This window comes from Pangasianodon hypophthalmus, chromosome 2 (assembly GCF_027358585.1).
Source record: "Pangasianodon hypophthalmus isolate fPanHyp1 chromosome 2, fPanHyp1.pri, whole genome shotgun sequence".
In the NCBI taxonomy this organism is placed as follows: Eukaryota; Metazoa; Chordata; class Actinopteri; order Siluriformes; family Pangasiidae; genus Pangasianodon; species Pangasianodon hypophthalmus.
Genome location: NC_069711.1, coordinates 5,389,349 through 5,530,983, shown reverse-complemented (window position 1 = coordinate 5,530,983; position 141,635 = coordinate 5,389,349). Strand labels below are relative to the sequence as shown.

The following is a 141,635-nucleotide window of genomic DNA, read 5'->3' as shown; positions in this document are numbered from 1 at the left end:
CTTCCGTGGTCTCCCAGGCCTTTCAATGTTGTTGAACTCACCAGTGCTTTCTTTGTCTCTCTTATAGATTTATGTTGTTTTTTCAGCCTAATGATGGCCTCCTTCACTTGCATTGAGATCTCCTTGGACTTCATATTGGTAGCTCGAACAGCTGCCAAATGCCAACTCAATACCTGATATCAACCCCAGACCTTTTATCTGCTTCATTTGTCTTGAAGTAACGAGGGAATGGACCGCACCTGGTCGATTAACTTCTTGTCAGTCAATTGTCCAAATACCTTTGGGCCCCTGAAAATGGAAGTACTTTGTTGAAAATGGCTGTAATTCCTAAATGGTAAATGCCATATCTTTGGGGAACCTCTTAAAAAAAAGCTGAAAGTATACACTTCGATCACATCTTGATTGTTTTATTTCAAATCCATTGTGGTGGTGTATAAAGGCAAAATTACAAAAACTCTGTCATTGTCCAAATACTTCCGGACCTGACTGTATTTGTGCACATGCTTACACATATTCACACAGCCTTGTTGTGGATTGCATGGTATTTTTTATAAGGAATTGGTTATTTCTATCAACCAGTGATTCTGGTGTTTTGTTTAACTATAAAAGTGTACCATAAATCTTGAATAAAAATCCTTGAATAAAAAAATCCATAATAAATAATTAATCCTTGAATAAAAAATTATGTTAAATGAATGCATTACTTTAAGGCAAACACATGTTCAATATTGATTTAGAACAAAGAAAGGTATTGATTGTCAAAATATTAAATAAAGTTTAGTCATCTTCACTGGAATTTAGTTTGTTCAACCTAAATAACAATTAAAACTCAGTGTATACGCTGAATAATGGCTATTAATTTGTTTTTGTAAATTGCATTTCTACGTTATAACAACAAAGAAATGATAATACAGTAAGTTTAATAATGAACACATTCACAATGATGTAACTTATAATTTCAAGAGGACAAAAAAGATCATGCACAATGACTCAACGGGCATACAGAATGTTTGATTAAGCTGAAGGCAGATAAATATGATTTGGAAATCTCCCGCTGTTTGTTTAAGGAGAGGCTGGAGAACTTTGTACAAGACTTGGAACAGTTGCATTACTAGGAATTGAATTGGCCTAGTTTCTTAAGAAAAAAGGAATGGATGTTGTTAATAATTCAGTGGTTTATCTAATTAGCATCACAAATGACTCAATAAGATGATCAGTATTCTGTAAAAAGCCCTGTTAATTCAAATCCACAATAAATAGTTTTTAGTAGTGTAGTTATTTTAATTAATATAAAATTTTTAGTGAATTGATAGAACACTGGTAAACATGACGACCTTTTACAAATTTGCCAAATACAGTATAACTATAGAACTGTAATTTAGAAAGAAGTTTTACATAAAATAAACACATTCATACTGTTGTTCATGCCAGGAGCTGTTGGTTCTTGAATTCAACTATAGCTTGAGATTTACCTATAGCTTTCATATTTATGAAAATGCAGACAAACAGAGCCGTGTGATATGACAGAGGATGTGAGTGAATGATTCTCTTTAGCTGTAATGTGTAGGCTCCTATTCTGAGTGTGTAGGTTGCCAAACAATTTCTCTCTTTTCTGTCACTGATGTAGTTTTCTCAGGCCCACGGATGTTCCCTTTTGCTTCTACACTGCAAATTTGCCAGATTGACCGATACAGAATGCTAGTTCTAATTTCTTTGAGGGTGAATGGAGGTAAACATGTCATATTCCCTTCTTAGTCAGAAACATATTAGATTATGACTCTGATTAAGTCACCAAGTTTCTGCTTCAGATTAAAACATTGTGTGGGTGGACAGTGGGTCTGCAATACTGATGTGTGCCAAGGTTTACTGTTATCAACAGCCTTATGTGTGAAATTATGAGATGCATTTCCTGCAGTGGGACTAGGCTTAATTAATTAAAACACTGTCTGAATGGCAAAAAAAATCTTATTTTATTTTAACTTTATCATAACTAAAATGATATTTTTTTTGCTATTTGCCATTATTTTCAATATCTTATGGCTTGAAATATCTTGTATATTGTGCTCTGATAATACCACTGGACCTAATGTCAGAGACATGAGGATTGTGAGCAGTCCTTCCTCATACTTTGTGATGGTTATGTGGGGAGCAGTGTGGCGCACTGAATGGGTGTACCATGTGTGTGTGTTCTAGGCAGTGTTGGGGGTGGTTGTTACTTTTTCTCAGATGCCATAAACAATCCTTATGAATGTCAGGAAAAGAACACCAATTCCATGAGGCCTCAGTAGCCTACTTAGCTTCTCACTATAGTATGCTTTTTGCATATGACTAACATACTGTATGACTAACCAGTTCAGTGACTCCAACCTTGAGCTTGAATTTCCCTAAAAAAAAAAAAAAAAAAAACCTAAACCCATATGTGGACTTACTTTCATTTGGTGAAGTCTTTAATTACAACTTTTTCAACATATACAACAGATAAAACTCTCGCATTTTGATTTTTGATAAATGGCTGTTTTTTGATAAATGGCCCAATACTATTATACATTGTGGACATTTTATTTATACTGTACAAAAGCAAATAACAAAAATTGTACTTAGGGAGTAGGCTAGACATGATTTGATTACTTAGTAAATTTTAATGTCAGGCAGCCTGAGACAGGTGCAAAAAAAAAACATCATGATGACACCAAAGATCAGAACTTTATTTGCTTATGATTGGCCCCAAATAAATTATATTATTTCCTCATTTTCTTTGTTGGGGAACTCAGTGCAACATACCACAAAGTGTAAGCCACAGAAAAACAGGAAGAAGAAGAATTAAGCTAACAGGAAATAGACACCATAACATACTTGAGAAAACTGCAATGAAAATGTAATATGTGCACATATAGAAGTTTAGACGTTTATTAATTTACTATAAATGCATATGAATGTATTGTTTGCATGTAAGTAATGCATACAATAAAAGCTTAATGTGTCTATTTTTAGTGCACTAATGTATCTTTAAGCACATTTGCAATAATACAAAACAGCAGTGTTTCCCTACCTCATCCTTAGACCCCAACATACAGTCCACCATTTTACTCTTGCCCAACCACCTGTGCTAATCCATCAAAAACACTGGATGCATTGTCCTTTGAGAGGTGTGAGGGTGGGGGCAGTGAAAGGTTAAGAGCCAATTTGGGTTATAAAATCTGGCCTTTACTTTTTAATATTTACTTCAAATGCAGCAGGAGGCTTAGCATTTACTTTTATATTGTAATATTACATTAGGTGTTAGTATTATTCTTAAAATCATATTTTTCTTACTCCACATTAGATAGGTTTTTTCTGTTGTAATTTTGAAATTTACATGTTTTGTTCATTCTGACATATCTGCTGGTAAATCAAAAGACTTTGCAATGTACTGTATATACTGAAAGACTGAACTCCATTATAAGGAATGATACTAGCCCATTTACCCATCTTCTAATGGCTACTTCCGGTATGATAATGCATCATGTCACAAAGCAAAAGTCATTTCAAACTTTTTTTCACATCGAAAAAAAATGTGAAACCTGTCATTATGAGAATGTAGATACATTCTATACCTCATAATGACAATGCAAAAAAGAGATTTATGATAACTTTGCAAGTTTATTAAAAAGATACATTTTAAATATCACACTGACATAAGAATTCAGTCCCTTTGCTATGACACTTTAGCTCAGAATTTAACTCAAGTGCATCCCATGTCTCTGGATCATCTTTGAGACATTTCTACACTTTGATTGGAGTCTACCTGTGGAAATTCATTTGATTGGACATGTTTTGGAAAGGCACAAACCTGTGTATATAAGGTCTAAGCTGATATTTGCTGATGAAAATGCATATCAGAACAAAAACCAAGCCATGAGGTCAAAAGAACTGCCTGCAGAGCTCAGAGACAGGATTGTGTTGATGCACAGATCTAGGGAAGGCTACTAAAAAATTCTGTTGCATTGAAGGTTCCCAAGAGCACAGTGACCTTAATAATTCTTAAATAGAAGAAGTTTGAAACAATCAGGACTCTTCCTAGAGCTGGCCACCCAGCCAAACTGAGCAATCGGGAGAGAAGGGCCTTGGTAAGAGAGGTGACCAAGAACCAAATGGTCACTCTGATTGAGCTCCTGAGATCATATATGGAGATGGGAGAAACTTTAAGAAGGTCAACCATCACTACAACACTCTGCAACCGATCTGGGCTGAATGAAGGGGTCTGAATACTTTATATATATATATACTTGTCTTTTTCTGATTCTGTCTTTTTCTGATCCTGTTGTCATGAACACAAACATTTAATGTGCTTACAGATGCCTGTAGGTCACATGATCTTGGGTTTTTCTTTATATCACTGAGCAGTAAATGGTCTGACCTTGGACTGAATTTGCTGAGATGCCCACTCCTGGGCAGACTGGCAACTGTCTTGTAGACTCTTCATTTGAAAACAATCCTTATGACTGTAGAATGGTGAATTTCAAATTGTTTGGAGATGGCCTTATAACCCTTCCCAGATTCATGAGCAGCAACAATTGCTTCTCTGAGGTCATGGCTGATGTTCTATCTTCTTGGCATGATGTAGAGACACTCCTGAGTGCTCCAGAACACCAAACAGTCAAAATTTCTGCTTTTATAAAGGTAGTCACACTTCTTGATTAACTAATTTTGTGCATTTCATTAGTAACACATGGATGCTAAAAAAATCTCTAAGATTGTGGAAGTAGGAAGGATGTACTAATTTCTTCCCACCAGGTTTCTGAATGTTATTTTTTCTGAGTTTTACTCTTTTTTTTGGAATAAATGACTACATATTGACTGTTGTGTTTTTTGTTGTCACTTGAGGTTATTTGTTTGTTCATAGAAGTTGGTGAGGTGAGGACCAGCAAATTGTTATTTAGCCCCTGCAGGAGGATATAATTTCTTTTTCCCATGACTATATATACAGTTCTGTGCAAAGATCTTAGGCACCCTAATTTTTTTGTTATAGACTTTTATTTTATGACTTCTACATTATTGAGTCAGTACAAAGACCTTTTAGATTTCCAAATATTAGTTTTTCAGCACAAAATTAAATGTTACAGAAAAATGTTTGTATGTCAGTAAAGAAAGCAGTGTATTATGTAAGAGACACTTTTTCAGACAAAAACATAATGAAGGCTGCTGGGTTTTGCCTGGAAAAATAAGAAGTCAAAGTCTTCAGAAGAACTGTGGCTGGTTCTGCAAGATGCTCAGTAAAACTTACCAGCTAATTTCTTTATAAAACTGCACAAATTGTACCCGAGACTACTAATTTTGTTTTAAAGCAAAGGGTCATCACACCAAATATTGACTTTGTTTCATTTATTACTTTTTTTAATGTAGAAACATTTAATTTCATTATTTTTGAAGGTATCTTTGTTCTACAGCATTTCTTTGCATGTGCCTAAGGCTTTTGCACAGTATATATATATATATATATATATATATATATATATATATATATATATATATATATATATATATATATATATGGAGTGGGATATATTAGGCAGCAAATGAGCAGTCAGTTCTCGAAGTTGTTGTGTTAGAAGCAGGAAAACTGGGCAATCATAAGGATCTGAGTGAATTTGACAAGGGCCAAATTGGCTAGATGACTGGCTCTGAGCATCTCCAAAATGGCAGGTCTTGTGGGGTGTTCCCGGTATGCTGTGGTTAGTACCTACCAAAAGTGGTCCAAGGAAGAACAACTGGTGAACCCAGGACAGGGTCCAGGGTCATGGGCACCCAAGGCTCACTGACGTGCATGGGGAGCAAAGGCTACCCGGTCTGGTCCGATCCCACAGAAGAGCTACTGTAGCACAAATTGCTGAAAAAGTTAATGCTGGCTATGATATAAAGGTGTTAGAACACAAGCCTGTGGAGGTAGTGTGATGCTCTGGGCAATGTTCCTGGCATTCATGTGGATGTTACTTTGACAAGTACAAACCTACCTAAACATTGTTGCAGACCAAGTAGTGCAACGGTATTCCCTAATGGCAGCGGCCTCTTTCACCAGGATAATGCACCCTGCCACACTGCAAAATTGTTCAGGAATGGTTTGCTGAACATGACAAAGTTGTTGACTTGGCCACCAAATTCCCCAGATCTCAATCCAATCATGCATCTGTGGGGCCCCACCTCGCAACTTCCAGGACTTAAAGGATCTGCTGCTAACGTCTTGGTGCCAGATACTACAGCACACCTTCAGAGGTCCATGCCTTGACGGGCCAGAGCTGTTTTGGTGGCACAAGGGGGATCTACACAATATTAGGCAGGTGATTTTAACGTTATGTCCCCTCCAAAAGTATTGGAACAGCAAGGAGACTGAAGGGAGAAACCCCACAAAACAAACAACAACTGAAAGAAACTGTGGTCCAAGCCTGGAAAAGCATCACAAAAGAAGAATGCAACAGTTTGGGGATATCAGTGAGTTACCAGCTTGATGCAGTTATTGCGAGCACGGGATATGCAACCAAATATAGGGATAAATTCACATATTTACAATTTATTTTGGTTTGTGTCTATTTATTTCTGTAAAGCTGCTTTTTGACAATATCCATTGTTAAGAGTGCTATACAAAAAAAACTGAAATGAATTGAATAGAAATATTAAGCATAATTTAATTTACTTTAAGACTATCTATTTCTATAATTTTGCTCACTTAAAAATTGGGTGGTCTGCCACCAAAGGTGCCATGTTCTAAGTTGTTTGATATTTAAATTGTAAATATCAAGAAATGAAAGCTGAAATTCTGATGCATTGTCTCATATTCATCTTTTGATTTTAAACCCAAATGTCTTTAGTGTACAGCAAAAAAAAAAAAAAAAAGAATTGGCCTTGTTATTCCAATACTTTCAGAGAGGACAGTAATTTCAGACTAGGGTACTGTGACTATGGTATCTTTACTTAATCATATGTCAGTATTAAATCAAGGCTGTGTCCTCCTGGTCTTCTGGATTATCAAAATGAATATTTCTAATATAATAAGTCTCCACCATTTACTGCTTTTTCCAGCAAAACAACCAGGTTGAAGGGAAGGTCTGCAAATTACTCTAGTTCTACAGACAGATTTCTGTAAAGCTGCTTTGTGGCAGTGTATTGTAAAAATGTGAATAAAATAATAAAAAGCTAAATAAATATCTGTGAATGTCTTATAAATATTCACATGCACTCTCCTCATGCACTCCCCCCCTGCACACCCCCCACCCACGTGTGCGCGCACACACACACACACACACACACACACTGTTTGATCTGTTCTTGTAAAAGCAGGGAGGTTTCTTCACCTCTCTACTTATGTTGTGGTATTACTCATAGGTTGTGGGTTTAATTTCACATCCTTCAGAATACACATCCACCTTCTGTTCTCATAAACTGAATCCATCACACAGTCATTCATTCAAGCTCTAAACAAAGTGAAAGAAGCCAGACACTGGTGCTTAATGAAACTACCATTTCACTAAAATTATTGGAACATTTTAGCTGACACATTTGGTCATATCTTGCAGTATTTTTTAATGGTACACGACAGTAGTTCAGAAGTAGGTTCCAAACCAAAGCAACTGATACAATTTTTGTTAAAAATATGTTTTATTTTTTTGTCTCCTTATCTATTTGGCATGAAACATTCAGCAGACTCAAAACCAATGACTTTTTACTGTCATATAGTAAAATGGAACTTATGCAAATAAGATGGTGACATCATAAAAGCATGTTAGTGTACAAGAGGAAACAGTTCTTTTGTGCATTTCACTCATAAAGGGGATGTCCCCTGGAGTTTCCTCTTTGCAAAGTTTTTTTTTGGCAGCAAAAAAAATTACAGAATGGGGTAAAAATATGTACATTTATTTGACAACACAGGTGTGGGTTTTCTCTGATGCATGGGAGTTCCACTGAGTGACATACTTTTTTGCCGAATGGGCCTATTTCTACTGCACAGATTAGTGAATCGTTTGGCACCACCAAGCTGGAGCTGTGCTTTTTTCATCAGCCACTAAGTAGTAGTACTGTAGTATCCACTTTTTGGTATTTGCTTTGAGCTGTGGAACAATTAAAAGACTCCTTCCATGTTGAATAAAAAAACACAACTCACTGTGTTGACATTGTGACATGCCGAAATGAAATTGCAGTCATTTTAACAGTCATTACCATGAGTGTTTTAGTTGTCTCTCAACCTTAAATGAATCAAATTAGATCTAGAGACCCATGTTCTGCTGGCTAATATTTGGGACATTTGTTGTTACTGAAAGTGCAAGGAACCACCAGAGTTATCAGAAAATATTATATATTATACATTATATTTTATGTATAACATACATTATATATTATACAAAATATACAATGTATATATTTGAATTGACCAGAGTAGTGATTTATGCTTGCCTTTTTTCACAAGCATTAATCACTTGAATCAGAATCCGCCAGTATGTGAAAAATCTGCATCATCTACATCTACACCACGTGAACAATATGCAGTCATTAATGGATGAATGGATCTGGTGGATAAAGTCAAAAAAGATGGTATTTTAGGCAGGCCAGCTTCACAGATTATCATTTGGTTAATAATGCCAGTCTGATTATACCCTTAAGAAGAACATAAACCAATTTACCCCTCAAGATAAGTTTGGATATTATGCACAGAAAACGGATAGTGTGTGGTTGCCTGGGAAAACCCTTCACATGGTGAAATTTTAATATGTAATTAAGACATACAGATTATAATAATGACCATGAAAACTATATCTATTTTTATACCAGCCTTTATTCATAGCCTGCAGTCTGACAAGCTATTTAGAAGTCCAGCTATTTCAGCAGAAGTCAAGTTCCATGATTAATAACAATGTAATTTATTTTATCTAAAAAGGGCAAATAATATTTATAGAATATTAGTAATCATAATTAGAAACTATTTCCACATAACTTTGGTGAAATATGTTTATGGTTCCTTTCCCAAGCTGCCACACATAGTATATGAAAAAACCTAATTAAAAAATTTAGAATCTAACCCTAAACCTAGTTCCCTCTTTTTTTTTTTCTTATCTCACTGTCTGTGACTTTTTCTATTTGACCCTCTGGTGTCACACAAAACAGTTTATCAGAATGCTATGACAAAGTTCTGTGTAAACTTTTTGCAAGCAGGTGGTGGGACATGCTTTGGGGCAGGCAGCTAAGGGACTTTCTGAGAACTCTGAACAATCATGTGATCTTATGAATGAAACTGCTGCCTCTACATAGTCACTTCTTTATCTTCACCAGTCATTTGGCTATGAAATCATTCCTCACTGGTTCTCTTATTCAAAAACACAAAATGACTAATGGGCCACAGAATAAACTGTTGCATCCTTGTAAACTATTCTGAACAATGTAAGTAATTTTGAGAAAAACAGAATACAGAGTCTATTCACTGTCAGTCTTAAAGGTAGGCAAATCATTGTCTTGCAAAAAAGATAAAAGAGCATACTGTAAATGGTTGTCATGTATGGTCTACTTTATTCAGAATAAAACAACAGAAAAACAGACAAATACAACAGAAGTGGACTGGTGATAGTTATTCTTTAATTGACTTAATTAACTTTTCTGTTTGTAATAATCTTAGAATTCTGATCAGCTCTTTAAAATACATGAGTGCTGGTCATACATATTCAGAACACAGAGCACCAAGATTTCTATGTTTGATCAAAAGATGCAGGCTCTTTGTTGGTAAGTAGAATAGTGAAGCCTAAAGCAGGGGGCAGAACTTTCTCATACAAAGCCTCATAGTCACGGAACAGCCTTCCAATTAGTGTTTGTTACTCAGATACAGTTTCAGCGTTTAAGTCTAGTCCTCACCTCACATGTTTGTGTTACCTTCTGGCTCTTCCTTTTAATTATGCTGGCATAGCTAGTCTTGTCGGAATCCCTGCATACACTTATCACACAATATACATTTTCTTTAACCATTACATGACAACGATCATACTAAATAAACTATAATGAACTTAGAAATAACTCTGATGCCCATATTCATAAGTTCATAAGCGCATAAGTTCCTGGTTAAACAGTTGCATGTTTTGATATAGTATACAGTTATAGAAGGGAAATTTTAATTTTAATCACACTATCCAGTATCACCCAGATGAGGATGGGTTCCCTTTTGAGTCTGGTTCCTCTCAATGTTTCTTTCTCATATCGTCTCAGGGAGTTTTTCCTTTGCGACTGTTGCCTCTGGCTTGCTCATTAGTTATAAATTTATAAATTTAAAATTTATATCCAGAATTTATACATTCCTGCAAAGCTGCTTTGTGACAATGACCATTGTTAAAAGTGATATACAAATAAAATTGAAATAAAACTGAATATACTGGGAAGGAATATAACAAAAGTATATTTCTGCAAACTACTGGTTTCAATATTGTCAGCAGCCCCACATTTAATATTTGGTGAAGCTTGAGGGAATAACACTAAGCCACTGCCTTTAATATCTAACAAGCGGCCATCTTAGGCCATTCATCTGTGTAGATAATTTCAAGCTGCTTTATATTCTTAGGTTTGTGTTTGTGGACTCTCCTCTTTATATTCCTCCAACCATTTATGCGTTGAGCAGGACAACACAATAATCAATGATCCACCACCATATTTCACAGTGAAACAAGAAGATAGTGTGCATGGGCAGAAGGTTACATTTTGGCCTCATCTGACCACAACATTGATTCCAACTGTAGTTCCAATGATTCTATATGTTGTGAGTGTTTCTCAGGAAGAGACTTTTTTCCAGAACCTTTCCCAGACAGCTTGATGTCATGGAGGTTATATGTACTATTTTGAAACTTGACAACCCATAGAATAAAGTGAAAGATTGTCATCTTTGCCTTCATGATCCGACATGGGGAGCATGTGACATTCCTCACAGGGAGTAACCCATCATCAGGACCAAGTGAGGATCCTGGAGCTGTGTGGTGGGAATGCTAACTATTGCGCCACTGTGTTGCCATACGCAGAGTAACTAATTTAATAATTTTATAAATTCAGAAATTGTGGTGAATTGTCGAACTTTCACAATATCTTGTATTTCAGGGCAGGATTGTGAGATTTTTATCCTGTCAGACCCCAATGGAGGCGAATGATGTTCAAATTTTGAATTAGAACACGGAGTGATTATGCATCCAGGGCACGAAAGGGCCAAGGTACCCCAATAATGTATCTATACACAAAAGTCAAAATAATAACTAGTGGAGATACACTGAAAGTCTAAGTTATTTATGGAGAGTATAATAACTGGGAATCACAAGTTAGAAGTGATTAGAATTGTGGAGAACCAGAAAGGTGCTCATGTGATGATGGATCAAGTGATGTGTCTAAGGTCATCTGTGGGACTTTATCTGTGGTAAGAACAATTGCAGTAAATGAACATGAATAGAGTAAGACATTACCTGATTATTATAGTTACCAGAATATTGAGGCAGTCTGTATAATGGTTCAGCTGCCCGCCATGTAACTAGTCAATTCTGTAGACTTAACAACTCAAGAAGGACAGTTAATAAGAAGGATAGCACTTTGTGCAATTTGTGACCATAAGAACTCCCAAATATATATTTACCAGTACCTTTGCTAGGCTTTTTGTTGCAGATGGACAGTTGAGATACATACATATCATGTATTTATAAAGAAATCTGATTATTGACCGACTTATGTAGACTCAGAGCTTTCTCATGATCCAGTTACTTAAATGCATATAAACATAGTGTTCAAAATATTGCAAATCTAAGATTTTCACAGTAGGTTGTATTCAGAGTTGCTCATGTAGTGCACTCAAAACACTATGAAGACTAATACTAAATAAATAAAATGGCATAATACATCATATGAACATAATTATGAATTATTAATTAATTATGAATGTGGCATTATTAATTAATAAGTACACAAAAAGTTGGGGTTTTGCATGGAGGTCATTGGAGGAGACAGCATCTGAATCTGAGATATGTTTATCTTAAGAAATGAAATTTGAATGGATAAAATTATAAATTAACGTAAAGTAAGCTGTTAGCGTAGTGGGTGATTGCATGATCAGCTTATCCTTTGAACCACTGGCAGGTTTTCAGCAAAAACAAAACAAAACAAAAACGTTCATATTCAATGTTCAATAGTGAAATAAAAGTTTGATAAAATAGCTTACACCCCAAGACCACATTATGATGACCATGATTGAATATTTTGTGTCTTCATTAAGTTGTGTGCAAGAGTAACTGTCAGTGCACGATAAGCTGCTGAATAATGAGGACGGAAGCCATATTGTTAAATTAAACCACATTTCCAGTGTTTAATATTATAGTTAAAACAGGAGCTATTCTTGCAACAATATATTGCCAGTATCCTAGATTGGCAATATCATATCCTATCCTATTACACCTAATTACATCTAATTACTTCTAATTCATGTAGCATTGTATTAGTCTTTTTTATTTTCCATTTTTAAACCATCTTTTTTTTTATGTTACATATCTTTCAGAACATTGTGATAGCTCTAAACGATCATTTGCAGTTGAGGTATGCCAGTAATGGTTTGTACTGTAAACAAAGATTCATTATGTACTACATTGTATTATAATATGTATAATAATTGTAATATGTATTACAGTATCATTATTAGTATTAGTATGTGTTCAGAATGGTCCAGCCATTCTGAATGGCTGAGAAGCTCCCTGTAATGCAGGTGGACCAGGACCTCGAGGCAGCCAACAGGCTGTAGTATGTCGGGCTGCAAGGCTGCTTGTCAGATGCGGTGACGAGCAACACTGGTGCACCCCAGGGAATTGTACTGTCACCGTTATTGTTCACCCTTTGTTCACCGTTATTGTTCATACCTCTGCCATCTGCTTCAATTCGGGAATGTGCCACCTACAGAGGTTCTCGGATGACTCCTCCGTTGTCGGCTGTATCACAGATGATAAGGAGGAGGAGTACAGAGACCTTATTGAAAGCTTCATAGGATGGTGCGACAACAACCACCTTCAGCTCAATATCGGGAAAACCAAGGATCTGGTGGTGGACTTCCGGCCCAGCAAGAGGCCCCGCACCCTTGTCACCATAAGGGGGGAGGGAGTGGAGATAGTGGGCACCTACAAGTTCCTAAGGGTGCAACTCAACAACAAACTGGACTGTTCAGACAACACTGAGGCCCTCTATAGGAAGGGATAGAGCAGTTTGTTCTTTCTGAGGAAGCTCAGGTCTCTTAATGTGTGCACTAGGCTGCTATGGATGTTTTATCCGTCTGTAGTGGTCAACGTTATCTTCTTTGCTGTTGTGTGCTGGGGAGGTAGCACTGGGACTTGTAATGCCAACAAACTGGGCAAGCTGGTGAGGAAGGCCAGCTCTGTGGTGGGAATGGAACTGGACAGTGTGGAGGCAGTGATTGAGAAGAGGATGAGAGGGAAGCTGAAAGCTATCATAGACAATCCTTCTCGTCCTCTCTATGCTGAGCTGAGGCAGCTTAGGAGCATGTTCAGCCACAGATTCATACAGCCACATGCCTCAAGATGTCTGGGGGGCTCTTTTGTGCCATCAGCCATCAGACTCCACAATGCGACAGTACCCAGTACCTCCTACTCCACTGATTGAGTCTCACAAACACACAGACTCAACAGTTAATTGTCATTCCACAGATTTTGCACATGTATATAAATACCAAGCATATTGCACATATAATATAATTCTAGCATATGTACATACACACTGATCTATTTTATTGTTTCTATTGTTTTTATTATTTTGTTCTATTATTTTTATTTATCTTACATTATTTTTATTTTATATTACTCCTGATGTATAGGTATTTATGGAAATTCATTTCTTTTGATGTTTGATGTTACTCCTCCTACTGCTGTGTCAACTTGAATTTCCCCTACGTGGAATCAATAAAGGTACATCTTTTCATCTTATCTTATAACACAAGATGCAAACACTCATCAGCAGTAAGTATCAGAATGCCAGATTGAAATTTGCAAATAAATATAGAGATGAGCCACAAAAGTTATGGAACCAAGATTAACCTCTACAAAAGTGATGGAAAGGCCAAAGTGTGGAGAAAGAAAGAATCTGCTCATGTTCCACAACATACAAACTCATCAGTCAAACATGGTTGAGGTAGGGTCATGGCATGTGCTTCTGCAACAGGCTCACTAATTTTTATTGATGATGTAATTCATCATGAATTCAGCAGCAGAATGAATTCAGAAGTCTACAGAAACATTCTGTCTGTCAATTTGCTGTGAAATGCATAACTGGGCGAAACTTCATTATGCAGCAAGACGATGACCAAAAACACACTGCCAACACAACAAAGGACTGCAATGATCAAAAACTGAAACAAGCTGCTGTACATGCCTGGAAAAGCATCATAAAAGAAGAATGCAACAGTTTCATGATGTCAGTGGATCACCAGTTATTGCAAGAAAGGGTTATGCCACCAAATGTTGTTGTTGTTCCTCTTTTGGCTGCACCTGTTAAGGGTTGCCATGGCAGATCATTGGTCCATGTATTTTTGATTTGGCACAGTTTTTGGCACAGAAGCACAGCGCTAAAAGCATCATTGACCTCATGGTACTGGAGCAGTTTGTCACCCAACTACCAGAGGGGACAGCAGAATGCGTCCAGTGCCACTGACTGACATCACTGGATGAGGTGTCTGTCTCTTCTTCCGCTCAGGTTGGTGACTCCAGAGCCACAGGTGTGGAAGTAAGGCCTGAGCTGGTTCTGCTTGTGTTGCAGGGAACCCAGGCATTTCCAGGACCAATGGCACATTATGAAGGTGGGGGCATTGGTCTGGATCCCTGACGTACTGCAGGCCACCCCCAATCGCTCTGGGATGTACCGCATACCGTGAGTGTACAAGGGGGTACATACCACACATTGGTGGATTCAGGCTGTAACCAAACATCGATTCACCAATGCCTGGTTCAAGGTGAGGCATTGAGGAATGCACATGTGGTGAAGGTGAGGTGTGTGTACAGGTATGTTCATGAATATCCGTTGGTGCTGGTCATCGTTAAATTCCAGGAGCAAAAACATATAGTGGAGGTGGCAGTTAGTCCTCACCTCACCAATCCACTAATCCTGAGGACAAATTGGCTGGGGTTCTGGACATTAGCAAAAGAAACGTTTGTGAATGGGTCCTGCCGTAGCAAGAGATGGTGTGGAATGTGAGCAGTATTGGCTGGGGAGGCCGTGCCAGGGCTGTCGACATCAGCTTCACGTCAGGGGAACACGGAGAGTGGGGAGGGCTCTGCCCCACCACTCTTGGCAGGGTATTTCCCCTTGGAGCATTGCCTGACAAGACCCTGAGGCATGCCTTTGACCAAGTAAGATTAATCAATGGTCAGCAAACTCAGCCTAATGTTGCTCTATCCCACCCCTATCTTTCAATTATTAATGATAAGATATACCAAGAGATGCAGGGCACTCAGACCCAAGAGAAAATGACCCAATTGTTGGTCCCAAGGATCTGTCTGGAAATGTTATTCCAGGGGGTGCACCATAATCCAATGACAGGGCACTTGGGCCAGGAAAAAACGCTAAACTTATGGCCCATTTCTATTGGCCAGGCATTCACGGCAAAGTTCGCAGGTGGTGTGCAGAATGTCGAAAATGTCAGCTGGTGAATACACCAGCCACCCCAAAAGCATCATTGTGCCCCTTTCATTAATCGAGATCTCCTTCGAAAGAATTGGCATAGACCTCATTGGGCCATTAGATCGGACTGCATGAGGGCAACGCTTTGTGTTAGTTCTAGTGGACTATGCTACATGATACACGGAAGCAGTGCCTCTCTGCAATAACTCTGCACACAGCGTTGTGGAGGCATTCTTCTGTGCTATCTCCCAAGTCAGGATCCTGAAAGAGATCCTGACTGATCAGGGCACAACCTTCATGTCACAGACACTACGCGAGCTTTAAGAGTTGTTGAGATTAAATTGATTCACACCAGTGTTTACCATCCTCAGACAGATGGGGTGGTAGAAATATTTAATCAAATGCTTAAAAATATGATTTGGAAGTTCGTTCATGATGATGCATGGAGTTATAACAGGGGCTCAAGCCCCTGTTATTTGCAGTACAAGAGGTCTCACAAGCCTCCATGGGGTTTTTCCCATTCAAATTATTGTACAGACGTCTTAGATGTAATTCAAGAAAAATTGGTGAAATTCAGTACATTCTTGACCTGAGAGCAAAACTCCACACCCTCGGACAATTAACACAGGAGAATTTGCTACAGGCACAAAAACGTCAATCAATACTGTATAACACGCTGTATAGTACTCAGCTATGGGAATTTGCACCAGGAGATAAAGTGCTCACATTATTACCCACATCGAGCTCCAATTTGCTTGCCAAGTGGCAAGGGCCCTTCGAGGTCACACGGCGAGCCAAGGACATCTACTATGTGGTAAGGTGAATGGATTGAGGCAGGGCGCAGCAAGTTAGCACCTCGACCTCCTCAAACCGTGGAGGAAGGTGGTTCCCGTGGCTTTGGAGACAGGAGAACCACCTTCCTCCACAGCTAGGACAGGAGGTAAATCTCAAAATCTCAAAAGGTAAATCTCAAACCTAGGATAGCTAGGACAGGAGGTAAATCTCAATACAGCAGCTCAATCCACCCCGATCCCTTATGGAGACCACCTCTCTCTGTCCCAAATCACAGAGGTTGCCAAGTTGCAGGCAGAGTTTTCCGACGTGTTCTTGCTTCTACCTGGTCGCACTAATCTCATAGAACACCATATTGAGACACCCCCATGTGGTGGTACACATCCGCCCCTACTGTTTGCCTGAGCACAAAAAGCAGGTAGTTCAAGATGAGCTCAAGGCCATATTCGAAATGGGGGTAATTGAGGAGTCCCACAGTGACTGGTTCCCAAAGCAGATGATTTGGTCAGGTTTTGTGAGGACTTTAGAAAAGTCAACGCGGTGTCTAAATTTGATGCATACCCAATGCTTCGCATTGAAGAACTGCTCGATCGGTCAGGGACGGCTTGCTTTTACTCGACACTGGATTTGACAATGGGATATTGGCAGATCCCGCTGACTCCAATATCTTGTGAAAAACGGCCTTTTCCCCTGTTTGGGTTAAACCAATTTTTGACCCTTCCCTTCTGGTTGCTTGGGGCCCCAGCAACGTTCCTGTAACTCATGGATAGAAGATTCCATCCACACCCTGCTTATGCCACTGCCTATCTAGATGACATTATTATTTATAGCAATGATTGGCAACAGCACATTCAGCATCTGAGGGCTGTCCTGAGATCACTGAGATGAGCAGGACTCACAGTAAACCCAAAAAAGTGTGTGATTGGATGGGTGGAAATACAGTATCTGGGTTTCCACTTGGACCATGGGCAGGTGCATCCCCAAATTGATAAGCCGGCAGCGATTGCGGCCTGCCTGAGACCCAGGACCAAAAAAGGAGGTGAGACAGTTTCTGGGGCTGGCTGACTATTATTGCAGGTTTTTGCCTAATTATTTGAATGTCACTAGCCCACTGGCTAAAAATGGAGCGCCAGATCTGCTCCAGGGGATGGAGTCATGCCAGCAGGCTTTTATTCAGGTAAAAGTTGCACTCTCTGATGGACCACTCTTACATTCTCTGGCCAGGAGCTTGATAGCACAATCAATAGGGGCGGTGTAGTGGTAGTCCACTGGCTTTGGCCTTGCTGAAAACCTCCTATAATTCATGGTACTTGGAGGGAATTTCCACTTGGGACTGAGTTTCAGGGCTTTCAGTGGTCATGTATGTGATGCAGATCGAAAGAATTTGGAGACACTTCTCAAGACAACATACCAGAGTGTGATCTTCTCCTTACAGGAAATTTATGGGTCACGGGTCTGCATCTACTGGAAACCCCAGATCGTGTGTGATCCAAATGGGGAGTACAAAAATTTTGATGAGAGAAATATTTGGAGTGACTTACTTTGTGGGAGTGAGAGGCAGAGGGTGCTCACTCAGGATTCAGCTTGGTGATGGCCTAGAGGAGCAGTGTGCTACTTGATGATGAGGGCTGCCACAGTAATAGCACAATTTCTCCTTCTGACACCTTTGGCATTCCACAGGGGTTAGCTTGGCTTGGCTGAGTTGCATGGGTTCTGTGGGGTTGATTTTAGGGGTCAGGATGATCATGGCTTTGATTTCTCCTCGATTCTGAAGCATAATGTCGATATGAATAGACATGTCAATAAGGGAGTCAAGGATGGCTTGTTCATCACGGCAGGCCGGTTCTGTGAGGAAATCAGCACCGAGTCGGTGACGATATGCCGCCTTGAGAGCCAGCTCATTCACTTTGTCAGTCAGTGGGTTGACGATCTGGGCAATCTTGGTGCACTCAGGAACTCCTTACTGACCTGAGAAGTAGAGGGAACACTGTAATAGGAAGCCTCTGTATCCTGCGGGATTGCCAGCAGGATCCAGGTGTGCAAAGAGTAGCAGATTGGGTGGTTGCTGCCAAAGCCACTAGCGAAGCTGTTACGGTGGTGCGGAACTGTGCTAGGGCTCTGTGACACCAATGCCTGATGCCACTTCAGAGCACCTGCTGCATCCATGTGGTGGCAAAGTATTCTGTCAGGTGGCAAATATGGACGCAAATGCAGGTAAACAATGGCTTTATTTATAAAGCTTGCAGGACAGTCCAAATTGTGAGACAAAAACGTGGTCAATAAACAGGCAATGGTCAGGCTATGAACAAACAACATGAACTAGGAAAGTCAGAGGCAAAAACGTGAATATGAGAAACGGGATCAAAAACCAGAGAGACTATAACAAGATAAAGGCTTGGTATTGACTGGCATGCACCACAGAGCGTATACTTACATTGAATGGTTGGTGTGAGAGCCCATATGTACTGTATGGCTGTGATTGAGTGATTCACTTCAGGTGTGTGTGATCAGTAAACATGAACATGACAGTCTCTGTGGTTGGGTGTTATAGTCTGTGGAAGCCATGTTTGTAGATGTTGCAGTTGGACACCATTTCCAGCACTGACATGACATTGTTTAACACATCTAGATGTAAATATCAGGAAATGAAAGCTGAACTTCTAATCTATCGTCTCATGCTCATCTTTTGATCTCAAACACAAATTTCTTCAGAGTATAGCAAAAACAAAAGAACTGGCCTTGCTGTTCCAATGCCTTCAGAGGGGGCTGTATGTATGTATATATGTATGTATGTATTTGTTTTGTTTGTTTTTTGTGAGCATTTTCATCCTCCATACATTCATGCTTGACTCTCATTAGATGATAAAACACTTCTTATTGGGTTGTAAATTCACAAGCAGGAAAGGTTTCCCAACCTTATCTGAGACGTTTTTTTCACTCTGCTCTGACAATTTTTCCACTTCTAGTGTGAGCTGCAGAAGTCCCTCCCTGGCAAAACCATTAGGGCAAACTTGTTTGAAATTGCTCAAAATCCTCTTACATTTTTATTTTACCATATTTGGTATATTTTCCAAAACTGCAAAGCATTTGAGTTTATAGTTCTTTCATAATACACAAAGTTACTAATTTTTCGTCGTCTGCTGCGACCATCAAGGTAAGACCATTCTCATCCTGGGTAGGACCTACCTTGCCCTCAGCAGTGCCTCAATCTTTCATGGCATGGGTTCCACAAGGTATTGGAAACTTTCCTTAACTTTACTTGTTCCTTTGGGATTCTGGTCCATGTTGACATGATTGCATCACATAATTGCTGCAGCAATATGTCATTCATGTAGCGACTGTCCCATTCTACCACATCCCAAAGGTGCCCTATTAGATTCAAGTCTGGTGACTGGGGAGGCCATTGAAGTACACTGTATTCATTGTATTGTAGCCTCAGATTCCTGCTGATGGCTGACAGAAGTGGAATTCAAAGCTGTCATAACAAAACACTTATTTTATCATTTATTATTTTATCACATAAAAAAAACACTTTTCAGACAAAAACATAATGAAGAGACATAGTAAAATTTCATGCACTATTCTGTTCTAGTTGAATATGAACAAAAGTCAAAACACTGATAAAAGTTTTGATGAAATACTGTATGTCCTGCATCTTGTCCATAACAGATTATAATTTGGACTGCAAATGACCTAAAAAATTCTCTGTGGGCCACATGTTTATTATACATCAATAATGAATTAGGCATGGCTGCAATTCAGTACTGCAGTTTTGATCTACAAATAACATTGTAATAAAAAAAACATTAGGTTAAAGACAGGTTCAGAAATCAAAGTGCTTTAGTTTATTCAAGCTGAGGTTGAAATTAACTGAGAGGATACTATATACAATGGATATAAAAAAGTCTACACACCCCTGTTAAAATGGCAGGTTTTTGTGAAGTAAAAAAAAATGAAAGTAAGATAAATCACGTCAGAACCTTTTCCACCCTTAATGTTAAATTAAAATCTTTATAAAAATTAAGTGAGAAACTGAGAAATCTGATACATTTAGGGAAAGATAGAAAAAAATAAAAAATTTACACTAATGTGTTAAAAATACAAAAATAACCCTTTTGTAATTGGGGATGTGGCTGTGCTCAGAATGAAGCAATCACATTCAATCTTATGTCCAAAAGTAATTATCGTACAGCTGTGATCAATGAAACCAGCTGTTTCTGTGGGATTTTCTTGATATCTTGTTCAAGAAAATGACCAAGGGCAGTGGTAGGTCAGTGGTTAAGAACTACTGATCAGAAGGTCATGAGTTCAACCCCCAGCACTGCTAATCTGCTACTGTTGGGCCCTTAACCCTCAACTGCTCAGATGTATAAATGAGATAAATGTAAGTCGTCCTGGATAAGGATTTCTGCCAAATGCCATAAATGTAAATATTCCTGGTTTCATCTGACAGATGAAGCTACTACAAAGCCTGTATGGTATCTCACTTGTCGAAAGATATTGACTAGGAGAGGGGTATAAAAGAATTTCCAAAACATTAGCTGTACCATGGAACACTGTGAAGGCCATCATCAACAAGTGGAGGAAATGGAGCACCACAGTGACATCACCAAGAACAGGTGATCCCACCAAATTTACAAAAGGACAAGAAAAAACTTACCAGAGCTGCCAAGAGACCTACAGTAACATTAAAGGAGCTGCAGGAATATCTTACAAGTACTGATTACTCTCTGCATGTGACAACAATCTCTTGTATTCTTCACATGTCTGGGCTATGGGGTAGGGCGGCTAGACAGAAGCCCTTTCTCACAAAAAACATCTAGGTCCAAATGAATCACCTTAAAACATGTGGCAAAATGTGTTATGGTCTGATGAGAACAATTCCAAACAATATAATAATTCCAAAAGATATGCTTGGTACATCAACAGAAGAACACCATACCCAAGGTGAAGCATGGTGGTGGAAGCATCGTTCTTTATGGCTGCTTTTCTTCAGCCAGAACTGGGGCTTTTATCAAGGTGGAGGAATCATGAATAGCTACAAAAAACAGTCAATGTACCATGCTGATAGACTCTTACTCAAAAAGACTGAGTGGTGTATTAAAATCAAAAGATGCTTCAATAAAGTATTAGTTTAGGGATGTGCACACATATGCAACTAGGTTGTTGAAACTAAAAAAAGTTTCTGATTTTCACTTTATTTGTATAAATTGCAATTTCACATTAAAGGTGGGAAAAGTTCACAAAAACTTGGTGGTTCAAAAACACCAAAGACTCAAAAGTTTTTAAAAAGTATTTAATAGTTCTTGGCAGAAAGCCCACTAAAATGGACATTGCAGTACTGAGAAACCTGTGTTACACGAGACACTTGACTGTTTTGAATTCTGTTCTGGCTGGCTCACATTAACTTTACTCATGACATCAATGCATCACCACTTTAATACTGAGATGTCACAGAACATATCGTATACTTTTGCAGTATCCATGAAAAGATTTAATGACCACCTGATTTAACTATTAGAAATTTAATTAGAAATACTTTACATAAAAGTATATCTGAAAGCATAAAGTGATATCACACATTTGGAAAGAAGCCTTGATGCAGTAGTAGCATGTAAAAGGACTAAAATTTAATTCAGTGACAGTGTGGTTACATACCTTACAGTGGATACAAAAAGTCTTAGACACCCCTGCTAAAATTGCAGGTTTTTGCAAAAAAAAAAAGTTAAAAAAAAAAAAAAGAAACCAAATTAACTCATGTTCGTTCTTTTTCTACATTTAATGTGATATAGCTACCAACAGAATTCAAGTAAAAACAAATAGAAACATTTTAGGTAAAAAAAAAAAAAAAAGAAAGAAAGAAAAAAGAAAAAACTTATAATAACTTGGTTGCACAAGTGTACACACCCTTTTATAATGGAGTATGTGATTGTGCTCAGAATTTACCACATTTAAACTCGTCCAAATAAATAATAATAAAGTAAATATCATACTCCTGTCATCAATTAAATGATTCTGATTAATCCCAAATAAACAGTTGCTTCTGTAGGCTTTCTACCTTGGTTTCATTTTCCCACATGGTTTGGGGCAATTTAGGTGGGCTTCTTGCCGAAGGTGTCTTGGCAGCCTCCCTGATAAGTTTTCTTCTTGTCCTTTCATCAGTTTTGGAGGGACATCCTGTTCTGGGTAATGCCAATTTTGTTAATGATGGCCTTGAGTGATCCATGGTACGTCTAATGTTTCTGAAATTCTTTTGTACCTCTCTCCTGATCAATACTTTTCAGCAATGAGATCTCGTACATGCTTTGTAAGCTCTTCGTGGACCATGGTTTCAGCAGTCAGATGAAACCAAGATGTCATCAGAAAAACCTGCAATTTCAACAGGGGTGTGTAGACTTTTTATATCCATTGTATATTTTTATACTTTTGCTGTAATAGAAAGTTTTCACTAACTATGGAATAAACTGACTAGTTAACTAGTCCAGTACTTTTTTTTAATTGGACTTATTAGTTAAGTACAAGACTAAAATTAATAGTCATTTAACCCCTTATATCTGTTTTACAAATATCAAAATCATTAAGAAAGATTTAATAAGAACTCACCTGGAATTTTATCTTGTAAGCTTAGAGCATGTCCTTAATAGCCAACTATCTTGTCTTAAAAAAGGAACACATCACTCCATTCTTAAATCATTACACTGGCTACCAGTATGTTACAGAACTGACTTCAAGATATTATTACTAGTCTATAAATCACTTAATAGTACTGAACCAGTGTATTTATCTGATATGCCACAATGATACAAGCTGAGCAGAACTCTCAGATCATTATAAACTTTTGCAGTTAGTCCTGTCTAAGGTAAAGCCTAAGCAAGGAGAAGCAGTGTTTAGCTACAATGCTGCTCTTAAATGGAACCTACTGACACCAACACTAGACAACACTAGACACTTTTAAACCCTTGTTGTCCTTATGTTGTCCCAAATGTCCTTATTTGAGCAGGATTTCAGCTCAGTTTAAAACGCTGTACTTATAGCTCTACTACACTACTGCTTTTCTATCCTGCAACAGCACTCTACTCAATTTCATTTATCATTTATCGTATATCTGCATTATTTTATGCATTGTGCTGCTGTCACATGATTAGCTGATGGGATAACTGCATAAAAGCACAGGTGTACAGGTGTTCCTAATAAAATGAACAGTGAGTGTATACATACATATTTGAACATAATTATGCAGTGTAGTAAGAATTTTTTTAGGCTAATGTCACAACTGCTGTCACTGCAGTAGACAAGATGGGTAATGTGAGAAATCTGTAGAATGTGAGAAGTGCTTAGAAGACATTACATATGCCATTTCATATCGATCCTTCTGTTTCTGCATTTCTTGAAAATTAGAGAGATTAAAAAAACATAATTAGCAGTAAAATGTGTTGTGGTGCTCCACTATTCATGTGTAATGTTTACACTGTCGTTTTGTATTCAGGAGCATGTGATCAATGAAATGAACATTTTCAAGACTTGGCCCACAGCCGCTTGCTTGCACTTAACATCTTTCCTTGCAATTGTCTGTGCAAAACAGCTGGATACAAGACATTAATTTCATCTACTATCTTCTGGCAAACCATTTTCTTGTCCTCATCCAAATCTACTCTGTATGTTGTCTTTCTCTATTCCACCAAGCATCTATTAAGGTTTGTATTTGGTCCAGTGGAGTTTTTGATTGGACAGAGAAGTAGATGTTTTTTGTACTTAGGATTTCGTTGGTGGAAGTGGCATTAAATCTGTTTAGAGCGATGCAACCATCATACTTCATGCTTAAGACTTACTCCTAGCATTACTCCTCGCTAAACTTTGCTCTGAGAACAAAATTTATCTATTTATATTTACTTTATTTATTTTTGACTATGATTTTTATGTCTTACATGGACTTCTAAGTTTATTTTCACAAGTAATTCCCAGAAGCTTTATAAGGCCTATATGCCGTACCACAGCAAGTTTCATAAAAAGTGAAGGCTAAAGGCTAAAGATCAGCAGGGACTGATAAACAAGCCTATTCAATTAGCTTCTGAAGGCTCTGATAACTTATCTGCCAAGTGGCATTCCTCAGTTTTACTGACACTGCAATGAGCAAAGGTGAGCTCTTAAGCTGTTAAATAATGACAACCACCACTCCATCACCCTGACTAAAGCATTTCCTGCCATATACATTTGTCTTAAAATAGAAATACTTTATATTGTATATAAATAATAATATATTAATTTCTTAATCTTTCTACACATATAAGTAGTAATGAGTATAACATATACCAGGAAATAACAGAGGCAGACTAGATATATTGTCTACTGTTTAATAGAAGTATAAAAAGTGCTGCTAAAAAGAACAAACCTTCAATTCTGCAAACAAAATAACACCTAAATAATTTATCATACATAATTAAGAAACTGACAAAAATACCTGACTTCTATACAGTTGCCATTATGAAGGCAATAATAATAATAATCCCAGTCTCCTTGGCAGAGGTAGATAAGACAAAGAATAAAAATATTATATTTGACACACAACAAAATGAGATTCAAATATGAACACTCATTTTTTGAATGACACTCCAAAGTACAACTGATAATGCAAATGTCAACCAACTGGTCTTGTCTTTCCAGTATATAAATGCCTAGACTGTATTAGAACAAGTATCAACATCTTACCAGTAAAGCAAACACAACCATTTACAAACATCACATTCATCCCCAGAAATCTGACCATTTTTGGATCCAGCCCAAAATCATACATCAGTAGCACATGATCATTTTCAATGATGGTGTGTGTGTGTGTGTGTGTGTGTGTGGGGGGGGGGGGGGGGGGGGGGGGGTTGTTAAGATGTTAAGATGTTCAATGATTATAAATTTATACAGATTAATGATGATTTAGACTGGCAAAGGGTTAAGGTAAACAACATAAAATTGCATAGAAAATACAATTTTCATTCTCATTTTAAGACTAAAAATTTTGGCATAGCTTTAAAGAACTACTCTGAGAACAACTTTTACACTGAAGATGCATATTTCCACAAGGAATTTTACATAAACTAAAATAAAAAAAGAAACCTAGCCATCTCCTTAGAGATGAACAGTCAGTAAATAGTGCTGTGACTCTGACAGCCTGTGAATGCTGGCCATGCCCCAAACAGTACTCCAGCTGTATCTAGTCCCAAAATGGTCTTCAGAAGCCTCAAAGCCTTTTGAGCTGCTCCAATCTGGCCTTGAGCTGTTCTTGTTTCTCTCTCAGCCTGTCTCTCTTTTGACTGAGCCTCTGTCCCTCTGATTCCATGTTGCGGATGCTCTCCTTAGCACGTTTTAGTATCATCACCTTGGATGCTTTGTCGTTGTTCGACAGCTCGGGCACATGGTCACGCAGACGTAGGAAGCAGTTCTTCAACTCATTGCGTCGCTGTCGCTCCATAACATTATGGGTCCTGCGGCGCTCCTCATCGTCCTCCAGGTCGCAGGCGTGGCGGGAGGTGAAGTGTCTCATATTTCCGCGGGCACGTTTTACACTCAGCGAAGGGGGCGGGGGTGAGGCGGGCCGAGGAGCGGCGTAGTTGTGTTGCTGTTGGATCTCAAGGTGACGGCGTTTCAGTGCCTGCTGCTGTTCACGCCTGCCATCATCCTTCTGCTGCTGTGAGCGAGTGAACGTGTTGGAGCGGCGCACAGTCACCACATCAATCTCCTCCTCTGTGTTACACAAAAAAAAAGAACAAACACATATACTAATGTCAAAAACAGAGCAGCCAAAACCAAGCAATGCTACAGCAAAAGTGAGTGCTACACTACTGAACACCAGCCAGACAACAAAATGTGGATTTTGATGACACTCACATACAAAGGCATAAAAAAAAAAAGAAAGAAAAAAAATCGTGTTGTCTACAACTTCAGGAATACCAAGATATAACAGACAGTTCTCACAGGGGGACGACTGTTTGACTGGTTCACAGCACAGAGTCAGAGTACACTCAGTAACCGGCAGGGAAATGAGCAGTGATAAGAAGAAAATTCTCACCGGAATCGCTGGATGATTCTCCGGCCGCGGACAGTGAGCCGTAGTCGGAGGAGGTCTCGCTCTGCTCGGGGGTGCTCAGGATCAAGTCATCGCTCTGCATCAGCGCCTCACAATCCAGCGTGGAACCGACGATCTCGGCGAAGATTTCCGTATCGATATCCGAAAGCAGAGGACTCGTGGAAAGGACGGACATTTTCTCTTCAGCCGATTTCTCCCCGGCGCATGGCCACAAGCAGTCGTCCGAGACGGAATACCTCGCACGATCATCGCCTAAATCACAGTTCCAGTTCAAAATGTCGCTGTCCTCGAGCAAAAGCTCCGACACCAGCTCGAAGTGATCCACGGTGGACACGAGGTCGGCCTTGATCGGCGGAGACTGCGGCGGCGTGGGGATCGCCTGCAGGTCCTTGATTAGGTTCTGGCAAAACTCGTCGTCGAACAGCAGCGGTTCCGACTCGCCAAGCCAGTCGTGTGGCGGAGAGCGACTCGGCAGCATGTTTACAGAAGCCTAGAAAACAGGTACAATGTCTAAAACACACAAAAAACCCAGAGTGCGATGTTGTTTGTTAAACACACTTAGCACTAATGACAAGGGAAATACTAAAGCACGCTGCCGCGGCCACGAGGTTTCACGAGTAAACTTTCCAGGTGTTCTGACGATTTCTCCCACCCCTTGAGCCGGCCTACCAGGGCTTACTGCGCATGCGCACTTCGCTTCTGCGTCACGCAGGGTTAGTGTTAGCGGGTTGTACGCTACAGTAGGACATTTCCACAACGTAGGAGAACGCTACTCCTTTTTTTAAACGCTCCACTTGGTGGGCGGGGCTTCAGGCGGTCTCCGCCCCCTGTCGGTTGTATGGTGACGTCATGCAACAGCTGGAACGGCAGTTTCGTTCACAAATTTCTTAAGGACTTTAAATTCGGGTCCAAAAGTGACAGATGTTCTGTTGAGCCCCACTTGCAATTCAAATATATAATTCAAATATGTACGTCCTTATTGCTATAGCATTTACTCTCAAGAAGGTTAACTTAGGTTAAATATTTTTACAGTTTTTATATTTTTAAATATTTTATGGTTTTAATAATAGTCTTATCCAAAACCAAAGATTTGTGAGATTTGACACTAACGATAGCTTATATTTGTCATGAGGAAACAAAGAAACGCAAATAGAAAGAAAGATTAAAGCCCCTGGACGCAGCCGGCGCGCGCGCGCCCCCGGACCACGCGTCTGCGTTCAGCGTGAAAATCTGCGTGAAAATCAGCGACTCACCTTTTCCTTCAGTGACGCCGGTAAATGTAAGCAACACCCGTTATCGGCGAGCTGTAGCTGGCAAAGCGAAATGAATGCACAAAAAAAGACTTTGTTAAAACAACGTAAATTTGCGAAGCCCCATGCCACAGGAGCACGCGGCGCGCAGAGGCAGTGGGTGGGGCGCTGAAGGGATTTAACTTTATACCGCCGCAGCGCTGATCAGTGTCCTTCCACGGACAGATTCGCGCCAAAACCGATCTCTAAAATATGTACACTGAAGAGTATTTATTATTACGACAAAATCTTGTGTGTTGGCGAAAATGTTAGATCGTTAATCTTGTAAAGTGTGTGTGACATCAGGCATTGCGCGAGGTGAGAGAGACGCGGCGCGGGAATAGTGCGCAGCGCGGAGTGATACTGCTGCGGAGACGCGCCGCTGGAATTCCAAGAAAACGAAGGCGGGAGGTGCGCGTTACTTTCCACGTGTCAGTGTGCACAAAAGCCGGCTGTTTTTTACTCCGTGTTCCATTTCGGGCCACTTCGGGGAACTGATGACTGTTACCCCGAAACTCGTGTGTATCCATATAGTTTATTAAATAAAAAACTTAAACTGCGTTCTCACTGGCATCGAGCTACTACGAATGAAGCGAGGCAGAGAGCAGCAGGCAACCCCCCCCCCCCCCCGACCCCCCCCCCTCGTTAAACAAAGATTTATGTGCGATTTGAACATCCGGTATTAGGTAGGTATCTCCGAGCCCCATACAGAAAAGTGTGGTTAGCTCAGATGGGCTCTTCTTCCCCGAGAAACATGTGCTGTGCAGAAATTCAGTCTCCCCGCAGCCTTATGGGAGGCATGCATTCCAACACAATAGTACCACATTCTGGACCGGAAGTGTTTGCAACCACTGCAGATATGATACACACTGAAATACTAATGTTGTGAGTAAATTGTTCTGTGTGTGGATGAAAGAATGTGTGTGGGTGTGGGTGTACAGTTGGGTCCATAAGTATTTGGACAGTGACACAATGTTTGTAATTTTGCCTCTGTACACCACCACAGTGGATTTGAAATGACGCAGTGAAGCAGTGCAGACTTCCAGCTTTAATTCAAGGGGTTTAACAAAAATATTGCATCAATCGTTTAGGAATTACAGCCATTTTTTACATAGTACCTCCATTTTCACAGGCTCAAAAGTAATTGGACGATTGACTGATAACCAGATGTGGCCTGTTTTCTCATTATTTCATGGCAAATTAAGGAGATAAAAGATCTGGAGTTGAATTTGCACTTGGTGGTTGTTCATGGGAACTCTCACTATGTGGTCCAAAGAGGTGTGGAGCGCAAGTGAAGGAGGCCATCATTAGGCTGAAAAAACAGACCTATCAGAGAGATAGCAGAAACTTTAGGAGTGGCCAAATCAACAATTTGGTACATTCTTAAAAAGAAGGAACTGGCGAGCTCAGCAACACCAAAAGGCTTGGAAGACCACGGAAGACAACTAAAGTGGATGAATCACAGAATTCTTTCTTTGGTGAAGAAAAACCCCTTCACAATATCTATCCAAGTCAAGAACACTCTGGAGGAGGTAGGCGTATCATTGTCAAAGCCTACAATCAAGATACGCCTTTATGAATGTAAATACAGACGGTTTACTTCAAGATGCAAACCACTGGTAATGCTCAAGAACAGAAAGGCCAGATTAGACTTTACTTAGAAAGCCTCTAAAAAAAAAAAAAAGTTTGACCAGTTCTGATGCAAGATTAACTTGTACCAGAATGATGGGAAGAGAAGAGCATGGCGAAGGAAAGGAAGGGTTCATGGTCCAAAGCATACCACATCATCTGTCAAACATGTGGAGGCAGTGTCATGGCATGGGCATGTATGACTGCCAGTGGAACTGGGTCACTGGTGTTTATTGATGATGTGACTACTGATAGACGTAGCAGGATGAATTTTGAAGTGTATACTTTCTGCTCAGATTCAGTCAAATGCTGTAAAACTGATAAGACAGTGCTTCATAGTACACATGGATAAATGACCCAAAACGTACTGCAAAAGCAACCCAAGAGCTTGGAAATGGAATGTTCTTAAATGGACGAGTCTGTCACCTGACCCTATTGAGCATGCTTTTCATTTACTGAAGACAGAAAGACCCTCAAACAAGCACTAACTGATGCTCGCCATGCTGGCAAAGTATCTCTCAGGGAGGGAACTCAGCGTTTGGTGATGTTTATGGGTTCCAGACTTCAGGCAGTCATTGACTACAAAGGATCTGCATCCAAGTATTAAAAATAATCCTAATATTTATGATTGTTAGTTTGTCCAATTACTTTGGAGCCTGTGAAAATGGAAGGACTATGTAAAAAAAAATGGCTGTTATTCCTAAACCGTTAATGCAATATTTTTCTTAAACCCCTTGAATTAAAGCAGAAAACCTACACTTCAATCACATCTTGATTGCTTCATTTCAAATCCATTGTGGTGGTGTACAGAGGCAAAATTATGAAAATTGTGTCACTGTCCAAATAAGTATGGACCTGACTGTATATATAGTGTGTGTGTGTGTATATACATAGAACTCTGAGAACACAAAGTTCTTATCTGTAAATGTGGACTCAAGGCAAAAAGAAGGGTCTAGCACATGTGAATTAGCCACTAAAGCATGAGGCAAAGCACTGCAGGAGTAACTCTATATTTAGTGTGTGCAAAATGAGAGTGTCTGTAGAAGACAGTGGAATCACTATGGGGTCAAACTACCCCAGATGCCAGTGGCATCAGGTGACAGAGCACTCGTTGCAGCCTCTGGCAGTATACTCACACTCCTTGTCACCATGTAGGGCAGAGAACTGGCGCAGGCCTTGCATTGGAGCCCTCAGTGACCTGCCACCTGATGTGGCATTCTGAGATTCCAGTGTTTAGTGAAGAGCTTCTCAGAAACACAGCTTCAGGCCTGGCTGCCTTTATATAGCCAACTCACACTGGTACTCCTGAAAAATGTCCAAGCACTTCCAAGTTATCCAACCACCACTTCCTGTTGCAGCTGGGAGGAAATTATTTTCTTATTTCTTAATTATTTAATTAGAGAAATTATTTTCTTATTTCTTAATTATTTAATTAGAAACAAAAAAAATTATAAAGCTGGCAAAAGTATATCATGTCATTTGTTTCACTTGTGAGTTAATAATATACGTATCAGTAATTGTGCATGTTTATGTGGCTGAAACAGAAATGGTTTCACTGGGCAAGATATCACTTATGAAGAAGTTGATTTGGCAGCTGTTTACAATATCAGTCCTTGTAAGAAGCAGAAATTTAGAAAGTCTGATTTGACACAATTAAGCAACAACTTGCTTCCACTCAGTCTGACATGTATGTGAAAGAATAAAAGAACATTCTTAATTATTAGCATGTACAAATGTTATGTAACAATTAATTGAAATACAAATAAATACAAAATTGTTTGAAATGTTTAAATTTGTTTAAAACTTGTTTAAAATTCTAATCAAACTATAAACTATACTACTACATTGTAATATCAGCTTAGTTTAAAATATTAGATTCAGTTGTACTATCACAAGAAGGAGGAGTTCAGTAGCATAGAGTTCAACAGCACACACTGTATCACATTTTACTTGCACTGTTATATGGACCTTTCTTCTTTTGACAGTTTTTCTTTTTTGTTTTACTGTTAATATGTGAATAGGTGGCCCACAAGTGATTAATCTATATGTGCACTGATTAATGCTGTGTTTTGAAGCAAGTATTAGCACAAGTCACTGTAAACAACTGTCTTCAATAGAATAGCATTACTGCAGTCATTAAATGTAGAAATAAGTTAAAGTTTTTTCCCCTTTTAAACCATTGTATGTATAAATGTGGTGTCTGGTTTTCACTTACAAGTGATCTGAGCTCCTACAGTCTCATGTGAATTATTTAGCTCTCATCTTGTGCCTAGATTGCAAAACTTGTAAACTCTCCTTCAATTATTTCAGATGGCATTAACCATCAGGGAATTCATTTTTGTCCTATCTGATCACTTCTTTTTCTTTCTGCATGGAAAAAAAGTCAGTAAATTCAGATCATTAAGGAGATATTGGGTCACTGTAAGGCATCAGTGAAAGCCCTAGGCACGGTCATTTATTGGTTTATGTATTAGTCCACGTGAGCACATGGACTCAGCCTATGCATTTTCCTTGAAAATCCTGTTTGACATTCCTCACTTTGCTCTCAAAACAGCCTCAGTTCTTTGTGGCATTGATTCCACATGATGTTGGAAACATTCCTTTGAGATTCTGGTCTCCTGGGAACACCCAGAGGTGTTCTACTGAATTCAGATCCGCTGAGTGGGAAGGCCACTGAGGAACATTGAACTCATTGTCATGTTCATGAAACCAGTTTGAGATGACTTTTGCTTTGTGACATGGTGCATTATCATGCTGGAAATAGACATTAGAAAATGGGTAAATTGTGGTCATGAAGGGATGCACATAGTTTGTGGCATTCAAGTGATGACTGATTGGTATTACCAGGCCCAAAGTGTGCCAAGAAAACACACATTACAGCACACATTCCCCACACCATTACACCACCTCAACCAGCCTGGACTGTCGACACAAGGCAGGTTGGGTCCATGGATTCATGTTGTTGGTGCCAAATTCAGACTCTACCATCTGTGTGCCTCATGAGAAATCGAGATTCATCAGACCAGGCGATGTGTTTGGATGTAGTTTTCTGCTGTTGCAGCGCATCCACCTCAAGGTTTGACGTGTTTGACCTGACTGAGATGCTTTTCTGCTCATTGCAATTGTACAGAGTGGTTATCTGAGTTACTGTAGCCTTTCTGTCAGCTCGAACCAGTCTGGCCATTCTCCGTTTACCTCTCTCGTCAACAAGGTGTTTCCATCCACAGAACTGCTGCTCACTGGATATTTTTTTTTATATTATATTTTAGATTTTATTGCATCATTCTGAGTAAACTCTAGAGACTGCTGCATGTGAAAATCCCAGGAGATCAGCATTTATAGAAATACTCAAACCAGCCCATCTGGCACCAACAATCATGCCATGGTCAAAATCACTGAGATCACCTTTTTTCCCCTCATCCTGATGGCTGATGTGGACAATACCCAAAGCTCTTGGCCCATACCTGCATGATTTTATGCATTTCACTGCTGCCACATGATTGGCTAATTAGACAATTGCATGAATGTGTAGGTGTACAAGTGTTTCTAATAAAGTGTATATTAAAGTTAGCTGGTGATTTAAATAACAAAGGATATTTGAATCCTTTATACTCTCACAAAACTAACCCCCAGCTGAAGCAAAGAGGCAAAATTATCGTAATTTATCATTTCTTCTTCTTTCCTCTTTCTAGGACAGTCTATACTTCCAGGAGTTGATTCAAGTCAGAATTTTGGCAGGCTGACACAATGGACAGGACGTAGAGAGAGATACAAACTGGAAAATGCAAAATCTGTAAAAGATTAAGACAGTCTTTGATATTTTTTAAGTTTCCATGTACCAGACCTTATGACACACATCCTGGAAATTAGTCATTGCAGACTGTGCAGACAGTTAGACACATATCCCCTATTTTATGTTGGTTTTCCTTTTTTGTTCGTATTGAGGAAGTCTAAAAGGTGGCCACCAGCTGTCTATTAAAACACAGTGTATATAGCACCCCACAGTGGTTAATATTGCTTACTGCAAAACAGCCTTAGCGTGTCCTTTACTGTTACGTCATGTGATTACACAAGCCTTTAATACAAAATGCATTACTAACAACTAAGGAATAGGAATAAATGAATCAACAAATGTTTATTATTAAATGTTTAGTGAATTGGGAAATGTTAGAAATAATTACTTTATTGGAACACTCCAGATCTAATTTAATTTCTTATATATAAACTTTCTTTATTTAAGTGCTATTCTGTATTAGTTTGATTGGTCAGTGGCAATAATAGTGATTAAACTGTAATAAAACATAAGAAACTCCATATGCTGACTGGCAGTGTAACTGGGATCATGAATCTTGAATCATAAATCTTATTTTGACACACGTCAAAAAATTTCAGAACTCTTTGCAAACGTGGCATATCATGTGGCAACTCCTGTGGTTCAATTCCTGCATTCTGCTCATACATACATTCCCAAACATGTTCACTTGTGTAGTGTTTAATCTATAAATCTATATTCTATGAATCCATTAATAGTTGAAACAGGCTTATTATAGGCTAGTTTTCACTATTTGTGTTAAGCTGAGAATACTATAGGACTTAGCTCACCTTGTGCTACACAATGTGTTACACATTGTATACTGGTAAAATTACTGTGGCTGCATTACAATACTAGAACTAAGAATTTTCTAAATCAAACCTCGACCTTCTACAAGAATGAGCCCTATTATTTAGCTTTTTCCTCAGCTTTTTCCCGGTTGTTGTGAACAAAACTTAATTTTTTCACCCACCACATAGATCTTATTGGAACTGATGAAATCTATATGACAGAGATCTTTAGATGGATTTGCAGTAATGATATCTACTTTTACTTTTACTAAGCACATTCCAAAGCACTTTTCCAAGTTGCTCTAGCTCAAAGAACTTATTCAGATAACATTAACAATATCCTAATGTTATTTAACTAAGTTAAATAAGTAACTAAGTGTAAGGTATTCAAATGTAAATATAAATAGTGCTTGGTAACCAATGTTTTTTTCTGTTTCATATTTGGAGATACAACTTAATCTTTAAAATATAATTCATTAAACCTTAATATTATGTATATCTGAGGATTCAACCATAGTAATAAAGCAGGATTTTCCCTACAAATATGTTACCCAAAGTTTACATGGCACAGTTGTGTGTCTGATGTACCCGCTGGTCCACTCATATGATAGAAAAATTATGTTGACTGTGTTACATTTATTTGCCATTTTAAAAGCCAGCAAGGACTGTCAAAATATAGGTAGAATCTTTCCTAAGAAAAACACATGCATAACAATACCTTAGCACCAATTCATACAAAACACCTGTCCATCTATCAAACTCCCACACTTGTAAAAGTGTGGGAGTTTGATAGAAAAATCCATCCCCTGAATTTGGATTTGATGCCCAAAGAGATATAAATTCACTGGCACCATTACCATTGCTGCAGTACAATATTGTTTTAATATAACTGTCAATATCCCTTCGCCATTTTGAAAGATACCTGTAGCCATTTTAATATATCATTTTAAGGGATGTTTGTTAGGTGAGCCATTGGAATCAACATAACAGTAATTTTAGAAGCAGAAATTGTCCAGACGACACTAACATCATGCACATATCCCCTTTAAAACAGCTAAAATGTCTTGTACAGCTGTTTAAATATAATATCTGAGTTGAAGTTTTAACACCTGACATCCATTTCTTCTGCTAGCTAGTTAACTATGCACAGTGGGAAAAAAAACAACAAAAAATATATTAATTTGATGAAAATGTATAAAAAAGAATGAGCAAAAGTTATGCACAAATACATCCTATAATTATTTTAATTCAATATCTTTCTTTTTATCAAAGAATATTGGATACACTGACCCTTATACCTGATCACCATACATGATAATGGTAACTGATATGAATGATATGAATGATTAATGCTGAACTACAGAACATCAAACACTGCTCATGTTTTATTAAATCAAATGTCTGTTCATTTTTTTTCAGATGCATTTTAATCAACTCTTTCCTTAGAACTTCACATGGAATGTTCTTAATCAATTCGATTTTAAAAAATTATTTGTTACTTTCAGCCCTCATAGTAAACAAGCTAACTGGTAAGGAAGGCAGGAAATTCAAAGAAAAGAGACCATAAAAACAAGAAGGGCAAATTAAACTCAATACTGGACTGCAGGGAATATTTTAGAATTATTTAACATTGTTTCATGAGGAACTACTTTTTGTGCAATGATGTGATCAAGTTTAGTTCATCTCCTGTTTTATGGAACAAGTACATTATGGTCTGGTTTTAACTTTGAGCTCAAGTTAGGCCTGAATTAAACTGCCTTCATTATTCTAAAGCTGTCTGCTGAGATTTAACAGGAAATCTGACCACTATCAGAAAAGGCCAAGAACAGTTGAAATGCACAGTTGTTTTTTTTTTTTTAAGAATTTGATTAAGTAATCACATAAGAGTCAAATCTATTAACTCATTTATGAAAAAGTGACATTTTAAAATAACGGTCTTATGTTTACAGTGTGCAGATGAGGTGGTCAGAGCCCTGGACAGACTAGGGTTAGTAAGTAAGTGGTAAATCTCACTTGCACTACTATCAGCAGCTCAAACATTGTGGATAACGTAGTGAAGGAAACCATTAACCAAAGTGAAAGTAGACCAATATGTAGATGAAAGACATTATAATTAAAAAAAAAAAAAAAAAAAGTCAACTCAGAATTTCATTATAAAATAAATCTTGGATGCCACTGAAGATCATTTGTTAATTATGCTGCATTCAGCTAAAGGATAAAGGTGTTATCTTTATTCTAACATAACATACGTAGCCACTAAAAATAGGTCTACCCAGGTGATTCATGTAATTATTATTTACAGACACCCAGGGCCATATTTGGAATTCCTATGTGAATTTGCGGATTTCATCTCTAACCTGGTTGTTTCTTTAGACAAAGCATTAATTGTTGGAGACTTTAATATTCATTTTGATAATCCAGAAGGCCCTCTGAGAACAGCAGTTGTGTCCATTCTAGATTCGGTAGGGGTTAATCAGAATGTTATAGGACCCACCCATAGTGGTGGTCACACTCTTGATTTAATACTAACATTCAGATTAAATAAAGAAAATATAGTCTCATGTCCACAGTCTGAAGCTGTCTCAGATCATTACCTCATCTCATTTAAAATGTGTCTTAATCATAATATATGCACCTTGCTACATCACCGCGTCAAACGTATGTTCACGTCAACAAGTTTTATCGGTAATCTCCCAGATTTATCAGCTATGATTGGATCACCGCCTGATCCCGAAGAACTTGACCAGGCAACTGAATGCTTAGAATCAACGTTCTGCAACTCGCTAGATAAGGTAGCTCCACTTAAAAGAAAGATAATTAGGGAGAAAAAGCTAGCACCCTGGTATAGCGATCACACACGAACTTTAAAACAGACCACTCAAAAACTAGAACGTAAATGGCGTCAAACTAAATTGGTAGTATTTCTAATAGCATGGAAGGAGAGCATATTGAGCTATAAGAAAGCTCTTAGTGCTGCTAGATCAATGTATCTCTCCACCCTAATTGAAGATAACAGAAATAATCCTAGATTCTTACTTAATACTGTAGCAAAATTAACTAGGAATAAGACCACAATAGAAACATGCACACAATCATTATATAGCAGCGATGACTTCATGAATTTTTTCAATGGTAAAATTGAAAATATCAGGCAAGAAATTCAGACTATTAATTTAAAACCAGACAGTTTTATAACTAACCCTGTAGATGATAATATAATAATATTAGATCAAAAATTACAATGTTTTACTCCCCTTGCAGAGACTGAACTAATTTCACTAATTTCATCATCAAAATCATCAACCTGTATACTAGATCCTTTACCTACTTGTTTCTTCAAACAGATAATTCCTGAAACAATCAAACCTCTTTTAAAGATAATCAATTCTTCCCTTAGCATTGGCTATGTACCTAAATCTTTTAAATTAGCAGTTATCAAGCCCTTGATTAAAAAACCTGACCTTGACCCCTGTCAGCTGTCTAACTATAGACATATCAAACCTCCCCTTTATCTCCAAGGTCCTAGAAAAAGTTGTAGCACAGCAGCTATGCTCATACTTACATAGAAATAACATTCATGAAATGTATCAGTCAGGATTTAGGCCTCATCATAGCACAGAGACAGCACTGGTAAAAGTGGTAAATGACTTACTACCTGTAAGTCAAAATGCCTCTGATCAGGGTTGTGTCTCCTTGCTTGTGCTGCTTGACCTTAGTGCAGCTTTTGATACCATTGATCATGCTATTCTCCTCAATAGACTAGAAAATGTAGTAGGCATTAAGGGAACAGCCCTTTCCTGGCTCAGGTCTTATTTGACTGATCGTTATCAGTTTGTAAACATAAATGGTGACTTCTCTTCTCATACTAAGGTAAAGTTTGGTGTCACGCAAGGCTCTGTTTTAGGCCCATTGCTCTTTTCTCTATATATGCTACCTCTGGGCAAAATTATCCGTAAGCATGGCATTAGCTTCCACCGTTACGCTGATGACACACAGTTGTATGTTTCAACAAAGCCAGATGACAGACACCAGCTTAATAAAGTTGAGGAATGTGTAAAGGGCATTAGAAACTGGATGCTTATTAACTTTCTCTTACTTAATACTGACAAGACAGTACTTGTACTAGGACCACATGCAGTTAGAAATAAGCTTTCTGATTACATAATAACTCTGGATGGCCTTTCTTTTTCATCATCTGCAGCAGTAAAAGACCTTGGTGTGATTATTGACTCTAGTCTTTCTTCTGAAGCTCATGTAGATAATATAACTAGGATCGCTTTCTTTCATCTCAGAAATATTGCTAAAATAAGAAATATATTGTCATTACACGATGCAGAAAAATTAGTTCATGCTTTTGTTACCTCTAGGTTGGATTATTGTAATGCCTTACTGTCTGGATGTTCCAGTAGGAGCATAAACAAACTCCAGTTAGTCCAGAATGCAGCAGCAAGAATCCTTACTAGAACCAGAAGATATCACCACATCACCCCTATCTTATCCACACTGCATTGGCTCCCAATCAAATTTTGCATTGATTATAAAACACTACTATTGACCTATAAAGCACTAAATGGTCTCGCGCCACAGTACCTGAGCGAACTTTTGGTCTTTTATGATCCGTCACACCTACTCAGATCAAAAGGTGCAGGCTATTTGTTGGTACCTTGAATAGTGCGGGCTACAGCTGGGGGTAGAGCTTTCTCTTACAAAGCCCCACAGTTATGGAACAGCCTTCCACTTAGTGTTCGGGGCTCAGACACAGTCTCAGTGTTTAAGTCTAGGCTGAAAACATATTTGTTTAGTCAAGCCTTTTGTGAATGGTTTTTTCTTAGGTACAGGGGCAGGTCTGGAGGGTTTCACAGGCATAGAGTGTTGTGGTGAACTGGGATGTTTGGATGCTGTCGCCCCCCCACTCTCACACGTTCACTCAGGTTTGTCGACGGTGGAGTGGCTGGCTGCCTTATGTCCCAGGGTGCCCTCATGTCTGTGTTAGCTTCTGGCTCTCCCTTTTAGGTATGCTGTCATAGCTAGTCTTGCCAGAGTCCCTGCTTGCACTCTGCACGCAACGTTTCTGCACGCCTGGTTCCTCTCAAGGTTTCTTCCTCATATCATCTCAGGGATTTTTTCCTTGCCTTTCCTTTAAATTCACAGTGATAAATTCAAATATTTACAATATATTTTTGTGAATCCATTTATTTCTGTAAAGCTGCTTTGTGACAATGTCCATTGTTAAAAGCGCTATACAAATAAAATTGAATTGAATTAAAGGTCATAACTCAATTTCCATCCTCAAACAAGGAAACCTCAAAGAAAACACTCCCTCAACTTGGAATTCCCACTCAGGAATTACTTATTATTTTTATTAAATCCATGTAAAGTAAACAATAGCTCCGGATTGCATTCAGTGACATTAGTTAATTTAACTAGCAATACTACATGTATTTTTCAATTTAATGTACAATTCCTTAAATTTTATTCATTTGTGTGTCACTGTCATAATGAACCCTAGAAGTCTCCAGTTACTTGTGAAGTCCAGTTAGTTGTTTTCTTCATTAAAGTGAAAGCCTTGGTGAGGTACCCGTGTGTGTCCAATGGAGAGGCCATATGTCAAGGAAGTGTTCTTTGTGGCCAAATACACACACACAAACAGCTAGACATTCTCTCTTTCAGCTAATACAGGTGTCACACAATTGTTCATTGTAGGTTCAGAGACATAGCTAGGAAGCTTTTCCCAACTCAATCTTCTTCTGTATGGCTTTTGCTGAGTGGTATATTAAAGAATCGATGAGTCCAGCAACTAGAAGGAGAGAAAAGGAATAATATAATTTACAGTTACCGCACAAATGTTAGGTACAAACAGTCATGTGTCACCTACCTGTGAAAACGCCACCTATAATAGCACATACTCCTGTTAGAAAGTGAGTGAATGACCTGGGGGGACAAACAACTGTCAGTCATAGTGCTCTCTTGTATATGCGTATGCAAATTACATATTAACACGAGTCTGTGTTATTGTTTCCTCTCCTTGGACGATTACTGCAAATTTCAATTATAATAAAAATATGAAATATGGTCAAATAAATTGTTAAATCTATGTTCTGCAATGCAGTAATAAACCTTGAAAAAAAAATCATGATTCAGGCACATGGTTTTCCTGCATGAGCATATGTGTGCTGTGAAAACATACCGCTGCTTCTCTGTGAATTTGACCATCATAGGTGAGAGCTCATACAGCACAAATACACCAGGCAGACCCTGATCTCCAATCAACCCATTGGCTATTTTTTCATGTCTGGTCACTGAAAATTGGTTTGTTTTCACCACCTAAGAAAACACAAACCATTTAGACATATAATCAATCCTCTGTTCAGTACATACTACTGACCTCCAATTTCCTGTTTGGCTGGACACACCACTGACATCCATGTCGTTTATTTTTTATTTGAAGACTTCTTTAGTGGAATTTTTGGTAATGTTGTGATTTTAGCAAAGTACTACATTCATTAAAACTCTTTAAAACCCTTGTGGTTTTCCAGCGTTTCAGAATGATCTAGATCTCTATTCCCAAAGGCACATATCTAGCAAACATGCCCGAAATGCCCTTTCTTATTACTATATTTTGTATGACAGAAATACATACATGCATTTGCTGTTCTTTTTTATCGTTATTTGGAGGTAAATCAAAGGAAGATTATTTGAATAACAACAAGAACAAAAATAATAATGATAATGATAATATAAATAATTGCGGTTAGTGATGCTGCCTCACAGCTCCATGGCCCTGGGTTTGATCTTGAGCTATGCTGAGTTTCTGTGAATGTTCTCTTCGTGTCTGTGTGAGTTTTCCTTCGGGTTCTCCAGTTTCTTCCCACCTCCCAAAAATTTGCCAGTAGGTGGACTGGTTAAAATAATTGCCCCTGCTGTGAATGTGTGTGCGCAAGCCCATCTGAGGCTTATTCCCTCTTTACACCCAGTGTTCCCAGCTCCTGACACACAGTAACCCTGATCAGGATAAAGCAGTTACTGAAAGGGAATGAATGAGTTTATTAATAATAATGGAAATATACAAGAGCTTATTGCGCATGCAGCTTCCCGTGATAATATGTGGTAATGGTATACATCCTTACAGTAGGCTGAAAGCTGACAAATGTACTGGGAATTAATAATATTGGAAATTAATGATAATAGGAATCCCCTCATACAGAGACTGCAGTGTGTATTGCAAACAGCACATAGAATTATTATTATTATTATTATTATTATTATTATTATTATTATGGCTTTGGTAATCTTATGCCTCTCTAGTCACAATATTTTAAACATTTGTTTATAAGATTATTTTTGATTAATATATACATTAATATATGCACGAAAATGTTATTTTTAGTGTTAAAATGTCTTTTATTGCGTCTTATTTATGAGCCACTGCAGATATTAGAACCAACACATGTGCAATGGCTCCTGCTTGCAGCTGAACCAGACCTTCTCCACACACAGCATCAGGGCTACAGTCTCATGTGTCTCACTTTATTCACCTATTTATTCATTTTACCTTCACTTGTAGGAAACTCACCTCCCCGTCTCCTTTAACGTAAACTGTTGGAACTATTTTCACGAAGTACTGGTACATCATTGACGCTGGAAAATAAGGGGGAAAAGAATGATAAAGGTTAAAACCCAGCTGCAGTCTCTGCCCTGCTCTGCTCTGCTCTGCCTGTAGGAGGCGCTGGTCTCCTCTTACTGCTTCCTGTTGCGTAATGGTGTCTTTCTGAAAGGGCTAGCATCGACAACACACACAACACGCAGCTGTACAAACTGCGAGCCTCGAATCACCTTTTAAAACGCTTCTTGGAAATACTCGATCAGTTATTTGGGAAAGGTATATATTTTTCTGATTTTCTATATTCTGCAACGCCAAGTTTCTATTTGTAATTTTAAAGGTCCCAAAGCAAGACCTATGTGACACATTAGCATAGCTGCTAGCTGCTAGCTGCACTGAGTTACACAGAGGCTACAAGCAGAACTGGATTAGCTGATTAAGGTTGTCTGGAACTAAATATACATGGACTACTGTGGTTACCTACATAGCAGCTAGCTAACGATATTGTTTTAAATAGCATTAGTATCTAAATATTGCTTATTCAGCTAAAATTAAAGTAACTTTATTGAGGTTTCTAGCTCGAGCAATACAGTTCACTATCCAGGTTCGTCAGTGTATTTCTGAGAGAACCTTGTATTTACTTTAGGCTGCGAAACTGCTATAGCACGTTTGTACTTTAAAATAGGCCACGGTGCTTAAATATCAACTGCTCCTAGAAATATATCCCTGTACCAACATAACATTAAAGGTGCAGCTGTTTCTAACTTTATCATGATATATATCATTATTCCGGAATGCCATCCCAGCCCTAGTCCAAGTTTATCATGAAGCTGTAGAAACAATTTAATACACTGCCCAAGTCAATAGATAAAAAACATTTTTTTTTAGATAACCAGCAAACAGCATGAGGTTATGGCTAAACCAGTATGTGTTTTCATTTAGACCTGCCCAGAGTACAAATGCCTGTAGCTGTAGGACCGTATGGACAGGCACAGCCAAACTGTTTCGACAGAGTCAAGATGGGCTTCATGATGGGCTTCGCAGTCGGAATGGCCGCTGGTGCCATGTTTGGAACTTTCTCATGCCTACGGTGAGATCTCCACTTTACTAAAGAGTGTAAAGAGCGTGGTTCCCAACTTCCCAAGGACAACATGGACTGTCTAGTACAGAGGTGTTACACTCATTTTAGACAAGGGGCCATATTATGTTAAAAAAAAAAAAGAAAAGAGAAAGGGCACATGTTCATGACCTTGAGCTTTTCCAGTGTTACAAATACAATTTGTAAATGTATTTATTGGGCTGGATTTGAAACTTTATCAGGCCCACAGGCCATATGATTGACACCCCTGGTGTAGTAAGATTGTAGTAGTGAGTGACACCTGGATTCATTTGTGAGTGGCGAAACATCTTCAAGATTTATAAGTCCAAGGAGATTGCGAGTTCAAATCCTTACGATGCCACAGCCGTCCACGGCTGGGAGTCCAAGAGAGCAAAATTGACTGTGCTCTCAGGGAGGGAGGGAGGGAGGGAGGGAGGGAATGCTCTCTCCCTGTTAATCACAGCAGCACCAGTGAACTCATGGGCATCTGTGAACTCATGCATGTGAAGTGGGCATATAGTGCTTTTCACCGGGTGTGTTACGCAGCCCCCTGACATTGTACGAGCACCAGTTTGAAAAGTCGAGGTTGGCTGGCTTTACATGTCTCAGAGAGAAACAGGGAAAAATTTGAGGGAAAAAAAGATTACTTGACTTGCTGCTACTAGACAGATAATATTGTCGTCCTTTGGTCCAATATGACATATATAGCGTGTAGACTCCTTTCTATCTTTCTATACTGTACTAATTTAATATATTCCTGTTTCTATACAGAATTGGGATGAGAGGTCGAGAGCTGATGAGTGGAGTAGGAAAGACCATGATGCAAAGTGGGGGCACATTTGGAACCTTCATGGCCATTGGCATGGGCATTCGCTGCTGACTGCGCTGTTCACTTTATTTCACTCTAAATTTCTTTCATATATTCATAATGCCATAAAACTGAGTTTGTGTTAATAAAATTGTAATTTAAAACAATTAAAAAAAGTTGTAAGACATACAGATGCAAGATACAGAACTTTGGAATTTGTCATGTGATAATTGCAGAAGTCTATTATGCTTTATTAGAGAGAATGTAGAGAAAGTCTTATGCTTTACAATAGAAAGTGTGCAACTCAATATTCGCAATTCAAAATGAAGTTTGTGCATAATCAATTTCTAAACAGCTTTCAGTGACTACCTCTTTGTAGACACTGAGGCGCTGCTTTTGGAGAGAAGAGGGTTGAGGTAATGAAGGAGAGGAGCCATCTTCGGTTTCTACTACAAGCATCAATATAACAGTTGTACAAATAGTGGAAAGTGACAGGCTTGTATTAATTTAGAATACCTAATAACAGCTTAAAATATTTCAGGGTAGACAGACAGCCATTAAGTTGGTTTAAAGTGAATTGATTCTGAAGATCACTTTATTGCAGACCTCTGTTCACCTGAATTGGCAAACAAACAAGACTCTGTCTATTTCTATTGAAAAATTAGGCTCTACTTGTTACCTGTGTTTCATCTCTATACTTTCTCTACACACCTCTATAGGTGCTTGTATTACAACAACAAAAAAAAATAGGTCCTAATGGTGTGGTCAGGGAGGTGCTCCCTTAGAATGTGACAGTTCTTAGATGATGCTTAAAAGTAAAGCTTCTTTTAGACAAATGTTGCAGACAAATTCTAATATCACTCAGATGTGACTCACATAGTGATTTGGCCATTTCAGCAAACATGTTGACTATGGATTTACAATCATACCATTACAATTTAAATTTAAATGCAAAAATCTTAATTTGCACTTATGTTGAATTTTTATCATACCATCTGAAATTGAATTTTGTGGTTTGCAGAAGAGCAATATAATATCTAAAACTGAGATTCACACTCAGAGGTGTGCAACTGAATGTTTGCAATTCAAAATGAAGTTTGTGCATAATCAATTTCTAAATAGCTTTCAGTCTCTTTCAGTTTGAATTTTTAGATTCATATTCAAAATAATAATCAAGTAACTTGCAAAAGCAGTCGAAGACAGAACCCCTCTCCTCTTGCCCAAATGAATCACATTTTAAAAAGTAAAAAAAAAAAGTTTATATTCTAATCTGCTATATTAAGAGTGGAAAAATGTTTGATACTGTAAATCTTGGCTCGGAAGATCCTGCTTACATGGTCCCACTCACTTGCTTCAAGCATTTCAGCCCATCTGCTGTTCTGCAATATGCTGCAGTGTGTTTATGAAAGGAGAGGCATTTTATGTGTAACTGCTTCTGCCTAAATGTTACCCAGATGTTATTTGAAAGTGAATCTATAAATGTGAATTAACAGAGACTAAATGCTGTTTAGAAATTGATTAGATGTGTACTTCATTCTGAATTTCAAAATCATACACCCTTGCATGAAATTCACATTTCATATTTCAAGTTTTATACTGTACTTTTGCAAACCATGAAATTCACTTTAAGTCAAATATTATTCAATCTGCATGGTACAAGATCAAAATAACATTCCAACTGAGATTTTTGCATTTAGATTCAAATTCCTAATGGCAGGTTTCAAACTCTAGAGTTGACATTTGTATGTTGCCCAAGTTCATGTAGCTGTATTGATGAGTGGTATTGTAGGTTTAAAAACCTTGATCTGAAACCTGATATTGTAAATTTATTTTAAAAAAGCTACATACCTTGTGCTGCTGCGACATTAGTCCCATCTAGTGGGTTGACAATTCCAGGATAATCTTTACCAAATGAGAGATGTTTAATCAAATGGGTCATGTTGATCTATGGATATTTAAGAAATTAAATTAACTTACACAAATGGTATAAATATTGGTAATATACTGTATCTGACCTTGTAGAATAAATAAAAACAAGAAGCAAGGCTTACATTATCCAGTCCATAACTCTGCAAATCATGAACTGAGGAGGGAAAAAAGTTTTGGCAAACATGTTATAAGTTGTTTGGTTGTGCAAAGTAACTCCTTGATTCTGATTAGTCAACAAAGTCACAATTCTGGAATGGAAGCAAAGCATAATAAAACGGTGAGAAACCAACGGCTTTTACATACAAAATATGAATGTATTTAGGGGACTATAAATCTATGTAAGTAAAAGATTGACTTACTTTCCACAGCATGAACTGCAGAAAGAAGAGAAAGGAGTCACGATATTGCTTTTTTTCCTTTGGGAAACAAGTGTCCAAGAGGACATACCCTGTCCCATAAATCACTTAACATTTATTTTACCCTTTCTTTTTAAGGGGGAGCATCTCTTTTTGCTGTAGCAATGAACGGCAATTGAAAAGATAAACTAAACTACACTTAGTGTGTTTAGTATTTCTATTAGTAAAACACATGTTAACATCATATTTAATACAGTGTTATTGAAATTTCAAAAGAAAAAAAGAAGAAAACCTTATTTCCTGGGTTGATGGTTGAAAATATTCAAATACATAAATAAATATTCCTCCTCCCAGTAAAAAATTAACATTTTGCGCATATATTTAATAGCCAACATATCAAGGTATATACTTGAGAAACAGGTCTTGCTATCAACCCAGGAAGTATTTTTCTCCCAAATGCAGCATGTTTAAAGGTTCACAATACAATAGTCTGTGGTTATTCAGACACAGAAAAACAGTTTTTCATTTTCTACATGACACATGTCATTTTGATTTGCTCACAGTCAACAGATTTTACTTCCACCATAAATTTGCAATCAATTGACCAAGCTTTCAGGTGTACAGTTTATAGTTTTAGCTGTCAATTGGGCACAGCATCCAGACGCTGAAGGACAATAAGGGTACAGCCTTATTGAACTTTTTAATTCATTTCAGATCATTTTGAAAGATGAACTACATGGCAATATTACCAGTCATTTAAGGTCAATAAACCAATTCCTCTGGTGTTCCTACATATACTTGGAGCTACCTATAGTCCCCTCCGAAAGTAAGGCCAATTCTTTCCTTTTTTTTCTATACATTGAGGACATTTGGGTTTGAGTTCAAAAGATAAATATGAAAAGATAGATCAGAATTTCAGCTTTCATTTCCTTATATTTACATCTAGATGTGTTAAACAACTTAAAATATGGCACCTTTTTTATGTGAACCCATCCCTTTTTCAAGTGATCAAAAATACTGGAACATGACAGACAGGTGTTTTTTGTTGCCCAGGTGTGCCCTGTTAGATCGATTGTTTAAAAAAATTAATAGCTCTGAATGTCTACTCTTGGGCTGAGCTCTGGGTTTCACCTGTGAATACGGCATTTGTTGTTAAAAAGGATAAACCAACATGAAGACCAGGGAGCTGTCTATGGCAGAAAGCAAGACATTGTGAAGCTGAGAAAAGAGGGAAAATTGATGAGAGCCATTGCACAAGCATGTCCTGAAAAAGAAAGAAACCACTGGTTTACTAAAAACCAGACATCGAACAGGTAGGCCAAGGAAAACAACAGCAGTTGATGACAAAAACACTGAGAGCTGTGAAGAAAAGCCCAAAAAAGTCAGTGACATCACCACCAATCTCCATAGGGCATAGGTGAAGGTATCACAAGGCACCATATGAAGAACACTGAGAGCAGAAATCTAGAGACCATACCACAAGATGCAATCCCCTCAGCAGTAAGAATTGGAAAGCCAGATTTGAATTTGCAAAGAAATAGAGATAGCCACATAAGTTGTGGAAACAAGATTAACCACTACCAAAGTGATGGAAAGGCCAAAGTGTGGAGAAAGAAAAGATCTGCTCATAATCGAAAACATGCATGCTCATTGTAGGTAACATCATGGCTTGGGCTTGCATGCCTCACTAATCTTTATTGATGATGTAACTCCTGATGGTAGCAGCGGAATGAATTCAGAAGTCAACAGAAACATTCTGTCTGACAATTTACAGAGAACTGCATCCAATCTATTTGGGAGCGAACTTCATCATGGAGCATGGATCAAAACCACACTGCAAGGGACTTCATCAGGGGGAAAACAGTGGAAGGTATAAAACTGGCCAAGTCGATCATTAGAACACCCCAAATCAAACAACACCTGAAAGAAGCTGCAGTACAAGCCTGGAAAAGGATCACAAAAGAAGAACGCAACAGTTTGGTGATGTCAGTGGGTCACCAGCTTGATGCAGTTATTGCAAGCAAGGGATATGCAACCTACTAAGTGTTATTTACTTTAACATTCTCTGTTCCTATACTTTTGTAAACATAAAAATTGGGTGGTCTGCCACCAAATGTGCCATGTTCTAAGTTGTTGAACACGTAGATGTAAAGATCAGAAAATGAAGGCTGAACTTCTTGGAAGGGCAAGATGGCAGCACATCCAGACGCAGTGGCTCTGTGCTCCCCGAACACTCATACAGAGACTTCTCCTGCCCACACCTGGGATAATTGGATCATCTTTTACTGTTCCTGTCACCAGCATACAAAACTCTCATCCATCAAACCAAACCTGCAAGGAAGACAGTCAAAATACGGCCTGAGGGAGCCACCTCACAACTCCAAGACTGCTCTGAACATACCCATGGTGACCTGTTTGCATTACAGGCTACCCATGGCTAACTATGGTGGACTTGGAGGAATACACAGCCACTGTGCTTTTCTACATCAACAGCTGTGTGGACAATGTCACAGTGGACAAGAAAATAAAGATGTTTGCAAACCAGAAACTGTGGATGAAAAGAGAGGAACAAAATCTTTTAAAAGCTCACAACAATGCCTTTAAATCTGGCAACACTGCAGCAGTGTCTAGTCCTTTCCCACATCAAAGCCACCATCCCTGCCTCACTAGACTCACACAAGTTCGCTTACAGGACTAACAGATCCACAGTGGATGCCATATCTCTGGCTCTTCACACTGTCCTGACTCACCTGGAGAGACAGGGCACATACGTGAGGATGCTATTCGTGGACTACAGCTCTGCTTTCAATATGGTCATGCCCAGCAAGTTCACCTCCAAACTCCACGAGCAAGGCGTCAGTTCATCACAGTGCAACTGGATCCTGAACTTCTTGTCAGTTCATCCTCAGGCAGTGAGACTGGGCTCCCACCTATAACCCTAAGTACACCTTAACACTACGGCACACCTCAATGATGCGTATTGAGCCCCATCCTCTACTCCCTGTTCACACACGACTGTGTTCCAGCATTCGCCACCAACATCATCATAACGTTTGCGGATGACACAATCGTGATTGGGCTGATCTCCGACAGCGAAGAATCAGCCTTGAATCACCCCTGGACAGATGCCAATGTAACGAGACAATGTTCTTCACAGCACCTTTCAGTGGTTTTATTGTTATGGCTGATCAGTGTATATTCAACTTTTATTTATTTATTTATTTTTAATTTCTTATACAGCATCTAGTAAGGAGGTTGCAAACCTAGTTTCACTGTACTTGTGCAATGACAATCAAGATATTCTATATATTCTATAGTCTGATGTTCATCTTTTGATCTCAAACCCAAATGTCTTTCGTGTACAGCAAAAACAAAAGAATCAACCTTGCCATTCCGATACTTTCAGAGGGGACTATATAATTTAAGGTCGTAGTGTTGTAAGCCTGTATTGAATTCCACAGTCTGTTCAAACATTATTAACAAAAAGATAAATGCTGAAAATGAAACTAATTTCACTATACAATGGCTCAGTTCCTTTCACATTTGTTTTTTAATTACAAATCATCATAAAATTGTCTTCCCACCAGAAAAGAATTGAATCATGGTTCACTTGGATGAGGACTGAGACCCCTGATAGGACAACAGGGTTCAGTTGTTTGTTCACACCTGTCAAAATGAGCTGAACTAAAGAAAACAGTTTGATTGGTCCACAAAAAAAAAAAACAGGTGTAAAAGTGCCCCAAGAAAAAGAGCAAATAAACCGGCAGCATATGGCAGTGGGAGAGATTTACATGCACATGTATTCTGACCTCAACCAAAATAGAGTACCATAGACAAAAGTTTGGATACTCTACACAATCAAACTTATAACTTACTGTACTTTTGTTAGCCTAGGAATGAGGTGATGATTTCAAGCACACATCATCTGTTGTGTAGAACTATAAACTAGATTTTTTTCAAAATGATTCTTTTCCTATCCTGTCTGCTAAAAATACCTACTTAAAATCTGAACATCTTGTAGTCTGAAAATCTGAGTCTGCTGCTACCAGCTGGGCCGATATCAAAGTAAACTGGCATCAGTACTCACCATGAACATGAGACTGCTGAAAGCTCTTCCCAGGGGCAAAGTGGAAATTACCAGCAACCTAAAGCAAGAAATATATTTATTCATAACTTTTATCTAAGGCAACCTCCAAGAAATGTGATGAATACAGCCTTAGCATAAACAGTGTGTTGCATAAGTATTCACCCCTTGCCTGGAAAGGAAATGGGATTATATGTCATGAACACACATTGCTTTCAGTGTATGGTTGCTACCTTATTGACCTCGAGGAAGCCGTACACCTGGCAACCTTCATTCTTCTGCTCTTGCATCTTCTGGCTGAAGCCCTCTCTCTTGCACTGCTCAATGGTGTCGGGCGTCTTAAAGGCCCAGCCCCGACGACGGTATGCCTCGCGCACATCATCACATGTATTACAGCACCTAAAAATGAAGGCCAGTAGTTCTTAGAGTTCCTTTACTGTTTCATCTGTTAGTTACATTACATTATTTGTTACATTAAATAGTAAAATGTTCTCTTCCCATCATGGGGAAATAGCGAGTTTGAATACCGATGATGTCACAGCCATCTGTGGCCAGGAGTCCAAGACAGCAAAACTGGCCTTGGGAGTGATGGCATTACTCTCTCCCCTGTCAATCACAGTGACACTAGCCAATATGTGAGTTCATGTATGCAGAAGAGGGCAGTTAGGGCTTTCCTCCAAGTGTGTTCAGCTGCCCTGTGACATAGCATGACCAGTCATTTGAAAAGACACAGTGGCTTGGAGGAAGCACATGCTAGCCTTCACATTTGCATCATGAATTCTGTTAATGATCAGGATATATTAATCAAAACCCTGTTGCTTCTGATAGGATGTTGACTTGGCAGTAGATGGACCTTTAAAGATAAGGATTCCAAACATGCATCCAAATGATTAAATCTCCAAGGCATCTTCTCAGAATCTAACACAAATATTTTTGCGTAGAGGGATCTACACCAAACATGTGCGCACATGCACGCCCAAATCTTATGGAAGGGTGCAACAAATGGAATGGCATTGTTTTAATGAATTTTAACAAAAACCTTGCTAGCCAAGTATGCACATAAGCCTAACTGATTCAGTTTGTGATCAGTTGTCAAAATGACTGCAATGCAAATATCCGCACAATGTCTGCATAGACTCACAAGTGGATACATTGTAGAGGTGTGTAAATTAGCGAAGGTGATGTTCTATGCAGTAATATTCTCTGGCTCCATCATGCAGCATGGCAATGTCTTGTTGTTTCTTTAGACAAAGCATTAATTGTTGGAGACTTTAATATTCATTTTGACAATCTGCAGGAGCCTCTCAGAACAGCGGCTGTGTCCATTCTAGAGTCAGTAGGGGTTAATAACGTAAGAACGTTAAGAACGTAATAGAACCCACTTATAAGTGGTCACACTCTTGAGCTAATACTAACATTAAGATTAAATGTAGAAAATGTAGTCACACTTATACAGACTAAAGCTATCATTCAGTTCATGCTTTTGTTACCTCTAGGGTGGATTATTGTAATGCTGTTCCAGTAGGTGCATAAACAAGCTCCAGTTAGTCCAGAATGCACCAGCCAGAGTCTTTACTAGAACCAGAATATATGACCACATCACCCCTATCTTACCCACACTGCACTGGCTCTCAGTCAAATTTCGCATTGATTATAAAATACTACTATTGATCTATAAAGCACTGTTTTGTGCTGATGTTGCTTCCAGAGGCAGTATGGAACTCTGTGACTGATGAAACAGAGGATACCTGCAAAACCTAAATAAATATACTCCTGTATGCTAAATGCCCCATACCCAAAAATAAACATCACTGTGACCTCTAATTGCCTGAAACCCAAATATAAATACCACCTGGCCTGCTAATTGCATCAAAACCCAAAAATAAATACCCCCATGACCTCTGATTGCCACAAACAGAAATATAAATACCAACTTGTTTGCTAATTTCCCCAAAACCCAAAAATAAATACCACTGTAACCCCTAATTGCCCCAAACCCTATCAATGAACTAGACATAAACTTTATTTTAAAACCTTCTTCCTTTTCAACTTTCTTTCAGATCTTTTCAAGCACTGTGTATTTCTTTCAGGAAATGCAAATCTATTCTAGTATTTAGTAATAAGCCTGCTCCTGAGCAGGTGGGATCTTACAGACAAGTCTGGCAACAGGTCAGACAACAGCTATAACAATAAAAATATAAAATCATCAATCCAGTAAACTAAGTAATTAATGTAAAAAGAACAGGCCCTAGCTCAGATAGAAAAAACTCACTTCAAAGTATCGGTCTCTGCTCCATAGCAGCTCTCACAGCGATCTGGATCCAGCTTACTAGGGTCAAAAATCTCACCCTCATCTTTGCCCAAATCTGCAGAGAAGCAGAGAGAGTATTATTCTGTTTTTAAATGAGCTATGCTGACACTCTTGCATCCATTTCACATGCATGTATTTGAAGATTTATGTACTTAAGTATATCAATTAAGTCCATTAGTCAAATGGATTATACCAACCATGTTTCTCTGCTTCAGTGCTGACCGGTTTGCCATCCTTGTCCAGTCTCTGCTTGAAGAGGTTATGCTCCACATCCAGCTGCTGCTCTCCTGCTACATCCATGGCATCAATGCTCAGATCTGAGAGACATGAATGACAGGAACTAGTGAAACTAAGAAGTACCAGTGGATACATAATGCGTAACTACATTTCACATAACTGATATATGCCCATGGCTTTATAGTCCACTTAAAAAAAACAAAGCCATATCAAGGATGACACGGTTATCAGTGGAAACATGTGAAAAAAACATCATTTACTCACAAGCACATGGCATATGAGGAAATATGATATCAATGTTAATCTTTAGCTTGTCTCCTCTTGAAGTGTCCACAAAGAGTTCAGGGTGGACCTGTAAACAAAGTTTTTGCATAAAAATCTTATCTTTAGGTTATATGTGGCTTTCATAACAATAGTGCATGTTAAATGGTGTTATGTGTAAAGAGAAAGTTTTCTGAAAGAAAAACTAGTGCTTGCTAAACAAAATCTTAGGTTATTTTCACAGTTGGTCTGTTTTGGCATCCCAAGTGGTCTCAAACTGTTACAAAATGGCACATTAGTGAACCATACTCATAGGGTGTTTTCACATATATTTCTTTTTAAATGAACCATACTCAGTCCTGTTAAAGTGGACCTGAGAGGCATTTAGAATACGAGATGTCTGAGGACTGCCCTCAGCATCACCAGGGACCCCATGCACCCTATAGCAGCAGCCAGCAACAGAAGGATGATTTTATAAACTCGTATCACTATAGATGTTCAAACATGCAGACGATTATTAATACACTTATATATGTAAATGCACGCAGATACGGTAAGAAAGTGAGCGTCCCATCTACTCTACCTACCAACTACCCGGAAGTGTTAAGAAAATTTCAAAATAAAAGACACCAGACATTTCCTGCATCTACATTCCCCAACCACCGACTGTTTACTCGGCAACCACTTACCAATTTCGGTAAGAGATACCAGATTATTCGGGTACACACACCCTGATTGAGCGTCAGCTTCTACTCCAGAGCTGTCAAGCCGCTGGTTCCTCCTCACACACACATTGTCCTGGAACTGCTGTAATATTGTAATACTGCGCCCCACTCAATCAGGATCGTGCAACATGTTTACAGTTACGCAGTCAGGACTGGAATGTGCAGTACCATGCCTGCCTATACAATAACACATATACTCTCAAAAATAAAGGTACTTTTCATTGTTGTTTTTCATTACTGCTGGGGCAGTACCATCAAGGATACATCTTTTGCACCTTTACTATGCATCTTTTACCTGCATATGATGTACCTTTAATTAAGTTTTAGAGTTGTTTTTAAGGTTAAATTTTGTACATGAAACTATTTTTAAAGGTGAAGGATATATAATAAATATACAATAAAGAGCTCTTGATGTTAGCACCCCACCAACAGTGAGTACAGTTTGGGAGCTTTAGTTCTGAGAGAGTAGACTATAGGTTATAAAACGACCATCTCTACTTCCTTCTGTACGACTACAGTTTAAAATAGCTAGAGTTTTATTATATAGTCTTCTTTACATTAGGTGTATTGCCTTACTTCCCATACTGCAGTGTGTCCTGTCCTGCACTGCGTCTGCACTTCCTGTCGCTTATTGCATTGCTGGGCTTTTAATGTTGTTTTTTTTTAATGCTTTACGATGTACTGTACTGCTATAATGACAATAATGACAGCTCAACTGAACTGACTTTAGAGTGCCAAATGCACTGAGATCATTTGCAGCTATCTCCATGTTAAACATATTAAACAGGTTAAACATATTAAACATATTAAACAGGTTAAAACCCTCTTCAGCCAGGTGAACTCTTCATCCTCATCTCACTCACCTCCTTGGTAAGGTAATACTGCAGCTCTGAGATGAACAGGATCAGCATAATCAGCCCACTGATGATCGTTACTGTCAAGTAAACAACAGAAATCAGCAGGCTTGTCACAAGCTGGCACAGTTTCTGGGCAGTTTTCTGCTGAACAGGTTTGACTTCTTTCAGCCTTACAGTCAGAACTTCGCCCTGATATGAGCGAGTTAAAGACTTATTTCGAGGTTTCACATTACTACAGCTCTGAGACTTCAGTAGGGTATTGTGGACTTCTGGACTTCTGGACTAGATGTTCTAAGAGAATGTAAAACTAGCAGTACAGAAGACACTCAGGATACCTAGCTAGCTACATCCTCGCGATTTTGTGCAGACTCTACTGTCTCACACTTCACAGCTTTCATTCATGCACATTCAGCAATACCCACCCGTGGCTCCACCACACGTTTTAATCCTGAAATCTTCCAGAGTCTTTGGATAGGCATCAAACTGTTTAAGTTTATTAAATGCATCCATCTTCTCTTCCTACTGCAGTGACGTTTCCGCCTTTTCTGGTCCCACTGGTTCTCTTCCGGTGTTACGCGGAATTCTGTGGTCTTACAACAGTGTGCCTGTAGATGGCACTGTTTTCTCATTAATAAAATTCATTCATTCAAATTACAGTAACTGCTTTATCGATGGCGGGAATGCGCGCGCTCATGGAGCGCCGCATGGAGCGCCGCGCGCGCGCAGCTTTCAGACACGCGCTTCACTTCTTTACAGTTCAGTTAAGGCATTTTCACGCAGGATTGCACGCGCTCTCCGTTTCCACTCGGCTCCTTGTGGTTCACTTCCCCTTTCTGCCACCTCTCACCTCTGCTGCTGGCTCAGTGCTCATGAAGAGTCATCTGCTAGAAGCCTCAAATAGTGCAAAATAAAATGCTTCCCTGCTCCTGATGTACATCCCGTGAAGAACACATGCAATTCCCCTGAATTACTGTAAAACAGTAATAAATGACAGTGAGAGAATGACACACTGCACAGCACACATGAGGAAGGCTTTAGTCCTGGACAGGCAGAATGGGATGGAGATATTTCCAAGTGTGTGTGTGTGTGTGTGTGTGTGTGTGTGTGTGTGTGACATGATGACCAGAGTGAGAGGAGAAACATGTGAGAATGAACAGTTGAAAGGCATCAGGATTTCAGGTTCGGAAGAAGGGAGGACGCGGAGAAACGGGATGAAGGTGAAGCTATGAGGTGTGTGTGTGTGTGTGTGTGTGTGTGTGTGTGTTTCATCTCACACGACATTCTGCAGTAACTTCAGTGTGTGACTGTACAGTTCTAGTCATACTAACCATAATATTCAGCTATAGGTATAAGACCAAATTACGTGAAAGCCTGGATTGTGCGATTAAATTTTTTTAATTGTTATTGAAGTTATGTTGAATTGATTAGTGTAAATAGTTATTTTTTCAATTACTGTATAGTTCTGAAATAAAAGCGTTTCAACATATGTGATGCTGCTGCATCCTTTATGGGGGGGGGGGGTTAATAATAATAATAATAATAATAATAATAATAGTAGTAGTACTACTACTACTTTAAGCCATTGTTTCAGAACAACTGTATTAAGTAATTGGAAGAAAAAAAATGTTCTTTCTGGTCTGGAATGTTTGTTTGCATTTGGATTGACCTCTTATCAGTCATTTTGTAGACATGCCAGAGTGCCCTTTCACTTCACTTCAATTTACTTCAATTCAGTTTTATTTATATAGCGTTTTTAACAATGGGAATTGTCACAAAACAGCTTTACAGAAATCTGGATATAAAATTTAAATTTTTCCTTAATGAGCACGCCAGAGGCAACTGTGGCAAGGACAAACTCCCTGAGGTGACAAGTGGAAGAAACCTTCAGGGGAATGAGACTCAGAAGGAAAGCCATCCTCGTCTGGGTGACACCAGACAGTGTGATTATAAACTGTGACTGTAACTATAATACTATAAAGTCAAGCAGTATTAAGTCTGTTAAAAGGAACTTAGTAGGAGCATCATTAGATTTTTAACTCGAAAGTTTCTTGTATCAAACTGAAGCTACCAACTGTTCAGTGATGGAGACTTGAGTGTAAACTAGCTATCCAAGAAAGAACATCCACAGCCATCTGTAGGGTGTCTGTGTGGTACCATCCACAGTAAACCCACGGTGATCTGTAGGCTTCCCATGCAGGCAATCTTCAGCAGCAGCAAGTGATTTTCATGTGAGCAAGGCTCCAAGCAGAAGTGGGGCATCAGGATGGATCAGGCAGTTCCTGGGGGCAGAAGTAGTCAGGATCACCGGTATCTCAGGATACTCGACAGAGAGAGAGAGAGAGAGAGAGAGAGAGAGGGAGAGAGGGAGAGAAGGAAGTGAGAAATGACACAGAGTATTAGGCATGCTCTTGTTCTGTAATGGTTAAAGAAGATGTACATTGTGCCCATTGTGTAGTGCAAGCATGGACTCCGGCAAGACTGGCTATGACGGCATAACTGAGAGGGAGAACCAGAAGGTAACACACAGGAAGGTGGCCTGGGACATAAAGCGGCCAGCCACTCCACCGTCAAACTAATCTGAGAGAACAGCCTCATAAATCATTATGAGGAAAAGTTGTATGTTTATAGAGTTGTAGCTTGGCTTTCAAGCAGCTCAGTGTCCAAGTGTGAATGAAAGTGAAGTCATGACAGTCCTTGCTAATGCTAACTCCAGTCAACATGCTAACTGTAGTTGAACCAGCGTAAGTTTTGGGGCTTTGTGTACATAGGTGGAAATGAGGATAGACTCAATGAGTTAAAATCATCCAAATCTTATTCAACTCCTCTGATTTAACCATTAGAGACCTTTTCCCCCAACAAATCTTACCTAATGTACCTTTAAGTCATGCTTTCATGTGTAAAGTAACTTTTGAATATGGGACTGAAATGGAACTTTAAACTAGTTATTATAGATTAACATAAGTGTAAAATTCAGTTTTAGATTTTATCACAAAAATTCAAAATAATATTCAAATTCAGATTTTTGGATTCAAAACTCAAATTTCTAAAGGCATGAACGTGACTCCACGCCTACTCTCACCCAGGCGCAGAGAGAGAAATGTAAACAGTGATCCAGTAGGTGGCGGAAAAGCCCCGAGGCGCGAGCTGCCATGTGAGCAGCAGCAGCAGAAGAAGAGCGCAGCGGAAGTCGATCCGAAACGGAAGAACATGGCGGCGCTCCGAATGGTCGTGTTGTCCGGGTGCGGTAGGACCTTCTTAAACGCACCAAAAGCGGTGCTCATGCCTCGGGTACGATGGATATATTTTTTTATATAAGAACATTGATTCTATTCTTTGTCTGTCTAGTATGAGTGGCTGGGAAATGCATGCTATCCTTCTGTGCGCCTGAAGTAGACAGTGCATGTGAGCTAATCTAAGCAAGGTCACAGTGCCACTTGTGTAAGGAGGTTTGTTCACTTCGCTAAGACTGATATTGAAATGAAATTATATCTTACCTAATCCGAGTGGTCACTAACTGAGTGATACCTCGAGTTTTGGATTTGAACCGAACCTTTTTCAGTTTGCTAAACTGGATGATGTGGTCGTCGGCTAAGGCCTTGTGTTTTTAGAGGAGTTTGCAGTACATCAGTTACCTGCATGACATCTTACCAAGAAGCATAGGACAGTCATGTTTATACTGCAGCCTCGATTAACGCGCACTATGAAGTGATCTAAGGACACTTCTGCATGTGTCAGCCCATACAGTATCATACCTAAATGATCTTTATAAGTGTCCTTTAGAGTGCAGTCATTATTTTTCAGCCATAACGCGTATTACAGCAGATGTATCTAAGCTGTCACTCGATATCATTTCTACTCTCATGATATTTTTCTCTGTCTGTAAGGAGACTCTCTTTATGTCAGTTTAATCTGGGCAAGACAGATTGAGTTTGCCTCGTCTCTTTAAATACATTGACATGTTTGAGTTTTGAGTGTAAGCTTTAGAGGTTAAGTGATCTTAAGACACCAAGTTTTGACCTAAATTGAGCAAGATTTCAGCCAGCAGCTCTTACTCATCAGCACATATACAGAATAAAATTTGCCATTCCTTTTGATAGCACCTGTTACTTTGATGACAATGCCAATCATGCTCAGCTCATTGGTGGAAAACTTGAAATTATTAATTATCAACTATTGCCAAATAGTAATAAAGTATCATTAAGTTCAAATTCCACTTTAACACATTTACCCATTAATCACAGCTTTTGGCCAAAGAAACTGAACAATTGATCAGATGTAGCCCAAGTTTACTGTCATCCTACTAGTCTGTTTTTAGGTAAGGTAAAGCAATGCCTGCAGTGTCTTCCTATGTCGATTAGAAAAAACAAATTCCCCACGTTCTCTCTAATTTGGTCACCTGCCAATTCCCTCCCACAAGCCAGCTCTCATCTCTCATATGACAGCTACCAGCTGGGGAGGGTGAAGGCCGAGGTTTCCTCCAGACACATGAAGCCTGCCAACCACTTTTCAAACTGCTGCTCATGCTGCATCACAGAGCAGTGCAACATCCTTGGAGGAAAGCGCTATCCATCCTCTTCTGCATACATGAGCTCACAGATGCCCACAGTTTGCTAGTGTTGCTGTGATTGACAGGAGAGAGAGAGGGAGAGAGAGAGAGAGAGAGAGAATGCTATCCCTCCAACCCAGAGAGGATGGCCAATCGTGCTCTTTAGACTCCTGGTCACGGAGGGATGTGGCATTGTCGGGATCCAGACTCGCAATCTCCCCATGACAGGGTGGAAGAGTTTCTTTTTCTTTTTTTGAAATCGTTTCATCTGATGGGAATCATATTGTCAAATTTCTACTTGTTTTGTGCAGTGGGGTATAAATAATATGGTCTATGGAAAGAGCGGCCTAAATATTTTTGTGACCATGAATGTGATTATGTAATTGGAAGATCAGTTACAAATACATAAAGAAGACCTTGTCATTATTTTTCATAATTTTTTTTAAGTATAATAAATTACTTCATAAAAATATAAAAGCAGTACTATTAATGTCAGTTGTTTATAATCAAAATAATATTTAAGTACATCGTAGCTCTTTAGTGTACTGTTTGTACGTAGAAAAAATTATGGTGAACACTCATTGTTACTAAGTTACACTGCAGTCTGAAAAAGGTAGAAAACAGACTTCTTCTGTTTCATTTGGCCACGATGGAACATAAAAGCATAAATGGGTTTCCCAAAGTTATTAATAAATCTTGTTTTTAATAAATCATAGCATACAAATATATGAGCTAGTTTGTGGGCAAGACTGATTTGGCATCAGCTGATTGACTCAGAAACAGTGTCAATCAAAACTCCAGATGCCAGTTAAAGCCAAAGCATTTCGAACCCTCGTGATCACGTGACATGACAGTTTCGAAACACCAGCACTTCAGATACTCAAGATACCTCTGAGGTGAGGTGTCCACATCATAGCCATTCTGCCATGCTTTTTGAAATGGTGAGCTGTTTTAAAAATTAAAGTTGACCCACTACTTAGAAAGTTTCAATAGGTCATAAAAAAGTTTTACTCATGAAAAAAGTACGTTATCTTTAACATTGGTGTTACCAGGCATTTCTGTAGCGCCAAATAAAAACGAGAAACTAATTAAGTGAACAGAGAAGATTATAGGCATGGCTGCGTAATGTTTTTTGGTGAGTCCAGATGACAGTGTTTCTCTATAATTTGCCAGAAATTTGCTAGAAATTACTAATGGTAAATGATTTACTGATTAGTTTATCCACTTAAGCTGGGCTGTTCTTTCTTTCTTTATTATTATTATTGTTACAGATAACGTGTGGTTTGTGACTCCATATTTTTGGCTCACCAATAACAAAAAGTTTAGACACCCCTTATGTAGAGAAGTGTGCAACCTCAGAAGTATAAAGCTAACCTGTTTAGTGCTATATTCCATCCATAGCTATGTAATGTTAGTGTTCTGCCAGGTTACAGCCATCCAGTAGGTTTCCATTCAACATAAAATCAACAGTGAATTAAAGCCAGTCAAAACCATTTGCTGTTACTTCCTATTATTACTCATTAGTTATAACCTTCTTAACTGAAGTGTTCCTTTCTTGCTTGCTTATGTTAGGGAGAGATGGAAAGATACTGATGTATTTAATGTGTCTTCTAGGTCAACATGTCCTTTGCCAGCTTGCCAAAGGGGAGAAAGGTGGCCCTGACCACACTGGGAGTGTTAACTACAGGAGGGGTAGGACTGGCTCTGGTGCTCCATCAGTCAGTCAGGGCGTCAGAATTGGAGCTGCATCCTCCCAGTTACCCCTGGAGCCATAACGGCTTAATGTCTGCTCTCGACCACACCAGGTATTAAATGCCCTCGAATAAACTAGGTGTGTTCTGATATAAAATGTTTCCTAGCTTAATTTCCTAAATTTTTATTATACCCATTATGATTAGCTTAAAAATCTTAACTAAAAATGATGTATTATAAAAATATTTCCCAAAGTGACATTTTCGCCCACCATGTTTTTCAAACTGTGCCCAAATATAAAGACTACACAAAATGGAGTGCAGGAGTACAGGTGGTATTGTTAAAATTTCTGACAGTATAATAAAAGTTCAATATTGCAGTATAATTTTGTAGTAAGTTTGGCCTGGCCAAAGTTACACTTATGTAAAAGTAGCTCCATACAATTAGTTGTATTTTTAAACTATATTCAGTAGGATTTGGAATTCAGTCCGTCACTACCTGTCTTTTGGTTTGGTTGTTCATATGATTTTCAACATTATATAAAAGACATTTTTCAATGCACTCAAGCCTTATGTAATAGAGTTCGTTTGAAATATGCATAACATAAAACTAAATGTTGCAAGTTTAGTTTTGCTATACGATTTTATTTCTTTTTGTAGTATCCGTCGTGGGTATCAAGTCTACAAGCAGGTGTGTTCAGCGTGTCACAGTATGGAGTATCTGGCTTTCCGCAACCTGGTGGGAGTTTCTCACACAGAGGACGAGGCAAAAGCGTTAGCTGAAGAGGTAACACTATTCACTTTACTCTTATTGTTGGTGAATGCCTGCTAAGTACAAATCTTTTATATGAATTTATACAAGCTAATGTAAGTGAAGGGTTAGTTTGGTTCTTTGTTAAATAATTAATTAATTGATTTGTCATAGAAATGAGTCTGTATCATAGCAATGATATACACTGATCAGCCATAGCATTTAAACCATTGCCTTTCCTCGCAGCCTTTCCTATTTCAGCTTATAATGACAGTGTGATAAATACTGACAGTGTAGATGATGGAGATTTTATAGAAAAATCATTCTCAAAAATAAGAACAACAATTAGGGAATTTGATCTTTCTGTTTCCTTTTATTTTTTTTTATTTATACAAGGAATTGCAAAAAGAGTTTCGTAGAAAGATATTGTAATAAAATTGTTTATTAATACCGCAACACCATGATATTTTTAGAATCAGTGGTCATACTGTTAAATTGGTGTAAGTTTTTTTTTTTTTTTTCCCCTAAAATACTTCTTTGTTTTTCATTTGAATTTTGTTGATAGCTCTGTGACACTTGAGGTAGAAAATGATCTGACATGATTTCTCTTGGTTTCAACTTTTTAAATCACAAAAATCTGCAGGTTTAAAAAGGGTGTGTGGACCTTGTATAGCCACTGAAATTGGACTACACAGACCATGTTAATAAGCCTTTAGAGGAATACTTTAAAGGTACTAAATGTACCTTTGTAGGTAATAGTTTATTAAGGCAGTATTTTTCTTAAGTACACTATAAAGGCACAAATGATGCCTGTGACAAAGAAAAAGAATATTCTTTTATATCCTTTTAAAGGTTATTCAAAATAAAGTTGAACTAATATGGACAAAATTTTTAATTATGATTATGTAATTAAAATAGTTAAGTTGTATTTTTAATCAGTGGAATAAACAGATAATGAGTGTTCATACTTGATAACTGGTAAAGCATAATTTTTGCCATAGTATTTTATTAATGTTGAACAATGTGATACTAAAGGTATTGTAAGTCAGAATTCTGTTATTGTGACAACACTACCGCTGCACTAAGTTGCTTTGAGATGGTGCTTAATTATGGATATGCATGTTGGTCATTTCAACAGCTTGAGTACTTGACAAATGAAATGAGTGAAGACTCAAATTCTTGGGGATGGAGACTAGTTAAACCTTGTAACATCTGTGTACTGTTGTAACATCTGTAGACATTAAACTGTATGATGAAATTGTGATTTTGTGACCATCTTTGTCAAGGGCATGAACACAACAGTGGATGTAGATATTGAGTTTGAGTTAAATTCCCACTGTATTGGAGATGCATGCAAAAAATAAACAATGCACAAATTAAAATGTTAATTGTTTGTGGTTAAAAAAAAAAGGGTTTGTACACTTTGTAAAGCTTTGTTATATGATTCACAACAGCGACAGCCTTCTGTCATCCAGATTGTTTTTTGCAGACCCCACACCATATGGATATTAACATGATGGCATAAATCCTTTGCAGATTGAAGTTTTGGATGGACCTGATGAGACGGGAGAAATGTTCACCCGGCCTGGTAAACTTTCTGACTACTTCCCCAAACCATACTCCAGTCCGGAAGCTGCTCGTGCTGCCAACAACGGAGCTCTGCCCCCTGACCTCAGCTATATCGTCAATGCCAGGTAACAAATTCTACTTGTACCAATGGACATGCTGTAGCCATATGACTGGAATATGGCTTTCTTAGAACATAACAGTGGTCCTTATTGACAAATACGCCCTCAGCGTATTTTGCCTCTGCAGAATCACATACATGGGTGCATTAGACTCGATCAAAACACTGGAAGGTTTTGGACCAGGAAAGGTTATTGGTTCAAACTTTGGCAACTGACTGACTGTCTAAAGCTTTATTTATTCATGCTTTTATCTATAAAAGATGGCTGCCAGACATAATCTGCAAGTCCAAAAAAATTCACATGATGCATGTGCATGGTACAGTACCATTGCAAATATAGTGGGGTCAGTATAGAATAACATGACACAGCGTTTGCAGTAGGGCTGAAACTGTTGACATAATGACATAATCAATAATTTTGAGAAAAAAAAAACAATAATAGACATAATCAATAATTTTGATTATGAAATATTCAATGAGAATATGTATATTAGGAGTGTTGTTTACTTAACCAACAGAAATGTAAAAGCATAGTCCCCTATTTCTTGGTAGAATGTAATAAGGGAATCTGCTGGGGGCAGCAGCAGTGCTGTTACATTTACATTTGTGGCATTTGGCAGACACCTTTATCCAGAGAAACTTAGATTTATCTCATTTATACTGAGATATTGAGCAGTTGAAGGTTAAGGGCCTTGCTCAAGGGCCCAGCAGTGGCAGCTTATGAGCGCTGGGATTTGAACTCGCAGCCTTCTGATCAGTAAACCACAACATCTTAACCCATGAGCTACTGCTGCGCTAAACTGTTTTCGGGCCCAACGCTTTTGAGGCAGTTTTAAAGAACACAAAAAACAGATTTCACTTGCAACATACAGTCTTCTTGGTTAGATAACAAGAAGCCTAACAGAGCCACCAGACTGAAAGTTACCCTTTCTGTCTTCACGTTTATAACCTAATGTACATATGGAAAAACATTATGCAAAATGTCAGATTATACTAAATGATTTTTTTGTTTTTTATTAGGTCATTTAAACATTTTACAAACCTTCTTTGCAGGCAGATGCCAAGGCAAGGTTATAGTAGCCTTAATGAAATCCTAATGCACATCATTTGGTAAAATTTGTTTTCTTAAAGTAGAGATGTAGAAGTATATTATTGGCAGAAAAAAACAATCAAACATTTTAGGGGAAAATAGAAAAAATAAAAGTTACAATAACCTTGTTACATAAGTGTACACACCATTTTATAATTGGGGATGTGGCTGTGTGCAGAATGAACCAATCACATTCAGTCTCATGTTCAAAAGTAATTATCATACAGCTGTCATCAATGAAATTATTCTAAATAACCCCAAATAAGGACCAGCTGTTTCTGAAGGATTTTCTTGACATCATCTTGGTTTCATCTGACTGTTGAAGCCATGGTCTGCAAAGGGCTGACAAATCCTCTACAGGGTCTCATTGTGAAAAGGAATCAATCAGGAGAGGGATACAAAAAATTTTCCAAAACATTAGCTGTACCATGGAACACTGTGAAGGCCATCATCAACAAGTGGAGAAAATGGAGCACCACAGTGACATCACCAAGAACAGGACATCCCTACAAATTTTACAGAAGGACAAGACAAAATCTTACCAGGGAGGTTACCAAGAGACCAATGGCAATATTAAAGGAGCTATAGAAATATCTGACAAGTACTGATTACTCTCTGCGTGTGACAGCAATCTCTCATTTTCTTCCCATGTCTGGGCTATGGGATAGGGTGGCTAGTCAGAAGCCCTTTCTCACAAAAAACATCGAATCCCAGCTAAATAATCTCAAATCATGTGCCAAAATGTGTTATGGTCTGATGAGTCCAATTCCAAAAGGTATAACAATTCCATAATTCCAAAGGTATGTTTGGCGCAAAAAAAGCACATCAAAGAAAGAACACCATACACACAGTGAAGCATGGTGGTGGCAGCAACGTGCTCTAGAGCTGATTTTCTTCAGCCAGAACTGCAGGTATTATCAAGGTGGGGGAATCATGAATAGCTACAAATACCAGCCGATTTTAGTGCAAAATATTCAAGTGTCTGCTAGTAAGGAATTTCACCTTTCAGCATGACAGTGACCCAAAATATACATCCAGATCAACAAAGGAATGGCTTAACCAAAAGATGATCAGCGTTTTTAATGGCCTAGCCAGAGTCCAGACCTGAATCCAACTAAAAATCTGTGGAGTGACCTGAAGCGGACTGTGCACAGGAGATGCCCTCACAATTTGTCAGCTCTAGAATGTTTTTGCAAAAAAGAATCGACAAGTCAGGATGTGCCCTGCTGATAGACTCTTACCCAAATAGACTGAGTGGTGTAATAAAATCAAAAGGTGCCTCAACAAGGTATTAGTTTAGGGGTGTGTACGCTTATGCAACTAGGTTGTTGAAAGTTTTTTCTTTTTCTTTTTTTTCCCTAAAAAGTTTCTGATTGTTTTTCACTTTATTTGTGTACTTTGCAATTGCACATTAAAGTTGGGAAAAGATCTGACATGATTTATCTTAGTGTCATTCTTTTACTTCACAAAAACCTGCTATTTCAACAGGGGACAGATGAAGAAAATTTCACCTTACAGCACGATAATGACCCAAAGCCCAAATCCAAATCAAGGAATGGCTTCATAATAAGATGATCAGCATTTTGGAATAGCCCAGTCAGAGCCCAGATCTAAACGCTATTGAAAACGTGTGGAATGACTTGAAGGTTGTGCACAGGAGATCCTGTTGCAATTTGATAGACTTGGAGCATTTTTGCAAGGAAGAGTGGAATAACATTGCCAAATCAAGATGTGCTAAGTTGGTAGATTGTTACCTAAAAAGTCTTAGAGCTGTATTACAAGCAAAAGGTGCTTTAACAAAGGATTAGTTAAGGGGTTTGCATACTTGGGCAACCAAGCTATTGTAAGTCTTTATTTTTATTTTTTCCCCAAAATGTTTCCTTGTTTTTCACTTGAATTTTGTTGGTTGCTATATCACATTAAAGGTGGAAAATATTTGACCTGCAAAAACCTGCAGACTTATCAGCCGTTCAACAAATGGTTATCTTCGTAACCCCTTTCACAACTCCATACACAATCTCTTTAGAGTGACCAAACAGTATAGAAAATGTTGCTATTTGACAGATATAATCTGATGTTCCTTTGATTTGGTCTCCTTTCTAGATGTTGCACAATTGTGGGGCAGAACGTTCATGCCTATATTTAGCTCCATAGAGTTATTACTGCACCTAGTCATCAAAACTAAAAACGGCAACAAGCACTGATAGAGGACCATTGGGACAGGAATCACATTTTCAGGGGAGGATGTGATTCCTGTCCCAGTGACAGGTTTAAAGTTTGAGTGGTGCCGGTTTTCTTCATACTCACCTATAAAGTGAAGTGTGTTAACAGCACAATTCATTTGCATTTAGTGACAGCCACAAAACTCCATAAAAGCAAACTGAGAATAAAATAGTCAAAGGAAAGGAATTTCTCTGAGGAAGAAGTGGAATTTATTTTTTAAATAATATAACCTTGAAGTAGTGCTTTAAAACATATTTAGTTTTTTAATTATATTTAATTATTACATAATTATTACATATTTCATTAAAACATATTTAGTAGTGTGAGAGCACCTGAAAAGGCCAAAATCTGCAGACAAATTACAGAACAGGTGAATTGGGTATGAATTAAGTGAGGTGAAAAGGAAACCCAGGTGATCATGGACACCAAGTACATTACACAGGGAAACTGCTGTTTGTCTTAAGTGTCTCTGCAACTCTTGGTAAAACAGGCTCTGAAGAATGCAGAATCAATTTGTACACACACACACACACACACACACACACACACACACACACACACACACACACACACACACACACACCCCGATTAGCCGGGGTCAGAGACTGGGTACATAATATATTTAAACTTGAGCTACTCGTAATGTATACAAAATTGCAGCAACTCATGCTTATTATATGATTTGAAGCCTGTCAGTCAAGGATTTACCCCTTTAGGGAAGTTCACACAAAATCAGGAGCTCTCATAGAATACAAAACCTTTTTTTCTAACAGAATTTTTAGTAATACCAAATGCAATTACAAATGTACAGTAAAAATGTAAATGTACAAATGTAAATAAATTTGTTACTGCTAAGGCAAATTGTCATTGGTTGTTTTGACTTCTTTATGGTTAGGGTTAAATGGCAGTTAACTAAGAAAAATACATACTGGACAGCTACACTGCAATGTTGTGGCAAAACTTGTATAATAAACTAGTTTACGCTGCTTTAAATAAAGAACATCGTGATAATTTTACCAGTAGGTGTTTTTTTTTCTTAAATAATTGACAACACCGATCTAAGTGGCAGATGCTATGTTTGTCTGTCTGTCTAACAAATTCCATGGCTGAAATTTGGGGAACTTGATTTTAAGTAGGACTGATTTTCAGATGTTTGGATAACCATGATAAAGCCATTAGATGATGCAGTTTGCATTTTGGTATGTAAAAACTATTACATAAAATCTTTCAGGATTTTAGCAGAAGTCTAGTCTCTGAATTATTTCACTTATTTGACTAACCGTTTCAGATTATGTGTCTCCCTCTTTCTTTGTTGCTGCCTGTCTCTCACGTAGGCATGGAGGTGAAGACTATATTTTCTCTCTCCTAACTGGTTACTGTGAGCCTCCGGCAGGTGTGTCTCTGAGAGAGGGGCTTTACTACAACCCCTACTTCCCTGGTCAGGCGATTGGGATGGCGCCACCTATTTATAATGAAGTGCTTGAATATGATGATGGTGAGTCATGATGGTAAAAGCTTCCCAGAGATGTCACTTCTAGATGCACACAAGTGATGTATCTCTTGGTCTCAGCCTACATTGTTCTGGTTTACTAATTTACACTTATACATTTTTACATATATGGTTTACACAATATCAGAGTATCAATTACAATATTAATGAATATTTTTCAAGATGAAAGATTGTGTATGTAAAGATCCATCTGTCATCTATCAAATCCATTTTTCAAACTTAATGCTATCTATATCTGAAACCTAGATTCTGCATTAGAAGAAGACTGTATTTACTGTCATTTATATCACAGTGCAGTTGAATGCTTGATTCTGATTGGTCAGAAGTTGTTGATGATTTTCTGTAACAACAGCTTTAACAGTGGTTCTGGCTGTGAGGTTTATATTTAATGCACTTATTATAACAATAATCAGTGTTATCGATAATTTGCACGGGACTGTGTATAGCGGCCACGCCACATAAACACATTAATATGGTGAAATTTTCTGTGAAAATTTATTCATTTAGCATATTTGGATGGACTCAAAAGTAAAGCTGAGTTAGGAGCAGAGAGGGTTAAGGACCTTGTTTAAGGGTTTGAACTCTCAAGCTTCTGATCAGAAGCCCAAAGCCTTAATCACAGATCCACCATGGCCTTGTGTTAGCTGCTGTTTCTAATTGCTTTCATATACAGTCGGGGTCATAAGTTTACATACGCCTTGCAGAATCTGCAAAATGTTAATAATAAAAAAAAAAAAAGAAGAAGAAGAGGGATCATAAAAATTGCATTTTGTTTTTCTTTAGTACTGCCCTAAGTAAGCTATTTCACATAACGGATGTTTACATATAGTCCACAAGACACAATAATAACTGAATTTATACAAATGAACCAGTTCAAAAGTTTTCATATGCTTGATTCTTAATACTCTGTGTGTGTTTCCTGGATGATCAACGACTGTGTTCATGTTTTGTGATAGTTGTTCATGAGTCCCTTATTTGTCCTGAGCAGTTAAACTGCCCACTGTTCTTCAGAATAAAATTTGCCTGGTGAAACGAGCCAATAATTGTGAATAGGACAAGACATAGAGTTTCAGTTATTCTTGCACACACAGTTTATTTAATTTAAGAATATGATCTCGTCTCACAGGAACACCAGCTACAATGAGTCAGGTGGCTAAAGATGTGTGTACTTTCCTGAGATGGGCTGCTGAGCCAGAGCATGACCAGCGCAAGCGTATGGGACTAAAGGTTTGATTCTGCATTACAGTTCCATAATACTATTGTTCATCACTTGTACTGTTCTTAATTCAAAGAGGGGTATGTTTATTTTATTTATCTCTGTATCTGAGTACTCTTGCACGGTAAGAGTTTTGCTCTTTCCCTGGAGTTATTACAGCTCAGAGAACATCTGTTGGGTTCTTTAAGGATTTACATCCTTTCATTGTATGCTTAGTTTACTTACAAGCCTGTCCACACTCAGGAAATTTTTAAAGCATTTTTGCTTATCCATCTCAAGTTCGTCTGTATGAAAATACATGCTTGTTCAGTTACCCATAACAAATAAGGAAACAGCTTCTGGTTTTCCTTACTTAAAGAACTTAAAGAACTTTGTCAGAAGCAGTGTAGATTGTATGGCTGGTCACTTCTGTTGCTCTTGTGATGCATTCGTGTGTTGTGTATAGTTTGGATATTATGTAATTCTTTTTTTTTTTCTTCTCTTTCTAGTTGCTAATCGGTTCAGCTATCCTCACCCCGCTTGTCTACTACTTGAAGAGACACAAATGGTCTGTGCTGAAGAGCAGAAAGATTGCCTATAGGCCTCCCAAATAAATGTGTCAGGTTTAGGCATCACATCAGGCTGAAGCTGTGCATGTACAGCTCGAAAGACAGAGGGAACAGCTTCTGTTATCACAGTTGATAAAACAAGATTCACAATTGTCAGACTTTTCAACATGCACAGGTTGTCCTAATCTGTTGCCTATTTGTCAAGTAGCGTTCCACATTTCCTGCTGACTTGAGAAATGGGCACCAACTACAGCTGCATTTTATTTTACTGTATAAATATAAATTATCTAAACAAAACATATATGTTTGTTTGAGGTTACTCTTTTGCTTTTATATTTTATTTATCTTTTTTTTTTTCTTTTTTTTTTCCCCCTTTCTTTTTTCTCAACCTTGTAAGATGTGGGAGTCCTTCATCTCCCAACTGCTTTGTGTTAACTCCCTGAGACAACAATATAAATGAAACCTTAAGAGGAACCAGACTCAAAACAGAAACCATCCTCTTCTGGGAAGACACTGGATAGTGGGAGTATAAATCATTACAATTTACCAGTCAAATAGAGAAAAGGGAAACAATACTAAATGTCTTGAAAGGTTTAGTGTTAAATATGACTATTGTGAAATACAATTAGAGGTATTTAGAATATCCACAGCTACAGAATGTGAGTGACTGGGGCTAAAAGCTCCAGATGAAGAAGCAGGATGAACAGACTAGGGCATACAAACCTCTCGGGTCTGGAGATCAAGAGAACTACAGCAGGAATGTGTCAGGTTTAGGCATCACATCAGGCAGAGGCTGTGTGTGTACAGCTCGAAAGACAGAGGAAACAGGTTGTTATAATTCTGATCATACAGTTGCTTAAATGGTGTATATTGTGATAAGTGCAAGCTTGGACTACCTTAAACAGCATAATTCCATGTTGTTGCAGAAGAAAAAAAATCAAAATGTAGTTCATTATGAGCTAAAATCAGTGATCCAACATAGCTTAATATGACCTACTCATCAGGTTCAAGAAGGTTCAGGAATTTCGGACCTAAATGTGAATGCTACTACGTAGTGTCATGTCATGTTATTGCATCATAGGACTATCATAAAAGAATCTTAATTGGATAACCATAAAAACGATGCAGCATCAATACATACTGGTTTACCAAAGCTCTTTGGTAAACACCTAACCCCTAGATCTGCACATGTAAGAGACAAGCTGTTGAACAAAATACACAAACAGATTTTCTACATATACTTAACCACTGAGACTGAGTCCTGAACATTGACAGGAAAGCTGTAGAATAGCTGGATAGTTGGGAGATCATTCAGTGATCATTCAGTGCTTTGTAGGTCATTAGTTCTATATAATCAACGTGAAGTATTAAAACGAGGTGATATAATCGGAATTTCTGGCTCTAGAAAGGAGTCTGGCTGCTGCATTCTGCAATAAAAGAAACTTGTTTATGTACCTACTGGAACATCCAGGCAGCAAGTCCAACGTAAAATGAACCAGAAAAGAGCTGTTCCCCTGACCCCAATAAATTTTTGTGTCTATCTAGAAGAATATGATAATATATGAATAAGATGAAGTTGCACAAGCAAAGAAATGTAATCCTGATTTGAGTAGTAGGATAAGTAGTAGTGTCATTTACTCTAACCAGTGCGGTCTCAGTACTGTGATGAGACCTGATCTTTAAGATGTCATATATGTGATTCCTACATGAGCATTGGATTTAGATCAAATCTCGTGTACAAGCTGGAAGAAATCAGTGAAATTAATTTTGGCTGCTTGTGGTAACACCTTACAAAGACTCCACTGCTGATGTTATCCCTAGCTTCTTCATAATTAGAGGTAAGATTATCTAATGTTAAATTCATATTCTGAATTGTCTATTTTCAAGTTCATAGTCATTGCTGCTACATATACTGTTGCTAGTACAGTAGCAGTGTTAACTGGAAACTAATTAGACTCTGAAGTTTAATTTGACACCATTTCCATTCTATCTTGCGTGATCTATTTTAAAACTCAAGTATAATTATTATATCATAGTACTAGCTTTCCCCCAATTGTTTCTTTTTAAATGTGGATTTATCTAGAGTAGTGACTAAGATGCAGTTCAACTGAAATGAGTTGGTGATCTAAGATAATATCAGTCTAGATTACATCTACAAATAATTATATCTAATGATTTTTATATAATAAATTCTCAAGGCAGTTTCTATATTTTATTCATCTCAAGCTTTAAATTGTTATATTTTCTGTCTGGAAATAAACACATCAAATAAGCTACATTTGGCAATAGATTGAGGCTATTGTAACCCTGAAATTAATTTAATTCCATAAAGTAATAAAGTCAAATAGGTGTAATAATCTAAAGAGTACCCCCAGGTAAAAGGCCCTGTTTTGGTGCCCATACTGACACCTCTGATCTAATTCTAAAAAGATTTAATTGCATTGCAAGCACTGGAATAACCAGATTTGCATTTCCTGAAGGAAGATCAATTTTTGCAAAGAAGAGAAATAAAGAAAGGATAGTTAAAAAAGGAAACAGAATAAAGAGTAAGAAAGGACAAGTGGAAAGTATGTTGTGGGGCATTTAGCTGTGGGTGTTTGAGGAATAATCAGGCCTGAATTGGCCATTCGGAGATTTGGGAGAAATCCTGGCCTGTTTTATGACTAGTTTGGTCTGCTTGCTTTTTTGGCTGGCAAATCCTGCAGTTCCTAGAAATTGTCCTTAGTCTATATAGTCAAATGTGATTGGTTAATAAATCATGAACCCGCTAATCTTGCAACACTATTGGTCATTATTCACCTCACCTCTGTCTGGCTTCTGTAAATAAAAGCAATCTGGAATAGAAAGCAACATAGACGCACTTAAGAATGGACAATTCTACCGTTGTGATGTGTTGAGTCCAGAATGCTTTGTGAATGAGGCATTAGAGCCATTACATCTGCAATCCTGGACTTTGCTTAGAAACAAACAAAAAAACTGGTTACCATGGTAAATGACCTACTACTGGCCTGCGATCAGGCTTGTGACTCCTTGTTTGTGTTGCTTGACCTTCATGCAGCTTTTGATACCATAGATCATAATGTCCATAATAATAGACTAGAAAATGTTGTTGGATTTAAGGGAATCGCTCTTTCCTAGCTCAGGTCTTTTACTGATCGTTATCCGTTAGTAAATGTTGTTGTAAATGGTGACTTCTTTACACATACAAAAGTAAGGTTTGGTGTTACACAAGCCTCTGTTCTAGGCCCTCTGCTCTGCAGTGGTACATTTATTCATAAACATGGTATTAGCTTCCTCTGTTATGTCAGTGACACACAGCTATCTGTTTCAGTAAAGCCAGATGACAGACACCCACTCAATAATGTTGAGGCATGTGACTCCCAAGTGGTGCAGCTTTCGCCCTGTTATCCGGGACTGTGAGTTCAAATCCCGACAATGCCACAGCCATCCATGGCTGAGAGCCCAAGAGAGCAAAATTGGCCGTGTTCTCTGTGTTGGAGGGATGGCATGCTTTCTCTCCCCTGTCAATCACAGCAACACTAACCAATCATGGGCATCTGTGAGCTCATGCATGCAGACGGGTGGATAAAGTTGGTTTCACATTCACATATTAGGATTTCTTCAACAGCTTTTGAACAGTAGATGCAGAAATGTTAACACGTCAATTATTCTTATTCACAACCAAGACAATTTGTTACAACTACTTTTATCCCAAGAATTAATCATTTTGAAAATCTGCTGAGGGGCTGTCTACAAAATACATTATATTATAATAAATACATAGATTAATTTTACTTTAATTCGTTAATGCTTGTTAAAGTCTTTGCAAAATCTTGTATCTCTTGCAACTTAGAAAAGACTATGATCATTCTGAACATGCTTTCAACACAGTACGGTTTGAATTTTGTATACAGTTGTAGAAGAATAATGATTTATAATCTATCTGGTGTTCCTCATGGGGTCTCAGGGAGATTTTCCTTGCCACTGTCACCTCTGTTTTGCTCATTATGAATCTAAGATTTCTGTAAAGCTGCTTTGTGGCAGTGTCTATTGTTAAAAGTGCTATATTAATTGAATATAGAAGTAAAACATTTTAAATTGCGATGTAGAGAATTTGCTAAAAATGGCCCAATGTACCAGACTTCACTCATATATTATTTTATGTGACACACAGCCTAGTAAAATGTATATTGTTTATTATTTTGGTAAGTACCTGTGTACTTATTATTTTTTTAAATTGCATATAAAATTCCAGCTTATGTTCCTCTGGTCACAATGTTGGCTTTTACATGATTGTTCCTTTTAATGCATTTAAACTGATACTGTTTGCTTTCATGATTTTCACATCACACTTATTTAGAAATGTATCGACACCCATAAAAATACACAGAAAGTGACAAATTCTGTATTAGCTTAGACCACAACTTCAGTCTTGGAGGGCTGCTCAAAGACACCTGATTCAAATTACCAGTTAATGGGCTACTTGCACAAAAACATCCATTATCACCAAAATGGCACTTGTGCTTCTGGCTTGTTCACAATAATGGCAATGGTGCTATTTTCCACCCAGTATCTGCAGGAGCTCCCGAAAATGAACGTCAACAACGTTCATCATATGTGTAAAGACACTTGCATTAGCCCAACAGTGACTTTACTGCAAGACTGAAAAACCAAACGATAGACGTCTCCGTCTCGTTGTACTGCTGAATGTAAACAATGCTACCAGAGATGTGATATTCACACTATTTAAAAAAATAAAATAATAATAATAAATACGTCATATTCCTGAGTGCAAGTAGCCTATTACCAAGTTTAGTAAATGTGTTGAGAAGGTAAATCACCAAACTCTGCTGGACCTCAGCTCCCTAGCACTAGTGGTGATCAAAAAAGACTTCTGTCAGACATGCTTTTGGATGTGTCAGTTACTAACACACTACTGGATCCTTTTAATTCAATTCAATTCAATTCAAATTTATTTGTATAGCACTTTTAACAATGGACATTGTCACAAAGCAGCTTTACAGAAATAAATGGATTCACACAAAAAAATATTGTAAATATGTGAATTTATCCCTGTGAATTTATCCCTAATGAGCAAGCCAGAGGTGACGGTGGCAAGGAAAAACTCCCCGAGATGATTTGTGGAAGAAACCTTGAGAGGAACCAGACTCAAAAGGGAACCCATCCTCATCTGAGTGCAACGGATAGTGCGATTATAAATAATTCCCTTCTATTATTGTGTACTATATGGACAAATAGTGCAATTGTGCAACCAATTTTAAAGGCTATGAGCAGCACTGTTCTACTACTGTAGAAAAGGTAAATTAATGAATATACACTGTAGTACAACACTTATTATACAACAGTTAGTTCTAATCCACTGATTTGATTGGACAGCCGGCGTTCCAAGAGTGCTTATATTTAGTATAACCACACTTCACTGTTTATTCACTCTGTTTGTCTGTTTGCCACATAAAATCCCAATTCTACCAACAGTCCCACTGAAACCATTACAGCAGAGTCAGCGACATCAGCAGCGGACATCGCAAACCATCTATTTTGCAAGAATATATCTTCTGACTTAAAAAAAAAAAGAAAAAGAAATCTTCTCAGATAAAATGAAAAGGAAGAAGGGAAGCCAGTTTCCCAGGATGCACCTATAACAGGAATGTAGCACTAGCTAGACAACAGTGTGGCTTCTCTGGGATTTATTTCTGTTCACGTTGAAAAAATAAACTAATTATTTGGCCATATTGTGTCTGAAATGTCAGTTACTCAGTATTCATGTCTTCTGCTCGTATAAAAGCAATATTAAACTGGGAGCCAGTTAAACTTAAACTTATGTGTTGGCAGTGCTGCTCTCATTAGGTACATGCTGTCCGCTGTTGGCCATGAACGAGACATCAAGTAGTATTGACAAAATGAATCATAATTTATTATCAGGAATACACGTGATAAACTGAAACCATGTTCTGTCAGCCGACTCTCATCGGGAACGACAGGCTTCTGGGTCTGCTCCTGCAGAGGAGAAAGAAAGAGAGAGAGAAAAACTAAAGACACATGAACCGGTGATGGACAAACAGTCTACTACACTTCACCTTCCGGTACTGGTTCTAGCCCGGACACTCACATTAGGTCGTCTTCACTTTATTGACCTTGACGTTAGCTTCTGCGTTTTTGATGGCTTCTGTTCTGAGCTGAGGTTTCAGCGCGGACCGCACCACCCTGGCGCAGATCGCCGAGTACTTAATGTAGCTGGAACGATACCAAGAAATCAAGGTCAACACTAAGCTACATACAACGGAAAACATATGAACCGTGTACATTAATTTCGCTAGGATTTGTTATCTAGGCAAAGAAACATAGCAAACTTGCTAACTAGCTAGTTCGGTTAGCCACACATACCTTCAGTCCTAAGTACAAAGGAAAGTAGCATTTCATAATCAAACATGAAACTACATAAATACAATCTATATACTGTTGGTAATGTTGCTTATTACACACCTGAGTCCAGCCTGCCGCCAGTATGAAACCATCTCTGTCACTGTGAGAGTTCAGGTAAAACCTGCCAATGACGATATTTACCAAGGACAAGGCCTACAGGAACCGGAAGGAACGTACTCTTCTTTGCCGGTACTGTGGCGAGGGATTTTTTTTTCTTCTTCTTCTCTGGTGCTTCTGTGACGGTTGACGAACCGACTTGTGGGCTTATTACCGCCTCAACTGGCCTGGAGGCGCCATGACGCAAATTCCTCTTGCTTTGCCCTATATAACGCTCCCTCGTATTTATTTTTTTTCCACTTGCGAAAGTATCAAATAAACCATTTTTCTTGTTGTTCTACTTCGTACAACAGTATTTTTTACTTAACAGCGATGTGAATGCATGTAAGACGCCACACCTGGCTCCAGTTTCACTGTGATGTGGTTAAAACCTCTAGAATAGAGATCAACTAAAAAAGTGCGCTGGGAAAACAAAATCTTCAAACAAGGTAGATGCCTTTTATACAACTTTACTGTACATTTCATTTCATGCACCTTGTGAGCAGCGAAATCAGTAACTGCTCTGTAAATGATTGTGACATAACTGACAGTATTCCGTTTACATGGACACTTTTTGTTTCAATCGGAATGAAATCAATCAGACTGATTAATCCGATCGCAGTGTTTACAAGAACGCTGAATAAAGTAATCGGGTTTATACGCGCGTTTACATGACAGAATCGGATTTGATACGTCATTACGTGATTTGTACGTCATTGCACATGCGCAGAACTATCTGGTTTCATTTTCAATCCGATGAAGTGTTTACATGTCCTCTCCATCGGATTAGAAAAGGTTTAAACCACCCCTTACGATCCGAATGAAATTTTAATCGGTTTTGGTTAATTCATTCCGATTGACGTGTTTACATGTGACTCTTTAAATCTGATTGTGCTTCTAGTCCAATTACGATCGGATTATTAGTGTCCATGTAAACGCAGCTAGTAAGTGGGATGGAAAATCCTCATTACTATTACACTTTTCTACCACTAGGGGTTCCTGCATAGGCACTCTCATATATATATTCTACTAACCCTTGTCTTGAGGATGTGTTCTGGGCAAAGGCTGATCTAAAAATACAACAGAAATATGAAAGACATCTAGTAGGTTGCTTTGCATTTTAGAGCCTTTATGATTATGTGTAATAAAGAAAACAAAATAAAGCAGGTGAGCAAATAAAATGTAATATTAGTGGACGTGTGAATCATGTAACAACTTACATTTGGGTGGAACAGGTTTTGACACCTTTTTTTCTTAATTTGGATAACTCTGCCATCATCTGAACTGCCTTGTTTTAGAAAATGTCCAGTAACAGAACATTCCCTGTAAAAATCGGCAAAAATGTTTTTGTGTTATCAATCAGATTTTAATATTGTAAGTTAATGTTACTTTAAAGTTCATTGAATACAAAAGCATACTTCAGTGGTTTCCTCCAACCAAGTGGTTGGGATAATTTCGACCGAATTATCATCTGCAAATTCCACCAATGCAAAAGGTTTTGTCTCCATCTGTTGAGAGGTATTAAATAAATAAATAAATAAATAAATATGATTACATAATCATCTCTGTGCAGTTACATTCATTCAACAGCTTGTTATTTCTTATGATGATGGTTTTTATTACTGTCCTTTGCAGCCTACCTGTTTGCCATGAGTGATTCCATGTAATCATATAGGAATTGTTAGACAGGACAATTCAGGAGATTGTCACAGTGATGTAAGTTCTTCATTATCTGAGTTTTGTTATGTTAAGTTGTGGGCTATGGTAGGTTTTTCTTGGCTGTGTGTGTGTGTGTATGTGTGTGTGCGAGAGAGAGAGAGAGTTAAAGTTTGTGCAGGATAGCCAAAAAAAATTATCTCCTGTTTTTTTCCACCATTGTGGCAGTTCTTGTTAGCTGCATTTCTGGCACAAGTTTCATTATGGTATGTCTTGACTGCACTTTGAAACAGTCAGTTACTTGTGAGTCACATGGGTCTCTGAAAAGTAGTTCAGATTTTTCAAAAACCTTGCACATTGGGGAACCTGACTCATCGAACTCATCGAACTCATCTCTCTCGCTTCGATGGCCTCACAACATTTTCCTTCCCCAAGAATGAAGGCATTGTTAGATCTTGTGGATTTGAACTTTGTGACCACCACAGTTTGAGTCTGTGGAGAATTTTAACCGTTTGGCCACTAGAACAAGTGTCTGCTTTCCTGACCTTATGAGTTACTTGAGCTTTGCAAGAAAATTCTCAAATGGGAATGCACTGCAAGCATCAAGAATGTCAAAATTCATTGCCTCTACTGCAGATGTAGCATTGAATGGATGTCGTACACCATGAAGTGATGTCCATATAGCTCTTTTTTGTTTTTGCAGAAAGTAAGTCATTAGCTCAGTGCTGTAGCTGTTGTAGTCCACTGCCAAGTTGGGTGAAAGAGGAAATGAATGAAGAAAGCAACACTGAATGCCATGGAATGGTCATACAACTGGTCCGCCAGAATTCCCTTTAGTACAATCTTGCCAGTGTGCACAGCAAACTGCCACAATTCAGTTGCCTTCCACCTATCTATGTCTTCTAGACGCCTTGGTTTTCTTGCAAAACAGCTTGGAGTGGTCTTCCTGAGTGACAGCAGCCTTTGGGTCACTTCACTGATTTGTCCAACAGACAATCACACACTCCTCTTATTCACTCTGACCATTTTTTTAATAACCCCAAAGCAGGCCTGGTGCATGTAGTCTATTGGAAATTGGTTAATCATGTCCAATGGGAGCCTCAAAAATGGGGACATTGAAATGGCCTCATCATCCTGCTGTCTTGCCATTTCAAGATTGCCAAAGCCATTGTGTCTGCTGCCATTTTGTCTGCTGGTAGATGTACCAAAGAATGGGTGTTGTGCACCATGAAGTGATCTCCATATAGCTCTTTTGTTTTTACATCAAAGTACATCAGCAGCTCATTGCTCAAGCTGTTGTGGTCCACTTGTGTAGGGCAAAGAAGGTGACCCATGGCAACACTGAATGCTGTGAAATGGTCATATTACTGTTGGTCAGGATTCCCTTCAGCACAGTCCTGCCAGTGTAAACTGCAAACTAGCACAGGTCAGAAGCCTTTCACATGTCAGTGTCCCCCCAATAACTTTTAGAAAAGAACAACCTTAAAATACCCCCCCCCCTTGGGTGATACTATTGTTGTGTGTGTGTGTGTTTTTTTTTTAATCAGGCAGGTCTGAATCATGTAGTCAATTGAAAATTGCTTTGTTCACTGGAAGCCTCAAAACTGGAGAGAAGAAACTGGCCCCTTGTGTCTTTCCATTTCTCTAAAAATATTTCAGTGGTGCATAGAGTGAGGTTATCCACTTCTAGATAAGTCCTTTACCCATGTGTCTTTCTGTGTGCTTTTATCACAACCATAGTACTTGTTTACTAGGACTGTAACAGTACTCAAAATTCAGGGTTCGATACATACCTCGCTTTTTTGGTCACAGTTCGGTACGATTTTGGTACAAGAAAGACTCTATCTTGAAATTATTTTATAAACACAGTGGCTGCAACAATTCTTATTGTGAAGGTACTCATTTGCTTATCATCATAAGCAAATGAGTACCTTCACAATAAGAATTGCACTATGCATATTTTTCCAACTAAATTACAATACAAAATTACACTATTTTATATGCACATTATATAAAAAAATTTTTAAAGGCTATTAAGGCTGCATAATTGTAATAAATCTAAGACATCAGCAGTGCAGATTTTAATTTCTGTTGGAATGTGGCTTAAGCACATTGAACAGATCTGTGACTGAGAATGTTCACTCATCTGGACTAAAATATTTTGAACTTGACAGTCTTTTGAATATTAAAAAAAATGATTAAAGTGCTTTCTTTTCAGTTACAAGTCGTACTGTCATTTTTTTCAGTTACAAATCCTATTTTTAAAGTTTCCAATAATCTTTTTAGTGCCAATTCTCAGGTTTCAAACAGTAAAAGTTTTATTGTCAGTAAGCAAAAATAAATTTTCAGATTTACGATTTTAAACTTTCAGATTTTTTGTGAGACAAACTTTTGGCCTCATTTTGACCTGAGGATGAGGAGATGGAAAGTGGATGTGGCAACTGTGAATAGTCATTAGTTAGATAACACACAGTGTTGCCATGTGTGCTTATTATAAGCGACTTTGGGCTTGTTTTTTCATATAAATATGGGCAGCTGCATGTTGCTGTTGTTTTGGGCTTATTTCTAGAATACAGTCACGCATAAGGGCCTAGTGCTTGGCGTCCACAGCACAATGAAGTGTGAGCGCTTCACCCTTATTTAGAGTGTTGGTGATGTGTGGTAAGCACTTCTCTGTCTGAGTGAATGAGAGTTGTGAGAGAGGTGTGAGAAGAGACTGCTCTCTCTGTGTCTTTAAGCACTTCTCTGTCTGAGTGAATGAGAGTTGTGAGAGAGGTGTCAGAAGAGACTGCTCTCTCTCTGTGTCTTTAAGCACTTCTCTGTCTGAGTGAATGAGAGTTGTGAGAGAGGTGTCAGAAGAGACTGCTCTCTCTGTGTCTTTAAGCACTTCTCTGTCTGAGTGAATGAGAGTTGTGAGAGGTGTCAGAAGAGACTGCTCTCTCTGTGTCTTTAAGCACTTCTCTGTCTGAGTGAATGAGAGTTGTGAGAGAGGTGTCAGAAGAGACTGCTCTCTCTGTGTCTTTAAGCACTTCTCTGTCTGAGTGAATGAGAGTTGTGAGAGAGGTGTCAGAAGAGACTGCTCTCTCTGTGTCTTTAAGCACTTCTCTGTCTGAGTGAATGAGAGTTGTGAGAGAGGTGTCAGAAGAGACTGCTCTCTCTGTGTCTTTAAGCACTTCTCTGTCTGAGTGAATGAGAGTTGTGAGAGAGGTGTCAGAAGAGACTGCTCTCTCTGTGTGTCTTTAAGCACTTCTGCTCGTGCTCAGATGAGCAGGAGGAATACTCACAGCTCATTCACTTGTGTCTTTGTGTGAACCATATCAAAATGTCCACTCGGTTTGGTACAGATACACGTACCATTGCAGCCCTACTGTTTGCTGATAGATTATTATTATTATTATCTCCTATCATTTAGTTTTGCAGGTGGTCATCTGTGAAGGATTTCCCCAGCACTTTTGGCTGGTTTGTAAGAACCAGGTGTCAGTGTTAGAGGAGAGACTCTGATGGCTGGAAGGTGAATGGAACAAAGCAGTGTTTCCTCTATACACATTCAGCTGAAGCGAGTGGGACCCCTCCACATACACAGTGACATCTCTGCATATCAGTCCAACAAAAGCTATTCCTGAGAGTGTGCGCACAAGGGAGAAGCAAGATGCCTGAAAAGGTAGAACAACCTGCCTCTCCTAGCAGAGTGTCCATGGCAAAGTGGGTTACAAGCCAAGCTAACTGGCTACTAGTTAATCCCATAGATATCTATAATTAGATACCACATCTGTCTGCTCCAGACACGTCAATGCGTCTGCCATCAACATTTCAGACGCTGCTCATCATTCACAGTAACAAACCAATGAATTTTTATTGAAAATGCCACAACTTTATCTACTGGTATTCGTTTTGATCCTGTGATCTGTGTTCTAAGATTTATTCTAAGGTTGTTTAAAGCTATTCCTCCACCGACGTGCTATTAAATTTTACCTGTGGCTGTTTTTCAAATGTACATAACAGATTTTCAATAAAACATTCAAGTCTCCCAGTCACTGACTTTTACTAAAATTGTGTAATTAACAGTCCCCTGGTGTTAAAAATGGTTTAGATAAAACCAGATCAAAAAACGGGGCATTTATACCTATAAGCGCCAGTGGGTCAAATTTACCCGCTATGTAATGCCTGTATTCACGCGCCGCGTGTGTTTTAACATTGTCCGTTGCTTGGCAACGCCTTTCACTCACTGAATTAGCGGTCATCAGTTTCATAAATAAGTCACAATGAGTAAAAGAAGGCGATTTATGGATGCCGAAGAGGCATTAGCAGCACTAAATGCTATGAATGCTGGAGATTCTGATGGTGGGGAGATAAGTGACGCGTCCTGGATCGGCTCAGCATCTGACGGCTCATCTGACAGCGACCCAGAGCCTCCGAGAAAAATTAGACTGACTGAGTCTATTCTTCAGGACAGGATTATTACAATAGTTACAGAGGGTGAGCATCAATAAACTTTGGATGTGAAATAATTTTCTTTTGTCAGTCATCTCCCACAGTTATTTTTATTGCGGAGAGTGCCTTGTTGGCAGAGACTATTTACACTGTTTATTTACTGTTGCTATTTATTCTATGAATAAAACAATTTTTTGATTACCCGAAGTTTATTGGTGTTGTTCTCTTATTCAAATTATAAACGATATAAATAAACAAATTAATAATTAATTAGCCTAGGTGAAGCTGTGCGCATGAATTTGTCATCGCATTATCATACATTATATGCAGTGTGGTAAATTATTATTGCTCATTATTGTCTATAGGCTATTTTATTAATTTAAGTGACATGGGTTATCTTAATATATGTTTAATGACATTGTATTATAATATTACACCACCCAAATATGTATTTACTTCCTTCTAACTGTCGTTGTCAGTGCAGACTTGTTTAGCTGATATTGACCGTTATGAAAAGTGATGAGTGAACCCTGCATAAAAAAGCCTTGAACATAAAACAGCAAGACAAAAATATAGATGATGACTAGACATAATCATTTCATGACTCTAGACACTTCTTTGTGAACACAGTGGCATAATACAGTGAAATAGCCATATCAAAACAGTTAGCCATATCAAAACAGTTGTCATGTGCTTGGGTAAAATTTACCCGCTGGCGGTTTTAGGTATACAGCCTCCCCTGGCGGTTCTAGTGTTAAACACACACACACACACAGAGAGAGAGAGAGAGAGAGAGAGAGAGAGAGAGAGATTGTTTTCCCACCCGTCAGGTGTGTAAGTCTTTGGCGTTGTCTTTCCGGAAGTGTATATATGGATGACTGCTGCTTCCGGTGCCATGTTTTCTGGAGTATCTGCTTTTGGGTATAGGCGTTTATAGATTATATTATTGCTGCAGTAGTGCGCGTACTTTGCGTGCTGAGTCGCGGCTAGTTGCCCTCGCCGGTGTGGCGCTTACTCGCTTCAGCATGTGATATTAGTACATTCTGTATGTTAGTACATATGATATTGAGCGTCTTTGGCTGCTGCTTCCTTTCAGTTATGTCTTTACGGTGTGTTTAGCTTTTTCGCTTTGCTTAATGGGCTGCTGAGTTCTGGGATTTGTGTATTTCAGCCGTTTTCCTGCTGAGTTTTAAGCTTGGCTACTGATGAATGGCGTGTGTGTTTGGTATGTAGAGCTCTTTTCGTTACTATGGCGACCTGCTGTTTTGTATTTTATCTAGTTTTAAAAGGTATATTGTTATACCTAAAGATGTATTTTGTTACTTTGTCCACGTCTCATGGTCCCTTTCTGAGAGCCTGTGGCCTGTGGGCATTTCCCTGCTATATTTCCTGGGGTGGTGGAGTCAGCAGTAGTGAGTTTTCCTCTTGCTTCTTTAGATAACAGCACTGATGGAAGTGTTTTTATTTTTCTCTTTATTTCATTCCTCTCCCACCACCCAAAGCACAACCCCCATCTAATTTCCTGGATTTTACAAGTAGCAAAGCGTTTTAAAGAAATAACTCACCCATAAATGGAAATTCTTTCATTATTTATTTTCCATAATATCACGCCAAAAATGTGTTTCTTTATTCCATGGAACACAAAAGGTGAGTTTTGAAATCTTCACAGGTTTTCTTTGCACACATAGTGATTGTGAATAGTGACCCAGTTTTGTGAAGATCGAAAGCTCTTAAAACCAGAGCAGAAGTAACAGTTATAACAATTTCAGTTGATTAGTAAATTGCTTTAAGATCTGCAGTAAGTGGCATGTGAGAGAGACATCCAAACTGTGCAGCATTGGGAGGCCTGAAAGAAAACTGTTGCAAAACACCTGTTTTATATTTTTGGGTTTTTACATCTTAGCCATTACTTTTAATATCTAAATAGCAGCCAGGTGAAATCCGTATTTAAATGTTTCCAAAAAGCAGCTAATTCTTTAGCTCTTTATGTGTCTATGGCTGCAGCTGCTCACCAAGAAAATGGTAAGGAAACACTAAATACACTGTGCACGAGCGCCCTCTATTGCCTGATAAGAGTAATGTAATTTTCTCAGGCTTGTGGGACTAACTGGTCACAGTTCGGATTAATTAAAATTGAACACAATTTGAATTTCTGTGGAGGTGTGTGTGTGTGTGTGTGTGTGTGTGTGTGTACATCAGAATAATAAATTGGTTTATTTTCAGCTGTGAATGGTTGGATTTGTAATGCACATCTGTCAGTAACACTTGGAGGTCAAAATGCATTAATATCACTTTAAAAAATAAATAAAATACAATAAATAAATAAATGAGTAATAAATTTTAGACAGTTATTGTGAATGTATTCTATTTAAAATAATGTTACAAAATAAATTGTTAATAGTGTGAATTGAGTTATGGGATGCTTTTTGGCTTTCCACATTGTCTAAGCTTTCTTGCCATCCATAAAAGAAAAACACATAGGAGTTGGTGAAATCTGCACCGAACATCATGCTTTGCTTTTAGACCAAATGGCTCAACTTCAGTCTCAACAGACCACAAAATCTTTTTCCAAAATCTCACAGGTTTTTCACAGGTTCTTCTCTTTCAGCCTATGAGCTCTGTAACTCCTTCAGTGTTGTAGCTGGACTCTTGGACACTTTTCTGACAACCACCCTTCCTGTTCAAGTAGTGTTTGGGTCGTGCCATATTTTTTTCCACTTTGTTATAATGGATTTTCACAGTGCTCTTAGGAAGATGCAAAGCTTCCTGTCAAAGCTTCATGGGCAGTTCCTTGGTCTTTATGACAGTAGGACTGATCTGATCTGCCATTTGTGCTGCGAGACCTCCCAAAATAAGAGATATTTATTGTGCAAACAGTCTACATTTCCCAGTCTGCTTTATAAGATTCTTCATAAAAACACTATAAACTAAAACATTTAATGCAAGGGCTGTACCGTTACCATGAAGAGGTCTGCAACAATGTTTAGGTAGGTGGTATGTGTCAAAGTAACATCCACATGAATGCCAGGACCCAAAGTTTCTCAGCTGAACATTGCCCAGAGCATCACACTGCCTCCGCCAGGTTGCCTTCTTACCATAGTGCATCTTTGTGCCATCTTTTCCCCAGGTAAGGATAAATGGGTTTGATTGAATGATAAATGATAAAGCGTGGCTTGGTGCAGCTGTCGAGGCAGGGGCTCAAACTCCAGTCAGTGGTGTGGGAGTCCGGTGCTTAATCCACAAGCCACAGGGACAGTGAAGCAAAGCTGGGAGCAGTGGAGTGTGAGCTAGGGTTAGGGTTAGCTTGGCTAGTGTTATTGTCAAGGCCGGGGTGCAACCTCAGATCGGTGGCTTAGGAGCAGATACTCAGTCACATGAGTCACAGGGGAGCTAAAGCAGGGCTGGGTGTGACAGAGTGCAGGCAGGCAGGTAGGGTGAGATTTGAACCTGAGGCACAGGATAAACAGGATTACGCAAATAACGACACGAGGAAACAAAAGCAGAGCACAACTCGAAGATGGCCTTTGCGTAAAGCAAACATCCATTTTGGCAACCCTACAAAAAAAAAAGTCCAAGATATACTGACAATGGCGGTATAGAGGAGTAGGTCTAAGGAAAAACTAACAGAAGCAATGTAAATATTGTTATTTTAAAACAACTAAATTATATTTTATGATAAAGATTAGATAAATGTACCTTAATTTCACAGTTAATATTGTTGTTAACTAGTCCTGCATCGGTTGACTCACAGACATGGATCATACCGCAAATTGCTCGGAATTCTTGGGAGGTGTATGTGACTTTTCTCACCATTCCCATGTACGTGTCATGTGAAATTCCTGATGAAACGTCCCCCATACACACTCATTCAGAAATCAGTAGCAGGACCTAGCAGGCCGTAAACTGAGTGTAACTACTATAGCCATGTCATACAACAAAATTATTGGCTCAATGAGGAAAATTGCATTATGGAGGATGACAATACCCTCGACTCAATGTGCAAAATTGTATTATAGGTGACATGATGTCTCGTGTACGTCGCCACAAAACTGACTGTAACCACAAAACTACCAGTACATAGACATATGACATAACAAAACGCTAGCCCTACTGACTGGCATGTGCAGTTCCATGTCAATGTCGAATTTTGCACAGGCAAAATGCTATGCAATGCAAGCATCACTATTATTATTATTATTATTATTAGTAGTAGTAGTAGTAGTATTAGTATTAGTATTATTAGTGGTGCTTGCTATGCAATGCAAGCATCACTATTATAATTGCCAATACCTCTTCCTCTTCTTCTTCTTCTTCTTCTATTCTTTTGGAAACTTTTTCGGTATGTAACTAGTCCCGCACCGTTTGCGTCACAGTTAAAAAACATACCTCAAAATGTGTGGCCCCATTGGGACAGGTTTGCTATTACTTTTCTCAGTGTTCCCACACGCACTTTTTGTGCACGTGGCCAAAAACGCACATTTTTTGGCCCATAGAGAATGAAAGAGGAATAAAACACAGGTGTCACACCTAGGATGTCATACGGCTGACATGCTTGACACAAACATGAATGACGTTTCCAAGTGTTTGGCCTGGTCCAGAGAATCAGGAAATCCCATTTGGGAATTGATTCCACATGCATGTCACGTGGAATTTCCTGTTGGGATTAGCAATACACGATAATGATCTATTCTAGAGAAGCAAACAGGCAAACAGAGACACTGTTTAGATTTACTGTCTCCATGGGAAATCTTTGGCACCTAACTAGTCCCGTACCATTTTGGATTTGCAGAGAAATGCATCCAATCTAATTGGGAGGAACTTCATCAAACAGCAAGACAGTGACCCAAATCACACTGCTAATGCAACAAAAGACTTCATCTAGGGAAAAAAGTGAACGGTTTTATACTGTGACTGACATTTATAACGTCAATCACCAGACCTTAACTCAACTGAGCATGCATTTGACCTCCAGAAGAGGAGACTGAAGAGAGAACCCCACCCATCCGCCCCCCCAAAACAAACAACAACTGAAAGAAGCCTGGTAAAGCATCACAAAAGAAGATTTGGTGATGCATATGCAACCAAATAGTGTTATTTACTTTAAGACTATCTGTTCCAATACTTCTACTCACCTAAAAATTAGGTGGTCTACCACTAAAGGTGCAGATTTTTAAAGATATTTTAAGATGTTTTAAGTTGTTTACCACATCTAGATGTAAATATCAGGAAATATCAGTAAATAGCTATAGCTGTTTACTTATGTGGTAATGACATTATTAGCACATATTTCATGAGGAACTGCATGTGTGGTGCAGAATTTGGTGTGTATATCCCAATAGTGTGATATGATTATTAAGTTCTTAGTATAAGTCAAGTCCATGACAATAAATGACAAGATGCATGACAATTGACTCTGCTTAAGATTCTATTTAATTAAATATTAGTAGGTATTTTAAATTAGATAAAGTTCAAATTTAAATGAAAACAGACCACAGAACAAGCATATACTTAGGCCTTGTAGTAATTTTAGCTATGTGTTGGAAAAAGTACTATTAGCACAGCCCGTTCTACTGGAGAATTATATTACATGTAGCCACACAGCCTATTTCATGTGTGATTTTCCTGTGAATCAAAAAGAAACAGCATAAAATTTGAAGAAAGTGGTCCACTAGATTCTCTCTCTGCTTGGTCATCAAATAGTTCTTCAATGATTCTCCACACGTAGCCTAAGTTTTTCTTGCTAATTTAGGTTTTACTACCTTAAACGCTTTATAACCAGGAAGTCTCACACTGCACATGCCTCTTACTTGCGTGGTGATGTCACAAAAATCCATCAACTGCCTGCTGCAGTAAGGGGGCACCCATGGCGGACGACCAAATTGACTATACCCCCAGCAGACCACCACCCCAAAGCTCACCTCTTATTAATCAGCATCACTGTATTTTCTTTACAAGTAAGAACAATCAGTCAAAGTAATTCAATACATTTTAATAACAGTAATAAATCCAACAAGGTAATGAAAACATACAAATATGTTTTCATCCTGTACAAATCAGTCTGCATTGTTGCAGACACTAAGTTGGTTCAGGAGTGTCCTTCACCAGACAAAACAAAACAAACAAAAAAAAAAAAAAAAAAAAACAGTCATCAAGCTGTTACAAACGAGCTCTTCACCATGTGCATGTACTGGACAAACCAGTACATTATTACATGGACATCTGTGTAAAAAAGGAAAATGGGGATATATTTAAATCTGAGATATTCCATTTGGTTTCTGCTTTTCAACAATATTTTAATCAATACATATACAAAGATATACAACACATTTTATGATTCTATAGATGGAAAACAATTTTACATGGTGAAATAATTTTCAACCACACAAATCAGGGTCAAAGTAACTGAAAGGGTTCAAAAAAAATTCTAGAATAGGAGTCATTTAACAAAACCTTTAATTTTTGTTAAAAGGACACTGAAAGGCATGTCAATATAATGCAAGATGGGGAGGCTGTAAATGGGAAAGAAGACAGCTGCATTTACCAGCAAAGATAAGTAGCTTTGCACATAAACACTAATGTCAATAAATCTAAATGCCATATAAGTGTCATAAATTGCTGCTTATAAAGTTACTTTTAAACAAGAGAAAATCTAAGGAAAAAAAAAAACAAACAAACCAATGTACCAGGATGAACCCAGAAGCATAACCAACACTGCAAAAATAAAATGACATTACATTAATCTGTATCCCTAACCCCATTTGCAAAACACATTCATACTTAAAAAGCAGACACATCATTCCTTGGGAATCTAGAACTTTCTCAAAATAAATCATGAAATCATTAGTAGCATTAAATATCAGAGTCATTCAGATACATGCTTACACAAGCATATCAGAAAAGTGTAATTCACATGACATGTTTCAAAAGTTGTTTACAAAGAGGGCACTTCAAGAGAATTTTTCAAAACCAGCACATAAATATGCTTGATGAGCTTTGGTCATGGTTTTGACTATTCCACTCAAGAACTCTTCTACTTTATGCTCAATACAGCAGGGGACAAAGAAATCCTATTTTCAATAAAGCAATTTTCATAAAGAAATTAGTGTTTGTATAACCCAGTGTTAATAGTTGGGGAAGAAGAAACAGATAAATCATAAACCTTTCAAGTGAATGTAAATGTTTTGTGGACATAGGAATAATCTGTTTCCTTTCCCATTTAAAATAATACACATAATTTATACAGGGTTCTTTGCCATGGGAGTGTTTGAGAACAAGATGTGGATAAATACTTCACATAATAGAGGGGCTTCCAAAAAACATACTTTTTTCTAGGTCCACCAATGAGGAAGAGCATTGAGAGATATGCAGCTTAATATTTATCATGCTTGATGACATAACTTGTGGTGAAATTCTAAAAGTGTGGCAGGATGTATTTTGAGTAGTAGTATTTGTTTCATCGTTGCAGTGTTTATCAGTCCAAAAAACTTCGCACTAAACCATCAAATCTGTCTGGTTTGACCAGCTGCAACTGTTTACGTGTGATGTGGGGGTATGTTTTTGTGACCAACAGCAGGGATTAATTGGCTGCCCAAGCCTCCAGGTCCTTCATGTCATCATCATCCTCCTCTTCTTTTTTCTTTGCTGCTGTAAGAATGCAGTTAAAACATATGCATTAGCTTTGTAGAAACTACAGAGTAATTAGGTGAGTAGAACCTGGTTGTGAAGCTGTGTAAGTGTTAGTGTGTCACATTTATTAGGGTATGTAGTAAGTGGTAGCAAGTATGTCTACCTAAATGCAACAAAGGTTCATATACAGTCAGGTCCATAAATATTGGGACAGTGACACAGTTTTGGTAATTTTGCCTCTGTACACCACCACAGTGGATTTGAAATGAAGCAGTCAAGATGTGACTGAAGCGTAGACTTTCAGCTTTAATTCAAGGGGTTTAACAAAAATATTGCATTAACCATTTAGGAATTACAGCCATTTTTTACAGAGTTCCTCCATTTTCACAGGCTCAAAAGTAATGGGACAATTGACTGATAAGCAGTTTCATGGCCAGCTGTGGCCTGTTTCCTCCTTATATCATGATAAATTAAGGAGATAAAAGGTCTGGAGCTGATTCCAAGTGTTGAATTTGCATTTGGTAGCTGTTCATGGGAACTCTCAATATGCCATCCAAAGAGGTGTTGATGCAAGTGAAGGAGGCCATCATTAGGCTGAAAAACCAAAACAGACCTATCAGAGAGATAGCAGAAACTTTAGGAGGGCCAAATCAACAATTTGGTGCATTCTTAAAAAGAAGGAATGCACTGGCAAGCTCAGCAACACCAAAAGGCCTGGGAGACCACAGAAAACAACTAAAGTGGATGATTGCAGAATTCTTTTCTTATTGAAGAACAACCCCTTCACAACATCTAGCCAAGTCAGGAACACTCTGGAGGAGGTAGGCCTATCATTGTCAAAGTCTACAATCAAGAGCCACCTTCATGAATGTAAATACAGACGGTTTACCTCAAGATGCAAACCGCTGATAACACTCAAGAACAAAAAGGCCAGATTAGACTTTGCTAAAAACCTCTAAAAAAAGCCTGACCAGTTCTGATGCAAGATTAACTTGTACCAGAATGATGGGAAGAGAAAAGTATGGAGAAGGAAAGGAAGGGCTCATGATCCAAAGCATACCACATCATCCGTCAAACATGTGGAGGCAGTGTTATGGCATGGGCATGTTTGGCTGCCAATGGAACTGGGTCACTGGGGTTTATTGATAATGTGACTGTTGATAGAAGTAGCAGGATGAATTCTGAAGTGTACAGAGCTATACTTTCTGCTCAGATTCAGTCAAATGCTGCAAAACTGATAGTACAGCGCTTCACAGTACAGATGGATAACAACCCAAAACATACTGTGAAAGCAGCCCAAGAGCTTGGAAATTAAATGTTCTTAAATGGCCGAGTCAGTCACCTGACCTCAACCCACCTGAGCTGCTTTTCACTTACTGAAGACAAATCTGAAGGCAGAATGACCCACAAACAAGCAGCAACTGAAGATGGCTGCAGTAAAGACCTGGCAAATCATCTCAAGGGAGGAAACTCAGCATTTGGTGATGTCCATGGGGTCCAGACTTCAGGTAGTCATTGTCTGCAAAGGATTTACCTCCAAGTAATAAAAATAATCCTAATATTTATGATTATATTAGTTTGTCCCATTACTTTTGAGCCTGTGAAAATGGAGGAACTCTGTAAAAAATGGCTGTAATTCCTAAATGGTTAATGCAATATTTTTGTTAAACCCCTTGAATTAAAGCTGAAAGTCTACACTTCAGTCACATCTTGACTGCTTCATTTCAAATCCACTGTGGTGGTGTACAGAGGCAAAATTACCAAAACTGTGTCACTGTCCCAATATTTATGGACCTGACTGTATAACAATAGATATATAACAAAACATAGAATAACACAAGAAGTGGTAACTAATGTGTCCAATCATGATTATTTAACTTTACCTACAACTATTACCCACACAGTAACTGTGCATAATTGTGATTTGCTATTCACTGTTTAGTTTTCCCTCTCTAAAATCACCAACTTGGTTATCACCCACTTTGTAATAACCCAGTGTAAACTACCTATTTTCCCTTTCCTGTTTAGTGTGGGTGAAAAGGCAATTATACAGTGAGTGCTTAAACACCCAATATAATAAGATAGGCATACAGCCAGGTTTAAAGTGGGACTGGTCCATGAATATCAGATTTCAGTGAATGTCCCACAACTAACAAATCACTTATGTCTAGTTACATTGGAATGCTGGAATATTGACATAGAAATATCTCTGATTAAACATATCAGATTGCTCCTTATAGTCACTGACTAACAAGTCTAATATTTTCTGCGAGCACATTTTTCCTGTTGGCTATTCTCAGTTGCCCCCTAAACAGTGCCTGTTTGGGTGCTTCAATCCTCTACAAATATTCAATACTTTAAATATCAGTACAATATATTACATCCACTAAAGAGTACAGTTTAGGAACAATTTCTGAGCAAATGCCATAATGACCGTCACTATTAGCAAACGGTAGTGCCCACCAGACTAATCAAGCATTGGTCTCATTCACGTAGCAACCAATGAAATTTAAGGTGAAGTCCAAAAATACAGCATGAAATATAAAGTGAGTTATTTTAAAAAGGGGAAAACAGGAATGGGAAATGGTCTGGTAATTACAGTCAGGTGCAATATACACTTTTTTCCTATATAAGGATTATACTGTAAGCCATCTATTCAAATCTAATGATAGCGAAGTTTATGATTTATGCCTATCTGACACATCAACAGTTACCTCTGCTGCTCAATTAAATAATGAAACAAAGACTCAACTTAGAACAACTCTACTATATGTAGTACATTATGGGTTAACTATCTACTGTTGTTTTTGTCATTCATTGCTAGGATTTTTAGGGGTCAAGCACTGAAGGTGTGTAAGCAGCCTATTGTAATTGCATGTTTCTTCTTCTTCTTCTTCATAATAATAATAATAATAATAATATTTTTATTATAATACTTCCATAAGGGAGCCTAAGGCAGCTCATGCCACAGTGATAGAGAATTATTTGCAATAACAACTTCAACACATTAGAAATATGATTCCACTTTTTTCTAATTTTTTAGGTAATGCTGAATTCAAACTTATACCATTTTTCCTCAAAACGTTTTGCACTTCTTTTCCTTACATTTCTTGTAAAAAAATAAATAAATAAATAAAATAAAATTTTAGAAAAATAACCACTGTAGTGATTGCTACTGTAGTGCGAGTAGTCATCAAGGCTATCCAACCCCAGGGCTGCAGAGGAGACGACACCGTGTATGGAAGGGGAATTGCATGGGTGAAGTGTTACAAGTATAGAGATTTCAGCTCAAACCTAATCATTCCAACAGCCCGTCTATGTCTCTGTACGAAATAAAAGATATGAACGGATTCCAAACCTTTTGAAATTTAGAATATTGGCCTTTAGAAATATATGTTAATTTTTCCCTACATAGAGACATATTCTTTAACCACTGTGAAAGGGTTTTCAGATCTTTTCCAATAAAAAGATATAAGATGTTTTGCTTCAAGAATACATATACTAATTAGCTTACAAGTACTGTTTCTAGGTTGCTAGGTTGCTAGGTTGTCTATAGTTCTAGATAAAATTGGTAAGGAGCTTTTTCACTGTTGTGAAAAATGATATTGGAGGCCCCAGTGGAATATTTTGAAACAGGTATAGCATCTTAGGCAGGATATTCATTTTCAGTATATTCATGCAGCCTATTAGGGAGATGGGTTTTCTACCTTTCTAGTGAGATATTGTCAGTGAGGGGTTGATAATTAACTGTGGGTATTCTATCTATATCTGCTATGATCTTAATTCCTAAATAAGTAATGGAATCCATGTTTTTGAAATCTGAAGTGAATCCAGATCTATGGCTTTCACTGTTATTCAGTAATAAAATTTAACTTTATAGCCTGAGAATTTTCCAAACTGTGTTATTATATTCAGACGGGAGGGAATAGTGTGTTTCAGGGTTGTCAAGTAGAGTATGACATTGTCAGCATAGATAGATATCCGATATTCCAAACTGTTTATCTTTACACCTGACAGGTTTTTGTGCAATTTTCTTGCAACAGATAATGGCTCAATAGCCAATACAAATAAAAGGGGTGACAGAAGGCAACTTTGACGGGTCCATTTACAAAAAATTCCACCAAATGCAAATCTTTTGAGGATTTCAAAAAGGTATGGCCATTCAACACTGTCGAGGGCCTTTTCAACATCCAAAGACAGAATAGCAGTATCATTATGGAAGCCCTGATGGGTTTGAATGAATCCATTTTGATCTTGGTTCAATAATCTCCGTGCCAGTAATTGTATCTTGGTGTCTGTGTTTAACAAAGAAATGGGACTATAGGATTTGCATTTGGTGTTTAGCTTTTGGGATTTAAGTAGTGCTGTAATTGAAGCTCCTCTTAATGAATCAGGGAGTTCTGTATTTACAAAAGATTCTGTAAACATCTCAAAAAGAGGCAGGATGAGTCTCTTTTTAAATTTTTTTTTTTTTTTAAACTATGCTGTTAACCTGTCTGGTCCAGGTGTCTGACCACTTATTAGGTTGTCTATGGCTTCACAAATTTCCTCTAATGTTATATCCATATCTAAAGCCTTTCTGGATGCTTTTCCCATTTAATTCTACCATAGGTTTGTTTTTGTGTTCAAGTCAAAGAACCTGTTTGATTTTGATTATATTCTATAGCCCTCTGCAATTCCAAGATGTAATTTTTCCTTTAATGGCTTCAGCTTTAATTCAAGGTGTTTAACAAAAATATTGCATTAACCATTTAGGAATTACAGCCATTTTCACAGGCTCAAGATTAATTGGACAAACATAATTATAAATATAAGGATTGTTTTTAATACTTGGATGCAAATCCTTTGCAGTCACTGACTGCCTGAAGCCTGGAACCCACGGACATCACTAAATGCTGAGTTTGCTCCCTTGAGATGCTTTGCCAAGCCTTTGCTGCAGCTGCCTTCAGTTGTAAACTATCAGAGGTAAACCATCTTTATTTACATTCATACATCTCTTGATTGTAGACTTTGACAATAAAATGCCAACCTCCTTGACAGTGCTCTTGACTTTGATAGATGTTGTGAAGGGGTTTTTCTTCACCAAGGAAAGAATTCTGCGATCATCCACTTTTGTCGTCTTCCGTGGTCTTCCAGGCCTTTTGGTGTTCCTTCTTTTTAAGAATGTACCAAATTGTTGATTTGGCCACTCCTAAAGTTTCTGCTATCTCTCTGATAGGTCTGTATTGTTTTTTTTTTCCAGTCTAATGATGGCCTCTATCACTTGCATCAACATCTCTTTGGACTGCATATTGATAGTTTGCATGAACAGCTACCAAATGCAAATTCTACACCTGGAATCAATGCCAGACAGTCAATTGTCCAATTACTTAAAGTCTGTAATTCCTAAGCAGTTAATGCAATATTTTTCTTAAACCCCTTGAATTAAAGATGAAAGTCTACTCTCCAATCACATTGTGATTTCTTCATTTCAATTCCACTGTGGTGGTGTACAGAGGAAAATTACAAAAATTGTGTCACTGTCCAAATACTTATGGACCCAACTGTGTAATATATATATATATATATATATATATATATATATATATATATATATATATATATATATACATATATATATATATATATACATATATATATATATATATACACACACACACACACACATACATATATATATATATATATATATACTTAACTATATTTAAAATTTATAAATAAAAGTTAAATATATCCTTGTCTAATGTTAGCCAAGTCAAACATACAGTGATAGATTTTATCTGACATTAATGAATCAAAAAAATTCTCCCTTTACCTTTACAGAAAGTGAGGAAGCCTGCGCAGTCGAGAGCACATGTGATTGGGGATGGGTTAGGGGCTTTGAGGAAGTGTCTGTTAATATCAGAGAATTCAAAACACCTGCGCAGATCATTAGAGATTAAAATGTGGCTTATCACCTGTTTTGATCTGAAAACAGCTGGGATGCGCATAGTGTAGCCCCAGGTGAGATATGTGACAGAATCCCACGTTTGACAAGAATAACTGGGTATATAGTACAATAAATTCCATGACTTAGGTCATGATTCCTTTGGCTTTTGAACTTCTGCTGTTGTACTTTTGGTCTGCACAGTTTGATGGCTCTTTGTTGGTGTTGGGCGATCCTTCTTTGCAAGTTCTGCTAGCTCTTGAGACTCACAGTACTCTTAAGTGTAGTATCAGTTTAGTGGTTTCAGTTTTACAAACTTTGCAAATAGCATTGGGTTGGTCTGAGATCTATATTGTGAAACAGACTGTCAACAGACTGATGACTTTAAACATCAGTACGAACCCTGAGTAATAATTACCTGGTCTAGAAGGTAGGGATGTGGAGGGTACATTTGGCAGCGGTACATTCTCTGTGCCTCCAATCTCTAGCAGGTTCTTATCTAGCTCTTCCTGCTCCAACTCCTCCAATTCAGCCAGCAGCTCATCCTGGACCAATAACGTGGACATAAAGTTAGCACTGAAAACAACAAATACTCTAACAAAGCTCCACATCAATAAAATATGATGCACAATATCTGATTTTAGAGAACAGCACAATGTATCCAACATGTGTCTTGTTGTTACCTCATCAAACTCCTCGCCAAACCCAACAGGCTTAGAAATTGCATCGGAGATTTCTTGTGCCAACTCCTGCTGCTCTGTGATATCCTGCATGAGTTCGTCAACTTTGTCTATGTCCCTAAGGGACAAGAAACAGACCACAGTTTTCAGTAACAGGCATCATTTTAATTACATTTTACTATGGGGCTTCTGTTCAAGTCTGTTCCAATTGTGGATTACATACACTATTTGGCCAAAGGTTTGTGGACACCTGACAATAACACTCATATGTTGGGGAGGCGAGGGCATGGTTGAGCACCAGTTTGTGAATGGAGGGTGGAGTCGGGAGAGTGAGTGATAAGGATGAGGCTGCACCTGTAGGGGATATTCCTAACGAATGTTCTGTGTTTCAGTGAGCGGTGGCAGGAAGATAATGGGTGAGAGATAAGAGCCACAGGACGAGAGAGAGCTGAGCTGCACAGAACTCTGTGTGTATATATTTATGTTGGTGTGGCGTGATACTGCGATTCTAAAAGCACTGACAAGCGATACCTGAACAGAGAAGCCCAAAGTAAAAGAGCATCTTTTGAATAGCCATAATCCTGTCTGCCATTTCTTCATTTCCCATTGTATGTGAGGGAGTGTCACATACACTATATTACCAAAAGTATTCGGTCACCCATCCAAATGATCAGAATCACGTGTCCTAATCACTTGGCCTGGCCACAGGTGTATAAAATCAAGCACTTAGGCATGCAGACTGTTTTTACAAACATTTGTGAAAGAATGGGCCGCTCTCAGGAGCTCAGTGAATTCCAGCGTGGAACTGTCATAGGATGCCACCTGTGCAACAAATCCAGTCGTGAAATTTCCTCGCTCCTAAATATTCCACAGTCAACTGTCAGCTTTATCATAACAAAATGGAAGAGTTTGGGAACAACAGCAACTCAGCCACGAAGTGGTAGGCCACGTAAACTGACGGAGAGGGGTCAGCGGATGCTGAAGCGCATAGTGCAAGGAGGTCGTCGACTTTCTTCACAGTGCTACAGAGCTCCAAACTTCATGTGACCTTCAGATTAGCCCAAGTACAGTACGCAGAGAGCTTCATGGAATGGGTTTCCATGGCCGAGCAGCTGCATCCAAGCCACACATCACCAAGTGCAATGCAAAGCGTCGGATGCAGTGGTGTAAAACACGCCACCACTGGACTCTAGAGCAGTGGAGACGCGTTCTCTGGAGTGATGAATCACGCTTTTCCATCTGGCAAACTGATGGACGAGTCTGGGTTTGGAGGTTGCCAGGAGAACGGTACATTTCGGACTGCATTGTGCCAAGTGTGAAATTTGGTGGAGGAGGAATTATGGTGTGGGGTTGTTTTTCAGGAGTTGGGCTTGGCCCCTTATTTCCAGTGAAAGGAACTTTGAATGCTTCAGGATACCAAAACATTTTGGACAATTCCATGCTCCCAACCTTGTGGGAACAGTTTGGAGCGGGCCCCTTCTTCTTCCAACATGACTGTGCACCAGTGCACAAAGCAAGGTCCATAAAGACATGGATGACAGAGTCTGGTGTGGAGGAACTTGACTGGCCTGCACAGAGTCCTGACCTGAACCCGATAGAACACCTTTGGGATGAATTAGAGCGGAGACTGAGAGCCAGGCCTTCTCGACCAACATCAGTGTGTGACCTCACCAATGCGCTTTTGGAAGAATGGTCAAAAATTCCTATAAACACACTCCTCAACCTTGTGGACAGCCTTCCCAGAAGAGTTGATGCTGTAATAGCTGCAAAAGGTGGACCGACATCATATTGAACCCTATGGGTTAGGAATGGGATGGCACTTAAGTTCATATGTGAGTCAAGGCAGGTGACCGAATACTTTTGGTAATATAGTGTATGTGCTTTTTGAATATCTCATTCCAGATTTAGTCCCCCATTTGCTGTTAGAATAACCTCCACTCTTCTGGGAAGGCTTTCAACTAGATTTTGGAATGTGGCTGTGGAGATTTGCCCATTCATTAGCATTAGTGAGGTCAGGCGAGGAGGCCTGGGGTGCAGTAGGCATTCCAGTTCATCCCAAAGTTGGGTGGAGGTCAGGGCTCTGTACAGGCCACTCGTGTTCTTCCAACCTTGGCAAACCATGTCTTTATGGACCTCGCTATATGCAATGGGGGCATTGCTATGCTGGAAGAAGTTTGGGATACGCCCTTTAGTTCCAGTAATGTTACAGCATACAAAGACATCCTATACTATTGTGTGCTTCCAACTTTCTGGTGATAGTGATTGTCAGGTGTCCACAAACTTGGCTATATAATGGGTATTAACAGAATAAGATAAGTAACAAAACTTTACAAACTATGAAAGAAATGTTGAGGCTAGAAATTAACCATAGCTTTGAAAATTTAAAGTTACCATTTCAAATAGTTATCTTAGTGAAATTTGAGGTCTGTAGACCACCAGAACACATATAAATAATTAATCAAAGTGCTGATTAGTGCTGCTTATCTTTTTCAATCACATAATCTTCATTAAGATACCTGTAAACCTGCTAGTTTACAGATATATAAGAGCTGGGTTCTAATTTATTATAACAATATCAAATAAAGCAGATTTGTTCCTGTATTTGTTTTGCTCTCTGTAATACAATTTACAAAATTTTATTTAAAACAGAACAATAGAGGGTCAATCACGCACATGTTATCATGAGCAGCTTTCATGGCCTTAGCAGCAAAACCCATGTTCTTGATGACCTCAGTGTTAGTGTTGGCATTCTCCAGCGCCTCCCTCTGGAACTCAATGGTGGACAATGTTCCATCAATCTGAGCCAACTGCTTCTCATATCGCTTCTTGCGCTTCAATGCTTGTAGTGCAGCTGTTTTAAACATAAAAGGACAACTGATATCATTACAGTTAAGGTACATCTCTGTGGCCCACTGCAGGTTATAGCCACCTGAATGAGGCACTGCTCCAGCCCAGTATATTTTTTATGCTAAATCAAAACATGCCATCACTTTTCTTTGAGTAGCCTGTTATTCAGTCAACCTGGTTAACAACGAGATTCAGGCTGAAGTGAGAAGAAATTTAATGCTTAATAGGGTTATACCCATCATTGTCTCTGTTTGCTCCTATAGATTCAATTTACATTAGTGTCTTTTGTGAATCATGATGGGAAATTCCACGCAACATGCACGCAAAAACTGAGGGACTAGTTATGCACTGAAAAAGCATCCCGAAACTATATGAAAAAGTACTACAAACAATTATAATAGTGATGCTTGCATTGCAAGCAATATTAATATTAATTGCATTGCAAGCAATATTATGGTGGTGCTTGAAAGTTTGTGAATTTTCTATATATCTGCATAAATAGGACTTAAATCATCATCCAATTTTCACACAAGTCCTAAAAGTAGACAAAGAGAACCCAGTTAAACAAAAGAGACAAAATTATACTTGGTCATTTATGATCCAATATTACATATCTGTAAGTGGCAAAAGTATGTGAACCTCTAGGATTAGCAGTTAATTTGAAGGTGAAATGACAATCAGGTGTGAGTGAGCGCCTTGTTTTATTTAAAGAACAGGGGTCTATCAAAGTCTGATCTTCACAACACATTTGTGGAAGTGTACTATGGCATGAACAAAGGAGATTTCTGAGGACCTCCGAAAGAGTTGTTGATGCTCATCAGGCTGGAAAAGGTTACAAAACCATCTATAAAGCGTTTGGACTCCACCAATCCACAGTCACACAGACTGTATACAAACAGAGGAAATTCCAGACCACTGTTACCCTCCCCAGGAGTGGTCAATCAACAAAGATCACTCCAAGAGCAAGACGTGTAACAGTCTGCAAGGTCACAAAGGAACCCAGCGTAACTAAGGTAACAGGCATAAAGTGAAATTAAACGTTTCACAAGCTTCCCAACCCTGGTCCTGGAGAACCCCTGTCACCTGACACTTTAGTGTTTACCCTGCTCTAACACACCCACTTCAACTCAGGAAGGGCTGTTAATAAGCTGAACATTAGTTACACCAGGTGTGTTTGGCTCAATCAGCCAAAACGAAAGGTTTTCCCGGCCACAGTAGACTTTAAGGTAAATCACAGCGTGGGTGGGATTATAAATGATTTCTGATGAAGTAATAAATAACGATACCCCCAGTTTATATTTAGTACATCCGGAATATAGTTTATTATTTTACTGTTTTATCAGCAGGAAAAGGTCAAGTGTACGCAATACTGACGTGTAAGCAATATAACGCGTGCTGACGTCATCTCGCGTCTGATTGGTCGTGAAATTAAAGCGCAGCTCGAGACCATCCTCAGTGATCATGTTAGCTATGTAGCTACTGCCTTAACTGGTCGCTCTACTGTTAATAAAGTTACAAATACATAATACAATAAACTGATTAAAAACTAAACTCGTATGTGTTAATTCAGTAACCAAGTTATATCATTCACGTTTTAATCAGTTTAGCATTTCTAGCCATCAAATGAACCAGAACGCTAGCATGTGTAGCTCGTTTTAGTCCCTCATTCTGGCAGGATAACATCAAAACCTCACCTCTTTTGTTCTTTGTTCCGTTTCGCTTTGCCGTGAGCAGTTCCTGTTCAATCTTTTTTTCCAGAAATTCTTGTTTCTTCGTCAACATCTCCTCTGTATCTCGAAGTCGCTGGATAGCCTCCTGAGGACTGGGAGCTTTACCTCCTTTGCCACTGCTACCAAACAATTTCCCAAACAAAGACATCCTGGCTTTTAACGACAGTAAAACCGTGTGTGAAACTTTAGTGGGGGGTCGCAAAATCTTCTAGTTTGTATGCCGGTATATAAAAGAAACGCAGTGACGTTAAACTAGCACCCTGCACTGAACACACAGAATTTGATGTGTTGTTGTTTCTCCTCACTCTTCCCTGTCCAGGCCCTGTGACGACAGCTCGTCACGCGGAATGAGTCACGTAATGACGTAATAGAGCGGCGCCGAGCTGTTGCACGTTTCCGGTGGTGTCGCTGTGGCTACCCGATCCGCGTCCCCGATTTGCACCATGCACATTTTTACTGTGCTTTACGACGGTGCCCGATATGTAAAATTGCGCGAATTTCTGAAACGTAGGATGGCAGTGGAAGCACTCATCAGCTCGCAACGCCAATCAGGCAGCGCTTCCCTGAGGAATAGCAGAAGTCTTTCTCCTGCCGTCCTACGTTTCAGAAATTCGCGTAATGTGCATTTCACGACATTATAGCACATTTTGTGTAAAAGTATAACTCTAGTACGAATAGCATCAATTACCACGACAGGTTCTCTTTTCGTAACGTTTTAATGATTTAAGAACTTAATTAAAATGTGACATTTTGGAGAGATTAATAAAATACTCTTATTAAACCAGTGTTGGAATATACAGTAGATTTCTTTTTAAATGGATTATTTTGGTTATACCAACTAAAATGATGATTATAGATCAAGACTAATAGCATTTGTTTATGGAAATTGGTTAGTTTAATTGGTAGTTTAGAGATAATTTATCTCAAAAAATTGGTAGTTTTGAGTGTTAAGATATCTCTTAATCAATTAACCTTAAAGGTATTTTACAAGGAAGCAAAGTTGAGGAAGTGTAGACCACAATACTCCATACTATTCATAATAACAGACTTTTTTTTATTATTATTTTATGTCATGATAAAAATTCATATTGCTGAGTCTGCATTGCATTTGTATGTTATAAAATTTACTGAAGTTGCTGAAGTTTTGTATCATGTGAAGGTACATGTGAAACTTGCCCCCCAAAAAAACCCACAAATCATGCAGGGGACATGGTTCGAGAAGCCACATGTGATACACGTGATACACGAGTAGCCAAGAGATACTCTTCACCCTCTGGACTTTTGTTTTGACTCCGCCAGGTAGGACGAGCTGGATCAGTTCCGACTCCACCCTCTGGAATTTTGCTTCTTCTGGAGGGGTACGTCCTCTCCTCCCTCAACTGCAACTGGCTCCTTTCACTGCCAGACCTATTACAAACTAATAAGTATGCAGTCTTGTACCCTTACCATTTTTACCTTGAAATTTATGGGGTCATGATACATCTCATAACTGCTTGGCTTGATTGTGCACTTTAAGCCATTTACTGAAGAAGTTTCAGAAAAATCTATGGAGAAAATGAATGGGAAATTTACTTCCAGAACAAGTCCACTAAAAAGGTGAGTAGTCACTCTACAGGGCTAGTTTTACATCAGCTCACCCTATCCCTAACCATCAGCAAGCCCAAAGAGATGGTTGTAGACCTAAGGAGAGTGAAGGGACACCTGAGGAGAGTGACGGGACACCCACCCCTGGTGATCAGAGGGTCCAAAGTGGAGAGAGTGAGTAACTACAAGTTCCTGGGTTTCCATATCTTTAAGGACCTGGTCACAGAACATGGCACAGCTGGCTAAGAAAGCATAGCAGTAGCTGTACAGACTGAGGAGGCTGAGGAAATTCAGCATGTCACTGGGGATCCTCAATAGTTTCTACAGCTGTACAGCTGCACTGCTGTGTGGTTTGGTAACTGTAATGCAGAGGACAAGTAATCATTAGAGTGGGTGATCAGGACAGCCCAGAAAATCATGGGGACAGGTCTCCCACAACTGCAGGACATCTACAACAGGAGAGTCTGCAGATTGGCTAACAGTGTCATCAGGGATCCCTCTCACCTTGCCCACTCACTGTTCACACTTATGATCTGGTAAACAGTAAAGGAGCATCACAGCCAGACTCCGGGACAGCCTGTACCCCCAAAGCTGTCAGATTCATAAACAACCCTGTGGAAGTGGGGGCGTGGTCAAGCGCCGGTTTGTGAATGGAGGGCAGAGCCGGAGAAGGTGAGTGGTAAGGATTGCACACCTGCGGGAAATTGTGTTAATGACTGTTCTTTGTTTCAGTGAGCGGTGACAAGGATAAAGAGGGGAGAGATGAGCACCTTGAGAGACAGAGCTACCAGCACAGAGCTGTGTGTGCGTGAGTGTGTATGTGCATCTTCACTGAAAAGCGAAAGTAAAGATAGAAAGAATAAAGCGCCTTTTGAGTTGTCCCAAGCCTGCCTCCTGCTTCCTCATTATCTTCCCGAACTTGGGAAAGATGTACAAACACTTGTCATGGCGGGACAAAACCATACCTATAACAGCCTTCTGGAAAGGCTTTCTACAAGATTTTGGAGTGTGTCTGTGGGAATTTGTGCCCATTCAATCAAAAGAGCATTTGTGAGGTCAGGCACTGATGGTGGAACGAGGAGGCCTGGCTCACAACCAACATTTGAGTTAATCTCAAAGGTATTCAAAGGGGTCAAGGCTCTTAGAGTATAACCCTACCAAATGAATATAACCCTACCAAAGGTAGTTGTGTTCATGCTACACACATTTTTTTTAGTTTTCTTATTAAAGCATATAAGCAATTTACATTACACAAATAGAGTGTAAATTCAGATCTTTTGTTTCCCTGGATGCCTTTTCTTCTCTCTTCTGTGCTTGGTCAGTGTTTGTCTTGTTTGTAAATTGGTTACAGCATTTCCTGTGGAGCCCAATATAAGCAAATGCATCAAAAATCTAATTTTATTTCTGTAAATTTGATTATATGGCCAGTTCTGTTGGAGGCAACAGATTCATCTTCATGCTAACATTTTAATGGTTTATTTTCAGACCTGTAGCAAAGATGTTTGGGTTAGTGTGCACAATATATTACTATAATATAGATAATATAGATAATATAGATACTCTGGGGACTGATAAGTGGAAATTCTCATAAAAACAGGCATCCCTCTTTTGTATGTAGATTGTAAATTACACACACACACACACACACACACACGCACACACACACACACACACACACACACACACATATATATATGTGTGTGTGTGTGTGCGTGTGTGTGTGTGTGTGTGTGTTAAGAGAGAGAGAGAGAGAGAGAGAGAGAGACAAAGCGAATGACTTTCAAACCCCCCTGCCCCACCCCCCTCACCCCACCCTCCTGCACTAACACAATATCAATCTCAAATTTTCTGTGCCACATTTTTCGGCCTCTATCAGTTAACCAGCTCATTTTAGTATGTCAGGGTTTTTTTTCCCCCTATTTTTTCATTTCTTTTTAACTTTGCCCTTTTTTCTTTACAGCTATTATTTAAATAATTTAATTTGTTTGTCCTGACAAAATGCTGATGCTTTTATGGTTAATGTTCTACATATATATATTTAGATAGATATTGTGAAGGAGTGTTTCCTTCTTTTTAAGAATGTACCAAATTGTTGATTTGGCCACTCCTAAAATTTCTGCTGTCTCTCTGTTAGATTTTTGTTTTTTCAGACTAATCATGGCCTCCTTCATCTACATTAACACCTCTTCGGACCGCATATTGAGAGTTCCCATGAACAGCTACCAAATGCAAATTCAACACATGGAATAATCTCCAGACCTTTTATCTTCTTAAACTGTCATTAAATAATGAGGAAACAGGCAACATCTGGCCATTAAACTGTTTATCAGTCAATTGTCCCATTACTTTTGAGCCTGTGAAAATGGAGGTACTATGTAAAAAATGGCTGTAATTTCTAAATGGTTAATGCAATATTTTTGTTAAACCCTTTCAATTAAAGCTGAAAGTCTACACCTTCAATCACATCTTGATTGCTTTATTTCAAATCCACTGTGGTGGTGTACCGAGGCAAAATTACAGAAATTGTGTCACTGTCCAATAGTTATGGACCTATATACACATATATATATATATATATTTAAAAAAAAAAAAAAAAAAATATATATATATATATATATATATATATATATATATATAAATGAAGAATGAAGCAGTTTATTAAGGAATGTTATTATCTTGTTATTATAATGTTATTGTCACTGCTGTTGCTAGTGTGGAAGACAAGATGGATAATGTGATATCCGATCCTTCTGTTTCTGCATTTCTTGAGAGGTTTAAAATAAATAATTTTTTTTAAATAAAATAATTTTTTTTTCCATTTTTCTCCCCCAAAATCATAACAGCTACATAAGCCGATTATTACTTTTTGGATCTTGATGAACCTTCACCACTTGAAATAACTTTCCAGGATCCTATGCCAGGATCCGCCAATGATAACAATTTTAATAACCTAAATTGCAGAATCATTACATGCATCATTATTTTAATGTTATATTCTTATATTGTAACAAACTCTTTTTGTCCATGTCATTTCCATTGCAGTGGCCTTCTGCCATTATATCTCAGTATTATTGTATAGTGTAATATCTCATGTACTATCTTGCCTTTTTGCACATTTCTGACTCATAGTAGAAACAGGCTGATTTTATTCAGCCATTTGTCTATTTATTTTTTAATTAAACCAATTTTTTAATTAAATTAAATTTGATTATTGTAAATAGCTCTTTATTCAATTATCATTGTATTTGTATTTTCCTTTATCCTTTTGTTACGTTCTCTCTTTAGTCTAGGGGTTGGGGAGGAAGTAACACAAAAAAAGTAAAGATGTGGTTCTAAAAAAATTAGCCAACGAAAAATCACAGCAAAACAAGCATGGAGAAATGAGTTTCTTTTTTTTTTTATTGAAGTGTGTGAGTTAAATTTGGAAAATTGTTTATAATATGCATAAGTAATGTAATGTACTGTTTTGACTACATTTAATGCCACTGTAGTATTTTGTTGGTTTTTAACTGCTGTTTATTTATAGAAAATACTTTTACGTGTTTTGCAAATGCCTTAGGGTAAAATGGCTGTAGTTATAGAAAAATGTTGATGTATAGGGTAAAATTATGTTTAATGTACAGTAATACTCCAAATTTAATGGTAATACTATAAAAGCAAATACAAGGGTTGGCTCATAATTTTACTGCAAAAATCTGACATTCAATTTACAATTTAGTGCTCTTTTTTAAATTATATATTATATACAAAAACAACCTCATATATACAGGCAGGGAACTATTTAACTGCATTGCAAATATGGTACTACCATATTTTTAGTACTAAAGTTCTGGCAACCACAGCTGCCAGTTTTTACTGTAAATTGAACAGAATTTTTTTTACAGTGCACAGAAACTAACATCTATAGAGTTCGTAGCCTAAACAGACTATATTTATGTTAAAGAGTTTGAACATATTACAAATCGTAGCGGACAGACCTCCTCAACCCACTCCAGACTAATTAATGCAATCAGTTTTATCAGAACAGTGCTAGTTTATTGGATATTCTTTTCTGGATGAATGCTTAAAATTAAGGTACATATATTGCAGTGGCTGTAATCCCTTAGTTGTCTGTTTTGAAACATCCACAGAACTAATACTGGAATACGTGTTGCTGCACTACTTCCATTTCTGTACAGTGTTGACAGCTTTTCCTGCAGAGTTAAGTCTACATTAGGCAAAGGAAAGAGCCAGGGTGGAAATACTGTCCTTGGTACTGTATAGCTGAATTCTATTTCTAGGAAGCCCATCTTTTGTGCCTCTTGGTTCCCTACCCATCCAAAACTATTGTTTTGTGTGAAATAATCCATTCTGATAATTTTATTATTATTATTATTATTATTATTATTATTATTATGGCTGAAGGATGTGTCTGACTACGCCCAGTTAAAATGGTGCAGTATGCTGCTGACCGGTTTATTCTATTCGTGTACAAAGGCATTTCACCCATTTCCAATTGTATAGCTGTAACAGAGGAAGATTTATTTGCTTCACCGCACTTCCTTAATGCCTGAGCTTGTATCAAGTTAGAGGTGGCTGCCAACCTGTATGCCATACGTCCATAATCAAATATAGGTCTTATTAGTGTAATATGTATGATCATAAGAGAAGTCAGCTCCCCAGTCACATCCTGATAGTCACCTAAGGATGTTAAGTCCCTTCTTACATATTTTTTTCACTTACCTGGACAGGTGGTATGTCCAAGTTAGTTTTGAATCCATCCTCCATGAACATGCTCCATGAATTTACACATAGATGAGATGAAGGATATTGGTGTATATACAGCAGGGTCTGGTAGGTTTTTTTCATGGCTTCCCAATTGGCATTATTATACCTAATTTTCATGTTGATGGTAGTTTCCCAGTTGCCAATATATGGTTCTAAGATAACTGCAGTAGTCTTGTCTGTCGTTTTTAAACATGCTACAACATTTCTAGGTGATGTTTCTGATGTGACATGGTCACAGCTTGTTTTAATTCAGAGTAAACTTTACATCCATGACACTGTCACAGCACCTCCTTCTACTGGCTCTATCTGGATGTTTTGCTAATATTTTATCCATGCCATCCCTCATTTCTCTGTTTAAATTTGCTAAGCTAAAGGGCCTCAACTAACGCTTCAGCCTTCTCTGCATCAGTCACTGCCTCTTCGTCCTCATATTTCAGTACTGGAACCCTTCCTCTCACCCCTTATTTTCCTCATCATGCACCAACAATCACTAACTCTGACATCTTTGGAAGTATAGGATGTCTATGTATGTTGTAGAACTACAATTTTCCTTCACTGGAACTTAGGAGCCTACCCCAAATGTTACAGCATAATGCCCCTGTGCACAAAGTGAGGTCCATGAAGACATGGTTTGCCAAGGTTGGACTGGAAGAATTTGAGTGGCCTGCACAAAGCCCTGACCTCATGCCCACCGAACACTTTTGGGATGAACGGGAATGCCAACTACACCCCAGACCTCTTCGCTAAATCTGGAATGGGATGTTCAAAAAGCACATATGGGTGTCCACAAACTATTTGCCATATAGTGTAGCTTAAGGCAAAGAGTACTGTTTTTATACCTTCTTGAGAAGCAAATTACTTCTGTTTTTCCTGCTGACATTTTAAAACTCCAGTTGTTTCCTCTTTGTTCCACTTCTGAAATCTCTGCCTGCACTTTTTTTTTTTGAAAGTGGCAGTGACATGGTAAATCGAGTTTATACGTTTACCTCATCAATTCCTTGGAGTATCTTAAATGGGCCAATATAATGGTGGGCCAGTTTTCTGCACCCTTGGGTGAGATGGATATCCTTTGTTGAGAGCCATACTCAGTTACCAGATTGGTACTGAGGAATTTGACTTTGAGCATCGGTCAGCAAATTCTTTGCTTATTTGGGCGGTTTGTTCAAGGTGTTGGTGTGTTGTCTCCCACACTCGTTCATGTGGTCTGGATCATTCATCTGCTGCAGGTGAGTCTATGTGGTTGGCATTCTTGGTTTGCTTTTTCTACTTGGCCGTTAGTTTGGGGTGATAACCAGACTTCAGACTGACAGATACCCTCAGCTTTTCCATGAGTTCCCCCATACTCATGCGCTGAATTGGGTTCCTAATCACTCACAATGTCTTCTGTGATGCAGAAGTACCTGAACACATGGTTGAAGAAGAATCTGGCTATTCTGAAGGCTGATGGAAGGCCAGGGAGAGGGATCAGGGAAAGGGATCAGGCAGAGACACTTGGAGAAACTGTTGATGATAACCATGATGACCACGGTGCCTTGAGACAGGGGGAGATCTGTGAAGAAGTCAGTGGCTATGTGAGGCCGTGGTTGCTGTGGTCAGTGGGAGTAGTTTTCTGGCTGGCAAGGTTCTGGGAACCTTGGCTTGAGCACATGCTGTGCATGAGAAGATGAACTTATGAATATCAGAGAACATGTGGGGCCACCAGTATTTACACAATAGGAGCTGATGAGTTCCGTGGATGGCTGGATGTCCAGTAGCTGGCGAGGTGTGTGCCCACATGATGAGTTTGTCTCTGAGATGGGGTGGCACATACTTGCTGACTGGACACTGAGTGGGGATTCTTTGTTCAGGAGTGTTGTCAATCTTATGGTCGAATTCCCAGGTTAATGCTGCCACAAAGTATGATTGTGACAAGATGCATTCTTCCATGTTCTCTTTTGGAGGGGCAGGATATAAGTGTGAGAGGGAATCCTGTGAACTGAAATTGAGTGAAAATCAAGTCCCAGGCATTCTTGGTGTGAGTTCAGTCGTTTGGGAGTTTTGATATATTCAAGGTTCTTATGGTCAGTGTAGATTATGAATGGATGAAGCGCCCCCTCCAGCCAGTGAGGCCACTCCTCTAGGGCCAGCTTGACAGCAAGGAGCTCCCTGTTTCTGATATCATAGTTGCGTTCTGCTGGAGAACTCTCCATGAAAAAAGGCCACTGGATGGAGCTGGGAGCTCACCAAACCTCTGTGACAATGCAGCCCCCACATCCATTTCTGAGGCATCCACTTTGATTATGAAGGGTCTGGAAGGATCAAGGTGTTTCAGGATGGGGGCTGAAGGGAATGCCCTCTTGAGGTGTTCAAAGGCTTGGTGAGCAGAACTGTTCCAGTGGAGTTTCCTCCTATAAAGTTGGTAAACCTCAGAAGCCTCTGCAGCTTCTTGATGGTGGAGGGAATGTGCCAATTCCTGACTGCCATGACCTTGTCTTGATTCATGAGAATGCCTTCTGGGTTGATTATGTATCCTAAGAATGAGATCTTGGAAACATGAAATTCACATTTCATCCTTTTTTTGAAGAGATGGTTTTCATAGAGTTGACCTAGGACCTTTCTGACATGGTTGATATGTGTACTGCATAATGCCATTTGGGCTTTCTTGCATGCCTTCTGTGCTCCAATATCTCATCAATGATGTCCTTCGAGACATGCTGGGCAAGTTTGTCATTGCATACATCGACGATACCTTAATTTTCTACAACCTCATGGTGGCCAGAGGTGGTGCTAAAAGCTGTTTTCCATTCGTTTCCTTCTCAGATGTGGATTAGGTTATAAGCACTTCACAAATTAAGCTTAGTGAAAATCTTGGCCTCACAAAGCTGTTCCAGTGCTTCAGGGCCCAAGGGCAGAGGATAACGATACTTGACAGTGATTTGGTTCAGTACACCTTCTCACCCTTGGGATTGCGACAACAACCTCCTGGCAGGTACCACGCCCCCTAGCAGTTGTCTATATCCCCTTCCTATGTCCAGAAATTCAGGCGAAGGAGGTGTATATATGTGAGGTGCTGGCACAGGGCTACATTCCTACTTAACCACCTGCATCTGGCTTCTTCTTTGTGGAAAAAAAGAATGAGGGCTCAGGCCTTGCATTGATTACATGGTTTAAACACAGTCACAGTAAAGTACTGTTACCCCCTTTGACTAGTCCCATTAACAATAGAACAGGTGAGGGGAAATCTTCATATAACTTCATCCATAACAGAGAGGGTGATAAGTGGAAGATGGCTACTACGAATATTTGGTAATGCCATATGGACTCACATTGAAGGAACCTGAGAGAAATTGTGATGTGGACAAAGAATAACTACTCACCATAAAAGCCACCCTAGAAGAATGGAGACATTGACTAGAAGGAGCGAAGTTCCCATTCCTCATTCTTACAGATCATAAGAACCAAAAGACTCGAATCCTCACCAACCAGGTGGGCCCTATTCTTCACTAGGTTCAAGTTTACACTGATATACAGGCCTGGTTCTACAAATGGGAAGGCAGATGCCCTTTCTAGAATCTTTGAAAGCACCCAAGTGATGAATAATGAACCTGAATCTATCCTCCCCAAATCTTGCTCTGCAGCACTGGGGAAGTCCAGAGGGCCCAGCAGGAAGATCCATCGCCACCAGAGTGTCCACCAACAAAAGTATATGTGCTTCTGTCTATGAGAGAGCAGGTGCTGCAATTGGTGCAGTTTCTCTCCTGTTCAGGACACAGAAAACAAAGGTTGGTGGAAAACCAATTCTGTTGGAGAACATTGAATCATGAGGTTGAAACATGTCAAGGCATGGTCAGTGTGTGCACAGTCCCGGACCCCCTGCCAACTACCCATTGGACTCATCACTGACATCCACCGAACTCACAAGGTAACACAACCATACTTACTATCATACTCACTTAATCAAGTGATTGATAGGTTTCTCTGAACTTACTTTGCCAGCAGGAATGGAGCAGGTTTCTTCCATGGCTCAATATGCCCAGAATTTCCTGACTCACTCCTCAACTGGCCTCACACCCTTCCAGTGCATCCTGGGCTATTAACCTCCCCTCTTCCTGTGGTCTGGGGAACAATCGAAAATACTTGCTCTTGACAACTGAATACAGAGGAGCGAGCATGACTTTGTAGGCTGCCCACATCTGGCAGAAGAGCCTGGTCTATTGTTGTCATAGCACACTTTTGTCCCTATGTCCCAGCAAAATAGTGTGGCAGTTGACTCAGGACTTGGGTCTGAAGCTCATGTCATGAGAGTTAAGTCCTCATTTCATTTGACCCTTTAAGATTCTCAAACAATTTAACCCAGTTTCATTCACTCCAGAATTGCCACCACAATATAAAATTGCATCTTTTGGCTATTTGGCTTCTATAACATACAAATAGCATACAAACCTATGCCAGACCACCAGAGAGCACCCACCCCAGTATTTAGAATTACTTCTTCCATTGTCACACTCATTTCTTGTTTGTTTAGTGTAAATCACACATACCTTTTGCACCATCTTTCATGTAGATTAAATGTATTCTTTTGAGTTGTGAGCACTGGATTGTTTCATAAGTGAAACAACTTGTAAATGGCATTTATTTTCCTTTTATATCTATTTTATACATATTTAGGTATTTTTCTGCAGATTTTACTATTGTTTTGATTTTCTCAGTCCTACATCCTGTTTGGGCTTTGCAAGCTACTGCTTCTGCCATGGACATTACAAATTCCATTTCATCAAACACCAATGTGTCTTTTGTTATAGGGCATTTATCATGGCTATCCACGTCTGTTCTCACTGTGTTTTTCCCTTTGAGAATTGTATTTGGGGAATCTGTCCTTCTAGGGTCACCTTCTCCTACCTCCTTTAGAGCTTCTGCATATAAATTATCCTTTGTTACTCTAACATTTTCTACATAAGCAGCTCTCTTGTGACCTCACATTCTCCATAAGCAGCTTTTTTCCCCTCCACAGTTGCAACACTTAAGTCTTTACTCCTTCTCCACATTCTCCATAGTCATACACTTACATGTATGTCCCCCTCTACATATGTAAAATGTTCGACTCTACATATGTAAATATGTTAAAGACAGTACACCTGTGCTAATTTCAAATCCACCTGTCTCCAATTGTATGGTTGCACTAACCTTGGGAGGTCTCACAGCTAAAATGGCAGATCAGATTGTGATGAGGACCAAAGAACCGCTCATGACGCTTCAAGATGAAGTTGTTAGGAGGAAAAAGCTAGAAAAAGTTATAATAAGATCAGCAAAGCTTTCCTAGGAGCACTGTGAAATTCATTATAAAATAGTAGAAAAAATATGGCACAACCCAGATAGTATTAAGAACAGGCCATCCTTACAAATTGAGTGCATGGGTAAGAAGGGCAATTGTCAGAGAAGTGAAGGAGTTACAGAGCTCACTGGCTGAAACAGAACAATGTGTGCAGACATCAACAATGTCATCAGGTCTTCACAGATCTATCCTCTATGTGAGAGCATCCAGAAGGAAGCCACTTCTGAGAAAGGCTAATATAAATGCATGCCAGGAGTTTGCTAGAAGGCATGTGACAAAATGTGACAGCTTTTGAAAAAAGATTTTGAGCCGTTTGGTCTAAAAGCAAAGTGTTATGTTTGGCGCAGACCAAATACAGCCAAACACCGAGGTAACACCATTCCTAACTCCAAGGATGTACATGCATTTCACCAGGAGGAACTGGAAATAATGTTGCCATCAAGGGCAACATGGGTAGAGCCAAATACAAGCAAATTGTTGAGGAGAACCTCTTCCAGTCAGCCTGAAATCTGTGTCTATGGCTACAACTTATATTCCGACAAGACAGTAACCCAAAGCACAGGGCAAAAACTACAAAGGACTGGCTTGAAAAAAAAGGTTTTTGTTCTGGAATGAACTTCCATGGAATCCAACCGATGACCTGAACATCCACCAACATTCTCCATCTAATTTGGGAGAGTTGGAGAAAATTTGCATTGAGGAATGGGAGAACATTCCAAAATCAAAGTGTGCAAAGTTCATAGAGACATATCTGAGACAATTCGATGCTGCAATTGCTGCAAAAGGATAATGTACTAAGTACTGACTCTGGTGGTGAATACTTATCAATTAAGCAGTGTTAAGATTTTTTTAAAAATAATTCTGGACATCTAAATAATTTATGTAATTTTATTTCTGTAGATAGCCAAAAGGAGCAGAAATAATTTCCATTCTATTATAATTAAATTTGATGTTGCATCAAAAAAATTGGGCATGGCGCAGTGGGTAGCACTGTCGCCTCACAGCTCCAGGATCCCCAGTTCTATTCTGAGCTTAGGTTACTGTCTATGTGGAGTTTTGGTGAATGTTCTTCACATGCATTTCCTCTGGATTCTCCAATTTCCTCACACCATCTAAAAACATGACAATAGATGGACTGTCGAATCTAAATATGAATAATGTGAATGAGTGTGTGAAGGCATGTATGGTATCTTGTAATGGACTGGTGTGTTTGCCTTCCGCTACTCTCCATTTGTCGGCTGTCAACTGTCTGTTGATATTTCAGGATTTTTGCTACTACTCCAAGTTACACAACCAATAAACTATATTACCTTAATCTTTCCTTTCCTTTGATTTGGATTAGTCACCATCTCTTGTGTGTCTTTGCCTTCACCGGCCTAAGAACCCTTACTGATACATTCCATGCTGTATCAGCCTGGCAACCTGTGAGTAAGTTTCCATGTTCTCCCTAGGTTGTTGGCATTTTTAGTTTTAGTGTCATGAAATTAGTCTCAACTGCTTTTTCACACAAAATACTGGCTCTCAGGTGGATTGTGATCTGTGGGCTAATATGGTGTTTAATCTGGATGAGTGTACGAATGGGGGAGTCTGGATGCTTCTACACTTGCCGTGTGTACTTGACTGTTTTAGTCCTGTTTGGACTTAATGTTATTCAAAAACTGCTGTTTGTCAATATTGGCAATTCCATTTTTTTTAGATACATATAGCTACTGTGGTATGGCCAACTTCTATTTGCCATCTGTACTGTTCCAACTCTACTTGGTTCTCCTTTGAGGTTTATGAACATTGTCACTGTGGGAATAGCTGGGAATAGTTTGTCACTCTTGCTTGCTTTTTGTTTGTTTATTTATTTATTTATACTAATACTTTTATTATAATAATAACAATTATTATAAAATTAACAACAACAACAACAACAAAAATAATAATAATAATAATAATATTAATAAAAGTGCTCGTGCGCACTTCACTTTTGCACACCTATAAATTCATGCTTCTTTATATATTTTAAAGAGCGAGACATTTTAATTTAATAAGATAGATTGTCAAAATATGCTACCTGGAGTTTCCTGGAGGAATTCCACATGTATTTTTGCCACAAAATATGTAGTTTTTCTGATAAACCGTAATAAAATAGACAAAATAGCACAAACTTCTTGCGGTATTGTTTTAGGAAGAGCTGTAAATGTGCTGCATGGTACTTGGATAAGGTAAGACACTTCGTTAGAGGAGGGCGGACCTGACTAACTCTGAGCACTGCGCCTCCCGTTGGGTCCAAGTGAAAGGGGCGTGGACAGGTTTCTTGAGGTCGCAGCTCAGATTGGCCGCACAAGCTTATGAATATTACAAGGCGGTTCTACCTACTTATATATACAAGTTGCCTGTGTGGTTGTTTCTCTCTTCGATCGCCTCGGCAGCCGTGTCAGCGCTCAGGATCATCCAGCGACTCGCTTCAGGACAAACTACAATGAGTGAGAAGCTACCCTTCAAAGTCGGTCAGTATCTTTACAGCACAGAAGTGCTCACTTTCAGTTTTACTTCCGGAGCTAGCCTGATAGTGCATTTCACAGCTAACTAATGAAATAATTTCAGTTGCAGAAAGGCATCTTATGCATGTCTACACTTACATGTTGAAGTAGATGCAAGTACACGTTTAGTTGACGTTTCGACAGTTTTGTCCATGTGCCATGTGGAGCTGTGACATGGCTGAGAAAGCTGACACACGGCAAGGCTTGCAGCTTTCACTCAGTTGCAGTAAATTAGCGATTTAGTTGCTGCTGATATGTCTTATGAGTTTGCAAAGTAAACAAGAACTGTGCGGAGACGTACTGATATTACCTGGCCACTTTTCTATTCTTGAAGCTCTTATAGAATGGCGACAGCCATGTTGGAAGTTGTAGTCTTTATATCGCGCGTGTAGCTGCTCGGCACCCGTAAGCGACATAACCATAATGCACTGCTGCGCTTCTCTGTAGCTAATGGACAGTGAAACCGAGCTCGAAATGTGTTCCTTTGCGTTGTGAGCACTGGGTTGTCTTATAGCTGAACGAGGCTTGTAACTGGCTCTTTCTTTCGTTCTTTCTTTCTGTTGTAACTTAATTACCTTCCTGAAATGAGCAAGGTTTAAGAGAATAGCCACAGCTGTATTGCTTGTACAGATTCTGTTTGACTTCTACACTGTTTACCTTCAGAAAGGTTTATCTAACAATAATTAAACTTGCACCAAGCTTGGTTTTTTTGGACTTTGTTCTGCTGATTTGAGAGTCCAGAGGTCAGTTTCCAGAAGCAAAGTGACTATTCTATTTGTTCTTAATTCCCAGTTTACCAATACCTCAGTTTAACTTAACATTAACATAAACTGTAACTGTAAGTAATTAATAATTAAAAGGAATAATACAATCTGCTAAGAACTACTAGTAGAGGATTTGGATTGTGGGTTTCCGACAGATTTCGATTAGTTCTGGAGAATTCCACTTGCCCCTTGACAGATATTGGCTGCCTGACGTACACACAGCACCCACAGGAACTTCAAGTAGCTATATCCATTTTCATGACCAAAATGGCTACAGCAGTGCAAGTTGCTTAAACAGTGTGCTTGAAGCAGTGTGAACTGGATGCTTAAGTGTGACCAAATGAATAAAATAAGGCAAGATGCAGCATTATCTGTGAATAATACAAAGTAGTGTCAGCATTTAACCATCCTCTGTGCTCTGCAACAATTCATATTTTTGTGCTGTTCAGAAGTAAGAAGATACCAATTACAGGTTTTCACATTCATTTAACATTCACAAGCATTGACACGCCTTTTACTGCTCCACTGTTTACTAGCAATGGGCCTCATTTATCAAGCTCCCAAGCTCCATACAAATGGATTTATGCATAAATTGTTTGTACAGGCATTTATAAAAATGGTATTCATGAATATCCTCTAAATTTGGAAAAACCATTGTATTCTGCTTTGTGCTCCTGAGTGTGTAAATTTACGCAAAGAAAACTAACAAATGTGAACATCAGTTGATTGGCCTTGAATCTTGTAACTTGTGAGGAGTTACTCTAATTTAGATACGGATTATGCTGTCAAGTTCAGATCACTTATTTCAAATTCACACACAAGCGCTTCTTTGATGGTAGTACCGCTTATTTGCACACGTTCACCAAACTTGAATATCTACCTCAGATCTGAGAAACCTAGTCTGAGAACTTAGCATAAAATTTGTCATTTCAATGCAAGCATGATGAGCAGTATTAAGTAATCAATATTAAACAAGTTTTCGTGAGAATGAAATGAAAATGAATCAATGTACAAATAAATGTATTTGTATGTGTCTTAGTATTAGTTCACACATTTGAGCCTTTTTGTCTGTGACAAGTTAGGATTTTTATTCTACAAGTTTTCAAGTTTTGAAATATAATTACCCCCGTAAAAAGCCCCCAAAGCTGTACCACCACTGTACTTTTTTACAATGGTATAAGGTACTTGTATGTAATCCATTTGTTTGCCAAATGTCTTTTATTGAAAGCATTTTGGTTTTTCCCATTGTAATGGATGACAGGAATTTTACATGTATGCAACATTGTGTTAATATCAGTCATGGGGGAAAAAGAAAATACACCCTTCTTCAATTTTGTTTTTATCACAGCCTAAATAACAATGTGTGGTTCTCACCAACTACTATAAACAAACAAGTAACCTCAGATGACAACAAAAAAACCCAACAGATTTTAATATGTAGTCATTTTTTCCCCCAAAAAAGTAACCCAAAAGAAAATAAGTACACCCTTCCTACTTCCACAATCATTGAGAGTTATTAGCGGCCAGGTGTTACTAATGAAATGCACAAAATTAGTTAATCATGAAGTGAGACTACCTCTGTAAAAGCTGAACTTTTGGCAGTTTGGTGTGCTGGAGCACTCAGTTGTGTGTCTACATCATACCAAGAAGATAGGACATCAGAAGCAATTGTTGCTGCTCATCAGCCTGGGAAGGGTTATAAGGCCATCTGTAAACATTTTGAAATTCACCATTCTACAGTGGCTACGTTTGTATGCACGTCAAATTCCATTTACGGTCTATATTTCGGTTGCAGCCATATTCTGAATAGTGTTTATATGCGTACAGGCATCGGAATATTCCTGTATACATGGCAAGACATTAACAATGCACTAACAATTTTTTTTGAATAAGAAAAATCTAGAAAGAATAGTTCTAGTGTTTCAATAATTCAGTCATAGTCAATAATGTCTGAAGCTGAGCAGTGAATGAACACTGTTAAACTGACCCACTTACTACTAGTGTGTTAATTAATCCACTCAAATGCATCCTATACACACATGATATTAATCAGACATATACACAACATAAACATAGTATTATGACTTGCTTCTGCGCAAAATGACACGAATGCACAAGTGAACTTGAACTTAAGCAACGCACAAGATAGAATAGTAGGTCAGGTTGTGAATACGCTCTTTCGGTAACAACGCACTGAAACATGAACAATGATTAACTAAAGCATAAGGAACTCACAATATTGTATTACAATAGTGTACTCATTGTAATATTTCAGGAGATCAGATTTTCACAGTGAGGGCAGTTTTCACATGTTTTTGTTGATACATGCTTAAGGTAATATATAAAATGTGTGAATATTTGGTTGAATTTTTGCAACCAAATATTCACACATTTTATATATTACCGTTGACTAATATTCAATGCCATTTTAGTCAGAGTAAAATTGACTAAAATTAATAATTATGACATGACAAAATATTGACTAAATTTAAAGGAAATTTTCGTCAGACGACCGAAACTATCACTAAAAAAAGTGTGGAAAATTACAACTGGAACTGGCCTGAGAGCCTGGATTAAATCTTTTGATTTTTACCATTTTATGCACTTTAGTTTAAAAATAAATGCACTTTAACAGCCAGGCTTGTTATTTGCAATAAACAATAAACAATATAACACTGCACTGTTTGGTTTGTATTTATTCGTTGTGCCCTCTTGTGGACTGTTGATTTAAAAAATCTTTTTTTTTTTTTGGACATTCCAGTTCCAATGTCTGTATATTCTTAAGAATTAAAAGAACATTGCTCTTTGAAAGGGTGTACTTACATTATTATGCTATTATCATTATATCAGTGGCATAAAATGGTCTTAAAATGACAATAGTTTCATAGTTATTTCTGGAACAATATATCATCCAACAAAAGTAATCATCATGATGGACCTAATACCAACTGTCAAGCGTGGTGGTGGAGGGGTGGTGATTTGGGCTTGTTTTGCAGCCAAAGGACCTGGCAAACTTGCAGTCATTGAGACAACGATGAACTCCACTTTTTAGCAGAATATTCTTGAGTATCAAGAAAAAATTACGTTGTTGGAATGGCCAAGTCAAAGTCCAGACCTCAACCCTGTTGAGATGCTGTGGCGTGATCTTAAGAGAGCTATGTATAAATGAATGCCCTCAAACATTAATGAACATTTTGCAAACATTAGTTTACATTTTGGGAAAAAATTCTATATATTGAAATCAATTGGTTTTTTTTTGTTTTTTTTTGGTCACCTCAGGTTATTTGTTTAACAGTGCAATTGTTATTTAGGACCTAATAAATAAAAACATAGAATTGAAGGAGGGTGTACTTTCTTTTTCCCATGTCTGTATACTTTTAAATATTCTTTAGAGGTGAAATACTTTAAAGCAAATATAATAAGTAAAATGTTCTTCTGACGATTTTTCAAATTGTTTGACTGCAATTAATTTTGCCCAGTATATGAGAATGTTTGTTTGTTCCCAGCTGATATCAGCCTGGCGGAGTGGGGGCGTAAGGCAATTGACATTGCTGAGAATGAGATGCCTGGGCTGATGAAGTTAAGAGAGGTTTATGGGCCAACCCAGCCTCTGAAAGGAGCTCGAATTGCTGGCTGCTTGCACATGACTGTCCAGACAGCTGTACTCATTGAGACCCTCAAGGCCCTTGGAGCTGAGGTGAGGGGGAAAAAAATTTACTGAAAGATGCAGAGGTTTGAGTTTAAATGGAGAGATATGATTGTCAATGTGTTTTTTTTTTTGTTTGTTTGTTTGTTTTATAGCAACACAAACGGAGCACTAGAATACCCAATATATATTAAGCTTTGTCTGTTATTAGTATCATAATTAGAAATCCTTCCTTGTATCACCTGATTGGAGGTTTTGCCTAGACAAGTATAATTTAAAACAAAAGACAGACATGCTTACATTGGATATAAAAATACACACAACCCTGTTAAAATTGCAGGTTTTTGTGATGTAAAAATAAAAAAACAAGATGAATCTTGTCGGATCTTTTTCCACCTTTACTGTGATATAACAACCAACAAAATTTAAATGAAAGGTTTTAGGGGGAAAAATAGAAAAACTTATAACCTGGTTCCACAAGTGTGCACACCCTTTTATAATTGGGCATGTGACTGTGCTCAGAATTAATGTACAAAAGTAATTTTCATACACCTGTAATCAAGGAAGTAATTCTGATTAACCCCAAATGAAGATCAGCCAGTCTCCGTAGGATTTTCTTGACATCTTGGTTTCATATGACTGCTGAAGCCATGGTCTGCATGGACTGCTGAAGCCATGGTCTGCAAAGCATGTATGGGAGGCATGTACCATGGAACACTGTGTACGCCATCGTCAAGAAATGGAGAAAATGGGTCACCACAGTAACATTACCAAGAACAGGATGTCCCTCCAAAATTGACGAATGGAAACAGCAGTGTTTTGACATTTTATATTTTATGTTTTGTATGTTTTGTGTGGGGAGAGACAAATTTTATATTGGTTTCACTATTATTAAAAATTAATAATTACCTTAATGCTGCTTCATACCAAACAGTATTTAGTTGCATAAAAATAACACGGTGAGAGTAAGACATGTGCATGTCCGTGCCTACATTAAGCCTCCTTTTCATTCCTTGAGACAAACAGTAACAAACAGCGAGGTCCATACCAATTCATTTGAAGGGGGCCTCGATTAATGGAAGGTGGTGCAATGGTGATTTTGGAGTGGCCGGTGGATTCACCAGCTAACATGCGTGACATGCAGCACACCACATCATGACATGGGTGAATGTGAATGGGCAGTTGAGCTCACTGAGCATCAGTGAGCAGAAGTATCGACTGTGCTATTCAGGGCTGTGGCTGACCTGTTGCAAAAGGTCTGGGTACTCCAGCAGGTTTGTGACTGGAAGCTGCTGGGCTTTCCCCCGACAGTAAAGGCAGTAAGTGGACCGGCGTCTGTGACTCTGGCCAGCCCCACTCTCCTGCGGCATGCCTCAGCAGCTCTACAAACATTTCTGAGTCATCCGTCCCATCTTGAAGAACATGATGTGAGGCATGGCCATGGTGGCTGCCATGGCTGCTGCTAGAGTACCCGCTGGTACACAGAACACTCTTTAGTAAATCCCCTGCAGGTGTGAGGCCTTACCACTCACTCTCCCGACTCCATCCTCCATTCAGAAACCAGTGCTTGACCATGTCCCCGTGCCCCCACAATTTGCTAACGTTAGCTAGCTAGCAAACAGTAGCTCAGTCATGACTCATAACTATAAAGTTTTTCTGTCAATGGTAAAATCAATATACTTGTGCAAATACAAGTAGAATTTAGTGACATGTTTTGCATATATAATGCTGCACTTACTAGCATTGGGTCTCAGTTATCAGTCTTTATTGTGAAGTTGCATGTAAATATTTGCATAAGCCGAACAGGTCAGCTTCACAAAAGTTTCAGAGACTTTGATTTTCTTTGTAATCATGTGTTGATCACCCATAAACTGCAAAGTACATTCCCAACACAGCTCAATTTGCATTTAGTGACGCCCACAAAACTCCATAAAAGGTAAAGTGCACAGAGGGTTAGAAACACAAAGTGATTACACAATGGTGAAAGAAAAGGCAGAATGGAAGAAGTTGATGTTATTTTGACTCACTTCAATACCAATAAAAATATTTAGCAGTGTAACAGCACCTGAAAAGGCCAAAATCTAGAGACAATTACAGAAGAGGTGAATTAGGTGTGAGTCTGGAGAGAGCAAAATTGGCTGTGGCCTCATCAGGATTCGAACATTCCCTGATGTTGCAGTTTGAAAAGATTGCCTGGCTTCATGTGTCTCAGAGGTAGTGTGTGATAACCTTTGCCCTCCCTGATTGGTAACTGGAGGGTGGGAAATAGCCTTGACTAATTTTAGGGAGAAAATATGTAATTTGATAAATGAAGCCCATCATTCGATGCATTGCAAGTTTTTGCACTTGTCATATGCTTGTCACTGTGCACACTCCTGGCATGAAGAAAGGGAGTGTCTATGACCAGTATATGTGGGCAAGAGGCAGACACCCTGTCCGACTGGCCATATCTACTCTGGCTCCAATTATGACCTCTAATTCGACCAAAAAAGGCTTCAAAACCACACAATGAGAGTAAATGTTGCCATGTTGTCCACTCATACATACAGTCATTGGGTGTATTGCAATGCCATTATCTGTACTCCAGTGTAGCTTTGGCATGCTTATGGTCATTCTCTTGTTGCAACATGAACCCTCACCTCAGTCTCAAGTCTTTTGCTGACTGGAACAGGTTTTCTATTAGGATTTCCCTATACATGGCTCCATTCATTTGCCCCCAACCCTGACCAGTTTTCCAGTTGATGAAAAGCCTCTCTGCAACATTACGCATCACTGCTATGCTTTGCTGTGAGGATGGTGTTCTCAGGGCGATGAGCAGTGTTGGGTTTTTGCCAAATGTAGTGCTTTGTACCAAGGCCAAACAGTTAATTAGGTCTCCTCAGACCAGAGAATTTTTCCTCCACATACCTTTTCCAAACTCCAAACAAGATTTATTATGGCTTTGTTTTTTTTCAGTAATTGCTTTCTTTGCACTGCTCTTTCATAATGTTCAGTTTTGTGGTTTGTCAGGGCTGTGGCTGTCCTTTGAACAGGTTTTTCTTGTCTGAGCTGTGAATCTCTCCAGCTCCTTCAGATTAACCTTTGGCATCTTGATTGCTTATTTACATCCTCATACACATTTCAAGCTTTGAATTCTTATTCTCTTGGCAGAGGAGGATACAACTAATGTGACCCAGACACAAAGTCATGCTAGCCATTGTGTCATTCTAACATGTGGCAGATATTACACTTGCCAGTTAGACTCAGCCATGTCACCACTGGATGCTCAGGCTACCAAATGCAGCTGCAACAAACCCAATGGAATTCCAGCTGGCGCTACAGGCTTTTCAGAAGTGGGTTATCAGACTCAGAATAAACCCCAAATGCCAAAGATAATATTTTTGTTAGTGAGTGCTGGTTACAGCTGGTAGATCTTACACCAGAGAGGAACACTCCCCTTGTTCCCCTATGGTAAGACACTGATTAGGTAAGTGTCTGTGGTGACCAGTATCTTACCATAGGGGAACAAGGGGAGTGTTCCTCCCTGGTGTAAGATCTACCAGCTGTAATTGAGGGTGATCCATCTGGACTTCAGGTTCTTACCTAAGCTGTATACCTTTTGTCTCCATTATTTCCCCCCCAAGTTCAAAAGGTTACTCTTATCTGCTAGTAGAACAAGACTATTTCAAACTTGAAATGACTGTCTGGAACTAGGTTTAATAATCATATATTTGGAAAAATTAACTTCTTCCTTCTCTCTTCCCTCTCTGCCATCTTCTACTCTTCTACCCCCCCCCCCCCCTTTTTTTTTTTTTTTGTTTCCCTCCCAGGTTCAGTGGTCTAGCTGTAACATTTTCTCCACCCAGGATCATGCTGCTGCTGCCATCGCCAAAACTGGTGTTCCAGGTGTGTTTGTGTGCATGTCTGTGTACCTACAACCTTAAATGCTGGTTTAGTCCACGCAGCTGTCTGTACTGAGACTGAATGTGCCATCATAGTTTAAAGTTCATTTGGTAGGCTAGTTGTAGATTAAATCCTGCACCATTGAACCTAAGTTATCCATAATCCATATGATTTGAGTTTGCAAAATCGTGTAGAAGTTTGGACTGCCTGCGTTTTGCAACACTTGTGAAGCTATTTGAGGATTGTGGACCCAAAGTCGCATGATGAAATTGTTGCAACATCTGGACCTTGGACGTTAAGTCCAAATTAAAGCAAAAATTTGAAAGCTGCTATTAAACATAACTGATTTCTTCCCCATTGATTATGGTGGTCACCAAAACATCCTAGCAATTAGCTGAAACTATTATAAATTATACTACATAGAAACAGTTTCCTGCTAATGTTTGCCCACTAAATCTTGCACTATTCTTGATTTTGCTTACTGCTGCATTCAACCTGGTGCCAGCTTCACTGATGTATGTATTTTTTGTTTATTTTTAAAGTGTATGCTTGGAAAGGGGAGACAGATGAGGAGTATGTGTGGTGCATTGAGCAGACTATCTACTTCAAGGATGGTCAACCTCTCAACATGATCTTGGATGATGGTGGAGATCTGACCAACCTTGTGCACCAGAAATATCCAAAATTGTTAGCAGGTATAGTTATTTTTCCTTCTTAACATTTCCACACTAACGTTATAAATTAGCTGAAGGCAGTGCAGTTTATTTTAAACATTAACAATACATTTTTGGTATCCTTATTTTCTAATGTCAATATCATTTTACTGTATTACTAAAAAAAATAACTCAAACAAAAACTGAAACACCACAGCAAGTCTGCAACAGACCCCCATGTTTTGACTCAGATTCGAGTTTCACACAACCTTATCAAGGCCAGGTTTTCTGTTCAGAGTCCCAAACTGGAGGCCCATTTACTTTCTAGAATTTACTAGAAAAGTCCTTTACTTTTTAAAATTCCAACATGTGCATGATATATGATAACATATGATAACATTTTTTTAAATCATACCTACCTGCACTTATAAGTCTGTTATGATGGTAGCATTAGGCTGTTTTGCATTTTTTATGAATTGTTTCAGGAATTAAGGGTCTTTCTGAGGAAACCACCACTGGGGTTCACAATCTCTACAAGATGCTGAAGAAGGGTGAACTTAAAGTTCCTGCTATTAATGTGAACGACTCTGTTACCAAGGTACCTGCAAGTTTTACTATATAAAGTTGGATATTGCTGTGTTTTCAATAAATATATAAATTGACCAATCCAGATCACAAATAAAAATTTGACTTTCATGGAGAAAAGTACAGGTGAATGGTCCCTATACATGTGAGTGATGGCCAAGTGCATCATACCATGCATTGCTAAATCCATTCATACACTGACAATAAGTTCATAACTTACTGTTATGAATTCTTAACTTACAATGACTGTGGAGATGTCTTGATTAGCTGTTACAGTTTTACATCTTATCTTATGTGTCTTAGTCTTTTTCACTTTTTCTTGTCACCTCTGTTTTAGTTTAGAAGTAAACTAGTAGCCATTCTGACATTGAACATAGGAGGCTTTATTCTATGACCAGTGAAATTAGCTAGGCCTTTAGGAGCACCGGTGGCTATAAGTCAGAGGTAACTAAGGGTAAAATTGCAGAGGTGTATAAATTGGCAAAGGTGATGTTTGATGCAAATCTCCAGCTGTGTCGCCTTGGTGTCACCTCGTGTTTATACCCTAGTACAGAAAGTCATGGATGATTGCGTTCCTAATCAGGTGACCTTAAAGATATAAATGGGAACATGCAACATTTTGCCTTTTAGAATTTGTAGAAGTGCCAATAATTGACACATACCTTGTTTTATTTTCTTAGAATAATTAAAGTTCAGATCACTTATATTTTCAGTGTGAGATTCAGCGAATTAACAACAAACAAACTTTTTGAATAACCATTTTTTAATCAATCCTTACCAATGCTACCAATAATTTTTGACTAATTCCTTTTCTTTGCACAGAGTAAATTTGATAATCTGTATGGCTGCCGTGAATCCCTGATTGATGGAATCAAGCGGGCGACTGATGTAATGATTGCCGGTAAGGTGGCTGTGGTAGCTGGATATGGTGATGTTGGTAAGGGGTGTGTTCAGGCTCTTCGAGGATTTGGTGCCAGGGTCATAGTCACAGAGATTGACCCCATCAATGCCCTACAGGCCGCAATGGAAGGTACGTGTTTTATTTCATTTGTCATACAATATACAGACGGGTCCATAAGTATTTGGACATAAGTAATTTTGCCTCTGCAAACTACCACAATGGATTTGAAATGAAGCAATCAAGATATCCTTGAAGTGTAGACTTTCAGCTTTAATTCAAGGGGCTTAACAAAAATATTGCATTAACCATTTAGAAATTACAGCCATTTTTTGCATAGTCCCTCCATTTTCACAGGCTCAAAAGTAATTAGGCAATTGACTGATGGGCAGTTTAACGGCCAGATGTGGCCTGTTTCCTCGTTATTTAATGACAAATTAAGGAGGTAAAAGGTCTGGAGTTGATTCCAAGTGTCGAATTTGCATTTGGTAGCTGTTCATGGGAACTCTCAGTATACGGTCCCAAGAAGTGTGGAGCGCAAGTGAAGGAGGCCATCATTAGGCTGAAAAAACAAAAACCAGAGAGAGAGACAGCAGAAACTTTAGGAGTGGCCAAATCAACAATATGGTACATTCTTAAAAGGAAGGAATGCACTGGTGAGCTCAGCAACACCAAAAGGCCTGGAAGATCACGGAAGACAACTAAAGTGGATGATTGCAGAATTCTTTCATTGGTGAAGGAAAAACCCCTTCAACATCTATCCAAGTCAAGAACATTCTCGAGGAGGTAGGCATATCATTGTCAAAGTCTACAATCAAGAGATGCCTTCATGAATGTAAATACAGAGGGTTTACCTCAAGATGCACATCACTTGTAACACTCAAGAACAGAAAGACCAGATTAGACTTTATTTAGAAAATATCTTAAAAAAAAAAAAAAAAAAAAAAACCCTACGTGGTTCTAGAAAAAGATTCTTTGGACTGATGAAACCAAGATTAACTTGTACCAGAACGTTGGGAAGAGGAGTATTGAGAAGGAAAGAAAAGGCTCATGATCCAAAGCATACCACATCGTCTGTCACACATGGTAGAGGCAGTGTTATGGCATGGGCATGTATCGCTGGTGGGTCACTGGTGTTTATTGATTGAGTGACTGGTGATAGAAGTAGCAGGATGAATTCTGAAGTGTATAGGGCTATACTTTCTGTTTAGATTCAGTCAAATGCTGCAAAACGGACAGCACTTCATTGCAGATGGATAATGACCCAAAACATACCGCGAACAAAATATGTATTTATAATTGTTAGTTTTTCCAATTACTTTTGAGCCTGTGAAAATGGAAGGACCATATAAAAAAATGGCTGTAATTCCTAAACTGTTAATGCAACATTTTTGTTCACTCCCTTCAATTAAAGCTGAAAGTCAATCACATCTTGACTGTTTCAATTCAAATCCATGGTAGGGGTGCACAGAGGCAAGATTATGAAAATTGTATCGTTGTCCAAATACTTATGGACCAGACTGTGTACAATTTTGCATCTTTCAAAGGACATGAACAGATATGCTGTTTTTGGTGAAATGGATTTGAACGGCTTTACAGGCTATGAGGTGACTACAATGGATGAGGCCTGCAAGGAAGGAAACATTTTTGTGACAACTACTGGCTGTGAGGATATCATTCTGGGCAGGTATGTCATGAGCCACAACCATAAGCATATACAGTACTGTGCAAAAGTCTTAGGCACATGAAAATGCTGTAGAGCAAAAGTGCCTTCAAAAATAATGACATTAGATGTTTCTGCATTAAAATAAATTACTGTAAAGAGCAGTAAACAGTAGTAAATGAAACAAAGTCAATATTTGGTGTGATGACCCTTTGCTTTAAAAAAAAAAAATTAGTAGTCTCGGGTACAATTTGTTTTATAGGGAAATTAGCTGGCAAGTACTGAGCATCTTGCAGAACCAGCCACAGTTCTTCTGGAGATTGTGACTATCGCACTTGCTTCTTATTTTTGCAGCAAAACCCAGTAGCCTTCATTATGTATTTTGTCTGAAAAGTGGTCTCTTGTAATATGCTGCTTTCTTTACTGACATACAAACATTTTTCTGTAACATTTAATTTTGTGCTAGATAATGTAGAAGTCATAAAACCTAAGACTTTTGCAAAGTACTGTACTTGCATCTTTACACTGCTGTTACGTATGCAGTATCATTAGATGGAATCAAGCACTTGCTGGAAAGGCTGGTAATGTTTCATGCATCTATGACAAAAATGGCCACCAGCTTTTGTTCATAATAAGTAGTTATTTAATTGCTTAAATCTTCACCAAATCAATTTCCACTTTTTTGCAATTATTGCTATGGTAATGTGAATGACTCAAATGTAATGAGTAAGAACTACTAGCCAATGGTAACACAGGACGTGGGATTTGTCAAAATATAGTTGGACAAAAAATTGCACTCTCATTTGTTATACATTTATTGTGATAATTTTCTGGCCAGTTATACTGACTTAAATCCAAATTGGCAGTCCTAGTAGTCACAGAATGTCTGCTATGGCTAAGCCAAGAAGGAACCTTCAAATTTGTAAACAGGAATACATGAAAATACAAGCTTATAAATGCCTCCAATATAAATTTGTTAGTCTGGATTTGTTTTTTGTATTTTAACTTGTCCTTTTGGTCAAGGGCTGGCATAAGATTGATTTCATATTTGTGAGTAACTTGGTCACTGTCACTATAACTAGGCTTGCCAACCTACACACCTCTGGTGCAGCTTGACCTATATGTGCAAATGCAGCAGTGTTTTTGTTTTGAAAGACAATGCATCAAACAATCAGAACATTACAAACCACATGAAAGAAAGTTAAGCTCTGCTCTGACAGTCAAGTTTAGAGTTTTGCATAGACTACAAGCATGTACAGTATCCTTAATTATTAGTCAACCATTTATTAGCTAACCTTGATTTGCATTTTACCTACAGTCAATCACAATTAACACATACAGTCCCCTCTGAAAGTATTGGAACAGCAAGGTCAATTCTTTTGTTTTTGCTCTATACTGAAGACATTTGGTTTGAGATCAAAAGATGAGTAGACAGTGGATCAGAATTTCAGCTTTCATTTCCTGATATATACATCTAGATATGTATATCAGACCACACCAATTTTTAGGTGAGCAAAATATTGGAAGAGAGTCTTAAAGTAAGTTAAAGTAAATGACAATATTTGGTCACGTATCTCTTGCTTGCAATAACTGCATCAAGCTGGTGACCCACTGACATCACCAGACTTCTTTTGTGATACTTTTCCAGGCTTGTACTGCAGCTTATTTCAGTTGGTTTTTTTGGGGGGTTTCTCCCTTCAGAAATGCATGCTCAGTTATGTTAAGGGCTGGTAATTGACTTGGCCAGTCTAAATCCTTCCACTTTTTCCCCTGATCAAGTCCTTTGTTGTGTTTGCAGTGTGTGGGTCATTGTCTTGCTGTATGATGACATTCCTCCCAATTAGATTGGCTGTATTTCTCTGTAAATTGGCAGATGGAATGTTTCTTTAGATTTCTGAATAAATTATTTTGCTTAAAGATATATACACTTGTATATTGGTTTAAAAAAAACAAAAAAAAAAACAGATCAGCCATAACATTAAAACCACTGACAGGTTCCATGAATAACATTGTCTTGTTGCAATGGTACCTGTCAAGCGATGGGACATATTAGGCAGCAAGTGAACATACAGGTCTTGAAGTTGATGTGTTGGAAGCAGGAAAAAAGCGGAAGGAAGGCTCATTGATGCACGTGGGGAGCGAAGGCTAGCCCGTCTGGTCCGATCCCACAGAAAAGCTACTGTAGCACATATTGCTGATAAAGTTAATGCTGGCTACGATAGAAAAGTGTCAGAAAACACAGTGCATTGAAGCTTGCTGTGTATGGGGCTGCATAGCCACTGACTGGTCAGAGTGCCCATGTTGAACCCTGTCCACTGCTGAAAGAACTGACCAGAACTGGATCATGGAGCAATGGAAGAAGGTGGCCTGGTCTGATGAATCACGTTTTCCTTTACATCATGTGGATGGCCGGGTGCATGTGCATCACTTACCTGGGGAAGAGATGGCACCAGGATGCACTATGGGAAGAAGGACAGCTGGTGGAGGCAATGTCCTGCTGGAAAACCTTGGGTCCTGGCATTCATGTGGACGTTACTTTGACATGTGCCAACTACCTAAAAGAACCTGGGATATGCAAAGAAAATAATTTCACTGTGCTGTAATGTATATGTGATAAAAGCTTCTTTAAGTCCTGTAAGTTTGTGAGGTGGGGCCTCCATGGGTCGGAATTCTTTGTCCAGCATATCCCACAGATGCTTGATCGGATTGAGATCTGGGGAATTTGGAGGCCAAGTCAACACCTCTGCCATGTTTCTCAAATCATTCCTGAACAGTTTTTGCAGTGTAGTAGGGCACAATATCCTGCTGAAAAAGGCTACTGCCATTAGGGAATACAGTTGCCATGAAGGGGTGTACTTGGTCTCCAACAATGTTTAGGTAGGTGGTACATGTCATCCACATGAATGTAGCATCCACATGAAAGCCAGCATTAGCCAGCATTAACTTTTTCAGCAATTTGTGCTACAGTAACTCTTCTGTGGGATGGAACCGACGGGCTAGCCTTCACTCCCCATGCCCATAAATGAGCCTTGGACACCCATGACCCCGTCGCCAGTTCTTATAAGAAGAACAGCTTATGACTTGGGTAGGTACTAATCCCGCATGCCGGGAACACCCCACAAGACCTGCTGTTTTGGAGATGTTCTGACCCAGTCGTCTAGCCATAACAATTTGACCCTTGTCAAAGTTGCTCAGATCTGTATGCTTGCCCATTTTTCCTGCTTCCAACACGTCAATTTCGAGAACTGACTGTTCATTTGCAGAGACATTACACAGAAGCAAGCACTCTGACATGTAACAGATATGGTAAACGTGTTGGTGACAGTGTGTATTTGTGCTCTCAGTGAGGCTAAATTTAGTTGAACGATCTGAGGAGCTTTTAAGCAAACGGAAGAGTATGTGTATCTGACCATAGCAAAGTTGTCCGTATGGACCAGTATGTGGTGGTGTCTCAAACTGTAAGAATTTGCTGGCTATATGCACTGCTTGTTTCTAGCTGGTGGTGTGTTCTAACCTCACAGTAGGGTTCCACAGGCCTCCTGTGCCTCTTAGACACCAAACTGCCTGCCCCCTAGTCAGTGAGGGAGGCCTCTGATGGGGCACACTTCCAAGGTGGATGTATTTCATTTAGAAAAGCCTTACGGCTTCAGTGAGTTAGTGCTCATTCCCCCCTTTCTCTGAGGCAAGGATGGTCTCTGTGGTATTTGGGGTTTTGTCCCAGGCTGTTAACTATAGCTGTAGTCCCCTTGGGCCTTTTGGTCATAAGCCCTCACTCACATGTCATCAGTGCATCAGTGTACATATAGCATTGCATCAAGTGTAACCACCAGTGACAATAGCAGGCATGCAGCCCTAGGCCAACCTGCATGTAATCACTTATGTTGGATAAGGTATTTTCCAGGGAGTCTTAAAATCCTAGATGACAATGGGGGAAGATAGAGTGGAGTGTCTCAGGAGTGCAGAGGTCTGTGAAGCCCAATTCTGGCCCCTGTATGCATGTTAGGGGTGTCCATATTAATTTACAAGGCCAGAAGTGGAGAGCACAGTATGCTGAGCAGCACATATTCATAGGGTACACAAGTTGTTAGACAGTGTGAGTTGTGGAAGACCTTTAGAGAATTGGGGGAAGGTGCACTCTGAAAGGGACTGAGAGGCAAGTGCTGTACTGAGCATGGCTTGTATCTAACTTTAATATGGAGTGCAGAATGGCAATATATATAATTTTATAAGAAATATAAAATATAGTCACCAACAGAGAAATTATAGAAGTGTCTGTTTTTAGATTTGACTACCATTTATTAAATTACATAAGCAAGAGTTTAGTTAAAAAATGTATTAACAGAAATCAAGAGTGTTGTGTACAAATTTGTTTACAGTAAAAACTGTAAAGTGTTAACACTTTGGGTTACCATTTAATGTTCTGTTTTATATAATTTATAATACACAGTATCCCATTTATTATTTGTTTATTCTGTCTGTTTTTCCAAACCACAGGCACTTTGAGCAGATGAAGGATGATGCCATTGTTTGCAACATTGGCCATTTTGATTGTGAGATTGACATGAAGTGGCTCAGTGAAAATGCTGCGGAGAGAATCAATGTTAAACCTCAGGTACAAGATTGATATTTAGAGTAATCTTGAGTACTAACTCAGTCACACTACAGTTTACACAATAATGATATAGTATTGTATATAAAATAGCAATACACACAAAGACATAGAAGTAACCACGTGGGACACATGTTTTGAGCTAAACATAAGAACAAACATCAACATTATATACATCAAGGCTTAATGCTTGCATTTTTATGTTAAAACAAGGACCAAGACCGCTAAATCAAAACGAGTGGAAAAATTGGTGCCAAAGTCGAAGTTCAGTTTTTAAAAATATATATACTGTTCACACATACTGTATATCTGCAACCAAGTGAGCATGGGAAAATTGTTTGATTTTTGTTTAATTAGAAGTATAAAATACGGCAAAACGCCTGTTTCCAGATTATATTCTGTATGTTAACTTTTATCATATTGAGAATTATTTTTTTTTGAGTTGTCCATCCATCTATCTGTTCCTTCATCTGTGTGTGCATCTCTCTGAGATTCTCATTTGCATGATATCTCAAGAACGAGTGGTTGAATGTTTGTAAGATTTATAAGAAATTATCATTGTTACCAGCAGATAAACTGATGAGATGTTGGAATTTATCCAAACAGGGTCAAGGTCATAGCAAGGTCAAATGTCTGAAATAGTTTTTCTTCAATAGCTTCCTTCCTGTTTGAAGTACATTTTAAAGGTATTTGAGGTATACAGTGGGGGAAATTAGTATTCAACATATTTTTTTTATTAAACATATTTCTGATACAGCTATTCACATGAATGTAGACCAGACATTGGTATTAACGCAATACCAGTGTAGTGTGGTCAGATGAGATAAAAACCTAACTTTTCAGCAGCAATATGATGCACCATTTTTGGAGGGCTCTGCATAGAAATGGGTCTGTATATAACCCTAAGAATACCATTCCTACAGTGAAGTCTGAAGGTGGAAGGATTGTGGTATGAGGCTGTACTTGGTTTCTCTTTCAGGTCATGAGTCATGAGTTTTCCAACATGATAAAGACCCAAAACCCACAGTAAAAGCATCCAAGAATGTCTTTTGTCTATGTCTATGACTATTCTGAAGTGGCCTTCTGTGAGCCCTGATCTGAATCCTATCAAACATCTATGGAAAGAGCTTAAACATGCAGTCTAGAGAAGGCAAACTTCGAACCTGAGACAGCTGGAGCAGTTTGCTCAGGAAGAGTGGGACAAACTACCTGTTGACAGGTGCAGGAGTCTCATTGAGAGCAAAAGATACTCTAAAGGTTGTGCAACAAAATATTAGGTTAAGGGTCCCATCACTTTTGTCCATGCCATTTTCATTTGTTTTATCATTTAAAATATTCTGTTGAATCAAAAATCAAAAGCAGAGTCTGATTTTTATTAAATATGGAATTAACAATGATAGATGCCAATTACTTTTGTCAGTTTCAAGTTATTCCAGAGAAAATTGTGGTTTCTTCTTTTTTCATGGAAGGGTACCAATAAATTTGTCCACTTCTATCACCAGACTTGTGGACTTGTCAAAATATGTGGAATGAACTAATTTTAAAGATTTAAAGACTGTGTAGAAGAATGAGTCAAAATCCCACCTGAACACTGAGAGATTAGTTTATTTGTACAGCAAGCATCCTGAAGCTATCATTGCAAACAAAGGTTTTTCCACCACGTATTAAATAAATTTCATTTAGCGTGTTCAATACTTTTTTCCTGTGTCATTACACTTTATTGTACATAACTCAATAAAACTACACAGTTAAAGAAATCCTAATATTCCAATCCATAAAAAATTGATGTGTTTATTTTCCCCACTGTACGAATTAGTAACGGGAAGGACTAGATTTGTTGGCTAAGGAAGCAACCCTGCCAACACTGACATCAAGATCTACTTTTTTGTTTTTTTTAAATGTTGCTGATTTGATTTTTCATTGTCAAGCTCTTTGTTACTTGACTGCTGGCAGTGGCCTGTATTGTCCAGAGTACATTAGGTTCCCTTGACATATTGTCTTTTGGTATGGCTAACTCAAAAATAGATTCCTTCATGCTCAATAAAATGTGCACCCTCCCAGAACTATAGAACTGTACTGTTAGCTTTTTTTATAATAAATATTTTTTTATATAAAAAAAATCCATCCATCCCCTCCCTTGTATTGTATTGTAAACCTGCCTATTTCTGTTTGACCACATCTTGAAAAAGCTCAGGGATTCACTGTGCCCATGAGCTTTACCTCACCTTGTTGAGCATCCAGTATTCCAAACTGGAGACCCACATGCTGATACCTTACTATTACATGCCTGCACAGCATGGGAGCATGGGAATCTTGACAGTATGCAGATAAAGTGCATACAGTGCGCACACAGCAATTAATGAGAATCATTCAGGAACTTTCATTAGCACCAGATCGTTCATCACAAACAGTAGCCCTGGTGCTGCTGTGATCTTGTATATTATTACAGTGTGAATTCCTCATAACACTTGCTCCAATAATTTTTAAAAATGTATTTTTAAAAAGGACACATCTTAACCTTGATCTGGTAGTTTTGAGACACTAATGCATTAAATATATACTGACATTAGTCAGTCTATTCTGGACTTTTAGCATAGTTTTTCAGTAATCAAAATTGAAAGGTTTGTATTGTGGATGGTTTAATGAACCTTCAAAAATTGGCCTCTGTGGGGGACTACAACACAAAAAACTGTAAAATCAGTATACGCTGTTTGGATCCTTTCATAATTCTGCTCTTCTCCCTCACCAGGTTGACCGTTACCTCTTGAAGAATGGACGCCATGTTATTGTATTGGCTGAAGGGCGACTTGTGAACCTGGGATGTGCGATGGGTCACCCCAGCTTTGTTATGAGCAACTCCTTTTCCAATCAAGTCCTTGCCCAGATTGAGCTCTGGACCAATACTAGCAAATACACAGTTGGTGTGTACTTCCTGCCCAAGAAGGTAATTTTTTATCTAATTGTTCAGATGATTAAGAGCCATGCTGCACTGCATAGAACTTTTGCCCTTTTGAAGTTGTATATAAAAAGTTGTATATCTAAACAATATGCATAGCAAGAATACCATTCATGAAGTTTAAAAGTATTTGCAGTGTACACTTGCTGGCAAAAGATTTTCCCCAAAACAAAACAAAATGATGTAAGCAAACCAGGGGTCTCATTTAAGTGCTTACAGAACAAGTTCTTAATATGCACGCCCTGAACTAGCTATTAAATGCTACACATTCTAAATGGTAGTTACAGTCACACTCATTCACATACAGCAATGCCCCAAATTGCCATATATATATATATATATATATATATATATATATATATATATATATATCCCACCCTGCACAAAGCTGGAAGCCAAATCTTCAAGCACAGCATGACCAGTCAATGTCCGCGTTATCCTAGATAATCTTTTGCATAATTTTACTATACATTTCATCACCTGTGTACACCTTGTTGTGAGCACCAAAGTCAGCAATTACTGTCAGTTACACTGAGGTATTTAAGTGGGATGGGAGCTCCTCATAATCAGTTAACCCGCTGTTACTCTTTCCTGTCACTAGGGGTTTCTGCATACCCATGATCAGGGTAGTTTTAAATGTATATACACACCCTCACATACAAGAATAATTTAATTCTATACATAAATAACATTCTATACATAGAAATATTTTTACATACACGTAAAGAACTTGGATATGCACAAAACTATCCATGCACATAGTTGATGAGACCACATGTCATCCATGCTAGGTTATATAGGTTAAGCCAAGATGAAGTCTTCTCTAGCTAACAAAACATGGAAATGGATCACTAAAATTACTGACATTTTGTGCACTCTGCCTGCGAAGTCAGTTGGGAATCATTTTGGCATTTTTGGATAGCACCTATTCACATGGGTTTGATGTTAATATCCACAAAAACATAAGCATATATATTAATTATAGCATCAAACTTTAAATGGAAAATCATGCAGCAAGTCATGACTTAATAAATCAAGCTCCATTCTTCTAGGCTTGACTGGATATGTGGCAGCCATGTTTACAAATGCCAACATGTTTTTGATTGCTATTAATATTTAGACTTTCCTGACACAAATATGAAGTTGGGACAAAAATCCTAGGATGTTTCCAATCCAAAAGGATGTTTAGCATGTTATGCAGTTTAGATTAAATTTGTAGGGCAGAACAAAAAATTCTTTCCCACATGTCATCTTGTATTGTGTAATGTGGTGGAAATTCACCTTAAGAAAAACTTTTTTTTTTTTTTTTTTTTTTTTTTTTTTTTTTTTTAATCAAATGATTTCTTTATTGGAATGGGTGGGGAGACTCACCTCAGATCACCTCCACCAGCAAGTAGAAAAAACAGGTTATGCAATTTTTCACATAATCATGTGATTTGGTTATTACAGACCAAAAAAAGGTATTTGATTGGTTAAAAAGGCAAATTAAGCAATTTATCCCGTAATGACAAACACACTCCACCTGCACTGTGCACAATGCTTAGCCCCATCTTTATCCGTGAGGACATTGGCTAATTTCCTATTTTCACTCACAGTCCTACTGTCGCTACTACACACAGTCGCTTTCTCCTATCTTCTGAACAGCACAGGCTGTTACAATTTTGTCCAGGCCATATTCTGCAAAAAGCAAGTTTCTACCATTACTTTTTAGTTTACTAATCATGCAGTAGCTTTATTGTTTGTCTCTGATCAATAAAGCATAAGACTCTACCATAGATTTCTACCATAACATTCAGTCTTTTTCGCATTTTAACAGTGAAGGAGGTATTACCTAAGATGTTGAGCAGTTTGCCATATGCATATGAGACAAAACCTTTACAGTCCTGTTTTTGTTTTATCATATTGATCAGAGGCAGTAGTCAGCCACCTTGCTGCATGCTACCACACGGTCCGCTTGCCCTATCCATTTGGGCCCTAACTTGGGCTGTGGATTTGAAATATAACAATCAAGATGTGATCAAAGTGTAGACTTTCAGCTTTATTTTAAGAGGTTCCACAAAAATATGGCATTTACCATTTAGGAATTACAGCCATTTTAAGCAAAGTACTTCCATTTTCAGGGGCTCAAAGGTATTTGGACAATTGACTGACAAGAAGTTAATTGACCAGGTGCGGTCAATTACGTCAAGACAAATGAAGCAGATAAAAGGTCTGGCGTTGATATCAGGTATTGAGTTGGCATTTGGCAGCTGTTTGACAGGAGCTACCAATATGAAGTCCAAGGAGATCTCAATGCAAGTGAAGGAGACCATCATTAGGCTGAAAAAACAACATAAATCTATAAGAGATAGCAAAAACCTTAGGTGTAGCCAAATCAACAGTTGGGTACATTCTTAAAAAGAAGGAAAGCACTGGTGAGCTCAACAGCATCGAAAGGCCTGGAAGCCCACAGAAGACAACTAAAGTGGATGATTGCAGAATCCTTTCCGTGGAAAAGAAAAGCCCCTTCACATCAACAGAAGTCAAGAATACTCTGGAGAAGGTAGGCGTATCATTGTCAAAATCTACACTCAAGAGACGCCTTTGTGAATGTAAATACAGAGGGTTTACAACAAGGCGCAAACCACTGGGAACATTCAAGAACAGGAAAGCCAGATTAGACTTTGCCAGAAAACATATAAAAAAAGCCTCCCATGTTCTGGAATAAGATTCTTTGGACTGATGAAACCAAGATTAACTTGTACCAGAATGATGGGAAGAGAAAAGTATGGAGAAAGAAAGGAACAGCTCATGATCCAAAGTATACCACATCATGTGTCAAACATGGTGGAGGAAGTGTTATGGCATGGGCATGTATGGCTGCCAATGGAACAGGCTCAGTGGTGTTTACTGATGATGTGACTGCTGACAGAAGTAGCAAGATGAATTCTGAGGCGTATAGGGCTATACTCTCTGCTCACATTCAGCCAAATGTTACAAAACTGACAGGACGCCGCTTCACAGTGCAGGTGGATAATGACCCTAAACATACTGCGAAAGCAACTCAAGACTTTGTCCAAATACTTCTGGACCTGACTGTATGTACAGCTGAGTACCATTGGCAAGATCCTCAAAAGTATTCAGTATTAATGAAAGTATGATTGACTGGTGAGAAGGAAAATTCCTCTTAATTAAGGTTATGAAGGTACCAAGGGTCAGAGATGGCATATTCATTCATAAATGCATGGTGGGTTTTAGCAAAATTGGGTATTCACTGGTTAATCTAGTAGATCATCTCTCAATCTGCAGAACACTACAACGAATAAAATCACCTCTGAATATTGGGGGATATGTGGAATATATATAGTTCAAGAAAGAGTAAGTTTCAGAAGAATTTAGCATTATGCCATTTTGTCATATAAGTTTCCTTAAAGGGAGGCAAGGTGGTGCATAGTAACATTGCACCAGGGACCCTGGAGCTGTAAGGTGGCAATCAGCTTGGGTTACTGCAGAAAAACAATGGTAATATATTGAGCAAAAAAGTAGATCCAAATATGTTGAGCAAAATTTGCAAAAACATACAATGGCTGAGAAAATGCATAGAGTGTAAGGGTGAACATGTGGAGCATGTTGTAAATCAAGAAAAAAATTACAAACAAATAGATTGTGGAACTAGGAAGGGTGTACTTATTTTTCCCCCACCTGGTTTCTGAATGTTGGTTTACTTTTTAGGAAAAAAATTACTACATGTTAAAATCTATAATAACACTGGAGAGACATTCACTGAACTTGCAATCACTGTACAAATTACTTATGACCTATGGTGGGCACAGAGTAGCAAATTTAGAAATGCACTCATGGGCCACGTTTAGGGAAGATAAAAAACTAGCACTGAGTAGGACCCCCTTTGCTCTCAAAACAGCCTCATAATTGCTTTACAAAATTAATGATTTGTCAGGTGGACATTGATGTTGTCCTTTTCTAACACATCCCAAAGGTGGTCTATTGAATTCTGTTCTGGTGACTGGGGAGGCCACTGAAGTCCACTGAACCCATTGTCATGTTCATAAAACCACTTTGAGAGGTGGTGCATTATCATGCTGGAAGTAGCCATTATAAGGTAAATAAAGAGATTCATGTGGACAATGCTCAGATAGTCTGTGGCATTCAAATAATGCTCGATTGGCATTAAGAGGCCTATTGTGTGCCAAGAAAACCCCCACGCCATTACACAACCACCAGCATGAACTGTTGAGACAAAGCAGGTTGGGTTAGCTTTAGATTCCTGTTCTTGGCTGACAGGAGTGGAATCTGATGTGGTCTTGTGCTGTCGTAGCCAATCCACCTAAAAGTTTGAAGCATTGTGTGTTCTGAGATGCTCTTGCGTTCTGCTCACAACGGCTGTAGAGTGATTATTTGAGTTACTGGTTATTACCAGTCTGGCCATTCTCCTCTGTCCCCTTTCATCAACAAGACATTTCCACCTACAGAAATGTTGCTCACTGTGTTTTGGTTTTGCACCATTCTTTGTAATTCTAGAGACTGTTGTGTGTGGAAATCCCAGAAATACTCAGAAGAGCTCATGTGGTACCAATAAGATTTCCATGGTCAGAGTCACTGAGATCACATTTTCCCTCATTCTGATTAATGTGAACATTAATTGAAGCTATTGACCTGTATCTGCATGATTTTATGTACATGATTGGCAGATTGGATAATTGCATAAACAAGCAGGTGTACAGGCCAGTGAGTGTTTATCTATCATTAATCTTTCAGTATATCCTTCAAAAAAAAAACAACTAATCTACATTTTTATTAACAAACACATCAGTGCTTTATTGAATTTTTTTGAGTTATGTAAGGATGAGTATATGTTTATGAATTAACTGAGGGCTTTTATGCTACAATATGAAAAAAAAATTCAAAAAAAGAAAAAAATAGTGACCTAATTTACTTGTACCCAAATTATATACCCATTGCCACAACCCAAATGGAATGTACATTATTTTTTCTGTAATTCTACATATTGTCATAGCTATACTTTATTTGACAAGATGTATAAATACTACTTTAGCAGACACTACATGTTTTAATACTATATTATTTGGCAATATATTGAAATTTGACAGTGAGAGTCAGTGCATAGTTTAGAAGGGACATCCTTTGAATTTTGCTCATGGGCTGTGGTGTTTTTTTTTTTTTTTTTTTTTTTTTTTTTTTTTTTAAATTTTAACTTGTTTTTAACCTGTTTCTTTTGCTTTCCCGATAAATACAGCTGGATGAGGAGGTAGCTACTGCCCACTTGGACAAACTTGGTGTCAGACTGACGAAGCTAACAGATAAGCAAGCCAAATACCTGGGCATTCCTCTCGAGGGTCCTTTCAAACCAGACCACTATCGCTACTGAGGAGCTTCTGCCAGTTGGTCTACGTTCATGGTCAAAGTAGTGCACAGTCCACATGCACCAACCTTTTCTGTGCCGGCATTCTCAATAAAAAAGATCATTCAGGCTGCTTTAAAAGCTCTCACTTGTCTTTCACCCTCAAGATGAACACATGCAAAATCAAAAAAAAGTCTCTTTCAGAATTCAGTAAGCGGTTTGTTGACTTCCAAGGACACTTTGTGTCACTATACGGTTAGTTTACTAGTTTTTTGTTCCAATGCCAATGTCCAGCCATCATTTTGGGAATTTCATGTGAGTGTACTCAAGGTTTCAACATGAAATGTTGCCTGTGATTCAAAAAACTCTTTTAATGACAAAATAAAGAACATGCCTATACTTCATTCTGTATTACTGTTTTCATAAAAATGGATCATAAAAATTGCATTTTGTTTTTTATTTAGTAAGCTAAGTAAGCTATTTCACATAACAGATGTTTACATATAGTCCACAAGACAAAATAATAACTGAATTTACACAAATGAACCAGTTCAAAAGTTTTCATATGCTTGATTCTTAATACTGTGTGTGTTACCTGGATGATCAACAACTGTTTTTGTTTTGTGATAGTTGTTCATGAAGCCTTTGTTTGTCCTGAGCAGTTAAACTGCAGACTGTTCTTCAGAAAAATCCTCCAGGTCCTGCACATTCTTTGCTTTTCCCGCATCTTGTGCATATTTTACCCCTTTCCAACAGTGGCTACATGATGTTGAAATCCATGTTTTCACACTGAGGACAATTGAGGGACTCCTACACAGCTATCACAAAAGGTGCAAACATTCACTGATGCTCAATAAGGCAACACATTACATTAAGAGCCAGGGGGATGTAAACTTTTAACAGGATGATCAGTGTAAATTATTTTGTTTAAAGATCTTATTTTTTTCCATTTAGTATTGCCCTTCAGAAGCTACATAAGATGTTTCCAGGAGGACAAAATAACAATTTACTGATCATCCTGTTCAAAATTTGAAACCCCTCTGGCTCTTAATGTATTGTGTTGCCTTCTTGAGGATCAGTGAATGTTTCAACCTTTTGTGATAGTTGTGTATGAGTCCCTCAATTGTCTTCAGTGTGAAAAGATGTAAAAACGGTTGTTGATCATCCAGGTAACAGACAGTATTAAGAATCAAGCATATGTAAACTTTTAAACTGGTTCATTCAGGCTGGAGCTCTGGAGGCAATGCCACCACCTAAGCCTCAGGCTGGAGCTCAGCAGGGGAGGCCCCCACGTTGGCATCTGGCTGGAAACGTGAGAGGAAACATCCAACAACAGTACAGGAGCGGAGACAGGAGAGAAACCAGCACAAGGGGGAAATGCCTGACAATTGTTTTATTTATTTGTTTTTATCTATTTGTTACATTATTATTAC

At 38.5% G+C, this 141,635-nt stretch overlaps 7 protein-coding genes and 1 long non-coding RNA gene across 11 annotated transcripts; 4 read left to right on the top strand and 4 right to left on the bottom strand.

Moving 5' to 3' along the window:
* Positions 1-24,774: 24,774 nt before the first annotated feature.
* On the bottom strand, positions 24,775-27,939 carry mych (myelocytomatosis oncogene homolog). Of its 2 annotated transcripts, none has more exons than XM_053232160.1 (3): positions 27,766-27,939; positions 26,495-27,022; positions 24,775-26,169 (listed from the first exon to the last, which is right to left on the bottom strand). In XM_053232160.1, exons 2-3 carry the CDS (start codon positions 26,988-26,990, stop codon positions 25,667-25,669), a joined length of 999 nt encoding a protein of 332 aa, XP_053088135.1. In that variant the 5' UTR covers positions 26,991-27,022; positions 27,766-27,939; the 3' UTR covers positions 24,775-25,666. The 2 variants fall into 2 exon arrangements, with proteins under 2 accessions (XP_053088135.1, XP_026767953.2); XM_026912152.3 differs by having other exon boundaries at positions 26,495-27,002; positions 27,766-27,938.
* An 11,419-nt stretch (positions 27,940-39,358) lies between these two features.
* Positions 39,359-54,881, bottom strand: ergic3 (ERGIC and golgi 3). 2 transcript variants are annotated; one of them, XM_026915809.3, is made up of 13 exons: positions 54,722-54,881; positions 54,306-54,376; positions 52,721-52,808; positions 52,417-52,536; positions 52,181-52,274; positions 50,142-50,307; positions 49,912-49,969; positions 45,591-45,622; positions 45,388-45,484; positions 41,606-41,670; positions 40,220-40,356; positions 39,908-39,963; positions 39,359-39,829 (listed from the first exon to the last, which is right to left on the bottom strand). In XM_026915809.3, the coding sequence occupies exons 1-13, from the start codon at positions 54,807-54,809 to the stop codon at positions 39,750-39,752; spliced, it is 1,152 nt and encodes a 383-aa protein (XP_026771610.1). In that variant the 5' UTR covers positions 54,810-54,881; the 3' UTR covers positions 39,359-39,749. The 2 variants fall into 2 exon arrangements, with proteins under 2 accessions (XP_026771610.1, XP_034168714.1); XM_034312823.2 differs by lacking the exons at positions 45,388-45,484; positions 45,591-45,622.
* On the top strand, positions 41,752-43,746 carry romo1 (reactive oxygen species modulator 1). Its single transcript, XM_026915820.3, has 3 exons — positions 41,752-41,911; positions 42,575-42,722; positions 43,503-43,746. The coding sequence occupies exons 2-3, from the start codon at positions 42,592-42,594 to the stop codon at positions 43,609-43,611; spliced, it is 240 nt and encodes a 79-aa protein (XP_026771621.1). The 5' UTR covers positions 41,752-41,911; positions 42,575-42,591; the 3' UTR covers positions 43,612-43,746.
* A 2,550-nt stretch (positions 54,882-57,431) lies between the features above and the next one.
* Positions 57,432-69,862, top strand: LOC113532874 (cytochrome c1, heme protein, mitochondrial). Its single transcript, XM_026924555.3, has 7 exons — positions 57,432-57,587; positions 60,460-60,650; positions 61,197-61,323; positions 62,824-62,981; positions 67,622-67,782; positions 68,924-69,024; positions 69,502-69,862. Exons 1-7 carry the CDS (start codon positions 57,507-57,509, stop codon positions 69,604-69,606), a joined length of 924 nt encoding a protein of 307 aa, XP_026780356.2. The 5' UTR covers positions 57,432-57,506; the 3' UTR covers positions 69,607-69,862.
* A 5,607-nt stretch (positions 69,863-75,469) lies between these two features.
* On the bottom strand, positions 75,470-76,224 carry atp5f1e (ATP synthase F1 subunit epsilon). The gene is made up of 3 exons (XM_026917125.3): positions 76,066-76,224; positions 75,692-75,816; positions 75,470-75,579 (listed from the first exon to the last, which is right to left on the bottom strand). The coding sequence occupies exons 1-2, from the start codon at positions 76,095-76,097 to the stop codon at positions 75,693-75,695; spliced, it is 156 nt and encodes a 51-aa protein (XP_026772926.1). The 5' UTR covers positions 76,098-76,224; the 3' UTR covers positions 75,470-75,579; position 75,692.
* A 147-nt stretch (positions 76,225-76,371) lies between these two features.
* On the top strand, positions 76,372-95,364 carry LOC128317142 (uncharacterized). The gene is made up of 3 exons (XR_008300672.1): positions 76,372-76,550; positions 94,666-94,779; positions 94,855-95,364. It is a non-coding gene; the product is annotated as an uncharacterized LOC128317142 (long non-coding RNA).
* Positions 88,163-101,356, bottom strand: chmp4ba (charged multivesicular body protein 4Ba). 2 transcript variants are annotated; one of them, XM_034313088.2, is made up of 5 exons: positions 100,962-101,356; positions 99,094-99,271; positions 96,424-96,538; positions 96,159-96,285; positions 88,163-89,829 (listed from the first exon to the last, which is right to left on the bottom strand). In XM_034313088.2, exons 1-5 carry the CDS (start codon positions 101,143-101,145, stop codon positions 89,765-89,767), a joined length of 669 nt encoding a protein of 222 aa, XP_034168979.1. In that variant the 5' UTR covers positions 101,146-101,356; the 3' UTR covers positions 88,163-89,764. The 2 variants fall into 2 exon arrangements, with proteins under 2 accessions (XP_034168979.1, XP_026772913.1); XM_026917112.3 differs by having other exon boundaries at positions 88,163-89,832; positions 100,962-101,353.
* Positions 101,357-114,995: 13,639 nt separating this feature from the next.
* On the top strand, positions 114,996-140,606 carry ahcy (adenosylhomocysteinase). Its single transcript, XM_034313028.2, has 10 exons — positions 114,996-115,154; positions 119,458-119,648; positions 123,407-123,482; positions 124,022-124,174; positions 124,618-124,730; positions 125,540-125,747; positions 127,215-127,302; positions 131,773-131,890; positions 134,637-134,831; positions 140,098-140,606. The coding sequence occupies exons 1-10, from the start codon at positions 115,127-115,129 to the stop codon at positions 140,227-140,229; spliced, it is 1,302 nt and encodes a 433-aa protein (XP_034168919.1). The 5' UTR covers positions 114,996-115,126; the 3' UTR covers positions 140,230-140,606.
* Positions 140,607-141,635: the final 1,029 nt, after the last annotated feature.

Coding starts and splice junctions, on each gene's coding strand:
- atp5f1e (XM_026917125.3), bottom strand. CDS start 76,097: ATGGTTTCATACTGGCGGCAGGCTGGACTCAG. Junction 75,817..76,065: donor TGGCGGCAGGCTGGACTCAG/GTGTGTAATAAG, acceptor GTATCGTTCCAG/CTACATTAAGTACTCGGCGA.
- ergic3 (XM_026915809.3), bottom strand. CDS start 54,809: ATGGATGCATTTAATAAACTTAAACAGTTTGATGCCTATCCAAAGACT. Junction 50,308..52,180: donor GCAGAGACCGATACTTTGAA/GTGAGTTTTTTC, acceptor CTTCATTTTTAG/GTGCTGTAATACATGTGATG. Junction 39,830..39,907: donor TATAGGTGGCGTTTTCACAG/GTAGGTGACACA, acceptor CTCTCCTTCTAG/TTGCTGGACTCATCGATTCT.
- mych (XM_053232160.1), bottom strand. CDS start 26,990: ATGCTGCCGAGTCGCTCTCCGCCACACGACTGGCTTGGCGAGTCGGAA. Junction 26,170..26,494: donor AGAATCATCCAGCGATTCCG/GTGAGAATTTTC, acceptor TGTGTAACACAG/AGGAGGAGATTGATGTGGTG.
- ahcy (XM_034313028.2), top strand. CDS start 115,127: ATGAGTGAGAAGCTACCCTTCAAAGTCG. Junction 131,891..134,636: donor GAATCAATGTTAAACCTCAG/GTACAAGATTGA, acceptor CTCCCTCACCAG/GTTGACCGTTACCTCTTGAA. Junction 134,832..140,097: donor TGTACTTCCTGCCCAAGAAG/GTAATTTTTTAT, acceptor CGATAAATACAG/CTGGATGAGGAGGTAGCTAC.
- LOC113532874 (XM_026924555.3), top strand. CDS start 57,507: ATGGCGGCGCTCCGAATGGTCGTGTTGTCCGGGTGCGGTAGGACCTTC. Junction 60,651..61,196: donor TCTGCTCTCGACCACACCAG/GTATTAAATGCC, acceptor TTCTTTTTGTAG/TATCCGTCGTGGGTATCAAG. Junction 69,025..69,501: donor GCAAGCGTATGGGACTAAAG/GTTTGATTCTGC, acceptor TTCTCTTTCTAG/TTGCTAATCGGTTCAGCTAT.
- romo1 (XM_026915820.3), top strand. CDS start 42,592: ATGCCTGTAGCTGTAGGACCGTATGGACAGGCACAGCCAAACTGTTTC. Junction 42,723..43,502: donor GGAACTTTCTCATGCCTACG/GTGAGATCTCCA, acceptor GTTTCTATACAG/AATTGGGATGAGAGGTCGAG.
- chmp4ba (XM_026917112.3), bottom strand. CDS start 101,145: ATGTCTTTGTTTGGGAAATTGTTTGGTAGCAGTGGCAAAGGAGGTAAA. Junction 96,539..99,093: donor AAAGCTGCTCATGATAACAT/GTGCGTGATTGA, acceptor CTTGTCCCTTAG/GGACATAGACAAAGTTGACG. Junction 96,286..96,423: donor TTGGCGAGGAGTTTGATGAG/GTAACAACAAGA, acceptor TTATTGGTCCAG/GATGAGCTGCTGGCTGAATT.